This window comes from Scomber japonicus, chromosome 5 (assembly GCF_027409825.1).
Source record: "Scomber japonicus isolate fScoJap1 chromosome 5, fScoJap1.pri, whole genome shotgun sequence".
Lineage (NCBI taxonomy): Eukaryota > Metazoa > Chordata > Actinopteri > Scombriformes > Scombridae > Scomber > Scomber japonicus.
The window spans coordinates 13333616-13477794 of NC_070582.1; the positions used below are offsets into that span (position 1 = coordinate 13333616).

The window sequence follows — 144179 nt, forward strand, 5'->3', positions numbered from 1 at the left end:
GACCAGTGACAAAAAGACACAGGACTCACAGGTTCATGACTTCACAAAGTGTGAATTAATCCACAGGCCACGGCGTCCACTTCAGAAAGCTTAATCTAATCGTACCTGCACTGGCTGAAAATGATTAGTGCACAGGACACAATAAGTTAGAATTAAATTCTCTGTTTCTTATTAATTAGCACATTCCTGCCCTCTGCAGTTTGTTGGATCCAGCCTCTTATCATACCTGCATGGTCACTCCCTCTATCTTCTGACAAGCAGTCAATATTCAGACTCCCACCCCACCTCTCACATATGTCTTACTCACCTCCTGTTCTCCCTCACTGCTCAAATCTCTCAGCAATTCAGACACAAAGCTGAAGATGTCCTGGACATACACAACCCTCCTGGCGCTCCTCATTGTGCTTCTGGCACTTTCCTGTGAGTCTGATGCAGGAGAATGTGGCATTTGGTTCTCACTTGCATGTGGATTTTTATATCAGGAGTTTCTTAGCAGGGTATAGAGTGATTTTAGGTATTTCTTTTCTCTGACTTTCATGGAGAAGTAAGCATAAAACCTAGTTTCTGTGCTCCTGTTTTGTCCTCTGACTCAGTGTCTCCAGAGGCTGACTCTGCAGCTGTTTCCAGTGGCACAGGCAGTGCTAAGGATCCACAAGGTGAGGAGCTACTTCAGCTGCATCTCTCCCACTCTGCCTGCAGACAAAATCCTCTTTTTATCCTTTTATGTTGTGAGCTGAACCTCCTCCTCCTGCTTGCACTGCAGGTCCACTGAAAAAGATCTTCATGAAGGAGGCTGATGCCTCAAACTTCTTCAGACAGCGCAGCAGACGGGGCGTGAAGTCTCAGGATGAGATTAACGGTGAGTTCACTCACAGTTTGTTTTGTAGCACTAAACCTGGTCAGCCAAGGTGGTTTGTGTGGTTGAATGTTTGTGGTAACATGTGGCATCTGTGCTTCATTATACATGTAAACATTAATTCTCATTTCTTCACCATAATAATGTGATAATCATATTTATGATGATTCACTACAGAACCAATTATCTTAACACCTCATATAGTCCAATTTCAGCATTCAATATTATTTTATTCATAAAATATACAGTAGCTCATGGGTACTCACACTAGTATTTGTGGTTCATTATTATTAATGAAGTGAGTATAAGTGAAGGACAATGTGTGGGATTATTTGACTTCCCCAAAGTTATGAGTTTTTGCTACACAGCAAGAACTTTGTTGTAATTGTTACATCCTAAAACAAGAAGTCTCCCACATTTGAGAATTTCCCAGAAAGTAGTGTAACATAATACAGTAAACGTCTGCAGTAAATATCAATAAACTTACACTTGAATTAGGTGATATTATCAAACCCTACTCACAAATTTATTTCACTTATTTCACTTTCACTTATTGTTATAAGACAATAATATTGTGTGTCTGTTACGATGATCAAACTGAATAAAATCCCTAAGATGGAGATGAAGATGGATGGATCAAACATGGACCTAAGATGGATAGCTGCAGACTGAATGGACATGTGCAAACATGTTTATGGCAGTCTGAATGTTTTATGAGTGTGGCAGCCAGCACCTGTTAACTGTCTCCTGGACCTAGTTTGACCAGACACCACCTCCAGCACCTCCTTTTCTGCTGGAGGCTGCAGCAGGAGCCACAGGGAAGCATGGAGCTCCCTCACACACACTTCAGTGAAGACTTGGGAATATTCTCCTTACAAGTGTTGTGAAAATTCACATACTGTACAATGTTTGACGTTCTCAAGGGATTTAACATCACTGTTATGTGTAGTTCCGGCAACAGGAAGGTGAGAGTACACACAACACCAAGACCACTCTGAATTGGAGTTGTATAACAGGCTGTTGGTCTCTGAAAACATGTATGCAGTTATAGGAGGAATATAATGAATACAAAGCAGAGGACACACTGAAAAGACTGAGATGGACAAGTGAGTGGGAGAAAAACGAAGAAAAAAACTGGGACATAAATTGTGCTCACTTTGAAGAGCCTCTCCTGCCGCATAATGACAGAAGAGCACAATGTCTCGCTTGCAGGTGGATGAAATTTGCAGAGGAAAATATCTAAAATATGTATTCGCTGTTTCAGTAGGTGGCTGAAGTTTTTACATCTAAGTGGAGACATCAGACTCCAAACAAATGCTGCTGTTTGCCTTTGTGGGAGCCACAAGAAGCAGGCCAGCTGTGGTGTGTCAGATGAAGGAAATGATGGATGATTAAACCCGCTGTGCAGTATTTCTTAGGGAAAACAAGCCAAAAATAGTGGTTAGATGTTCTCAGCATTCATCCTATGAAACATGTCTGAAATGCAGTTCTGCTGTGAATCTTATAAACATCACATTTTGTAATTTACAGCCAAGTGACATGAATTCCCAACATAAATTCCAGCATAGATTTGCTCCTACTGCGTGCACAGACCTGCCCTGGGAATACCAGTGTAGGTCAAAGGTCATGACCGGACTTTGGAAAGGTTAAACCTAGTTTAATCTCAGCTGAAGTTTACTGCGGTCAGTGTATGCATTCCAACTGACACTAACTTGCCCACACATGACAGACAACTACGTTTATGTGTACTGATCTTCTTCATATGCCCAAACCTGCAGGTGAGAGGTCACAAGCAGGTTTTCTGAAATCCTTGGACCCATTCCTCTCTGTATTCGTATCAGTAGATAGTAGGATAGGTTCACAATGTTTCAAGGCTATCCTACCAAATCAAGCCTTTCATACTTTGTTTATTAGAGTTTAAAACTGTATTAGAACATTAGAGCCCAATCCAACAAAAGCTGAAGTGTTCCCTTTTATAGAAGGCATCTGAACTATTATATGAGTCACTGACAATGTAAACACAACTCAGATAAATCCCGATAATCTCTGACGAGATGAATAACACAGGCTCCTAACATAATTTGGTTTATGGGCCAGAACAGATTTGTGTCAATAACAGTACTTTTCTTCACCCATAGATTAAAGAGGCCACTGTTTATTGTGTGTGTGGATAAGCTATGAATTACATTTCTAGTCACGTAGTGTAACTCTGAAGATATGTTCATGTTTGAGTAATTTCCCGCTGGATGCGCGTAACTCTGTTAGCCCTCACTTACTAATAATCTGAGTCTGCCCTCAGATACAAACCTAAAACTGATTTAAAGTTAAACTGATTTATAAATCAAATGTATTCTTAAATGGATTAAAAGAAATACAAAAAATTTAAAAACATGAGTTGTGTTTTCACCGTGTGTATCTGCATGTACAATGTCGACACCTAATAAGCAGCAGTAAAGAAAAGTGGCCAATGGTCAACCCTAATGGCTAATGCCTGGCTTAAAGGATAAATTTACAATTTTCAAGGCTGCCTTCAAACAGTACTCACATACTCATGGGTGGATATCTGCTAGAGTTACTATACTATTTGAAAGAAATCACTTGATATCGCTCTTCACTGGCAGTCTGGACAGGATAAGCAATTAAAGCAACCAAAAATAGTTTCAATATATATCAGGTCCTGCAGGTACAGTATTAAGATGGACTTGTGTACCTGTTCTTTGATTTTTCTTTTTTTCACACATAAAGCTTGCTGGATCTAGTAAAACGGGTGACACATGATTCATTAGAGTTCTCTCTGTCACCAAGTTTTTGTGTCTTTGTGTCTTGGACACAAGCAGCTTTTGTGAATCACAGCTTCACCACAAATACCAGCTCCATGAAGATCACAAAAAGCTGCTTTTGTTCCAAAGCTGTGATTCAGTTCTCTGGTATTTTTAAAAGTTTCTGTTTGGTGATGTTCAGTAGTTATTGTTTCGAGAGAGAGTGTGTGTGTGTGTGTGTGTGTGTGTGTGTGTGTGTGTGTCTATACTTGTCCCTACTGAGCTCTTTTAGTTACCTCATCCCTTAAAAACTCCTCAATAAAACTGATCTTAGTATGGCTCTTTTTAAAGCTGGCACATACAGTAATAGTAATTGCACCCAACAAGAGCCTGAAGTCAGTTAATTAGTCCAAAATGTCTTTTATGTCAGATGTTTGGTCTGGCCCCTCTTCAACAAACAGGAGCCAGATTAATATGATTATCAAGTACTGAATCTTAAGTGTTCATATGTTTATTAATTCACCCTCCTTCTTCTCTTTCTTACAGCTGAGCACAGGCAGGTTCTGGCTGCAGATGAACGTAAGAGAGAGTTTCATGAGGAGAAGAGGAACGAGTTTGAGAACTATGCTGAAGAGGAAAATGATGGTATGTGAACTACTCATGTCTGATGCAGCTGAGAGAGAGATGACTTCATTCACTCTGTGAGCTTTCTCATAATCTTCCAGAACAAGATGAGAGGACCAGAGAGAGCACCGAGCAGTGGAGAGAGTTTCACTATGACGGGATGCATCCTCCACAAGAATCCAACCGTCACACCAACTGAGACCAGAGGGCAGTCAGAGAGGAGAGATAGCAGGATTATAAGGAAAGATCTTCTTACTGCACGGCAATGCTTTTCTCCGCACAGCTTCAGTTGAAATGTCTCAGCCACATTTGGGTTTGTTTTAAACTAACTTTGATGACACTGGCTTTATATCCTTATTGTTTGGGGTCCCACAGACTCCCCTTTATTTATATGAAGAAGTAAATACAATAATAATTAACATTTTCAAAATGTTCCTTTCAAATTCTGACCATATTTAATCCCACTATGTAAAAAATAAAATAAAATACTGAAGCAGTACCCTTCTCATTGCCACAAATTGGGTTACACATTTGATTTCATCAATGCTTTTTGATAAAGGTGACAAAAAATATTGTGATAATAAAATAATAAAATAGTTCATCATGTTTTATATATTAAATTGACTATTCATGGACAAATATACATTCTGTGAGTCATTCAGACAAACAAATGTACATATTGACATCACTCAATGTTTGAGGTCAATTGGACCCCAAAGAGGCGTAACTCTCTGTAAACTCAAAGAACAGAAATCAGAATAGACTTATTTAAATGTTATGATTTCAGTATCATTTTTATATGTTGAAATTCAGGGGTTGGGGTTTCGGGACAGCCACCTCCTGATTGAAAGTAATCTATAAATGATTACTTTATCTATATTAAGCTTACTGCTATCTTAACTATTATTTGAGTTTCAATGGATAATAGAGAGACCTTAGTATACATATAAGCTTTGAAAACTTTTTGGTTGTAGGACAGCATTTTGCACCAATTGGGGTTTAATACATGGCCGATATGCACATCATAATGACAATCTACTGTATTATCCACATTTTACAGCTGGGATCTGAGACCTCAGAAGGAAATAAGGTATCATTTTCTGTTTTCAACTTTTGAAACATGTCATCAGTTGAAAATCATGTTTAGATTAAATTCAAGTCATTAAGTATCTGTATATGTATAAGTGTAAGTATAAGTTTTTGGGCTGTTAAAAAGAGCCCAAGACCCCAAACAGAATATAAGGGTTAAATGGATGTGCAATGTTTTTATATAACACATTACCAGAAGCAGTGTGAAAATAATGTATGTCTCACACACACACATATATTTAGTATATAGTTACTATATATTTACTCTAACTTGTGTCAAAGAGGAAACGACACATGCAGCGTCTCTTTTTTTAATACACGAATCTCTACAACTCCAAAGCACATTTCTGCAGCAATATGTAATACATGCATACGGAGGGAATTTCACTGTTTCGTATTTTTGCTTTCTTTTGAAGTTTTTTTTTCGGAGGGGGTAAGGAGGAGAAAATACCAGGAAGATAAAAATAAACACTCAAGACTCAAGCAAACTGTGTTGTTGAGATTTGTATTTACAGTAAATGAAGGCTCAAAGTCCTCACCATTATTTACCACGACATTTCTTAGATAATTCAAGATGTCAAAGCCTTGACATTGGGCATGTTCTTTTTGGAGTGTTCCCCCCGCCCCCGCCCCGCCCCCAAGCATTCATGTTGAGTGACTTAAAATCAAATAGAAGTACCACAGAGAAAACACAAAGACAGATCCCTTCTCCACTCTGAGTAAAAGTCTCTAGACAGCGAGCAGGAGAGAGAGAAGGAGAAAGAGCCTTTCTGCTAAATTCAACAGGCTGGTATGAAAGCACAGTGATTAAACACAGAGTGAATGAGCTGTTTGAGACCAGCCACGTCATGAGCAGAAGCAGAGCAAGATATTTCAACTACTGAACTGTACACTACTGATTTGACGACTCTGCAAAGGGAGCAATCATTAGCAAGATACATTTGCATTCGTTTTGTCTCACATTTTTAATTTTTACTGCAGACATGAATGCACTGAAATTCTTTCTTTATATCCAAATATTTAATTCAAGTTTTTTAAAAAGGGAAACAAGTAATTTATTATGAATTTAAAGAAAGAAAACTAACTCTAACTCTCCCAATGGCACATTAGAATAATATGCAGTTTATGGAGGATTTATTTTTCTACTGCTCTAAACACCAGTGTCTGATCTCTGTGAGAGGGGTTTGGTTAGCTTCATATTGGAGCACATCCCTGAGAACTGGTCACAAAGCAACAACACATGGTTGCCCTCCTGTGGTCAAGGAGAACTTCACAGTCACATCAAAATTAGTTTATCAAATAAAACAGTGATTACAAATTAATAACTATTAGATATCGTATTTTTATCATTCAATGCAATAGCTTTTCAGTCCAATCTAATACACATTTACACATTTCTGCAAGTGTATTCTTACAAAAGTCATAATATATTGTAAGAAAATAAATAATCCAATACATTAGTGCAATGCACCTGCCCTCTCAGCGATCGCAGCCATGACTGAAGTAGCCTACATGGTCCAGCTCATATTTCAAGTCCACACACTTTAAAGCAAAGAGAAAACACATACGGTCATAAAGTTGGGAATTACGACCCTGTGAACCATTGTAGCAAATACCACAGCAAATTAACAAGAGCTGTCAAAACGACGAGAAGTTCAGAGTGCAGATGATGTCACAATTATTTACCATAGTTTGAAGCTTATATTTCACTTGCATAACAATCATTCCACTCAACAGTTCCAGGCAGGATATTTACACAAGGCATACAGTGGAGCACCCCATCTCAAGATGCTCACAGTCACAATTACAGCAGCTTCAATAAAGAGTTCCCTTTAGTGTGGCACTTTCCAGACACAGCTGCGTTTGTCTGCCAGACAACCACGATCCAGGCTGAACACGGCTTCCACAATAATATCTTCTGGTGTGGAGACACTCTGAGCCTCTCCCTCTCTGTACTGTACTTCCATGTCTGTAAGACAGTGGGAAGTGCTGAGCCATGGTAAATGGAGCTGAGCCGCTCCTCAAATTCCTCCCTAAATGGCAGAAACAGATGGGAGGCGGCGGGATGGGCAAACTGGGCAACGACGTTAATTCACGAGGCCTGGGATGGTTTCATCCCGTCTCAAAGCTCCGTGGTCTCCCAGCTCACCTCCCGCGGAACCTGGCGTCATTTAGTCCCCGTGTGGATGACAGTGACGGTGGAGGGTCGTGGCCGTGAAGGCTCTGCAACCACCGGCGGTTCCTCCCGTACAGGAGAAGAGGCATCAGAGTCTTGATTGCACGCTTTAACAGGAGATGGCAAAGAAGCTGCGGGAGAAAATATCATTTTTTTGTTAAATGTTTTGTTTCATGAGGAGGAAATATAGCCAATATTTGTTTGTTGGATCAATTTACTGTAGGTTTAAGTTTTTCATGGGATTTGCTGATAAGAAAATCACAGAAATATGACCAGACTTATCCAATTAAAGTGAGTGAAAAAGGTTCATTCTTCACCTTTGAAATAATACAAACATTACTTGTTTGTTTAAACGTTATGAAACCAACATTTACAGTAGAAAAGTGGTTGTAATTATAGAAATATCCCTGAGGAGAAACAGTAAAAATTATACTGAGCAATCTCCATGACAACTGAACAAACTCCAGACACTGAAGGAGATGGTGAAATGTGGTCAAAAGCTCCAGAAAAAAAACAGATATTGAGTTCTGAGGGATATGGTGAAGTCAGAGTTGTCAATCAAAACATATTGCAACTGCACAACAATATAAAAAGTTGGGTGATATACTGCTGTACTTGACTATAAAACAGCAAATGAACTAATTAAAATAATGATTATCTTTTATAATGGATTCATCTTTTGATTTTTGTGTAGTTTATTTATAATTGAGTCTATTTTCTTATGAAATACATACATCCCAAGGTTATGTCTTGTAATTGCTTGTTTTGTTCAGTCCACAATCAATATATATTCAATAACAAAGAAAAGCAATACAACAATATGTGTATGTATAACACATCAATTAATCAGCTCAGCTTAATATTAATAAGGTGTTATAACAGAGCTTAGTTTTTAAAGATCTTATCAAATGAAATGCCATTGGAGACGACATGACCATATGGCGGATGAGTCAAATTCAGTTTAATCCATTTAATTGAGAATGACACCTCAAGAGCTTTTAAACAGTTGCCAATTAGCAGCAGACTGAGCGGACTTCAGCTGAGTGCGGTACAGAAAAGTTGGATGTGTTCAGGTCTACAGAGAGTATCTGAAGTGTCACTTACAGTCCTTCAGGGAGAGCGGGGCGCAGTCCACAGACTGGCTTTTGACTCGGCTCTGTGGGTTGGACACGGAGTTGGAGCTGTTGAGACTGCTGCCAAAGCTGGTGCCCAGCTGAAGGCGCCTCATGTGGCGGATCACAGCTGTCGCATTAAAGGCTTGCTGTGGCGGCAGGGGAGAGAGGATGCACACAGACACATGTAGCACCAAAGACATGACACTGTATGATTTTACTGCTCAACAGGATACAGAATATTATGTGTTTACTACTAAAAGATGTTTGATTTGAAAGATCAAGTCTTGCTCACCCTCCATTTGCTTTTGGCAAAGTTTTTCCGCATCTGCCGACTGACGGATTCATGTATGTTCTTGCAGAGCGCGGTGCCTCCAGCGATCCTGAAAATGATTAAAGTCAAGTCCTTTTAGATTCATGTAAATAACATTTCACACATACAAACACAGCCCCACCACACTGATTTATATTTGTATGTGTAGCACCTTGGAAATCATACTCTATGCTGTTTTCCTATTTGCTCCCATCGTTTATTTTCATCCTGCTAAAACAGCTTTGATTAATGGGCTGAAGGTTTTGCAGGAGCTGTTTCACTTTCTGTCACATTCATCATGATATCTCTGTATGAAACCTTGTCAATGAAATCCATTTCTCTCTGTTATGACACCTGCTACTTGTGTCACAAACCACATATTTGTATCCGTGGGACCACCTGCTCAGGACCAGAAAGGCCCATTACCGGCTAACAGATTTATTCGTATTGGCCAGCTCAGCTGGAGGCGGCAACCCACACCAGCTCGCTCTCGCTAGCTCCGGCTCATGCCTGGCAAGACATCCTAATTGTTCATTAAAGCTTCCACATTCTTCAAGGATCCTTCAGGACGCCAGCCACTAATTGGCCGCCATTTATTCAGCAGATTTCTCTCTGAGGGCCGGCGGTGCTGAGCAGAGGTGGGTTCGCGGCTCGGAGCCATGGTGACAGATGACAGTGGGAGAACATGCTCTCCATGACAAATGCGTAAGCCTAGCAATCTGCGTCATACTGCTGTTTAATCACACTGAGATGTGTGGTTCCCTGTGATTGTCTGGTTGGGGTGCTGTGTGGCGGCTGTTAGTTTCTCACCAGGGGTGCTCAAGAGCCTGGTCACATGTGAACCTCTTCTCTGGGTCCTTCTCCATTAGGCAGCTGATGAAGTCTTTGGCTGTGGAGGGAGATGAAAAAGGTCAAGAGCACATCCAGCTGAGAACATGTTGAATACTTTGCCACAGCCGAGGACTAAAGATTTTATGCAATTTCATGATCATTTCTAAATACAATTTCTGGGAGAAAAAGAATTGTAATTTGGGTTTAATTTGAGGGTAAATAGAGTTCAGAGACAGCACTCATAATACATACCTGGACTTCTATTTATCAAGCTGCTAAAAGTTAAAGATTTTCATTCTTTATTCTTATTTACTAAAATGGACATAATAGACCTGCTGACCTTGGTACCTTACTGTAAACCCTTTTCTTGTATTATCTTGTCTTTTACTTTTACTTTGTGTACCAGCAGCAGCATTTCTTTCCTCCCCCACTTTAGTTTTGTGTTTGTTTCTATTTCAGCCATTTTTCAATCATCATTATTTACGCATCGATTCTTTATCCATTATAAGTGTGACTATGTAATGTTAATTAAAACATGTTGATTGCTGCTAAAGATATTGAAGATCCATTAATATTTAAGTGACTACACAGTGTAATTCATTATTCCTCACACTCAGTAAAGTTGTTTTCTTCTCAGTTGGCTCTTTAAAGCACTGAAGTGTAATTTTCACGAGTTTGATACAGTAAATATGGGCCGTGCTCAGCAATTATATCAGCAGGAACCAGGGAATGTTACAGCTGTGTAGAGTTTGTAGTTAATGCTATCCAAACATAATTTCAGTTAAACAAATACTAACATTTTTATTACTGGAAAAACAGACAGAGGTGCATGTAAGCCAAAGTAACAACTAATGTATTATTGGAATTTAAATTCTTTGCTGAACTGTTGGCTGAACTGTTGGCTTGTTAGTCATTTTCAAGTAGGAAAATGTAAGTTGTAAATTCAGCTGTCTAAAAACTTTGTCATGGTGCAATTAAATTAAATGATTTATTGAAAGTCAACCAATGGGACCCTATCACCAAATTATATATCCATTTTCAGGAACCTTCCTAAAGTATCTTATATTCCTTGGAAATTATTCAGAAACTTTGGAGCATATAAAATTAACTTTTACCAATTTTCTTTCAAACAACATAATATAATCACACACAAAAACACACAGTCCATCATAGCTCACCAGAGTCTGATATGTCATCCCAATACGGTGCGTCAAACTCATAGTCTGCCTTGAGAATCTGCTCAAAGAGCTTCGAGTCATTCTCATCATAGAAAGGAGGGTAACCGCAAAGCCTGAGAAGATGGATGATTACACAACAGTCCATGTGAGTGCAGTCATCCAGCTGATGTTAGAAACTTTAGCCTAAATCTAAAAAGGATTTGCTGTGGCCTAATCTCATTCACTGGCACTTAGATGTTTTCATATAGCATACAGCAGAAGACTATTCAGAGGGATTATAGAGACTACATGACTATTAAAAAAGGGATAAAATGGGACAAAACAGTTTATACTCGTATTATCTGAAATAAATCAACCTTAAAATCAGTAACATAAATCCATCCTGTGTTTTAAAGTTGTGTTTTTCATTATGAAACAGTATAAATAATTCCTTAGCCGCCGTCAGGCAGAAGTCTCTCTTGTGAGGACATCAGAAAATTCATCACACCTAACAAATGGATAACGACATCAGGGTTTTTCTTTTTGCTAATGAGCAACACCACTTTTCTTAATGACTTTGGCAGCTTCATGCAACTCGTTCTACTTTAAGTTTTACATGCGCTGTAGAATGAGAACAGCAGCATTATATTGTGAAAATCCTTCACACTACAATCTCAACCATCCAATAGTGTTTCAATATCAAAATGGAGTAAATTAGGATGTTGATTTAATTTAGTGTTGCAGCTAACAAGATATTTTCAAAGAGGTTAGTCTATAAAATCCCCAAAAAACAAAGATATTCAAGTTCACTATCATGTAGGACACTTTTGAATTTATAATCATTCACTTATGACCTGAAAAGCTCAAATTCCCATGATCAAATATTTGGATTTTTTGCAGGAATGCTGGCATGTTTCTATATTTTTGTTATTGTCAACAAATCCCATGAAAACATTAAAACGAACAATGTATTAGAGCGACTCTAAATACTTTCCAACTTTCCCAGCCAGTCTGTGAGCCTTCAGCCCCAAGGCCACCAGTCCCTAGTGAAGAAATAAATCTCAAACACATAGTTTGATTTTAATAAAGGTTCAGTTACTTCCTTGAACAGATGGGCACTGTATTTTTTAACGAACATGAAAACGTGACGAGTACATTTCCTGGGGACTACTTCCAGCTGTGGATATGTGGTACAAAATCATGGAGTGGGAACAGCAATGACCATGTTAATTGTAATGAGGAAACAGTGCAACAATGTGGCTCCTCTCTGTGTTTTTGAGCAACAACAAAGGTCTACAGCCATATTCAGACTAAATCAGACATTGTGTGGAGGTGTGGGTGTGTTCATTTGTGCCCTGGACACGTGACTGCTGTTAAACAATCAGAAAATAAAGTTTTATTGATCTGAATCACCAGCTCATCTCTACCACTGTTCCCTTGCTTCATTTGCTCTCTAGCTTGCTCCGCCACAGCTGCTCTCTTTCTCTTGTCTTTTTTAAAAGGAGTAGGGAAGCTGACAGCAAAGTCTAATTTTTCTTTTATCAAAGAGAAATCGCCTCCCTTCGTCCTAGTAACATCTTTACACTCCATCATGGCAGGGTTTTACAGCTCTGATCAGTCTGATCACCAGCTGTGATTGGCCACCGCAGTGTGACATCAAAAGTTGACTCTGCAGGTTGGTGTGATACCACTGCAGCCAAAACACCCACAGCCTAAACGCACTTCCCACCATCCAAATGAAAAGAATAACTGGTGTTTTTGCAGCTGTGCCAGATTTGGTCTGAATGCGTTAAGATACAGAGGAACAGACGACATCAGGCTCTGCACAGATTATACTTGCTAGTAGGATCAATTTGTTGACAATAAAAAATAAACACAGAATATCTCCAGCCTTTAAAGATACCAGTTACGGTTGTTTTTAGGATGTGATCATTAATCTAATCCTTTTTTTACTGCTTAAATTTTTAAATTCTGATCTCGTGACATATATTCCATGTAGCCTGCTTATGTAATACGTCTGCAAATTACTGTCTTAGCTGCCTATCTTGGTCAGGACACTCTTGATTAAGAGGTTTTTAATCTCATCTAGGCTTTCCGGATGGTTTTCAATCTGAGCAAGGATTTCCTGTTTATATAAAAGGTTAAAAAAAATACAAGAAAATCAAGCTATCAAATGCACAATATAAGTTTCAGGAAATTACTGTATTTATGTTTAATACTCACAAAATATAAGCAATGACCCCGATAGACCAGCAGTCCACAGCTTTACTATAGGGCTTCTGTGCTAAAACCTCAGGAGCTGCAACAATGACATCATATTAAAACATGGTCAGAAGAACGAATATTCATGTAGTGAAAATATGCATACAGTTTTAGTCCACACAGTATGACACAACGGCTGGAGAAGAATGTGAATGTTTGGTGGTTTGCCTGCAGCAGATGGCCAAGATTAACCTGTGGCTACTGGCAGATTAGATTAGGTCATGTTGTTGGCCAACTAGCGCATCTAATTATCTCAGAGTTTCTTTCCACCAAAGCCGGAGCTCAGAGGACATGCTCACCCACATATCCTGGAGTCCCACAGGCCGTGGCCATCACGTCACCTGTTCCCTCCATTTTGGACAGGCCAAAGTCACTGATCATGATCTTTGATTCATCGTGAGGACTGAAGTAAAGCAGGTTCTCAGGCTGAAAAGGAAAGGAAAGAGTCACAAAGTTTGCCTTTATGTATTCAGCTGTATTGAGCTGTGTGGATTCATTTTATTTATCCAAACAATGACATGTCAGACCAAATATGAAAAAAAAGTCCCTTAGATCTGAGGGAGATTTCTGGCTCATTTAGGAGGCTTTATCAGTTTTACTAAGAAGGAAAATCCCCAACATTTAACCTCTGTGGATTATCCATGCCAAGGGAACATCATATCACACACTGGTAAATAACATCCCCTCTTAGTTTGACCTCAGAGTTCTCTTGGACAGGTAGCAATACATTTTCAACTTCTGTGGTATACACAGCCTATATGAATGAATGATACAAGCTGGGATACCTTTAGGTCTCTGTGGACTATTCCCAAGGAGTGAAGGTAGTTGACTGCATCCAAAACTTGTCGAATGAGCCGACTGGCGTCCATCTCTGTGTAGAAGCCCTTCTCTACGATGCGGTCAAACAGCTCACCTCCAGACACACTGTCAGCACACAGAGAAGATAAGAGAGAAATTATTATATATCCATTCACTTTAATAGGTATACCTGTGCAATCTAATGTAATCCAACAACTCTGCCATAAATTCTACTTTTATGAAGCTTATACATTATCAGTTTTTGTTGACATTGTCATTCAGAAAGGTAATAATTCTATCCTAGGTTTATTATTGAGGTCATAGTCGGTGGTAGTGGTGTACTAGGGTGACCTATAATGAATGGTGTTTCTAATATTTTGTCCACTCCATTAACACAGATTTGGATTAGTACAAGAACCCAAATGTTAACAGTAATTTTATGAGGATTTTGTTTGTTTTGCTTTAGTGGTAAAAGGTCGGAGTGAATCTGCAAGTTCACTGTGTGGTTGAGTCAGTCTGTGTTGACAACTTCTTTGATATTTCCTAACGCAGTTTTCAGAAATGTTTTCATATGTCGTAATGGTTTTTGAGACTTGTCCTTTTGCCACACTGTGTAACTTTGCAACGTTTCACACGGATGCACAGGCGATTCTTCTCAACTACTTTAAATCACTATTAAAAAAATGCAGCCACACAACAAGTGATTCATATTAAGCTGAACATCAATTATGAGCGCTTGCTTTCACAGGCGGCGGGCAATCATAAGTTTTATAAATGAGTCTTTGAAGGCAACATTATGCATCTTGCAGAGGTACAAAGAGGCAAGATAATCGCTGTCTAAATTGCTGGTGCATTAGTCTTGAACACATTATGTAGCGAGGGGAAAGGTCACGGAAATGACGACATATTGTACGCAACACAAAAGGAAAACGGTAAAGTCAAAGTGGAATAGCTACCACATGTACCACTTCACACACACTGCCTAAAATAGACTCAAGATATTTGCTACATAACAACAGTAACAACAGCCTTAAAAGTCACCATTATGCCAGATCAACAACTCAACACTGTAAGAGCTTAGTTTTGACATTTTGGGGAATACACTTTTACTTTCTTCTCAGAGACTGAGATGAGAAGGTTAAAGACCACGTTCACATCTTTGCAGCACAAAGATAAAAAACAAGGGAAACCAGCTGGCCTCTGTTGGAAGGTAAAAAAAATCCATCAAACATCATCTTTAAAGTTCACTAGTTAACATGTCGCATCTGGTTTGTTTAATTAGTAAAGAACTGAATCAAAACCATGTTAAGTGGTCTTTTTATAGGAGTTTATGAACTGCACCATTTCTTGGTAGGGAGCAGTAAATCCCCACTAGTTTCCTGGAAAACTCCTGGTGATTGTTCTACTAACAGTAAAAATATCCAAAGTTGTGACTGTGTTTCCTGATCCAATGAAACATGGTAGCCTGCAACTGATAAATGGAATAAATGGCATCTATATAGCGCCTTTCTAGTCTTTAAACCACTCAAAGCGCTTTACACCGCATGTCAACATTCATCCACACACATACGCAAGGTGCCGACCTCATCAGTATATTTAATATAATACTAATACTTAATATAATCTAATGCTCATTCACACACATTGATGGCACAGCCTTCGGGAACAATTTGAGGTTCAGCATCTAGCCCAAGGACACTTTGACATGTGGACTGGCAGAACTGGGGACTGAACTGCCGATCTTCTAATTAGTAGATGACCTGCTCTGAGCCACAGCCACCCCTGTAATTTACATGCTGTATGTGCTTGCTTAATTTGTATGATGTAAAACTAAACATGTCATGATCAGCAATATTTGTCTACTTTTATATTATTTTATATCCTAACAAAAAAAGGTGTTTATATTTCACACATGACACACTGGCTATCTGGAAAGGTTATATAATCTAAAAATACAAAGCATGACATGCAGCATTTTTTCATTCAGATGGTTAAAAAGGTCTTTTAGGATTCTGGAAAAATCTTGATTTTTAAATTTTTTTTAAACAGATGCTAATTTCTGTGACTCAAATGTAACATGAGAGGCACAAACTGGGGCTAGTCTAGCACATGATCCGTGTGTAAATGTAAATCTTGTTTTAACAACATTTCAGGTATTAGTTAGAGAGCTTTAAAGGTGGAAAGTGTTTGTCTTAATTTTAAACAGAGCCAGGTTAGTTGTCTCCTGTTTCCAGACTTTATGTTAAGCTAAGCTAACAATCTCCTTGGTCCAGCTTCACATATACAATGCAGGTATGACTTGTACATCTTTAAAGCATCGCTGTATTCAGTCACACATTCAAAAGACCTCAAGGATATTACAGATGCTTATTTAAGCAAAAACACAATGCATTATCAAAATGACCAGCCAAACAGGAGCCAACAGCTGACCTACGCACAAACAGTGTGGTGGGATGATGCACTTACAGCTGCATTATGAGGTACAGGTGGTTCGAGCTCTCGTAAATGTCCTCCAGAGCCACAATATTTTCATGCTTTATCCTGGAGAGAAAAGAGAGAAAATTTAGTTTGCTTGCTGTCAGCCTCTGTTCATATGAACACAGGCCACTAATGAGGTGCAATTAGCTCATTCTTGTTGAAATGATGCCCTGCCAACTGAAAACGAATCGTTTCTTTTTTTTTGCTCTCTGGAAAAGCACCCGGCCTACATACTCTCTTGTGTGTTTGTGCACATGTGTATGATATCAAAACAGAACCTGGCAAAGAGTATGTTTCACACAAAGCAGACTTGCAAGGGAGAAAACCTTTTGTATGTGAAGGAGAGCAAAAGAGGGAGGTGTGGGGGGGTTTTAAAGGATGCTAATCAATGAGTCATGAAGCGGCAACCCCCGTCAGCAGGAGCACCTGAAGAAGATATTACAGGGTGAACTGGGAGTCTGTGTCCAAGCAACCGACAAGGTTTTAGTAAAAGAAAAAAGAAAAAAGAAAAGAAAGAAAGAAAAAAAGGCCTCTGCAAGGAGATATGCAGATGACAGAGCGTGTTCAGAAGGGCAGGTGGCTGAAAAAGAAAAGGCGGGGGTTGAAAAGGAGGAGGCGGGGACATTCTCAAAGGACCAAACAACCTTCACAACTTCCTCTCAGAGTCCAGAACGAAAATGAGGTTGAAGTCTATGGTCTGTTAGACTAAAACAGAAGTAACGAGCACCAGGAGGAGGTGGCCAAACAGAGAGAGAAAGAAGAAAAAGCGGAAGTTAAAGGATAGCAACTGTAACTAGGCAACTACACCCAACAACTGATCTGCTCAATTCTAGAGTGACTGATAACCAAACTCCACAGGGGAATTACCCATTGGGCCCAGGAAGAGGATATAGTGTCACCTGGTGTCAGCACAATCCTATCATACCCCGTGTGTACACAGTGAGCACCTAAAATAGTGACATAATGGATAGATCGGATTCGACAAGGAAGTCACTAAAGCCTGACAATGCTAAGAGGCACTGGCATCCAGACTCCGGAGTCATTACTCAGCGGAGAGGGAAAGAGAGACACACACACAAGCCTCCCGGAGGATGACACAAGGTGGTGACCCTTTTTAAAAGTGGCGTTCTCCTTCTTCTTCGTCTTCTGCAAACCCCCCCCCCCCCCTGGCTCGGTGGCATGCGGTACCTACTTCCTAAGCACAGCGATTTCATTCTCGATGCTCGTCTCCTTCCCCTTCAGCGCTTTTTTCGGGATGCACTTGATTGCGACCATCTTTCCTGTGACCTGCTCCCGAGCCATCACCACCTCGGAAAACGCGCCGCTGCCAGAGCAAGAGAAAGAAAGAGAAACATGTTAGCTTGCTTTAATACGTCCTCGGGCAATATTGAGACAGAAAACCTATCCCCGATGAGTAGATAGAGGGCACTCAGAGGCAGACAAGCCAAAGTACACAAACAGCATATTGTGAATATTTACTGAGAACTGGCAAAGTCCCTGACTGTGGTCAAGAGCCTCCTGTGTTGGCTTACGTCTGATGCTCGTGTGCAGCCAAAAGCACAGCAAACACTTTTAAAACCTCTAAAAAACATCCATTTAGGGTAGCAGATAGCATGTCTTCCTTGGCCATCTGTCTACATACATGAGCGCCTTAAAAAACAAATACGGAATTAAGCGAATATTTGCTCAAGCAATCTGTATCGGTTGCTATGATACCACATCCAGTCTACCTTAATAAATCTCACTGAGCAGGCAGCATGATTTACCCCCCCACCTTATTTCTTCTTCTTGTTTTCATTACACACCTTCACAGGCACCCTCATGTGAAAAAGGATGGATGATGTGAAACTCTGTGGATCATGTTTGTTAGACTAGCTCAACTGATATAATGTTAAAAAACTAAACTAGTCTTTATCAGCTGATGACAGGAGTCAAAATGTGTCGACACGGGGAAAAAATATGCTAAGCTGAGCCCTTTATAATTACATTTTTTAAGTTTTCAGAGAGCAAATACACCATTAAAATTCCCTAACCCTAACCCTAACCCTTAAATTCTTGATCAAATCTTCTGCTTATGTGTAGTTTGTGTTTTTTCCACTGACTTTCCACTGCTTTAAAATGACTTTTTCCCCCTTTTGTTCCTTTTCTCGAGTTTTTAACCTAAACAACTGACATGTAGCTACTATATTTTATTGATATTTTTCAAGTTAAGTGAACATGTTAACATTGGCTTGTACAGCAACAACTTTCAATTACACATACAATAGGTTGCATCTTATAGGCCCATATATAACATTCATTTTCTATAATATTTCACACTTGTTTACATTGCAATCTCAGTAAAAGGTAAATTTTTCTATAGTTCTTTGTTGACAATTGGGTAACATTTTATTCTACAGATTCTTCATTTTATCCTGAAAATAAGTGTGTAATTTTCATTTTCTCTGCAATCAGTACCTTCAAGGAGACTTTCATCGGAAACTACTAGAAAATCAGTGAAGAAACCAGTGAAAATATAAATAGTTACTGACAATTTGAGTCAGTTGTCCTTTTTTGGAGGATTTTACTGCTGCCCTTTCTGTGTGATGGTTTTCTTGCTCGCTGCAGAAAGTATTTTTAAGACATATTACTACTGTGTCAGAGGTTTAAACAGGGATTCAGGTATAATGTGACAACGAGCACTAGACCTCTATTCCAAAGGTTTTAATTATCTTTTCATCAGTGTCTTGCCAATATGAAAAAAAAAGTTATAGAACAAGCTTCAAAAATGGCTGTCACCTGCCTCCTGCATGTGCTTTGCCCCTTTCAGACATGAGGTTTAATTAAGTAATAAGTGGCTTGTTGGAAGAACGTCAACGGTCATACAAAAGTAAAACTGATGTGGAGAAACACACCAGAAGTGATTCACCATCTTTCAAAGAGCAAACCAGCTAACATGAAAGGGTCCATTATGTTCTCAAAGTGTAATCAGTTCCTCCCAACAGGCTCTAAACTCAGTGCCGCTCACTGCACTAAGTCCCACCATGGCCATCAAATCCACGCTAATCCCTCACTCCATCAGCCCGCGGGGGGGAGGGCACACAAACACAGACCGTGCACAAACACACTACCTGCTCACAAAGCCGGGCCCCAGGTGTGATGAGGTGGAACACACCGCGAACAAACAGAACTGAGACGGCTCCAAGCATACGCCCTTCTGACTTTGACCTCATTTTGACACATGATGTGGGACACTATGTAAATTTAAGGGCTTGTGGAAGTGAGAGCTGATGCACTACTTGTGGCGCCCGTTACAGCACTATCTTCCCACAGCAGCTGTTGCCGTGAGGACAATGAGCATCATTTCTATTCAGCACATGCGACTGGTTTCTACAGCTGTGTGGACATTAGGAAAAGCACAAAATTCCTCCACCGGTGGCACGCTCAGCCTGTCGAGCAAAACTCTCTTGCACGGTTTTGAAAGCATGCTTTCTGCTTTCTGCAGCATGAGATCAAAACCACAGGAACTCACTTAGAGGGTGGTTAGAGCGCATAGCACCATTTCTGTCCCCCTTTTTCACAATGACAAGTAGCAACATCACTTCCTGTGAATGACAGCATGACAAAATCCAGCCCTGAGACTTCACTCTTAGTGTCGATGCATGAAGTATAAATTACACTGCAGGTTCTGATCACATTTATTTTTATTAATTCATAATTCACGTGAAAGGAAAGGTGTGATGTCTGCTAAAGACATGCATATGGTGACGCTAGCACCCATATGCTGTTTTTGCACATGCACATATATAACACAAATATACAGTCACACATCCACCACAACTATCACACATAACTCAACAACCTATGAGGCTACCAGCACACCAAATTGATCCCTAGAATAATAATCCTAGATGGGATCTGCAGCAGCATTAAGTGATGAGAGGCAGCTCCATCTGAATTGGACCCTTGATTGAAACTCATCTCAATCTATTACGCAAGATAAATATGATTGTATGGCTGCGAAAATGTTCCTGACCCAGTGTCACAGGCTGCACAATCAAGTCAGCACACTGACTCGCTTGGCTGAATAATAATAGTTGAATATTAAGTTCTTCCCAGAGCAACAGAGCTCCATCTTCATGGTTCTTGGATGACAGTATGAGCTGTGTGTGTGTGTGTGTGTCACACAACACCACCGCACTATGCGCAGGATGGCCAAGCCAAACTGGCTGACTAACGTGAAATGTGAATGTGGGCTGTTCTCTCTGTGAAACCAGCGGCTAATGCTGCAGATGCGAAGCAGGCACTGCATGGAAATATCACCCAGAAAACTTTTCCAGGCCGTGACCTCAGCTGGTCCTCCATGGTGATTATGAAATTGCAGGATACTTAACGGAAAAAGGTTTTTTTATTTTTGACAGAGGGGGTGGGGGTCTCAACAACTGAGGCTGGCTTATTGACATTCAGAGGCGATGCATGTATTGTGCTGCTGAGTAATCGCCCTGAATCATCTTGTGTAAGATGCATTACAGCAGCCCGTTATGCAACATATGGGATGGAAAAGTCAGAATTTAATAATCCAGGTAGAGATACTGCCATTGTAACCCATTGTGTTCAAAGTCACCCTTTAACTGTGCAATGACAGCTTTTTATCAGAAGTGATTATCTGAGATGAAGGGATGCAAGTAAAGTGGAAGTGTGGAGATTGTGAAGGAGCAATGATGGGAAAACTGATATTTTTTATGTGTATATATATATATATGTATATATATATATATATATATATATATATATACATACATACATACATACATAGTTGTGCACATTTATAACACAGGTTCCTGAAATTTGGGTATCACAGAGTTGCATTGCCCGAGGGGAATTTTACAATCACACAAACACTTATTTTTAAACAGACTTCACACCACCATCTGCTCAGCTGTGATCTGCTACTCTGTCTACAAAGAGTTTTATAAACTGGAGTGTCAGCTACACAAATTCAGTGAAAATGACACTTTCTTATCTCAGGCATTACTTCCTGATTATCATCATTATTATAATTATCATTATCAGGAAAACACTGATAACAAACACTGGGTGATACTGGTGGCTTTTCTCCAGCAAGATCACTGTTCTTGGATTACTGTAATGCATCTTTATAATGGAAATGGTGGGAGTCGTATTTAGATCCTTAAATTAAATAGGAAAATGTGGCGTTGTCACAATATACAAACCCCTAATTAAAGTAACTTAAATATTGTCCATGAAATTACAAAAACTATTTTAGAGGCAGGAAGTCCCCCTTCAGTGTTATATAGTATTGAATCATTCTATTAGTTCAGTAACAATTAAACAGCATTTTACAATGTAGCTATGGAACAATACTTACAATGGAACTAATTTCAACCATATTAGATGCTGGTGGGTAGTTTAATAAAAGCTAATCACGTGTTCTTTGTAAAATCTGAATCTTTACAGTACAGAGCTGAAAGTATTGCAGGAATTCTCCTTTGAAAGAAAAATAAGGTGCATTTTATAATCAATTGATAGTTTGAGTCATTTTTCCCAATCAGAAAGGTCAAACATAGGCTGCTTTTCTTTGTATCTATCTACAAGATACATCTATCTGAAGGTGAACTTAATATTTTGGGGTGTTGCTTGGACAAAACAAGAAACTTCAAGATAGGTTTAGGAGACCCTGGTGGCCATTTTTTTTCTATTTTCAATTACAATCAGTAAATGAATGATGATTGATCTGCAATCTAAAATAATCCATCCATTTTCTTTACTGTTTATCCTCTAGAAACCAATCTCAGCTGACATTGGGCAAAAGGCAGGGACCTGGGATTGGTTGCCAGTCAATCACAGGGCCAATATATAAAATGGCGACAGACTATCACTCACAGCTACGGGCAATTTAGAGTCACCAATTGACGTAACCTGCATGTTTTTGGTCTCTGCAGGAAACTGGAGTACCCAGAGAGAACCCACGTAAGTACAGGGACAACTCAACATGGAAGACCCAAAATGGCCGGTGGGTTTTAACGTAGAACACTATTATGAATAAAGTAGTATTCAGGTAAAGCATCATAAAATTGTTCTTGAGTTATTTTCCACCACTGTATAAATGTGAGGTCATACATTTAATTGTGGTTCGTTTCTCTTTGGTGCCAGACGAGCAGCATTGGTTTTCTGTCCTTCCAGGTAGTAAACAGCATTGATCAGGTGCTGCAGTTAAATAAACTCCAGCAGCTCTCGTAGTCCCAATGACTGGCCCTGATGGGAACCATTACCCAACGACACACCGGACCTGAGGCCACTTTCCAGGAATGTGCACTTTGTGTTCATCACCAGACCGATGATTAAAGAGAGAACGATGGTCAGTTTACAGACTGATAAACTAAAATACAAAAATATCTGACACTCCAGGGACATGTCTAGCATGAAATCCGCCCGAAGCCACAGATCAGACAGTCAGAGAGAGGCTGAATTATTTTAATAAGGGTGATTACTGCATCCTGTGCACTGATACAGTCTGGTACAATTCAACCCCTGAGTGCCCTGGATGGCACACTGTGGCTCTGTAGGCATTCACTGTGCCGAGAGGGACATAAATACAAATAGAAACTCAGGAAATTACTATGCATTCAACACACTACGCATTATTTCTGTGAATTATTGGACTCTCCATCAGCAGCTGCCGTGACAAAGTATCTCCTCCCACAGCGAATGTAGCTGGAGGACAGTGGTGGTGGGAAGTGGAAGGTAGCATCATCTTCAGAGGCAGCAACCAAGGACTTCCATCCTCCTAGTTGCCTAGCTGCCATTTCACAGCATTCAAGCTGCTTTCAAGGACCAAAGTAGTCTCTACACAAGCTGTGTTTCAGGATGGGATCAATGGAGGCAGCGACAGTCACTTAAATGCATCACAGACGAGTCAGAGCTTCGTCAGAGCCGGGGTCAGCTGCAGATGCCTGATAATTCATTCATATCAAACTCAGAAAGACTCCATTTGAACATTACAGGCAATAACATGTAAAAATAATGACAGAGATGTGTTTCAGGGGCAACAAGTGACATGAATGAGTCAGCTCCAGCTAAGCTCTGTTTGGCCCTTCAGTGGAGGTAAATAGAGGACAACTACTGCACTTTAATCTCAGAAAGTGGGATTCTGGAAAAGCACGACAAAGCACTTAGTAGGAATTCAGATGAAAAGCTTTTTAGCCACTACATCTAAATTAATCAAGTATGTTGCAGAGCCTGACACATACTCACAATACTGACAGTGATATTTGAGGGTTTAAAAATCCACTTGACGTTCATTCTTTTGTTCTACGTGAACATATAAACATTCTGGCATAAGGACTATAACGATGTTTTTTATGTCAGGAGATTGAATTACTATGTGTAAAGTGAAAGGGGGTCACATGTAGTGATAAACTCTACAGAAATGTATAATCTGACCTTGCAGGTGCCCTCAGCTCTACTGAGTGTCTTTCAACTTATTGTTCTGGTTTTCCAGCCTTCAATTTTAACATTTAGGTTCACGCCATGTGCTCTCACTGCATCATTTTCAGCCACAACAGGCAGCTGTTTCAGCCCCCACTTTGCACTTCTTGCCGAGCATCTAATGGCAGACAAACAAAGTTAGCAACTTTTAGGGCTTAAAAATAAACTCCTCCTTCAGACAAACAATGCAACAGAGAAACAGCTCAGAATTTACCTCAAATGTGCTGTATCTTTGGCATTTCTTTCCTGCCTTTTGTTACTTATGAGATGACAAAGATACAGCTAGTCTGCACTAAGATAATTCCAGGATTTATCAGCTCATCTAACTTATCGTTAAGGGGTTAGTTGGTTTTTGTTGACACTGCAAGTGGTAAACCTGCCTTATGCTGCACAGTTATAACATTTTCTCACCCTGATCTCTGAAGGTCCTACTGGCACAGGTTACTTAATTTGCTTCCACAGACTATCAGCAGCTTATGGGTCTGAAATTAGCCGCAAGGGAAGTGGACAGGTAGGAGAACTGGGTTTTAGTAGCAAAGATCTCATTAGCTCACAACAGCTAACGTAAGGAAACACGGGCCAAGAAGTGTGGCCAGAGTATTACTGACACTGCTACAGGCCTGCTGCTCCCAAGTACCTATCAATGTCCAGTCAGTCATCACGTTGACATGCAGACTGACCTCCAGCTGCTGCAATCGAATCTTTCCTCTTTGTAGCATGTTCACATCAATATGCAAAATTAAATATTAAATATCCTGATGTTTTGGAAAGTCACATTTGGCAGTCAAAACTACTGAACGTCAATATTTACCTCGACAACTGTGTCTCTCACCATCATTTCATCTCAGGGATACAGCATTGACGGAAAATGTATTCAGATCCTTTACATAAGTAAAAAATAAAAGTAAAATTTTATATTTTACCTATGTGAGAACATAAAGTTATTAACAGCAGATTGTATTTAAAGAATGAAAAGTAATTGTGCACCGAACAAAATGGCCCCCAACAGTGTTATACTCTAAGATTTGATTTGATAGATATGAGTGATTTTAAATGGTGGAGGTAAATCTCATTTTATGCTGCTGGATACGAGTTTAATCAATAACAATGCAGCATATTTGATGAGCTCTCCTTAGGTTTGGTCAATCTGAAAAGCAACTACTGTCAGATAAATGTTCTTTTTTTTTGATTTAGCAATAGACAGACAGGAAATATGGGAGAGAGAGGGGGGTGGGACATGGAGCAAAGGACCTCCGGCCAGGACTCGAACCGGGGTCGGCTGTGTATATGACATGCGCTCTAACCACTCCACCACCTACGCGCATGTTAGTACTGCTGCAACTAAAAATGATTTTCAATACCAAATAATCTATTGATTATTTTCTCGATTACTTGAATAGTTGTTCTAAAAATGTTTCACTGTTTCCCAAAAGCCCAATGTGACGTCCTTAAATGTCAAGTTTCTCTCCAAACCAACAGCCCACATCCCAAAAATAGTCAGTTTACTGTAAGAGAAGACTACATGACCAGAAAATACCCTCATTTGAGGAACTAAACCAGAGAATTTCGACCAAAACTGCACTGGTGAAAAGTATAGTGTAAATAGTCAAGTATGAATGCCTTAAAATTGTACTTGAGTAAATGTTGTTGAGGTGTGTGGTGAGCTTTGTTTGGCATGAGGAAGCTGTAGAGAGATGATCCCTCTTGGGCACTGATGGGAAACCTGACGAGGAACCTACAGTTAAAAGGAGGAGGGGATAATCTATGTCTCTTCCTCTGGCCAACAATCCTTCCTCGTCCATTATTAATCCCCAGCCAAAGCTGCAGGGCTGCTGGGTGGCCCTTTCTGCCCCAGGTGGCCTGTTGTGAACCCTGCCGTGCAGTAATGACTGTTCAACAAGGTACTCCCTGATTAAGACACACATGAACTAGTAAATGGGACTTACTTAAAGTCAATCACAACGTGTACATGTTGCTCACATACAATATGCAACATGAGTGATATGCATTGGGTCGTGGGCGAGGGACCTGGCCATTATGTGGACAGAAAATCATGATGATTCACCGGTGTTATTCAGAAACTCTTCACACATAAATGAAAGCCTTGGGGAAATCAGAACTGCCTCCAGGTAGGAACGTCTGACTGTTTAGTACAATAGCTTAAGTGCCAAGTGTGCTTTATGATTCACCGATCCGTAGGAGAATGTTATCATGCTACTAAGTCAGAAAAAACACCAGTCTGCAGTCACACTGGGAAGATTAGAGTTTCACAAAGTTGAATAATCATGACAGCAAAGATGACTCTGATTGCTCAAAGTTTACACAAGATAAAGCCGCATATCTTGTATCAGAAAACCACAATGTGCCTGTTTTACCGTTTATGAATGACTAGCTTCCTTTTTAGCTACAATCACTCTGACGAAGGGCCATTTTTTGTCCAGCATGATGCTAGTTTCTAAGGCCAAACTAAAAAAACAACAAATATATTTCCCAGGGGAGACTCCTTCCTCGACACAGGCCTTCCCCAAAGCCCCAACAACACAAACATCACCACATTAAATTCCTCTCCGCCAAGAGAGGAGGGACATGACTGTAGGGGACAAAGCAAGCCAAGAAAATGAGAAACACACTCTATTAAATGTGCGATAGCTTTCAAGCTCAGCACCTTGCAATCCATCCACAAGATTAACTACTCAAGCCTTTATTTTGCGTCCTCTCATAACAGCGTGACCTAACCTTGACCACTCTCCTTTAGCAGTTTTAGGGAACACTTTCTGCAGCATAACTTATTCAGAGGAGAAAAGCCATGAAGTCAAGCAGCACTAACAGCGGACCAAAATAAACTCTGGAATTTGTCTGTGGTCCCAGGGCCAAGAAAAAAAACTTAAGCGGCCCCTTAAACTACAAGAACAGACGAATATGTGTGACAGTGGGATGAATTCATAAACCCGGACATAATGTTTTAAAATCTGCTTTCCTGTTTGAGGAAGTCTGGAGCACAAGAATCCATAAAGTCACCACAGATGGTCCTTTCATTTGGGAGGGAGCTGATTTCATAATTTGTGTATGCAAATGTGAGCCCTGTCTTTGTCACAGTTAGGTCTTACAAAACGACGCCAAAATAAATTTCTGCCTGCACAAATCTCACAAGGTCGTGTTTCATCTCTGATTTGATCTTGATCTGTGGGAAGATTTTTTTTTTAAAAGAAATATGATGCAGTAGTTTTTTTTGAATGAACAGTGACACAAGGAGAGGCATCCTGTAGCTATGACTTCACACATTGTGTCTCATGAAGTAGGGCAGGGTTATATATTGATACTATATTGATATTGTGATATCTGACTAGATATAAGTGTATTTTCCTGGTTTTAAAGGCTTCATCAGAGCCACTAAGTCATTAGATCCACATTACTGATGATTATCACAAAATCTAAATTTGTAAAAGCACCAATAGTCATCCTTACTTACTAGTCAATCCTTAATATCGAAGTACTCGATCAAAAAATATCGTGATATTCGATTTTGTCCATATCGTCCAACCCTAATTAAGTAGAAGCATTATTTACACTCACTGAACAATTAACTGAGGATAGTCTTGATTGGATTTTAACTCGTGTCTTTTAGCCAGGCTGTAACTTAAAAAAAAACCAACACAAAGGCCCTGCCTCTGTGTGTCACCGTCAAGCAATTCTCAGTTAATTCAACAAATATTCAACAGCTGTCAGTCGGTTTCTCATTTCCGTTCAAACGACACAATGTATGATGGTTGTCTGTCGCTAAATCGCACAACTGGATACAAAGTTTGTCGTCGCCTGCACGGCTGCGTTATCTTGTTACTCACGTCCCAAGGACTTCCTTGAAGTCAAATATCTTCTTGATATCATCGACGTGCTTTTTCCAAGATCCATCGCTGGACTCGCCGTTTTCTTTCGCCATTTCGCAGCGGGGTGGTGGAGGTGGAGGTGGAGAGGTGGTGGTGGTGGGGTGAGGGGACAGAGGAGAGACGCCGGAGGAGCTCACCACAGTCGTCTGCCAAAATGTATGTTAAAAAAATAAATAAATATAAAGAGAGAGAGAGGAAAGAAAAGTAGTGCACTTCTGTTTTTTTTTCTTTCGCAAAGCCAAGCGAGGGTTTCCTGGCTGAATGTCAGTGTTGCTTCCTCACCCCATGCATGCAGCCAGGCAAGCCCAAGGAGGGGAGGTATGTCCTGTCCTACCCCCCTGAGAGGTTATTTGACTAATCTGTTTGACGTAGCGGATCCCGAGCCTGAGCTTCCCCACTGTCCAGTTTCTCTGTGACGGGGAAACACGTACAGGCTCTCCCTCCTCCTCCTCCTCCTCTTCCTCTCCGGGCGGGATTCAGTCAGTGAGAAGCGGCGACACGGTGAGGTAAGGTCGGGCTACTTGCTTGCAAGGAGGAGGAGGATGACAGTTTGCAGTAGCATCTGAGCTGCTGTATGTACCATCCAGTCACACCGACCGCCCTGTGGTTGTTATAGCAATGGGAGGAGTGGGAGGTTGCTGCTCCCTCCCGTCTGTCTATCTGACAGCGTGCACAATGAGCGATTTAAGTGTTCGCATTGCACCAAACCACTGGCCCGGTGCAAACTCCACCGGACTGATCTCTGTCAGGGGTTGGAGCCTCTCAAATACATATAAGGATTGTGGGGGGGGGGGTTTGCCTCTGGTTGTCTCTCTAGTTGATGTCTCTCATAGCTGCTCAAATAGGCTATTGAAATTGAAATGGCAGGTGCGTAGATGTAAGCTGTAGTGCTCATGCACAGCAGGTGGCCTCCAATTCCACCCCCCACCTCTCCATCATGTTTGACTTTGCAGTTTTCCAAATCACAAAATCCTTAAAAACAAGCATTAAATATGCTTAGTGGGTATTACAACACCCAGTGTCTGATCATCAGACTTAAAGGTGCATTAGAGGAATGGATTGACAGAAAGAAAATGCATAAATGTTTTAATTTGTGTATAATCTGAAAACCTGAAAATAGGAATTGTGTTACCGTTACCTTAGAATGAGCCCTTTAGGTCTAAGTGGCAAATGGACTTTACTAATAGTGCTTTTCTAGTCTTTTTGACCACTCCAAGTGCTTTTTACATTACTATAAGTAAACTAGTGCTGAATCTGCTGCTTCTTGAAGTCTACCAGGGCTGCATTTAACAAGATCTAGTGGAGAAAACAGTAAAAACAACTTCCTATAGAGGAAATATCCAATGCCCTGTATTGTTGTGATTTAAGTGCTGTTATTTTAGTCACATCAGGCTCTGTAACTGCGCTGATTTCATCCACATTTGTTTGGAGTTTGGCCTTGACACGGTTAGATACTCCAATCTTCGTGCCACCTACAAAAGTGCTGATTGGCTAGTTCATGTCACCAACTGGGAAAATGCCATTTGTGAAAGTGCGAGGCAATCTGACACTAGAACCTGAGAATATGATACTGAAGTATGTATGCTGTTTTATGGGATTATTTCCCATGTTGATTATAATGTCTTAATAAAGTTATTCACAGACTGACATAGAAGCAAACATCAATCAGTAAAGAGGAAATCCCACTAATGGTCCATGACAGATTAATATGGTTTGGTACTTAAATTAAGGAAACCTGAAGCAGAACAAGCAGAATTAGTGATTTTAAAATGCTCTCAAAATTACAAAGCACTTGAGAAAGCTTCATGAGTACCACTTAAAAATGACTTTGCCCCCATGATGATGAGTAATATTCTTTCTCAGTGATCAGCTCAAGGAAACAGTGAGCAGTTTAAAGACATTACAAGCAAAACTACCGCCCCCCGCCCCAATCAACATTATTTACTGAAACTTTATTGAGTTTGAGGCTGCTCTCAGTTCTTCTTTTTGCCACTTATTTATATTAATATTCATATCTCTCATGACATTTTTGTTGCTGGCGTTGTTGTTTTCTATGTTTTTTTTCTTTTTTTGTAATTTTGTTTAGTCTTCTTCCTCTTGTACTCTTTACATGAATGGACTTATTTGCTTGTCTGTTCTTTTTTTTCACTGTAGTTGTTGAATAAGATTTTGGTTATAAAAAAAAATTAATCTCACTACACTGCAGTTTTTAATCTTTTCTATTCTCTTCATTTCTATTTAAATATTTGTTTATGTTTCTTTTACACCTTGTCTTGATGTTTTTTATGTTTCATGTAAAGCTTTGAATTGTCTTGTGCTTTACAAGTTCATTTACCTTCTTCTTAGAACAAAGTACACACTGCATTTAGGTTTTGATCTGGGGCAAATAAAATTGACTCTGAGTCACACTGAGGGAATTTCCTTCAGTCACACATATATATTGTTGTGGTTTTCTACACCTTTGCAGCCTAGCAACCAGTGATAGATTTTTTTTCTAAAGCCTTTCACAGTGGTAGATTCCCGTAGAGATAGGAGCTCACTGACTGTAACTCTTTAATGTATTTCAATATTTTTCTGTAGTTTAAATTGTCTGCTTTGAGAATATTTGTTAAGCTGCATGTTGTACATGAAATATGCTATATAAACATTTATTATATCAATATTATAAAGCAAATAACTATCAGTGTTAAGTACTTAAAGGACACTATCTTCACATTACCATACTTAATGTAAACTTTAACATCCACCTTATATAATCATGAAATGAGGGGAAAAGAAACAAGATGAACAAACATGAAAATAGATTTATTTGAAAATATGTCCATTTGAATATCCTGATTTGGTTTATTTACATCAGCCCTTAATGCCGTCATTTTTAATCCATGTCTGAGTTCAAACCATAATTAAATAATGGAAATGATGAAGTACCTCTTAACACAAATTCATGCCATGAAACAGCCAAATATACTGTACCTAACTTACAGTAGGCAAGTAATGGCAGCACATTTAACAGTCTCAGTTGTAACAACTCTGTTAGCTCAGAAACAGTTTCAAATCCTCTTTAAATGTTAGTGTCAGTTAATTACTCTTTAATTACTCTAAAATATTCCCACTCTTATATAAATATTTCACTGAGACTTTAAACAACTTATTGATATTTTCTGTTCAGAACAGTACAAAAACTAAGAACATATCCAAACTACATGCATGAGATGACTGAACAATTATGATTGTGAAACATGGAGCCTGTATGAAACAGGCAGATACAGTCCGTTATGCTACAAAAACGACGGTCAGCTAACAGTGCTTCGAACTACAATTATATTGTAAACGTCGTGTCTAAGGCATCGATTCAGATCTGAATCAAACCAGCAGTTGTTCTTCTATCTTACCATTGTGCTGTGTGATTAAAACACAGATTACAGGCATGTCGAATGAGACAAAGGGGAAAATAACAGATGCCATCCATGCCTTCAAACCATATAAACTTACAATTAAAACCTGTATTTGACTATCACAGTACAAATAAAATGATCAACCCTACTCTCTTTAACACTTCCTTTAATCTGTCTATTATTAGCCAATTTATCTCAAAACTGCACGTCCACATCGTCTAAAGGTCCCGTGTATCTGCTGTGCGGCAGCCCTGTACTGGTAGCGACAGCAGATACAGCTGGTAGTGTAACTCTGATGATTGTGTAGTGTTTATTTTGGCTCCGAGTCTTAGGAGAAGGTAGCAGTGAGGATGGCCTCTTGCTGTTGGTTGTGGATGGTCCCGATACCCACAGCAGGGGCAGGCAGAGCAGGTCGGCTTACTAACCGGAGCTGAGAAGGACAGAGGAGACAGTTTAATATCAATGATTCATTTCCAAACTGTAATTCTTAACATTGTATGAAACGGTGCTCACCCTGCAAGCCAGCTGCTTCTCAAACCTCGGGGCGACAAAAGACCAGGGACCCATGTTCTGAGGCTCCTCCTGACTCCAAACAAACTCTGTGGGGGCATTTTTTTATGAATTACAATTGAAAGCACACTTAGTGAATGAAATTAGATTTGCTTCACTGTCTTTGGGCAGGAGACAACAACGCAGCCGAAAGCTGAAGTGAAACCAGAACTTCCAGGTTTTGGAGGACATGAGCCAGCTTTTCAAATCACACTGACATTTATAAACGTAGATTGCGACCCCAGTCATCCCCTGGCATCCCCTGGCATCCCCTGGCATCGGAATTTAAACTGCTCCCATCTGGATGCAGATTTTGTATGCCCAGATGTAGGACGGGCAGATTTAAAAAGTCCTGGGTTCCAGCGGCCATTGGCATTTTAAACAATGGATGATTTTTAGCCTTTTAAGCCATTTTAAGGTTGACGCACTGTGGTCACTTTAACTTTTTTTGTTTTTACTATTTATTGTTATTCTGTATTGTACTTGTGGATTGTTTATTTTTAAAAATTGTAACTGAAATTGTTATTGTTGTTTCTATTGTTTTGCTGCTGGCTACACCACAAATTGCCCCTCGGGGACAATAAAGATTTCTTGAACTTGAACTACTAGAAAACCTACAACACATATATAGTTTTCAATCTTTAAAGTGATTCAGACTAGTCTGTCTAGACAGGGATTGTAAACAAGCAAAAAAAAAAATACAATATTATTTAAAAGATCCCTTACAACTTGTTTAAAGACATAAAAATACACCAAGTATAAAGTCTGATGTTCAACAACAGATTATTCCAACTGCTGTAGTGGATGTTCATTTATCTTAAAATAAGGTTAATAAATTCAAGGAATCCTGTTTTGCTTTTTCAGAAACCCTTAATGAGAGATTATTCCATTGAATTATGAAACTAAGTGAAACTGTGATGAGTCCAGAAGTGACGTCAGGACTTTAGTTTCTCTAATCCTCATTCAGTGCTGTGCTGTGACTGTGCTGCAGTTCATTAGAAGAGTGAAAATAATCTGCAATGACCATAGTTAGTCCAAAAATACACATATTTACGGGTAAGGAAGGATGTGGACACTGATGTCGACACGGTTAGAATACCTCAGCTATCGTGGGTGGACAAAAACACTTCATACAATCTTGCAGTGAATATCACTCAGGTATAATTAAGTGTTTTCTTAGGCAGATACATCCACTGGTTTCTTTAGAAGTGTCCTTACGTTGTCTTTAAGATTAACTTGTACAATGCCATTAAGTCATTAAGTTGACACATACTGCTGAAGGACATTCAGCTCACTGTGACTCACTTGTGTAGCTGCGTGTTTAATTATTTTTCTGCCAGACACTCAAATTTAGATGGCTGTCTCATTGGGCGACAACAGTCCCATTCAATCTCTAAATGAGTGCATTGAAGATTATCAATATAATTTTTCCTCCTGGCATTCAGAGATGAGTGAAATATCATTTTTGGCTGCCCAGTAAGAAGGGTCAAACATTAGAGCTCACCTTAAACCCTTTTTAAAAAGACTTTAACACCCTCATCTACTTAATCTTCTATATCTTATCTATATTTGCATTGTATTTGTATTTGGACTGTGTAAATTACAAATATGTCACACTGTCACCAACTGAAAGACCAGGAAAAAGGAGTTAGCACATGTATTTTTAGTTGGCCAGAATTCTATAACTAGTTCTCAAAAAGACAAAGTTAAGAGGATTCAAACAAGACCTGGAGATCTGCATCACAAAAACATCTGGAACAAATTTCCATCCACATCTGAAGCCTGAACTTAAATCTTAACTCAAGGCACTTTTCTTTCTATTTAATCTGTGGATACACACAATTTTTACATTGTACTGGCAATATAACGTTTAGTCATATCTTTAAATGTTATTTCATGATTTTTTTAAGTAGTTTAAGTAAAGAACTATGAATTGCCTTTCTGTGTGTGACAGGTGCTGTAGCATAACATAGCAAAGGGAAATGCCTAAAAAAAAAAAAACACGATGACATGCAAAACTCAGGAAAACTGTATAAGCAAAGAGGAACAGTGTTCACAAAGACATCTTTTATGTTGAGCTGAGTAGCGTACTGTATATGCAAATGACAGAAAATGAAGCAATAACAATCATTAACTTACACATCACATGGTAGTATTACAGTTAATAGAATCATTTGGCTATTTTTTGACTTTCAAATAAAATAATAAAGTTAAAAACGTATGGGCTCTACTTTGTAAATAGTCAGCTTCAGCAGATTTAATGTGGGTTTTTTTTTCCTTATTCGTTCTTAAGTTATATAAAGACCAGAAGTCATTCACACTTATGTACAACTATGTATGAGCAAGTGATATATTAGAGGAGTAAAAGTGTTAATATGTTCATAACTAAACCCAGTTCTTTTTGTAACTGAGAAGTGAAAACCTAAATATACAGAGATTAACTTTAACCTTATTTATCTGTTGCTAGCTCCCTGTGAAGTTAATATGACTGTAAAGGTGGACAGCAGAGGTCAGTGGAGGGTCACCCTACCTTTGGCATTGGGGTATTTTTTGAGCTCCTGCTGCAGAGCGTCCAGTGGGAATGGACACAGCTCCTCCAAGCGGATGAGAGCCGTGTTCTGGTTGGCTACGGCCTCCCTCTGCTTCAGCAAGGCGTAGTAATGCTTCCCCGAGCACAGCACCACCCTCTGGACACTGTGTGGAACAACAAAACATTGGTCTAGACTTCATATTTGTGTTACTTATGTTTCTTTCTAGTTTTAGCAGGTTACATTAAGGACTACTCAAAAAACTAGTCTGTGAACATTTCATTGACGACATTTGAAGCCTTTAAACTCTGAGTCTCCCTACAGATTAAATAATAAAAAGGCTCAGAGTTTTCATGATCACCAAAACCTTGTGATTTTGTACCTTTCTGCTGCAACTGAAGTGTCACCTATCACTGATCTGAAAGATGTTCCAGGTGCCAGTTCAGCCAGACTGGATGCAGCCCCCTGGGGAAAGAACAAACACTATTTAGCCTCTTTTTCTTTCTTTTAATCTATAAACAAACAATAAAATATTTACAGTACTTACAGAAAATCTCAAAAGCATCTTGGGTCCAACCACAATGAGAGGTTTGCGGAAGTTACGGATCATCTGTCTCCTCAGCAGGTGGAAGTACTGGGCGGAGGTGGTGGGGTTGACCAGAGACATGTTCACATTATCGCCATCCACACCCTCCTCTTTACTGTCACACATCTGAGAGACACACGAGGACAAGTTAGCAATCATTTACAATTCAGGTGAAGTGTTAATCTGCCAGCTTGTTAACTTGCAGCCTCTTTAACATTTATCACAACATGTGGATGATAAATAATTTAGTAGCGGCACTGGAGACTCAGAGGTCCTGGTTGTCAGTTAACAAATAACAGCAGAGACAGAGTTCTCCTCTGAACTCAGGAGCGCTGTCCTCTCCTTTTGTAACCATGCCTAAAACTGTTCTTTTCACTATTCACCATACAAGGAATTCAATGTAAAGGACTACAGTATGCAAGAACAGCAGAAACTACTCTGCTCATTCTTCTCATCCACCAACAGACATCTAAATTTATATTTCCTCTGTTTTTTCAATATATGATTGTGTAAGACTTCTCATGCTGCATTGTGGATCCACTATATGTAATATTACAACTTTTACTTAGCGCTCACACAACAAATACACAAGCTCCAAAATCACACCCTATTCACCATGAATTGCACTATATCCCTCCCATTTATTTATAGTGTTCATTTATGCACTATACATGTCGTTTCCTCAGGAAGTAATGTCCATACAACCCTGCTAACAACCCCACAATGCAATGCAATGTGTCACATTTCATAGCTGTGAAAATAACTACACCTGTCAGAGATGACGCACGATGACTCATGAGTCATGAATGTCTAAAATTTTGATTTCCTGCTCACTACAGAATAAACTGTTGAGTGTTTATTATAGAGATAAAGAATGAGAGAATAAAGAGATGATTTTTGATAAAACCTCATTGATGATGTCTTTTGTCTGCTGATTGCTGGTGACTGTTTAAGACACATTGCATCTGTTCTCTTGATTTGCTATTGATAGCGCCTGTTAGTGGCCTGCAAATACAATTGCACTGCTTATCTTTGTACTGAGAACAGTTCACACAGTACTGTATTATGGCACAAATCACTATTTTAAATTGTAGAGGCCATTTTGATAAATGCCTAAGATGATCCTACAATATGAAATGTTTCTCTTTTTTGTTGTTTTCAAAGCCATCTTGCCCTTCTTAACGGGGCAAATAGTAGCACATAAAACTCATTTATAAAAACCTGAATTAAAAAAAGTATAAAATTGAGCTTAAATAGTTTTTAAGAATAAAAAGATAACCTTTAAACTGGCTGGCCGGTTAAACATTAAGCTACCATGAAACTTCAAGGGTGTTTTTGGTTCATCATTAAGCAGCAGTGGGTGGGTTAAGATGATTTTCAGTAGGTAGTTAGTGTCCAGCAGACCTGCAGGAAGCGCTCCATACGGCAGGACGAGTGTTCAGGTCCTGCTCCGTCGTAGCCATGAGGCAGCAGGATCACCATCCCACACTGTAGCAGCCATTTGGCCTCACCTGTGAACATAACCATTTGACATCTCAATCTTATTTTCAAAATGATCAAGATAATATTGGCCAAGGTAATGTTAGTAACTGTGACTATTTATGGCAAACGTGTCAGGCAAGGAGTTTACCTCCAGAGATGAAAGTATCAAAGATGATCTGCGCCCCGTTGAAGAAGTCTCCAAACTGAGCCTCCCAGATGGGCAGGAGCTTTGGCTGTGCGACACTCATCCCGTATTCAAATCCAAGCACCGCCTCTTCAGAAAGTGGGCTGTTACACACCTAAACACACACACACACACACACACACACACACACACACAGAGACATCACAATACACGCATGGATGAAGTCATTTTACAAAAGGTGGTAAGAATTATCAAGATAAATATGTCATAATTTAGAAACAGATTAGGGTTTAATCTGCTTTATAAGGGTCTTACCTCCAGGAAACCTTTCTGCTCAGGGCTGATGTGGTTTAGAGGGATGTGCATGTCATTGGTGTCTTGACAGACCACCATGGCGTGCCGCTGACTGAACGTGCCTCTTCCCACATCCTGGCCACTGATACGGATATTAAAGCCTGCAACAATAATTTGTTATTTTCAAATGTATATCCAATAAACATCTGATAACATGCAATGATTCCCACAATGATTGGAAATATTTTCTGACACACTGACCTTGGCAGAGGAGGGAGCCGAAAGCCAAAGCCTCTGCTGTGGACCAGTCCAGTTTGGTCCCCTCTTCCAGTTTGAGCAACCGAGCCTGAGAATAAAATCAGAGGAACATAAAATCATCTATCTGCTGCCACAGCTGTTAGAGTTGTTCTGATATTGATGGCAATATTGGGAATGCCTCCAATCTTGCCTAAAATGCTGGATCGGGTATTGGCGAGTATGCGAGTCTATGCACCGATCTGATACCACATAATTTATTATTAAACCTGCCGCTATTGAAACAGCAACTTTCACAGTTTCGAGTGGTGACAGTAGTGTAGCCAATTTTAACACCAGTAATCTTACAAAGCATTTGAAGATGCATCCCGTGAAAGACAGATATCAGATAACATGCTCATAGGGTTAATACTATACAACTGATATGCAAGTTCAAGTATTGGAATTGGTATCGGGAAGGAGAAAACAGAATCGGAACATCTCTAGCAGCTGTCATCCAATGGAAAATAGAGGCGTGACAGACACGTCAGCCGCACCTGTGCATGGGTCTTTCCGAGGTGGCTGTGCATCTGGATGTGCTCGGGGATGTCGACAGACTTTGCTCCAACAAATTGCAGCAGAGGGATGGGGACACCCGTGTCCCAGGTGGTGACTCGGGCCTGGGGTTCGACCAGATCACCCCAGCGCCCTTGCAGGTTGGTGGGTGGGGGGCTGTACAGGGTCATGTTGGCCAGTTTCTCGTTGAGCAGGCTGTAGTGTTTGGACTTGATCTCGTCACGCTCAGCTTCGGTCATCAGACCCTCAGATATCAGCTGGTCTGAGTAGGAGTCAGGGACACTCTTACGAGAGCTGCAGGGAAACAACAGGGTGACAGAGTTTCATGAGCCTGTATTACTTCCTGTCTTATACATTTTATACGTAGCATTGTTGAAAAGGAGAAATAATATTGTTAGTACCATGTAGCACAAATATAATGTCTGAAACACGAGTTAACCAATTAATCAATAAGTACTTCTGCAGAGAGAGAATTTATGAGCTTTTAAAACCCATTTAAAAGAATATTACCATTCACAAAAAAATAAATTACATTATAATACATGACAATCAGTCGGCATTAAATGTTTACACATATTCTATATCTCAGAGGGCAATGATTAACCTCAAAGTTAATATTCTCAAGGTAAATTTAACTGACCGGATTATCTTGTACATGGCCGGATTAGTGAAGAAAGGCTCATCCATCTCGTTGTGACCCCACTGACGGTAGCAGATCAGGTCGAGGATCACGTCTTTCCTGAACTTCCGCTGGTACTCCACAGCCAGCCGAGTGGCCCGCAGCACCTCCTCAGCATCATCACCATTTACATGGATCACCGCACAGTTAACCATCTTACCTGTGATACAGATGTGAGCTTTAGTTTCCCATCATAAACACTACCCATGCCTCAATTTTATACGCCATCAGAATCATTGAAAAAATATAATATTATACTGATGCTGTGTTTCACTGACCGACATCACTACAGTACAAAGAGGATCTCCCTCTCTCTGATGGCGTGGTGTAACCCACTTGGTTGTTCACGATGAGGTGGATGCTCCCACCGACTCTGTAGTGAGGAAGGTTGGAGAGGGTCAAAGTTTCTGGAACAATCCCCTGACCAGTGAAAGAGCCATCGCCGTGGACCTGTAGAGACGAGAACAGAGATCGCCTTAAAAGTCAAGTTGAAATTAAAAATGCCTTTTTAACCCTTTTAGATCACCTCCTCAGTCATGTTCTACACCTATTTAACAATATTTGCAAAAACAACTACAAAAAATAATTTCTTTGTATTCTTATATCAAAACCTAGTCATGTTTTCTTCCTATAAAACAAAGTATGACGTGCTTATGTAGGTTTAAACCAACTAATTTCAACCAATAACACTGTGACATTCACCCATCAATCAATCTTCAACTTTCAGTGGTGCAGATCTAAAAATATTCATTATGACCACTTTTCAAAACCTGATGCCTGTCACTTGAAAATTGGTCACAATACAGAAGTTAATATATTCAAAGTCTACAGCTGTTCTGAACACACATTTGTTTCTGGACTGACATGCTATTATTTTATTACTGCAAACTTTATTCTGCCACAGTTACACCTAAATCAGTTTTGTTTGAAAAATATTTGCTAATAAAGCAGTTTGTTCAATTAGCAGTGTCCATCAGTAGCATGTCAGCACTAGAAAACACTCAGAAAGCATACCTCCACCAAGGCTTATTATTTCTTAATGATGAAAATTTTTACAAATTTGTATTTGAATCGGAATTTACATGTGCCAGATTTCCTTCATTAAACTAAAGTGCATCGGTTAATGTGAAAAGAGCAAAGACATTTAAAACAAATGCTTAAAAACTCTTGACATTCTGCACCTAGTTTTTTAATCCAAGAAAACAAATTAAGAAAACCCACGCAATCCTTTTTCTTTCATTTTATTCTGTTGTTGTTTTTATTGACTTGTAAAGAGTACAGAGACTCTCTGGGTGATGTTCGGCTGAATAAATCCATTACATTTTTTTATTTATTTTATGTCTTTGCTTTAATTATGTTGCCTACTATGTTTGCTTGTTTGCTTATTTTTGTGGATTACATAACTTTTGTATTCACATGTGTTAGAACACATATTGAAGTGAGATTCTTTGTATAAGCATCCAGGAGTTTTCGAAATCTCACCTGCACAATTTGTTTCTTCTCCTTTGCTTCTGCTGCTTTGTTTTAATGTGTAAATAAATATAACTAAATAAAAGTTGAAGTGGATTTCTATTTAATGTTTTGATAGTTTTATCAATCACTTTATATGTGACTATAGTTGAATAATAAAAGTTTGGACTGCTTCCTTACTTTTAAAGTGTAGTCTGACTGTGTGACACATCTTTGTGCCAGTGGTTGTGAACCTGTACCTGCAGACAGACGACCTGGTCCCCTGGCTGGGCCTTGTCTTCAGGTGAATAGTCGCCTTCTTGTCTGAGCTGCTGCCTGGCTCGAGCTTTGCCCTGAGCCACGGGGTTGATGGCCTCGAGGTGAGACGGGTTGGGGAGCATGGTCACATGGAGGGGGTGTCCAGCTCCGAAATCTAACTCCACCGAGGAAGTGAGATGAGAGAGGACGTCACCGATGGCAGGCGAGGTTTCAGGGAACTCGCTGAGGCCACGCATCTTACGGAACATGAGCTGGAGAACGAGAGATTGTGAGAACAGTGTGAAATGATTAATCCAATAATCCATGAATCATTTGAGAATATATAAGAATCATTAAATGCAAATCACGAGGCCTGTTGTTTTGGAAGTTGAGATTTGAATCGTGTTCTGGCCTTGTGGGAGACACAGAAGTCATTTTCTACGTGTCTCAACGTGACCCGCTGTCTAACCTCTGGTGGGAACTTCAGCAGGCCTGTAAGCAGATTGAGTCGGCCTCTGTGGGGCATGCCAATGATGATGTCGGTGACGCCAGTGTGGGCCGAATGGTGGAAAAGCTCATAGAAAAAGCCCATCATGCTCTCTGCTCCTTCTCCTCCATAACGCTTCACAGTTGCAAACTTGGTGGCGAGGAAGTGGTCAAATTCCTGCAGATCATGAGAAAAAATCAAGAGATAGACAGATGAGATATACACGACATTCCCATATGAAACAGTTGCTTTTTTGATTTTGTCGTAGGCTATGGGGACTCATCCTCTTCGTTCTGTAACCCACCTGAGACTCCAGCATGATCTTTGCGAGCTGCTTCCTGTCCTCAGGGGAGAAACTCTCCTTCTTGAGCTCCTCAAAGCGGTCAGCGAACCACTCCTGCTCCTCCAGGCTGCCAAGCTGGTTGGTCTCCACTGACAGGTGGCCACAGTAGGCTTCCTCCAAGTAGGCCCGAACCTCTTCCACCGAAGCCTCCGTCTTGCCAAAATGCCGCAATCCTGCAGAATTACACGCAATCAGCAGCAGAGATTAAACTGGAGAAAACAGTCGTTGTCTGGTCAAATTTCTGGGCTGATTTTCTTGATTTACTCAGTAAGTTTCTTTGACTGCACCATATTTCTGTTCCTGTTTTGCATTATGATCGCAATTAAGTAGCTGGTTCAATAAAGAAGTCTGTTGGGTATAATGAGTTCATTTAAGCCCGGTAGAAGGAAAACATGATCTTTTAATGTTTTCCAACCCCCAGTTTAGAATATGATTTTTTTTTAAACAACAAAATAACAATAATATACTTTTCTTATATAATTTGCACTGTAAACACAACATAATATATTAATAAATAATCAAAATAAGGAGTATATTAATTATGACGAGATGACGAGTAACACAAAATGTTACTGAATAAACTCTGCTAAACTTGTTCTTTCAGAGATTAATTTTAACTCAACAACTGGAATATGTAAATTTCCTCCTAATTAAATCAATCAAATTTACATATTAATTTATTACAGTTACATAGAAGTGGATATTTTAAGGCAATTCAGCCAATCAGCAGTGGTGGACTGTTACTTGTTAATGTGACCCGCTGCAGTTAGTTTGCACAATGATTTTTACAAATAACATATGAAACACTGTTATGGATAAAACTACTCAACCATATATTCTTTCCACATTAATGAATTAGCAATAAAAACATGCAACTAACCATTATTTTCATTGATTGATTTCTCATTAAGGCTAATAAAAGTTAGAAAATAATAAAGAAAATGCTCAGAGGCCATAATAATAACTTCAATATGCTTGTTTTGTCTGACTAAGATTTTAAATGTAAATAAATTCAATTTACTGTCATGTGACAAGAAAAGAAAGACTGAAAGACATTTGGCATGTTTGCTTCAAAAAGAAGCTATTAATCGATTATCAAAATAGTTGTTGATTAACTTTGTATTGATCGGCTAATTGACTAATACTTATTTCACTGCTGCCAGTCAAGCCCCCTTTCACACATGCAGTCTTTTCCTGAAATGTTCTGAAACATTTCCTGTCACATGTAAATAGGAGCAGGGATCGATATTCTGGGAACTATATGTGAAAAAGGCCTCTGAATTACCATCAGTAGAAGTGAAGTTTGTAATGAATGGGAAAATTTGATTGAAAATGAATCTGTAGGTGCAAAAAGAAGACTTTTAACCAGTGTAAGTTAAATAATGTTCCAGTTTAAATAAGAAAAAGACTAGAAATGATTCTTTTTTAATCTTTTATCAAAATCCCTGCTGATTAACTTTCTTTTGATCAACTAATACTTATGTCACCGCTGCCAATCAGTGAATCAGCACCAGTGCATATAAAAAGGTGAATGAAATGGACTCTGCAGGTGCAAATAAAAGCCCTTTAACCCGTGTAAGTTATATAATGTTGCATGGTTAAGTGACAAAACCTGTTTACAAGGAGGGGACACTGGCATTACCCCAGCCTCTGATGGATGTCTCCTGCAGGTTTCTGTACTCAGCTGTCAGTTACCTGAGGTGTTGAGCTGTCCTCTTATGGTGCCAGTCAGCATGTCGATCTCCGGGACATTGTCAGCAACAGGCTTTTGGGGCAGTAAGGGGTTAATTTTAGCAGCCTTATGTCCATGTGCTCTGTATGCTTGCACCAGACGGGCAAGAGCATGATCTGGGCAAAAAGCAAAAAGCAAAAACGAGTCACTGTGAGAACAAGTTGTCCCAAAACACACTGAAACACATTTAGAGTTATTTTTAATAGAGTAATAATTACAAACAAATACATGAAAAGTAATGTGAAATAAGAAGTCTGCACATTATTTTAACACCACACAGACTGTTTTTCTTGTCTATATGTGGTGATGTGAAGTTGTCCACACACTGAACATTTCACTTGTCCCACACTGACCTTGATTCAGAGCAGCGATGTGGTCACTCTGCAGCTTCTGGTCCCAGTCGGTAGGTTTGGGTCGGTACCCGTACACACCTTTCTCCGTATGGTAACAGCAGCCGACAACCTGCCGAGCGACACCCGGGGGAAGTCTGCTCAACGACTTTTTTAGGAAAAGTAAGGCCGACATGTTTTTTTAAGGTGTAAAGCTAGAATGTCTCATAACACAAGGGAGCACACTAAGGGCTACAACACGGCGGCCATACTGCACACAGAGAGACTGAATGGGAGGAGACGCCGCATCGGAAGCTTATTGGCTGAAAGGAAGGCAGCACACGTCCTGTAAATGTTTCATAACTTTATCACGAAGACTACTTTTTGTTTTTTTTGCTACTCAAGTTTCTGTTAAAAATGCAAAAATATATGTATTTTTTATATATATACTTTTTTTTAGCTACTTTTGAGCGAGTTTAAATCCTCTGAAGGGAATTGAAATAGTCACCCGTGACGTAGCGCAACAAGTGGATTGGTGCCGCGTTCACGCACTCTCTGTAAATTGCAAAGCTCATTTGACCGTATGTTATTGTGTGACCCATGCGTTTCTGTTTTCCATATGTAAAGTATCCCGTTTTTTGTAAATAGTTTATGTGGGCAACATATCGCTCATATCATCTCATTGTCTTCTATTTACATTTAATGCCAATACAATAGCTCTTCCAAATATTCTTTTTCATATATTCAAAAAAAAAACAAAACTGTGTTAACATTGTCAAATATTGAATGGTGTTCTGAATACTTTGCCCCTCTCCTGTATGTTCATGGAACTGACTGAATTTAGGAACACCATTTAATATAATGCACCCTAATACACTGCCATCACCCACTATGACCTCAGACCTGTTGGATTGGATTGAATTAGATTGCACAGGTGCACATAACAAAAAGGCCAGTGAGTGTATTTTCCATATTTTTGTATTTTAAATTCTTCTGACAGTTATGCACCACAAAACCCAGGCAAATACCCTGTATGTGCAAACCTATTTGGCAATGATTATGATATGAAGACATTAATTGTTGACAATCAAAGAAAAGACTTGAGTTGATGAGCAGAGAAAGATTATGAACACAGATGCTTTGATACAGGACAGGGGAAATTCAACCTTTATTTATTCAGGAAAGTTACACTCTTGTTTGCAGGGACTGCTCATATTCACACAGCCATACACATTCACAAATGGACGCTACCTATTGCAACCACAGTCTGACCTCCTGGCCTCTGATAAGCTCTATTGCAGCATTTTGGGTTAAAGGACAGGTTCACAATTTTTCAAGTCTGTCTCTAAACAATAGTCAGGTGCCCAAATAAACACAAATAGTTTTTTCTTGCTCTAATCGCTCCTCTTTTTCATACTGGCCATTATAATATTTCTTATAGAAGTAATGAATGACAAAATCCACAGTCCTCCTTCAGTGCAAAATTGTATTTTGAAGTTCATCTGAAGCTAATATGACTCAGTTGTCCAAATTAGTCAAATGGGACGACAATAAACTTGAACTTGAATTTTTTAGTACCAAAGTCTGTCTTTTTTTTTTACTATACTTCCACCGCAGCTCAACAGGGAAGCACTGTCTAAGGAAACACAAAGTGGGAAGTTGATATTAAAAAGACTGTAAATGTGACCACTATCCACTTGATATGACTAACGCATATTGCTGAAGCCTAATATAAGTTTTGCATCAACTTTTAAATGCATTTGTGCACAAAATGACTGTGTGCCTTTGCCTGTGATACAAGAGGAGCTCTGAGCTTTGTTTCTGTTTCATGAGAACAGCATCAACTTTGTTTTGTCAGCATTTAAGGACAGCCTGAACTCACACAGCTGAGACTGAACTCGGTCAACAGTTAACTGCAGCTGTGCATACGCCTCATTAATTGTAAGCACAGTATGTAATGGTCTCATCTGTATATACATGAAAATCAACAATGCTTTTAAAGTTAATCCAGAGCTCTGAATCCTGATTTGCAGTTTAGAATGACATCATAGATATCAGATGTCTCAGATAAATAACAAAAAAGCTAAAGTTTGTCAAGAGACTGAAAACAAGATCAAATATTCCATAAACTTTTGTCCAGTAAAGGAAGTTTCAATCTACAGTACAATAGGTCTGTAGCTGCCTCACCTTTCGTCACTGTGTAGGAGTAAGAAGATGAGTCAGTGGCTGAGCAATAATGTCAACAGCTGGTGTTAAGAGGTATAATTGTGTGTTTCAGGTTTCAACTGACTGACTGAGGCGTTTAAAAAAAAAAACCCATGATCAGTCTTGATCCTGTTTCATCAGTCTCATTATCAGAACTATTGAGAGTCAAATAAGCTGCCAAAACCAACAAAGTGTTTATTCATTTATAATAATCTACACAATAACAGATTCTTCAAACCTTTTGAAGTTTATGCAAGTAGTTTGGGCCTTTTCATAGCCATGTATTGAGAAATTCTAAAACGAGATTAAAAATGAGACATTTACTCTTTTACTAAACAGCTGCTTTCATATGAAGCTTAATCTTTAAATGTTAAATGTTGTGCAGAAGTCCCCACTTAATAAAGATAAAGAGAAAATCCTCTTTTCATTAAAAATGCCTTACATAAAAGATTATCCAGTGCCCATCCTGGACTTATCTGCCACTTTTTAAAAGTTTTATTGACACAGGGATAAATTAATGATATTTAAATCTATTAAGTCTGGTTTGAGGGACTCTCAGCCTCCTGCTAGAGGGCAGTAGCTGCTACTCAGTCTGTAGAACAAAGGATGAGTCTGTTACTATCCTATTGGCTTGCCTTAGGGTGCTTTCATAAGTAGACTGCAGGGACGTTTGTGTTTTACCCCTGTAATCTTCCATTTAGTCTGCATCAGTCAGACCAGTTTGGACAGCACAGATGTTAGCAAACCAAGCTGTGATACCATATCTGATAAGGTTCTCTAAAGCAGCCTGATAAAAGACTTGTTTAAATACTTGACCAACAAAGGAAGTGCAGTTGTTGCCATTCTCTAAATGTCCATTCACTGCAGCTTAAACCAAACTGAACAACTATAGAAATGTGTTTAATGAATTAACCTTTCATCATGGTAACACTGCCATGGATGTACTGTACCAACTACTGTATGTGTGTGATGGCCTGCTGATCCCACATCCTGAGAGTGGGAATCTTTTTTCTTCATCACTCTTAACCTGCTGCTGTTTTTCCATCACTCTGCAGAGATATTTCACAGTAGAAGTTGAGCTATGTGTTGCTTTCAGAAGTTAGTATGTTTTTACGTCATATTATTTTAATGTGAGTGGATGAGGACTACATTCAAAAGGAAAATCCAGTTTCACTTGACAGCCAACACAAAGAAACTGTGGAAAGCTTTTTGGTATAGCTTTGACTTCCAGGTGAGTTTCTCTGAAAATACAGTGTCCTTTCATAAAATGCTCACAGTTTCTCCTTAGAAGACTCAGCAGTCTCGATGTTAGTCAGCAAATTTTAGGATTAGCGTGCAAAACTCTTGTCTTGTCTCTATCTTCCCGCCTGGTGCAGTCACTTAAATTACAGGTCTCAGAAAAATCTGCCATCAGTGTTTTAACTCCACACAGTGACCGATGAGTTCTGAGCCACAGACATGAACTGTTTAATGTGTTATGTGACCTTGTCTCTAGGTTTGTTAGTGTCAACTGCTTTGCTGTCTCTTCCTTTTAACAATCATGTGTTTTCTTCTTCGTCCTCATGTTTCAGTGAGCCAAAGACAATTTTCCACCCTGGTGGACAATAAAGATCTTTTCTATTCTAAAAGGTTTAATAGATGGAGTGTGAAAACGGGTGTATGCTTGTTTCTGGGTATCTCTACATTAAAAGTACAGTTTACCAAGGTTGTTTTTTAAACAATATTTTATTGTATTTTAAGATTTTACACACATACAAAAAGTAATCAAAAATGTCAAGGAAAATAAAAACCATGTAAAGTACTCACACACATAAAGAAAACAGGATCTACAAAAGTGTGAAATATGAAACAAAGGCATAAAAGAAATGAACTAAAAGCAGCAGAAGTGATGACATTCATAGCAGGAAATTCTCATTTTCTAAAAAATCTGAGAAAGGTTTCCATATTTTAATAAACTTCTTTTTCTCTATTGAGGGGCAAGGTTGCAGTCTCCATCAACCTCGAGCTTACAGAGAGCAATCATTCTCCTAGCTTGGAGAAGTCTGAAATCTATCAGCACTGACTTATAATTGACAGCTAAGTTCTGCATCTGTGTAATACTTCCCCCAAATGACTGCACATCTGAGCGCTCCCAAACACAGTGAAGCTATGTTCCCTTTATCTCTAAACATTAACCACAAATATCTCTCGCATCATGAAATTTGTATTCAATATTACTGGAGTGATGTAAGTTTGCATTAAGCTATTTGTTTTGCAGTAAGTTAATTCTTGTATTGATTGTACTTCGTTATGCCTTGAAGCGTGGCATCTCCCAATCTACTGCATGTCTTCTCGAGTACCTGTTCTCCCTGCCTCCAGTCTGTCTTTAGATTATTCCTTTTCATGACACCAAAGAAGAGTGAAAACTACAAGGCAGCCAGGAAACTTTGCTATTTTTACAATGCATTTCTATTTTTCTGTATCGTCATAATCATGGATCATGCAAATAATTAGGCTGTAAGTGTTGTGATGATTCAGCTAATGGGTGTACATGATAGCGGATGTTTATGATAACTTTAAGAAAAGAGTTCCTTGAGTTTTTTCTCAAAGTTTTAATTCTGCCGAGAGCTTGAGGCAGAAGTCTGATGTACTTTTTGCTCGATGCTTACCCAATCAGGAGGGGTACCAGAGTTAAATTGGCAGACCAGTGGTACCAGTGTAGATTCAGAGGATGTGGACCTCTTCTTTTATAAGGCAAATAAAGCAACTTCAATCGTAGCCTAGATTTTTTGTATTGTTCCAACAAACAAAAAACAAAAAAAAGACTTGGAAAGGAGAGGGAGTGAATGATAAAGGCAGAGGAGTTTTGGCAGTATATCTATTCTAATTACATTTGACCAATCACTGATACCGGCCTCACTGTCAAATGGTTTAATATCTCCATTATCTCATCCATTAGTGGGTCAAAGTTAGACAAAAACACTTTTTGCATTTGTATATGGTGTCTTTATGGCAGATGTTCACCTGACCCCTGTTCATCATAACCAAAGAACTCTCTGAATTGTCTGATTAGGTTCAGAATAATGTCTCTAAGACAAGTCAGAAAAAGGATCACATCATCAACATATAGACACATGCTACATTCTTGTTGAATGCCCAAGAGTCCAGCGTGGTGCTTACTGTTTAAAGGTTAAGCTTGTGATCTGTGTAGTTCATAAATACTTCAAAATGTTCATGTCTTCAATGTTGGTCATGATGTCTCCCTGTATTAAGCTCCGCCCAATAGTCCTGTTTCATCAGAGTATACATCAAATGAACAAACAGGGTGGTGTTATTTCAACTTTAATGGAACTGAGTTAATCATCTAAAAGTGGTCCTGACAAGATCTGAGAGGGATGCATTTAATAGTCCTAATCAATGAAATCACACGCTAGGTTCCATGTAATCCTCTTAAAGAACAATTCCCCTCAAACACGTTAATGATATTAAGATGTTTATCATGTGCTCGTTGATTGCCACCTCTAGATCTATTTTGTTGGTACTTTTGGCCCATCACATTTGGAAGGACACTCATCAGCAGTCATTGGTTTTGAAGTGACTTCTTTGTAATCAATAAACTTGGACTTCTCCACCTATAGCAGCTATTTTTGCTGATACAGTAATTCAGAGAAAACTGTAATTAAAGAGGCAGTGATATCAGTTTCTCCACCTACACCACATCATGTCATCAGACTATTATACAAAGCAGCTGCAAGGCATGTTGCATCTTGGTACCTCTCTGTATCCTAATAGAAATAATTCACTCTTCTATTATTATTATTATGTTGTGTTATACAATGATTACACTGCTGCTAGAGCTGTCATCGTCCCCGAAGTGACATAAACCCATTTACTGCAGGGTGTAGGAAGACAGGGAAATGAAGGCCTGAAGTAGAGGCCAATTTATAATAAAATATACACTTTTATCATCCTTGAATCTTCCCCTGAAGAAGACTCTATGGCTGTTTTAATTACTGTTTTCACCATTACGGACCCCAGTATGAGCCAAAAGCGTCACTAATTATGTGTGAAACCAAACCAAATCAGTTACGGTGTCAAATAGTTGAATATGAATAAGGACATTAGGTGAAAACCTTCCTCTTTAATCTAAAGGTCTCATCAATTATCTTTTGAAGGGGTCTTCATACCAATCTCTCTTGAAACTGTGCTGCTGGCAGGGTATTTGGAGACCCATCCGATTCTGTGTCCTGAACCTCATATTCTTACCCTCACCGTCTCGCTCCTCATGTTTAACTCTTACCGACACTGCAGGTCACTAAATCAGATGGATTTCTATGGAGTAAGGCTGAAATGAACACATATTTAAGTTGTTGATGATTTGACGTTCATATTTTTGATTCATTTTGTCTAAAAATAGTGAAAAATGCCAAGATGTCACATTTTCCCCACAGCTGCAGATGACAAACTGCCTGTTTAGTTTATCAGACAGTCCACAACAATAATATCCTTCATACACGTGACTGACAGAAGAAAAAGGCAAAAAGGCAAGCCCTCCCTTTTGAGAAGCTGGAACCAACAAATGTTTGGCATTTTTATCTGATAAGTGACTGGGAGCCTTTAGGCCTTACAACTAACTACTATAGATTAGTCACTTGGTTTAGAAAATGTCAGAAAATGGTAAAAAAAAAAAATCCCCCTCCGCAGTTTCTCAGAGCCCAAATTATCATCTTCCAGTACTTGCAGACCTAAAAGATATTTGGTTTCATATCATTCAAAAGAGAGAGTAACATTAAAACCTTGCATTTGAGAAGTTTGACAATTTTGCTTAAATAATCATTTGAAATATTAACAAAATAGCAATTTAATTTTCTGATGATTTACTGACTTATTTTGACTCGTAATACCTTTGTATGCAGCCTTGCAAACATATAGGAGACCCAGTATTATAGCTTTTGGTCATTGAAACCCACAATAATCACTCACAACAACCCTCAGCCAATCAGACGTCTGGTTGCTTACACTGAGAATTAAGCAAAGAAGCACAACAAAGAGAAACAAGTTAGCGAGACATGACACACTGGGGGAGGGAGGGGTGGTTTGTAAATGTCTTTACAACACTGGACAAGCACAACACACAAAGACACAGTTCAGATTAGGGGAAATGGTTTAATTTGGAGACAGAGGCAAAGAAACACACCACACATGAACAAACATTGACCAAAAAAGAACACAGAGTCTTTCGGCTACACACTCCGCAAATGGGAAAAAACAGAAAACTCTACACAGGTAAAAAGCAAGGCTCAAACTAAACAGATAGTTAACTCTTCAACTAAGACAATTTTTCCACACAAGTTGTTGAAATCCTGATGACCATTAAACTATGTGGACAGCACAAATACTAACATGAAACTTACCACGATTAGAGGATCACAACCCGCCCCCCCCCGAAACTGAAACTGATTAACGAAGTGAGGAACACGTAGATATCCACGTAAAGTCAAAATCTGGCATCTTTTAGAGACAAAACTTAAAAAGAAAAAAAAAATTGCTTGACACCACCAAGAGGCCAAACTCAAGACCTGGTCAAGGGGAGGCCACATTGAGAGGCCAGACAATTTTTTTTCCAATATAGATTTTTTTCCTTTAATTTCCAATATAAAAAGCTTCACTGGTACAAAATACATATGAACAACCAGTTGTAGAAATTGGAAAGCCTGTGTATGTCTTTTTTTTTCTTCTTTTTTACTTGTTCAAATCCCACCCAGTTTCAAAAAATTGATACTGACTTAACAGAAAAACTACTGTATGTATACAGATCACATCAAGATGCACCCACTTTGGCTTTCATCAAGACAAGACAAAACATCTATTAAATTATTGGTGGAACATGAACAAAGTCCTACCGATTATCAGACAAGAAAATAACACAGGAAAAGATTATTTTTTTCTTCTTTTCTTTTAGATCAAGACAATATCTAGAGATGCAAAGCTAACCACACTGTCAAAAAAATAAAATAGCACTTCAGAATATGAAAAAACAACAGAAGAGAGAAAGTGATTGTTAGAGCTGAATGGGATTTGTGATGGAAGCCCCTGAAGTGAGTCAAGTTTCTGTTGGGACCGCTGTGGGCTGTACATTGTGCTTTTTTTTATTTTTTATTTTATTCATTCACAGTAACACTTCACCACAGACCTGCAATCATTTCAGTGTTTGACACACAGTTTTATCACTTAATGGCATCCGAGTGGCCTTTTTTTTGTTTTGTTTTTCTAACTAAAGTTTTAGCTTGTTCTCGACTTTATTAAACTGAATACAGATCACCAGATCGATCGTTTGTCCTGCACATTGTGGTTCATATCACAAAGTGTTAAAGTACATGTGTTCACACTCACTAAGAAAGAGGTTTAACCTTCAAATGTATAGGGAAGTTTATTGTTTTATCTACATTTTTTTTAAACCAACTGTTCAAATTGAGTACATCACAATACACATTTACCAATAACTCAACACACAGAGTAGGTAGAGGGTGGGGAGGAGGGGGTGAGGGGGTAGGAGAAGGGAAGGGACATGAGCAGGTGACAAAGAGCTTTTTCATGACACTGGCGTAAATAGACAAAAAAGGCGAACTGCAGCAATCTCTAACCAAGGCCTAATAAGGATGTGTAGGCAGTTTCTAGACGTATATGGCACTTTGAATATTGTATTGCATTTGGATAGAAAAAACACTGTAAAAAGCACATGCCCATATTAAAAAGTGAAACTGGTGGAACCTTGAAAATCCTGGAATATAATCTCACACACACACACAACATTCTGCAAAAGTGATTAGCTCCCACAATTGTGCTTAACGTTTTCCTTACAAAAAAAAAAAAACTACAACACTTCTTCCAGCGCTGTTTCAAATTTGGTAGCTTTCTCTCTCTTTTTTTTTGGGATATATATTAATGCATTTTGAAGGAAAAGGAAAAAAAATCCAAACTGAAAAAGGTCAAATGGTGAAAATTGTGCATTTTTTGTGTTTGTAATCTCGTGTGATGTAGATTCTCACACACAAAAAAACAAAACCCTGAGTCGACAACTCAATAGCGCCATCAGGTACGCGGTTTTAGGGAACCCTTCTTTGGGGGGGGGGGGTGAGAGGGGGGTTGGTGAAGTGGTTATTTTACCAGGGCTGTCTCAACAACTCGAAAGTACAATAGACAAAATACCACCCTGATAAAAAAAGTGTAAACTTTGTGCTGAAAAAATGGAATGTATTTGTAAACCAACACTATTGTGGTGGATTTAATAGTAGTAATGTGCTGTGCATCGTGTGCGACAGGAAGTCACTTAAAAGAATAATCAGCAAAAAAAGAAGCATCGTGTGTGAGCGTCTATAAAATGTGCAGAGACCCACGGATCGGTGTTGTGTCCAAGTGATCTCTTCTTCAGGGGCTCCCACATCATTTGCAACCACAGAAAAGTGTTTTGTGTGTCGCTGTGTGTGTGTAAATAAAAGTAGGTAATATTACAGGAAAGAATGCTGTGTAAATCCAAAACACTGAGTTTGACACATGGGCACTTTAACAATAAAACAAAAGAAGACATTGTCTGGCATCTGTATGATTAACAGACATTGTAAATAATTAACTTTCAACATGAGGCATCCAAACCAAACAAAAGTGAAACATCCATTAATTAAATTATTAATGAGAAATTCACAGAAATTCAACAAGACGTACCATGGAAGTCAAACATTAAATTTAACTTTTTATCTTTAACATAGGAAAAAAAATTGCCTACATACTCAAAATGTGACGCTTAAAAAAAAAAAAAGAAAAAAATTATAGTATTCCCCCCCGCCCCTAGAACTTGAAATCACAATTAATGTAGAGAAATTTGACTTAAAGTGTGTTTTTAATTTTCAAGAAATTACTCTCAAAAAGGTCACACTGATCAAACTGATTTTTAGTCCTCTTTAAAAATGCAATACACTGAAGACCCCCCCGACACAGATGACATTACAACATAATCTACAAAAAACCCAAAGTTTTGCCTGGGTTCTGTTAGTTAAACTTCTATAGATTCAATGGTATAAAATATAGGTAATCTAAGTGTGCATTTAAACCACAGATTGTCTATTTGTGAATCAGTTCTAAAAAAGTTGACTCATGTAGGTAGTCATTTCTCTAAACAGAGCAAATGTACCTTTTATTGTGCCATCAATAGTTCAAAAAAAGGTAAATACACTGGATATTTTTGTAAATGAACACAAAAAATAGTTTTAAATAGCCTAGGTGAAAATCTTCACACTGTCCGCAAAATGTAGAGATCATTACAGAGCACTGAGGGGTTTTACTGGTCAGACTTTCAAAAGTGTTGGAAAGTGGTCTGTAAGCATGTTTTTTTTTTTTTTTTTTAAGAAGCCAACATATTGCTAATGGCACCAAATAGCACAGCTGTGTGCCGATCCCTGTATTCAACTTTCAAGTGAACTTTACTGAGAGAGGTAAAAAGAAAGCAACATGAAAAAAAGAGCAAAAAATTTAAAATAAGAAATCCCACAGGTTTTTTTAAAACATTCGCAAGGAGAAAAAACAATCGCAAAAAAACAAAAAAAGGTCTCTTAAATGAATTCAACGTAGGTACGTTTTCACATTAATTTGCTTGACCTCTCTCCCACCTGTCACATTTCTATACAGAAAGAACAAAAAAACAAAAAAAATGAACATACATGCAGAAAAATCAGGTTGAGCTAAGGTCAAGGGTCAGTGGGTGGCCAGGTATTGGTCAGGCGAGCTTAGAGAGACATCACAGACAATGGTGGGATGATGAGGCCAGGAGTTTGGCTTGGCTTTCAACATCATGAAGACATGCTAGGCTAATGATGAGCAAACAGGCATGGAGATTTGTTCTAAAAAAGGAACAAAAACACAAAAGGAAGAGATAGAGAGAGAGGGAGAGAGGGAGAGACAGAGAGAGAAGACAAAGAGGAGAGAAGAGAAAGTTAGGGGCACAGCACAAGAATCGTTTAGCCATGAGGCACAAAACCAACAAAAACAATGCCAATCACCACATACAGTAAGGACAGTGCGGTAAACATCCCCCTCCCCCTCCCCCTCACACACAAAACAATACACAGATTTAAGGAAGTGACACCACCAGGACATATGACAGAGAATCCAACATGCACAAACTGTATACTTGGCACCCAAAGAGATCCATCTAGAGCCAGTCCCTTGTGAGGAGACTTGGAGGATGGATGGAATGATTGGAAGAGGTTGTTAATAGAGAAAAGAGAGAGGTAGCCTAGCTCAACATGGCTTACGTAACGAGAGACCACAAGAGAGGAGGGGGGAGAGAAAGAGAGAGAGAGAGAGAGAGAGAGAGAGAGAGAGAGCGAGAGTGGGGAACAGAAAGAAGAGATAAATAGGGAGAGCAAAGACTGAAGACTGCAAAGAGATTTTTCACATTAAAGAACGACAAAACGAGACAGACTACATGTGAAAAGCAGAACGCGGGTTTGAAGCTCGGGGACTGCTGCACGTGGCCTGGCTTCAGCCCTTCAACACAACTGATCCTTAGTCAACCTGTCTAGCTTGACCTGAAGGCAATGAGATGGCATGGAAACACACCTGACGCTCTCCACTAATTACAGTGACACAAAATACCTCCAGCGAACACTGACTCCAGTGATAGTCATAAATAATCATACATTAAAATATTTAATTTGACTCAAATTACATGATAAAACCGCAGGAATGAAATACAGTAGAATGTGGAAAGATCATTGCAACCATTTTTTTAGGAATAGGGTGCGTCTCCCTCCTGTGGTGGGCTCCCCCTGCCCCACTGAGTCTCTGCTGTGGTGACCTTGGCTGGAGGGTGAACTTACCCTAGCAGTGCTAGCATTAGAGCTGGGGAGGGGGGGAGGCCCCGGGGCTAGGATCAGTAGGGTTTGCTGTCGTTCTTGGAGCGCTTAAGCTGAACCTTCAGCCTCTTCATTCCGATCTGGAAACCGTTCATGGCCTGGATGGCAGCTTGTGCAGACACAGGATTGTCATAGCTGACGAACCCTGAGAGCGAAAAAGGTAGAAGATACATTTAAAGACCCTGTTTTAGCTTGAAGACACCCCCTACTCAACCCAACTAATGTCAATCACATAATCTCTAGCTCTCAGAAACTGTTATGTAGGCAACTATGGTTGAATGAGTTCTGGCTGACCAGAAACGATACGTAATAACTGAACTCTGACCATCTGCTGAGGCCAAAAAGAATGAAATGGAGCTCTTCACACCGCTCAGAGCTGATTTCTGTTTTTATATCTGTCTTCACAGCAAGGCATCGACCAGACTGATGTTAAAGTACACTAAGATCATTGAACTTTAAGATCTAAGAGAGAATTATTCGATTTCCTCTAATACATGCACAGAAATGATGATGTGCATTAACCCTGCAGAAATGCATTAATTTGTGACATTTAAGTGTACATATTTCACTATTTCAGAAAATGTAACCATTGGTAAGATTATTCTGTCACTTCTGTGTTAACAGTGGCACTAATCTCAAGAAAAGAAGCTGCAACATATTTAAGTCATTAAAACTACACTGAAAAGATCACTGTAGTGTAAACATAAAAATGACTTCCTTCACATATTTCTAAATGTGAGGGAGGACTCTGTCTCAAAAGAGCATGTTTGAACTGCATTGAAGACAACTTAAGAACTGATGTAACTTAAATGTTACACATTATAAATGCCAATATTTCATCTGCAGCTACAACACGGTGCAGAGAATATGAACTGTGCAGAAACGAAAGTGTAAAAGTGTCAATTTGTGGTTTTATGTAGGGGCGTTTGGGCGATAACTTCCTGGAAAATGTGCTGGTTGCCTGGCAACCACAGTGACGACAGTGCATTACCACAATTTGTTTATACATTTTGGTTTTTGTATGGATTTAACATAAAATATACAACGTGTTGATTTTCTTTATAGATGTCATTACTATTGTAGAGTATTATTCCTTTAACTGCACTGTGTCACATTATCAACAGAGAAGAGAAACACTGATGGTACCATGGCAACCTAATGTCCTGAACACAAAGGACCAGACTGGAAAGGTGCATCAGTTAGCATTAAAGAGGCGTTCAGAGACCAGAGCAGATAAAACACTTACCAAAGCACTTGCTCAGATTGGTCTGTTTGTCGATGAAGACTTTGGCAGAGACCACGTTTCCAAAAGGCATGAACATCTGCAGAAGATCCTGGTCCCCAAACTCCTGGGGCAGGTGGTAGATGAACAGGTTGGCACCCTCTGGCCCTACTCCATTTGGTAAAAGCAGTAGGTACTCAAGTTAGATACAAATTAACTTAAAGAACACCTGAAAAATATCTTCATAAAGTGAGAAATATCAGCAGTGTGGAGATGTGGAGATGTGGAGATGTGAAGAATTCGCGCGTTGATGCTCACCTTCCTTCTGACTGCCTGCAATGCTCTGCTGCAGGAGAGACTGACCATAGAGGGAGGGCAGGGCGGAGGCTGTGTACTGCTGCATCCCTGAGTAGGCCTGGGTCAGAGCGTCCATGGAACTGGCTGCTGACCCATTGGCCATGGAGGCTCCAAGACCTCCATTCATGGCCCCCATACCTGTTACAGAATCAAATCAAAACATTTTGAGCAAGTTGTGTAACATCTATGTCAAACATAACCAGCTGCATTAAGTAAAGTTGACCACCAGGTGGCAGAAAAACAAACTTTAACAAACCCCTCCGCTTCACAAGCTGCTTATGTGTTACTGGGCGCTCAGCCCGCTATTGAAACAATGTAAGAATCTGTGTTGTTGGGGGCATGTTGTCTCAGGTTTTGGTGAGATGGTGAAATGGTGAAATAGAATCAAGGAAAGCAGGTCTGAGCTGTAGATGCATGACTGTGAAAATTTATGAGACACAGCACAGTAGTTCTTAATAGAAAAAAGATTTAATAACATTTATTTAAAAGTAATCTACCAGAATTCCCACCCCAAGTTTCTTAAGGTCTGGGGACCCTTTATTGACCATATTACGAAGGAGAAGTGTCTCACTGGGACCTAATTCAATTGGACTATACTGTATTATGCTGTATTGCATTGCATTCTATCGTGCCGTAATCCACCAGGTTAATTTTCTTTCCTGGGCTTCATTGGCCTCTCGGTCTTAGTTTCATGGACTCGATTCCTGACACTCAATTCCCTTCTGGACATTTCACTCATTGCACGGATTGACATACATGTGCATCCTCATTGACCTGGCGGTGTTGTTTTTTTTTCTTCATTATTTTAGTTTGTTCTGTTTTGTTGTGTCTGTTTGTCTATTTGGTTCTACATGTTGTGAATAAGCAAAACTCATTAATAAAATATATATTTTAAAAAGTAATCTACCAATAATGCACTCTTGCATATGCACATAAGCATATTTGGCCAGGGAGATCTAGCTTTTGCCAGACGACCAGTGTTTCTCTCCACAGTGTTGTCATCTGTCTGAACACACCCGTAGCCTATAATTGGCTCATTACACAGCCGCAGAGACAAACACTTAATGTGGCTTTAAATTTAGTGTACACTGTCGCTAACAGTGCACAGGCAAAAATGTGTTTACATTTTTAATATTTAGAAGGATATTCTTACCACTGACGCTGCTGGTGAGAGCGTTGAGGCTGTTGAGGCCCATTGAGTTCCCAGTAAGACCCTGCAGGGTGCCCAGAGATGCCAAAGTGCTCATGGCACTGGACCCTGCTGTTGAACCGGCTGTTGAGACAAACATAAATAAATAAATAATTTTTTTTTTAAAAAGACAAAGAAAAGGGCATGCAGATTACCACAGGGTTGACTTGATAATGTTCGAAACACCTCTATGACTCTAAACGTCTGCCATCTTTGCCACACACCGTTATAGTTATGAGAGGATGACACAGCAGTGAGGGGGCAGTTAAAAATCTTAACGAGGAGAGGTCATTATCGTAGCAGCAATATACTAAACTCAGACAGATGGAGCCAACGTATATTTACACAGATTAAAAGGGAAATGGGGGCTCTCATAAAATTTTATATGTGGATGATTAACTCCCATAAAATAAATGAGGAATAGCTGAGGGTCGTTAGGCAAATAGCGGCTCGGGGAGTTTTTGCAGAGCAGTTGGTAGGAACTATCATAGCGGCAGGAGGGCTTACTGTGGACATTTATATCTCAACGGGTGAGGAGTTGTTATTTAGGCTTAATTTATATTCACGTTACATTTAAGTAAACTGACAGTTAAAACTAAATAAGGCCAAAACCTCAGCGAGCAAATCAGAAACAAAAATACACATTTATAGCTGGTAATGATCATCAACGCTGCCAGGGGATTTAGGTGTTTAATATTGTATACACATGCTTCACACTATGAATTTGCACCACGCCGCATGTTGGTGCTTAATTACCTGGACTGCCCAGAGCCGCCAGGGCTCCGCTGTTTGTAGACAGGGCGGCGGAGGTCGGGCTGGCAGAACTCTGGGCTGCGGCAGCGGCGGCGGCTAACGTGGCCAGGTTCTGCAGCTGGAGAGGATTCACACCTCGAGAGAGAAGACAGACACACTGGAGGTTATTATCAGATTGAAGAATGCCAAATGCGTGCTCACGTATTCGCAGAGTAACATCTTCCTGAGATGTTGTGGAGTAAACAACTGAGCAGAGAAAAGTCTCTTTGGTCTGATTATATTAGAACAAATCGAGGTACATTTACTCTGATTAGATGGTGTTATAAATATCAAATAATATGATAGCTCCTCTAGCTATAAAGCTGCACATACATGCAGTTTCTTTAAATTAAAAGCACACATGTTTTTCCAGGTTCCAGTTGTGGTGATGTGCTCTGTGCTAGTCTTCGAGCAGCTTGCAGAGGCCATGGATAGCAAGTCTTATTATTAACATGCCACTGATCTGAATGAGTTATGTGATTTACGGTAATAAAACCATGCGTGTGTACAGAGTCACAAGATTGGTCACATGAGAAGTGTCAGCCTGTTTATTTACAGAGGATGACATCAGATTAGTTATCTTGACTTTTGAGAGGATGAGCTTACCTCCTAGCCTCTGAATACCATTGAAACTGCTCTGGTTACTGGTGGATGTCGCTTGCTGGAGCAACTGAGGACAGAGTGAAAAAAAAAAAAAAAAAAAAAAACCTGAATTCAAGAAGCAAACACCGAACGATCACACAATTAAGTCTTAATATGGTCTTAAATGTTGTCTTGATTAGTAATATAATTACAATTAGTTGTCTGTGAATTGGAGAACATTTACAATTCAGTGTAGTTATTATACTCCAAGTGACCGGCAGGCAAAAGGACAAATATTGGATGCTATAAAATTGACTTTTTTACAGTTATCTACTAATATCTGATGTTTAATTATTTTTATTTATCCAATTACTGAGAAAACTGCATTTATTGGTTACAGTGACAACTCTGGGTAAAAAAATGTATTCAAAAACCTGCTGGCATTTTGACATCACGTGATTTGTTTATAAAATACTAAAATATTTGAACTAATAAAATCAGTTTTTGCATGTCACCACTTTGCAAGTAATAGCATAAATATCTTTCAGGGTTTTTTTGCCAGGAAAACAAACAGTTCAGCTGTTCATGTTACGTCTGTGTTGAAGTCACATGCTCACAGCGGCCACATGCAAGTCACGCGCCAGTGTCCTTCAGCTAGAGCATAAACTGAGTGAGACAAGATGCTCCTATTCTGAGTTTAAGAGAATAATTTATAGTTCAGGTCTGAATACCGTGCCATATATTTTATTATACAATAACCTTTCATCCATCTGCATTATGGACCATCAAACTGTCTGTATGACCAGGGCATAAAATTAGCATCAGTCACCAGCCAAATGCTGGTAAAGTATGCAGGTGGCTGATAAATCTGCTGTTTTGTTTTTGTTTTTTTGAATTCCTCCTCACACATATAGCTCATGGGGTGCCTTAAATAAGCTTTGGTGGACAGACAGATGTGAAGTCTAAATGTCAACCTGCAGTTTTGTGTGCCAATATAAGCTCTGGTATAGCCCATTACGAGTAGCCCAGAGAGCACTACTTGATTTACTTTCCCATATTTTTGCAGAAAGTAACGATGACAACACATGAATAATTGTGCAGCTCAACAGCGTTTCGTGTTTGGCTAATACTTACAGCCAGGTACTGCGGTGTGAGGGTCCCCAGGCCGGCCAGGTTTCCCCAGGTAGAGGCGCTGTTGAGCTGCTGAATCTGCTGTACTAGCTGCTGCTGCAGGCGCCGCTGCTCCTTATCTCGCTGTGTGTCGGCAAACTTCACCACTAAAGGTGAGGAACATCCCTGGAGCAACAGAGCGGTGAGAAACGTTAAACCGGTTCAGAAGCACACAGAAAAATCCACAGTTTATTTACCAATGCAAGGACACACATGTTTTGAGGAATATTTCAAAAAAAAAAAGAGGGGGGGGGGGGGTATCCTCTATGCCTCAAGACAGTTTTGTGCCTGTTGCATTCATATCAAATCTAACACACAGAGGACATCTGCCATGCATAGCTGAGCCAGGCCACATTCCAAAAGGGGCACAGGACAATGCTGCAGACAGTGAATCTTTTTAGCACTCTGAGGATCTGAATCGAGTCCACAGACAAGCAGACAACAGATGGAGACAACACTTAAAAAAAACAAACATCCAAACGAGAATATGTCAGCAGACGTTAACAAGAAAAATGCATTACAATAAACACACAATCTCGCAAACAGACAGTCACATACTGGACGCATGGACACAAGGCATGCGGTGCAAAGTATTTTGAGAATTGAGAGCCAGACAGGGACCAGGCTGGACAGGGAAAATGGCTTCTGCACCAGCAGCACCTCCCATGGCAGCTGGGAATTGGGAGGTCATGATGTGGGGAGTGTGGGGGGGGGGATAGGTGGCACCACCACTGGGGCCTGCTTTTAATCTGGTGTTATGTTTGGTTGGGCTCCTAATTAGACTTGGTCTGATGCTTCACTGGGGAGCCTCTGACCTGCTAGCTGTCAAATTATTGCTGCTCCACTTCCATAAAGACTCCTTTGGCTACATGAGGACATGGACCCAGTTTTTGAAGAAATCTAACAGGATGGCTGCTCTAGTCTAGGTTAATTCTTTGTTAACCTATATTTGAGTGTGTGTGCTCTTTTTTGTGTGGTCTAAAATATAGACTGATTATGACAGAATGACAGCTAGGCTCTAAAATATTATCAGAATCAATAAACGATATTCATTTAGCTCAGCCCAAAATTAGAGATGACAGCAATTCTCCTCGTGCCCTGTTAGGTCTGGATTCAGCAGCTATGTGAGAGGCAATATTTCAAGTTTTATTCAATTATTTTGCAGACAACAAGGTAATTTTGAGTGGTTTTAGAAATGACTGTGCTCTGTGATGAATGGAAACCATCTGCTTGGACAGGTTCTTCCCCTTTCCAACACAAGGGGGCAGCAAAAATGTATGAGGGGGAAGGGAGGGGGGATGAGAAATAGGTGCTAAGGGGTACAGTACCTCCATAGTCTGAGAGTGATGCATGGTTTTGATTGCATTCTGTGCCATTGCCCTGGTAGCAAATGTGACAAACGCACAGCCTGTAGGGGGGGAACAATAGGAGAGGGGGGGAGGAGGGAGGGAGGGACAAGAAGAAACAAAACAAGACAAAAGGTTTGGACAACTCGTTATGAACCCCAAAAAAACACATTACAGTACAGAGAATGGCAACTCCCAAGCACACAGAACCACCCTCACTGGTTAGCACACAGAGAAAGAACACAACAAGGAGAACAGTAACAAGTGTCACATGAGCACAGTGATCGACGGATTAAATTGCCACCCAGAGAGGCTTGACTATGTGGTGTCATGGTGAAACAGTCAACGTGATTATATACACATATAATGCACACATAAATACACACTGAAAGGCTTTGATTTACAAAAATGTATAAGAGCTCCAACCATTAAAAGGGTATTACGGCCTATTTATAATTGCAGTTTCATCATATACATTTAGTAGAAAAACATGTGAAAATTGTCAAGGCCTCTGCTATAAAGATTTTTTTTGTGTGTGTGTGTACATCAATACACGATCCCTGTGCTGCTTGATATCTGAGGCTTTATGCAGCAGACAGCTATGTAGGAGATGCAACGACAGGCTAATTCAAGCCTTTGTAGAGTGTGATGAAGGAGGCGGTAAAGGAGGAGCTGAGCTGAGCTGAGCCGCCTGCCAGCTGAGCCCACGAACACCAGCAGCTAGCGGTTGCCAAGGCAACGGGCCATTGTGCCGGACAGTGAGTGCAGTGGCCCTTCAATGTGCGATGTGGAGGCTGAGTGTCACAGCGACGGGAGGAGAGACTATGGGGATGGAATGGGTGCCACTGGAGGTGAATGGCACTTGATTTGGGGGTTGAAATGATGAAGCGGAGAGGGGCTTGTATAAATACTTGATGGGAATATGTACTCTGCTATGCTGGAGGTGGCGTCTCCGTGGACAAGAACACTGTGCCTATGCTGTGATCACACCTACCTCTGCTCTGACCATCTGGCCCCCGGAGAATTCGGCATTCTTCGATCTGTCCGAAAGACGAGAACATCATTCTGACCTCGTTCTCGCCGTATTTCTTTGAGACCATACCGATGAAGAGTTTTCTGTCTTCTACCGCTGCAGAAGGACAAGAAGAGTACAGCCATTTAGTTAAACTCAAACAATTATGGAGCAATGAAAGCAGCAGTTACATCAGGCACTAAATCTCACACCTTTCTTTTTCTTGCCCGAGCTCGCTCCTTTGTCACACTGCCACATTTTCTGCCTCTCACTCAAGGTGCCAGCCTCTTGTATATTTCTGTGAAACTTGCAGCTTTGTTTTTTCCCCCTCTCAGAGTCTAGTTCTCCACATGGATGACTATATCACCCTTTTCTGCTCTCTTCCAGATCGTGTACCTGCTCTACTCTTCCCCCTTGTCACTTTTTTAAAGCCCTTAATCCTCCTAACTCCTGACACTATATAGAAATTGTATATTGCTGCACATTCCCTGAACTAAGCCCTTCTTAGGCCTTCATTTTGGCATTAAATGGAGATAAAACCATGCCTTCTTTAAAACCCTCACACCCCATTTGTCTTAGCAAAATCTTCCACTTTCAAGAATTTTCCTCAACAGACATCACCACTGTACCCCTCATCTTTTGGTTGATGTCACCCTGCATCCCAAATGAAGCCACTTACCACTTGTTTTCTCACTGTCAGCGGGTTTCATCTGGATAGGATGATGCATCTGGGGGGGGAAGTTTTTAAAAAAGAGGTTAGGAGAATTTGTTAACATCACGCCTGTCACTGTTATAAACTATGTAGGAGCTTGGCCTCGTAATCTCTTATCACAAGGGCTTCATATCTATACACTCACACCCCCCCTCCATCTTCAAGCATTTCTCTGTGCCTCTTGTTTTGCTGAATATCACTCTAAGAACATCATCCCTCACCACTGCCAGATTCAAGAGGAAGTGTCTATGAGTTGATGGCGAGGATCAAATTCTCTACTATCCAATTTCACTTCTCGCTGTAGTGTGGACTTGTGATTGAACTTATCGATTCTTCCCGTCAACATCCCTCATCATCGTTGGAACAATTTTACAGAAATGGTTGACAAGAGAGTCACTTGTGTATTACTTCTATCTTGAAATGTATGGAGTATCTTAAGACATTTTGAGAAGACGACTTTCCTATTACCCCAATGTATTATATTACTTACAATGAGAGCAAAGTGTGGTAAATCGGAGCTGTGAAAAACTTGAACACTGCACCCTTTCTCGAGCTGTGCTCATTATGTGAGCAAGTGGATGCAGAACAACTGCTTTGAAATCTGTGATTTCATGCCAGTGGATAGACACTTTAGTCCAAGGCGACTCACAGAACTTCAAGTGAATCATTTTTAGCACATTTACCTGCCATGTGACGCAAAAGAGGGGAAATAAATCTATCCACAAGATGCCTGAGCAGCTTGTACTTATGAAAAATGGTGGGTTTGTTTTTGACAAGCACTAAAGAGAAGCAGACAGATGGCCTGCTCAGTATGGGCACTGGCTAGCGTCACTGACCAAGGAGAGCGAGCCACAGAAGGCAGAGAAAACAGGAACAGGGAAACAAGCTTTTCCACTGTCACGCAAAAACCAAACTCAGTCACCTGCAGTTAATGCTGGTAGCAGTATGATCGTTGACTGGGACTCGAGCACCGAGCTGTTAGAACACACTTTATTTGAAATGTCTAGTCAAGCGAGTCGTCCGGTGAAGAGAGCTCGACCAGTGCATGCAGCCCGCGACACTCATTTATCATCCTGGTTCAATATTTACTTGTAATCTCACTGACAGCGGCTCCTTTTCCAATAGACTGGGCTATTGATTTAATCGACGACTGGAGTTGTTTGGTATGGATTTAATTGATTGGAAGGGGAGTAATTCAGAGTGGTGTATAGGCATGGAAGGTTTGTAGAGGTTTAACAAGCAATTGCACTTATTCCAGTTCACTGGGCTTTAATGTTTCTAGATAAATCAGGTGTCGAATTAAGAGACCATCTCAACAGCCCTCAACAGAGATCATCTCAACAGGCTCCTTTGTTACAAAAGACTTCAACTCACCTCCTTCCATACCTCTAACTTTGGGAAATAAAAATGTAGATGTGCATCAATGATTCATGAAGACAAGCATTAATAATTTGTTCCACTTTGTGGTGATCGGGCCCTTGCCTCAGTGAATAACCTGCTGCTTGCATAAGCTCACTCTACCCAATACCTGCGTGTGTGTGTGTGTGTGTGTGTGTGTGTGTGTGTGTGTGTGTGTGTTGGGTCAGCTGGTTTGACAGATTGAAGTTCAGGGAAGTCGTTAGTGCAGTGTTGGTGCATAGGTACGGGATGAATATCGTGTCTTATTTCGAAACTGAAAAAGAAAAAGCCTTGAAAGCTTGAGATCTAGTAAACAAAAATGGGTTTGCAAAATTGAAACCAAGTTTTGAAGGCTTGTATAATGTTTTGATAGGCTGAAAAAAATGTAAAGTCTCTGAAAACATTATTTTGTATTCTTCACACCTGCAGCACTCTTTTTACAGTGTTTCATTGACTGTTTCAAATTTGTCAGAGTTCTCCTGGTGTATTAGGTTGTTTTCCAGGTTTAAAACCTTATAAAATGGTGACCTGAAAACTGGTGCACATATGTTGGGCAAATAACGTTTTGAAATCCTTATTTTGAAACGTTTGCGGATGTACAATTGCACTCGTATTGCAGACTGTTCTTTCAGAAAACCCACACAACACCCACTTTCAGAAATGTGCCCACACAGCTGCGAGCTTAAGAGTCTTGTCATTTCTGGCAGTGTTGCGTTGCAGCTCTAGTTTAAAACCATTGACTGTATATAAATATGGATGATGCTTCTCCACTTCATCCTGCTATGCAAAAGTGAAGCCAAAATCTCTCATATACCAAATTAAATATCAGGAGCTGCCAGTTTTGTTAGCACAGTGCATTTACAGTCTATGGTTAACTGTGATAATGCTGATTTTCACTAGCAATAGGGGGGATTTTAGTACAAACACTAAATGAGACTTTTTTGGACAACAAAAAATATTCCAATTAACTTTCAGGTACTGAAAATGCACTGAATTAGTGATGTATACTATATGCCTATAATATATGTCTATACTCTGACTCTGGGGTTATTCCATGGTTACGTCAACTAACCAACGTTGTTGCTGTGGTAGCAACTGGCCTGTGCTGGTACCGACCCGTCACTCCAAGCAACCACGCCTTAATTGTGCATAACTTTAAGGCTTAATAACATTTAAACAGGCAATTCACCCCCTGTACGGTTGTCATCAACAGTGAAATTAGCTATAGAGACCAAATTCAATATTTGGACCTGGTTGCAAACATGTTTATTTCTGCTGTGGGGGTCTATAGAGAATGACTTTCTTTTGGAACAAGCCCCAAGTGGCTATTTGAGGAACAGACTGCTCCACCAATCACTGACATGTACAGGATACACCAACACGATGCACAGTTCTCTCTGCTGTCTGGCTGAAGCATCACGTGAAGCAACGCCCATTTCAGATGACAGCAGCTGATCACAGATGGATCAGCCGTCAGTCTACTTTAACAGGTGCAGCGACTTTTGATGGAGTTGTCTGTACATGTACACTGTCCTCATACTAACTAAAAGAGTGCAGATTTCTGCCGGCTGTGCTGTGGGGGAATGTTTATTCTGTTTTCTTTAAGAAACACAGAATAGTGTGACGATATTGTTACCAAGTGTCCTCTGAGTTTATTTAACTGTTAAAATGTAGATATACAGTAACACACTTGAGTTTAATCTGTAAACTGTCTCAACACAGTGAAGTCAGGCTGATAGCTGAAGCATCCGATCAATTACTGCTTTCCAATAAGTGGGTGAATCAACTGGTAATAGACTGCTCCTGGTGTCTTCCCTCATGGATCTTCAGAAATCCCGCTACGTAATAAGAGCTATGGAACGGACTACAAAATGGCAGACCACAATGATTTTTGTTTCAATCAAGGATTGAAGAGCAAGGAAAGATCAGGTAAGGGACTTGGGATGTTTCCTGTTTCTGTTTGCCTGCGTCAGTCATTAGTGGAGCAGTTTGCCAGTCCCACCTAATACGGTAAATAGGACATATGATTGGACTGTACTTTATCCGCTGCCTCCAGAATCACAGCTTTTTTTCCCCCCAGACCGGCTGTTTTGGAGTTTCAGAGTTTTAGACCAAACACTGCCAGAAATCATGTGACTCAAAAGCTTGTAACTGTTTGGGCAGATCTATGAACTGTGGGTGTTGGAAAATCTGCTCCGACAGAATTATCTGCAATACGGGTGCAAATGTACATCTGCAAAAGTTAAAAATTAACTTTTTACTTGTAAAAATGTACACAAGTTTTCAGATAACATTTCACAAGGTTCCAAACCTGGAAAACAAACTGGAAAATACACCACAAGAACAGTGATGAATATGAAAATGTCTGAAAATGTGTTGGTGAAACATTGTAAAAAAAAAAAACAGTGCTGCAGCTGTAAAGACGGAAAACTCAAATAGATTAGCAGAAATCTGATTTTTTTTAACCTATTCAAATATTATGCAATCCCAAAATTTAGTTTAAATCTTGCAAGTCTTTTTTTATTCCATTTCAAGCATTCAAACACTGAGTTTCAACATTTCAAAGCTTTTTTTTTTCTTCCTGTTTTGAAATATGACATGATATTCATCCCATATATTGGGGGGGGGGGGGGGGGGGGGCAGACATTTCTCTGGCCAGACAGGCTTCAGTGAGCCGAGAGCTCATTATCGGACAGCACAGCACACAGCCTGCACCAGGGATGTAGAGGGGCTCAAGCAGCTAAAAGCAGCCCATACTGTGCTTACTCACCCCACTTAAGGTCTTTATGTTGTGCAGTGCATTCTGGGCCTCCAGTGCAGCTTTTCTTGTATAAAAAGTTACAAAACAGCATCCTGCAGAAAGAGAAAAACAGGGGCAAACAATGGGTAGGGGGGGAGAAGGAGACAAACCAGCATTAAAAACATGGAGCATACAGAGAGTAAATGTGACACCACAACTGCTGCAGAACAGAGAAGCTAAATGGATGAAAGCATTTTCTCTGCATATCACATGTTAGAAACATGTGACAGGATATTCTTAGCGCCGTACAGCACATGTAGGAGCTTGCAGGGAGGACAGTGGAGTAATGAGAAAGTTGAAGGCTGCTGTGTAACACAGCCATAGAGATGACCACAGGGTTAGATAGCTGTCAGGAGGCACTGAGGCATGGTCCACAGGTCAACACGGCACAGGCATGCCGGGGCAGAGTACTAACACATCAACACATCAGAGTGCTGCTGTATTACATAAGAATCCAATCACAAACAAATGTACATACAGGAGGCATTTAAAATGGCACAAAGACAAGAGGGAGCAGAAGTGAGAGTGAGGAAGAGGAATCATGGGAGGAGAGAGGTGGTGGGGGAGGGGTATGAAGAAAAGAAGAGCGGGGGAGGAAAAAAAAAAAAAAGCCTCTCATCCTCCCGTCCCAGCAGACCGCCAGTGGCGTTCCAGCCTGTCAGTTTCACTGGGCTAGGGAAGTGGAGCACTGCAGCGTCTCTGACCTACATAGTGTGTATTATGCTGTTACTGGAGCTCCCAGGCCGCGGGGAGGGCTGTTGAACTCTAATATGCATCGAGCTGCTCTCTTCTCGCTCTCTTCTCTCTCTCTCTCTCTCTCTCTCTCTCTCTCTCTCTCTCTCCCTCCCTCTCACAACCAGCTGAGCTCTCTCACTCTGCTGCTGAGCCCTGCCTCCGATTTACTGGAGCTAAATAAACCATCCAGAGAGGCGTGATAGTTATCAGATGATTTTTTCATGACCTGCAGTAGACGTGACCTAAAAAAAACAAACAAAAAAAACACAAAAAACGCAGCAAATCTGATGGCTCCTCAATAGCACCGCAGCAAAGTAAACAACCAAAATGGAAGCTGGATTATAGCAATTTCAATGGAAAAATCAAACAAAAGGAAGATTGATGATATAATAAGGAGGTGAATAAACATAAGCCTGATAACATCAGACAGGCCGAGCTTTGATAAAATAAAAACTGTCCACATTTCTCCCAGTAAGAGTACAACAACTGGGAAAGGAGGACGGTGGTGAAATTGATGGGCGTGGAGGTGCCGTTGAAACAAATTCATCCAAACTCACACAGACTGGGCGAGCCAGACCGCTGTGATCAGGCCAGATTATCTATTAGAATACATTAACATTGCATTAACATGTCAATAGGCCATCACAGCTGACACTCTGCATAGAGCAAAGAGAGGGAAGGGCTCGGCTAAAAAAAAAAAAAGAAAAAAAAAAAGGGGGCTTTGAACTCCTCAGCCTCCCAGTGAACTAAACAGTGGTGCCTGTGTGCATATATATATATATTCTAGTAAGTGATAGGTTAAAAAGAAACAGCTATGATTGAGACAAAATCTATCAACGCTTCAAGATATCATGATGTTGTTGTAATTTACTGTTACACAACTGATGTTTCAATGCATGCTAGGAAGGAGATGAAAGGGAGACAGAAAAAATGCCAAGAAGAAAAAGATGTCCATTTCCATCGTGGCATTGTCTCTTTTTGTTTAAAAAGATGAAAAAATAAGGATAAACTGTACTAAATGTGTGACCACTGATTCAATAAGCCGAACAGCCAGTCAGGCACATGCTCACAGACGGCCTTCACCACTGATTCCACAGACTCAATCAGTGGAAGAGTGGCTGATAAAGGCTGAAACGGTGCCAATGATTCGGGACACACCACAACATTTTCGGGCTATGGTTGTACAGAGACCTCTAATGACAGCCAAATGCCTCCAGGCGGTTTAATCCGGCTGGATGTGTTGGGGGCTGTTAGATTACTGGCAACACACACACAAAAAGAGAGACTCCATTTGATGCTGGACGCGTAGTCCGGCATCAAATATGGTCTCACTCCAATAAAAACCCAAGAGTGGATTAGTTTAACCATAGTGAGTCATCCAAGCATCAAGGGAATTGAAATTTGGTTGATGCCGTAAACCGAGGACAGTTACATCAGGGAAACTGTTGTTTACTTTATTCACCTGCAGTTAGTTACGGCAGACTGAGCACTTCCAGCGGCACTCTGTGGCGCTCAGCAGACGCCAGGCTTCCACTTCACCGTCCTCTCTAATTGCAACCTAAACTGAAACGCTCGACTCAAGCACCATTTCTTTTAAAAAGGTGAGTGCATCGGCAGATGTCTTAATGGGAAATTGCAGTTGAGTAACGCTTCCTCAATACAATGCTGCTGCTAAACCAGCATGGGGAAAAAAAAAGGAAACACAATTTCTATAGCGTGTTGATAAGAAAAGGTGTTTTTTTTGTTTGTTTTTTTATCCTAAAAAACAAAAGACAGTTGAATAATCTGAAAAAGAAGTGCAAACACAGCTGCATGGCATGTGCACACAAGCGATGCAGAGCTTTGCCTAAAGGCATTGTGCTGAAATGTGACTGTGGATGATGTGGCAATAACACAAACTGTGTTTTTGTACTCTGCTTGACCACTGAAAGCCAATCACATAGAGGTGAAAGACATCAGTGGTCATATGACACAAAATGTCTTTTTATTTCTGGCCAGTTTGATCACCAAGTTCTAATTTATTACCAGTAGAACTAGAGGTTTTGATTATATATATATTTGATTATACATTGATTTTAATTGACAGATTATCATTGACTCAAAGTGTTGAATATTTAAAAAAAACCATCTACATTGCTAACCTAGAATGAACCAAAAAACCTTCTGTATTAATTTAGTAATGGGAACAACTGTAGAATTCTGTTTGTGTATCCAGTAAATCTTCTGACAAATGACTATATTCTGTGTTAAATGACTGAATCAACTATCTTTTTAAAAAAACAAAAATCTGAAAAAGTTTTGTGTTTTTTTTTTTTTTTAATTGCTAGCGTTCACCATTGTTGGTGAATCAAACAATCATGATTTTGGGGTCTTAATCGTACCTTTGCTCTGAGGGGGATTCTGGGTACGATCGCGGAGGATGTTGATCTGATGCACGGCTCCGAAAGGCTCAAAAAGCTCTTTAAGTTCTGTTTCTGACCAGGCGCGCGGGATCTGTCCCACAAACATCTTGATGGAGTCTGGGTCTGGCTGGTCCAGGTGTTCCAGCGACCCGTTCATCTTGCTGCCGTTTCCGTTGCTAAAAAACAAAAAAAGTCCATAGTTAGTGTACCACAGTCTAAGCATGTCAAAACTTGTTAGAAAATAGTTTCTGTGCAACATCAGTCATGTTTCTGGCCAACTGGCCAACTGGTCAACTCTGTTTTTGGTCTCCAACAAATCCTGGAGGGAAATATTTGTCTCTTTAGCTCCTAAATCCTCAATTATGTACACAGACTAGTTGCTAACTGTGCCCATTTGCCATTTTGTGCTGAGCAAGTAGTTCAGCAGGCTTTAAGGGCTTTTTCAATGACAAAGAACCAAAGACAATACCATGAGAGCGCTGAGAGTGACCGGAACGGTGAAGATGCCGTCTGGGCGGCTAAAATTAATGAACTGAAGCTTGTTACAAAAGTTTGTAAAGCTGGGTCAGAGTAAGGTGTGACACCTCTCAAATTACACAGTGTAATTTGATACGCTGGTATTATAAAAGCATTGATTGTAACCACTTGTACGACTCAATGTAAAGATGACCACTGAATCAGTGGTCATCTTTACATTGAGTTCACTGGATTTCACCAAGTGGGACTAAAAAAAGATGAAAAACAAGGATGACTCAACACTGATTTGAAAGATCAGCTACGTGGGTTTTGAGAAACAAATTATCGAAATAGATCCGGTTATTCATTTCAGACTGGTAGAACAATTGAGTTCCTAAAACATCAATCACATGACTCAATGGAAGCCTCTGAAATGAGAAACAGTTGTAATGACAATTTACGGAAATCAAAATCATGTGCTTGACCAGACTAACGTTTGGTTTCATTTGGGGCTTCAGCCACGGCAGACAGAAAAAAGGACGTGTGGAAACATCCAGAGCATAACCACGACTACACACTCAGTATTTTTTGGGTTAGAATGAATTAAATTAAACTTGTAGGACTGCACTGTGTGTGACAGCTTATAGGCAGGCACTGCATCATCTCGTGTGCATCCATTTCCTCTTAGCTAATGTTTAAAGCTAATGTTTAAATATAATGCGATCCTTAAAGCCACACAGACAGCCTGGTGGAATCCTGTTTAATAGAAAATGGTCAACGTAAATTGAAGATATTCTTCAATTTCACCCATTTTAGATAAAAATCAGTCACAATACACTGCAGCAAGTTCCAGTACATCTGAAAAATGCACTGCTAACAGTGTTTCCTTCCCCGGGTAGACTGCTTTGGGGCGACGGAGAGAGGGGGGCTGAGCCAAACTCAGGATAGACTCAGCAGCCAGACATTTCTCTGTTCTCTGTTTTCAGCAGGAGGGGAGGAGATTGACACTATAATGAAAATATCCACCTTAAAAAAAGGTCAGTCCACCTTCAGTTGGCCTGGTCAGGTTAGGCTAACCAACTGTCGTCAACTTTGGTGCTAATAACCTACAGACTATAGACTTTTCTTGGTCTTTTATTAAGTGGCACAAATGTAGCCTGAACTGAACATTTACTGCCAGATTGACAACTTATTGCTAACCTTTCCTCTGCTGCACACGTATTCAACGCCACTTTTCTGCTGCTCGCTCTATTCGCTCAACTACACACCTTACACACTAACCTAAAAAAGGAGCCATACTACTCTTACAACACCACCTTTAAGGTAGAAGTCGTCTGGAAAAATGAGGAGGATTTTGGAATTTGATGCACTCGTCAATAACTTGTCAAGTCCTACAATTCATTAGTCGTCCTTTTATATTAATGATCATGTGAAGTTGTCACATCAGCCCTCATACTTCTGAATATAGGGGAAACATTACATACGTGATGTGGGTCTGTTAAAAGGGTAAATACACCAAAGGGAAGCCCAGAGGTTACAAAAACATGCTAAACCAGTTTTTACTTGAGCGTACTTTGTCTGATGTCAGTAGAAACAGGATATGAAAAACAGCAAACTTACAAATGTTTCTGGCTCTATCTTTTTATTTGTATCTGCTCTAGTTTAGCTATTTACTTCTGTCAAATGCATAGTTTTGCTCAAAATGAGTAATAACTAAACTGTATTGTTTTTGCCACTCAGTCAAACACTTACACAGCTAATACAGTCAAATCAAGACCACAAAACATAAGAGAACATGAACTTTTACATGTGGACGCTAAAAAATAACGCTAAGATTTAGGATTTTAGCATTTAAAATAATTACATAATTTTAAGCAGAGAAAACCAGAAATAGTTTCATATTAGCTGACACAACTTTACTCAATTATTTTTGACAGTTTCCACATAATCAGTGAATGTTTGGAGAATAACTGTTCGGTCATTTTCACGTTTTCAAAGTGTAGGTGTGATATTATTAATCAAAAACAGGGTTAAACTTGATATATTTCCATTTCTAATCAAGGAGTTAGTGTGACTATTCAATATGTAAACCTGTTCAAGTAGATGAAACAATACGCTGTTTACCATAATAGACGGCGTTAACGATTCCGAACTGCAGAGTCAACAACATATCGAGCAACAATCTGGGTGTTCGCGAGTAGAAAAGCAATGATGGGAGATAAGTGAAATACTAAATCGTGCCATTTTCCTTAGAGGCGAGCCTTAGGGACAGAGAATCAATACCCACTAGTGTACCTGCAACTACAGCACCTTTGTCTCACTCACACACACACACAAAATCAAGCTCAGACACATTTCCTGACAGATGTTGCAGCAGAGCGACTGGAAACTAGGACTGATGCTGGAGCTACAGCCATCCACTAGTTGTTAAGGCGTGGAAATCATGTTAAGCATAAAGCATCAGTCCCAACACACACACACGCACACTATACGACCACAGACAATCAAGAAAGGCCAAGTGCAACACACACACACACACACAAAAGATGGAGTTTGGCAACTGCACAGCTCTCCAAAAAATTCTTGATGACAACATTGTAAAAGCAAAACTGAAAAACGAGATACACCAACATTAAAAACAAACATTTTTTCCACACAGACCTTTGGACGCGAGCCATCCATCTCTTGCAAATTGAGCCCAGCCGTTCAGCAGAAACACCAAACTCCTTGAGGGACTTAAATGACATACTAACAAATCACACTTTCAGGGTCTTTTTCTTCAGAAATCCAACTCCACACCTCGATATGAAGTGCTAGTTTCTTTCTTTCTTTCCCCCCCTCCTCCTCTGTGGGGCTGTCAATACATTTGAATGATGAGTTATAAAATACAGGAAAAAAAGTTCCACTGATACAAAAGCTTCTCTCCACACAAACACAAATACACATAGGGGAAAAAAAATAAAAATAGGGGTGAGTGGCCCCCCTCCCACCAGCTCTTGACAGCTACACGAAAACAGCACTGCGGAGCTCTAAAAAAACCACAGAGAATCGCTGGTTAGCAGGCAGAGATTTTGCGGTGCATCTCCTCAGGCGCTTTTGGCGATGGTACAGAGAGTAACCTACAGCTTCTTCGCCCAGCATGGGGGAACAATCACATATTGTTCCCCCCCATGCTGGAGAACACTATTCACCGTTCCTCCACAGCACAATGGGCCAAGTCAGAGAGATGCTTCGGAAACACGTCGAAGGTTACGTCTGCTAAGGCCACGCCGCTGGTGTGTGTGTGTGACACCATTTATCCAGTTTTTACCAGTGGCACCCAGTTGCCATTTTGCTGAGGGCCCTTTGATTAAAATCTTGCTTTAGAAAAAAACCCCGGCAAAACTCAACTGACAAACTGTATTTGTGTCACAGCACTCGAAAAAGAATGAAGGCTAAAAAAATCTGTCTCTTTTAGATTCATTAAACTCCTGCTGCTGCAAATTGTCTCTTCTGCTTAAATATATTAATAAATGTTATTTTAGAGGCTGACTCTAAGCCTGTATGTGACAGATAATAACCACAATAATACAGTATCTGGTGTTGAAATACACCTCCATAAAAATGAGAATTTTAACTACTGCAAGAAAAAAAATGTCTATATGCTATTTATATTCTTCCAAGAACTTCAGTAAGACAAGTAATAAAAATTATTGATTCAACTTGTCTGCCTAAAAAAAGTGATGATATATTACGGTGCTGTATTATACAAACAGACGAGTGCATAGAGAGTAATGTAATGTCACATCAAATGCTATATTTGACCACTCAAGCTGAAACTGGAGGAAAGAGAAAAATATAGCAAAAAAGACAGGAAGAAAGAGACAGATAATAAAAAAATAAAATAAAATAAAATGCCAGGACATTATTTAAATGTTTGGTAGCATTTCAAGTAAGTGGTGCACCAGCCTTAAAAGGGATTGTATTTAGCTACTTTGGTTAGGAGGATCAGTATCTTGTCAGTGAGTATATCCGTTTTAAATTTCAGCTGCTGATAAAAGTGCTATCTCTGACTGAAACTAGGGTGTCGAGCTCGTCAATCAGCTTTAAGTTCTGTCATTGTCGTATTTGCATTTCAGGCCTCAAACAAGCAGAAAGCCAGTTCAGTGAGTTCAGAGAAACCAGGATGTTGCTTAGGTTAAAAAGGTTGCCATTTAATTTTGTTTTTTCAATGATATGAGCACCGCAAATAAAATTATATTCACATCAAATTGCATTGCAGGAGGCAGCACATAGAAGATGTAAATGCGGATATCCGAAAACTTGTTAAAATGGAAACCAAAACTATCTGACTAGACGCCACTAGGTGTGAGTGAAACTTCCTTTTGTAATAGTGTGAACTGAACCTTTACATCTTCTGGTGTTATATCCTGTATTAAAAGTGACGCTAAAGCATTGTTAGCCACACTAGCAGCCATCATATCCACATAAGCCTCACAGACAAAGCGATTCACCCTAATTCAAAATGAAATATTGCATAAAAGCATAAATCAGATTATCAATAAAGTCAACAAGTCAAAAAAAATGCTGCAAGTGATTTTTGTTAATATTGCCCACCTCCCGTAGTGACAGTAGTGATGATGAAATCTTTTGCTGAGCGCCCCCCCCCCCCCCCCCCCCCACAAACATGCCTCCATGATGTGGCAGCTCATCACGCTCCAAGACGCCCTGCAGCAGCTGACGAGTCATTTAGAGCCAGAGCTGCGACAGTTGCATGCTGCGCCGCCCATAAAACTGGTGATTTATCTGGACCATGTGTCCCGTCCTGTTGGTGAGCTCTGACCGCACAAGTATGCCAGCAACACCTTTGCCGTGCCCGTAATAGACAGCCGGGACGATTTGCCTGGTAATACACATGATTTTTTGAAAGCTCAGCGTTGTGCGCTTGGACGTTACTCATCCCTTTAAATCAACAGGGGTCACGGCAGCAACACATGTCCCGTGATGTTGAGTTTCGTCACCCCTGCTGACAAGGAAACAAACCCTGCCATGTTGTTAAAAATGCATGACATCAATGTATACTTGTAATAGTTTTTATTTATCAGTGTCATGTAGTACTTGTAATGTCAATTAACCTACCGCAATGCTACTTTAATTAAAATACCAATCAAGCAAATCCTTTTTTTTAGGTCCATGTTACACATAATGCTGACTGAGTCTCTTCCTGTTATGAGTAACAGACTGAAAAGTTGGTCTTTTGCCCCCCTGGCTGTTTTGGAAACTGACAGCACACCACTGTTGTCATACTTTATTGTGGATCTAAAATTAAAAAAAAAAAAAAAAAAAAAAAAAAAAAAAGAGGGCCAAAGTTCACATGAACACACATAATGCTTCTGCAAAAAGAGGAAAATCGTTTAAGTGAAACAGCTGTTTGCTAGTGATTCCCTAAAAAAAAAAAGAAAGAAAAAAAATCACGAGTTGTCTTTTCTTTCAGGAAACCAAAGAGCCTCATAAGCTGATTCAACAAGACACAGAACGCCTCTAATGCCTCTGTAATATCTTCGACAGCTGTCAAGAAGAACACGTAGCCTCTCTTTTACCTCCATCTATTATCTCTGCTACCACCAAAAAATAAGAGGAAGAAAAGAAAGGAAGCAGAATATTCTTTGACAGCTTGAAGGTTTCACAAGTTTTAGTTGAAACTGAACTGTCCTCCTGACAGGCGCAAAAGGTGTGACTCTTCAAAACTAGCCATAGAAAACAGGAGCAGGGAACGCTCTGATTGGAACAAAAAACCCAACAAATTATGATGAAGGATGGATGTCGCTTCAGGCTGAAAAGCAGAAAACAGGCGGACTCTCGTTATTTGATTTCCATACCAAGTGGTCGACCCTAATCAGCACATTGTGGTTCTGATGGGGAGTTATTAAGATATTTTCCTCCTGGCATTAGCTCCAATTCAGCTCAATATGGCCTGATTTCATTGCTGCATTTCCCCTGATGAAGACAGACATGTTCAATCAGCCTCTGAACGGGGCCGCATGTTAACAGACGGCCAGCATCTGATGACAAGGTCCGCCCCATTAGCTCCATAATCACACCCAGCGTCCCTGGCGGTTATGGATGACGTTGCTAAAGTAAAGCTAGTGTGAACCAAACGCTTACATATCAAAACCAAATAAACTCTGTTCACAGCCCTGTCACGCTGAGATGGAGCATGAATGTAAATCTTCAGGTGGGAAACCGGCAGCAGCCTTACCGATGCATCTCAAATGAAGAGACAAACAGCTCACTAAAAGCAGCAATTACACTTGATTACTCTGACAGAGTGTGCTTACTGCTCTGACTTAGTCAGTCATCCATTACCCTAACCTGTAATAGGAACAGAACATTTTAACTAATACAAAACTCTCCTTTAGAAAACATGCAATATTTCCTTTTTCTAGTACTGTGTGCAAAAACACTTCCTCATTCCTGACACCCTACATTTTAGATTCTCTGTAGTAAACTCTATACTAAAAAGGTGTAGAATAAAGATTTCACACATCTTACACCAATAATAGATGGACTGCATTGTGGGTCTGTTAGTACTGAACACATCATGCACACTACTTTCATGGTATTGTTGAGGACCAATACTGCATTAAAAAAACATTTCAATCAATTCAGACACCCACATAAATGGCTAACAGTAAATATAATGGACTATAGTAAATATTGAGTGATTTCAGAGACAGTCTATAACTGAGTACAGAGGCTTTCAGCTGCACAACGGCATCAATCCAAAAGAGAGGTTCACTTGTTGTCACATCCCCTCAATCCAATCCATTACCGCTACTCTTGACTCGTCCACTCAAGAAGTGCTTTTTCAACCACACAGCTGATTCCACTTCACATGGACTGTGGACACTGACTTCTAGGTCAGACAAGTCGCTGCATGACCCTGAACGATCTAATATCCTCAAACTTGCTAATTGCTATTCTGTTTTCATAAATCATACGATCAGTTTTATTTTTGAGGCTTCAACACGGCCCTTCGGTGTAGATTTTTTTAATAACTGAGAAGCCACAAAATTCTGACAATTATGTGCATGGTGGGTGCATCTGGTCTTATGTAACCCTGTCCCATAATATCTTTTGTTTGCAAAGCTTGCAGTAGAATTTGTTCAACCTTCGATCACACCACCCCACACTGGAGATAGAGGCCGTAATTATGAGCGCTTCAAGGCTGTGCACGTAAGTCCGGGGACAGCCAGCCAGTCTTCTAATTATTGAAGTGCCAAGCTAGCAGCAAGAGAGAGACAGAGAGAGACAGGTGACAGGCCAGAGCCCTCCTACTGTTGCTCTTCAACATCTGGCTGCATGGCACTCTCCCACCACCAGGACCGCCCTCTCGGCGTGGGGAAGAGAACAGAACAGCTGTCCCGAGCAGCTCCGGACCCGTTGCCAAGATCCTACACCTTGCAACAGATCAACAGCTCCCCGGCTGCCACAAAGGGGATCACCGGGACGCTTAGCTTACTGACACAGCACCACAGTGGTGCTGGCTGCCAGAGGATCATGCTTAAGCCCTGATAGTCACTCTCACTGTCAACAATCAGAAGGATAAATCAATCAAATACAGCTGGAGCGAGATCTAATCCATGACCTCACTGTCTTCAAGTCCAACAGATGCGATATCTGTTAAAACATAATTTAAAAGTGTGTGAAACATAAAAAATCATTCAAATTTGAAGTATTACATCATTTTCAAAAACTTACAATTTTTGAGATCATAATCAGCAATAACAACTACTTTCATTTCACTTCATCTGTTGAGAATATTTCAATCAATTAGTCATTTTTCTGTCTGCAAGTGTTGCAAATACTGAAAAGTCTCAATCATAATTTCCTGAATCTCAAAGTGACATCCTGTACACTAAAAAACCTTCAAAATATGCACTTTTGTGCCCCATAAAACAAAGGAAAGGAAGTTGAAATGTTACTTTCAAAACAGATACTATCGTCACATTTATCACCTAATACCTCAGCTATGATCACGGGAGTTTGTAATAATTCACACCTAACCATACAGACACAGAAAAAAAAAACTAGATTGTGTTTCTTTTTCCTTGATAGTAAGACAATGAAATCAAAGGACAAGGCCCAGTTTGCTGCAAGATAGACATAGCACTCCTAAGAGTGCAACATTTAAATTTTAAACAGTCCTGAAGTAAAAAAAAAAAAGAAAAATAGAAAGAAAGCAGGCTGTGGGTTTTTTTGGTTAATGTTGTTGTCAAACACGATTAGCTGACATTACATCGACATGAGTTTTAATATGAACCTCTGGGCCCACCGTGCATGTCTTATCCTTCCTTGTTTACATGTCCTGTCACAAGATTTCCATTAAGGGCTCAATAATGTAGCAAACCACGTGTTTTTCTCTCGTTAAGTAAGTACTCTGCATCCAACATGGACGGAGGCTCCGACGCCTCTGAGCTAACGGAGCTAGCTCAACCAAATGCTAGCAGGAAAAAAGACAGGGAGGGACTGTGCTACAAACGAGCTGCACTTATACTAGTCAAGTTTCACCCAATATAACACACAAATACCTCGACAATAAACTATATTGATATTAAACTTCCACCAACATTCTCTGAATCAACGCACTTCCCTTTAAACACAGTTTTAACACCTACCGTCTCCTCCGAGTCTCCAACACTACAACTTGATTAAATCTACCTAACAAAGCTAACTAAAGTGCAAAACAAGTAGATGAGGCTATGTTTGTTTAGATAGCACTAAAATACACCCTGTGTTGCTGTTTTTTTAGTAGCTAATCGATGCTGTTTTTTCTGATACCGAAACGTGTGATCTCCGGAAGCACATGTCACTTGACTCGCAGCGCGCCGATAAAACCTCGGCTAGCAAAACTGCGTTTATACTTCCACTTCACTTCTGAGTAATGTGAGTTAGCTGAAAGCCACTGGTTACAAATGATAGTACGTGTGTCTAACTAACTTGTGTCGTTGGTTACGCTAATTATTATCCAAGTTAGACAAACTACTTCCAACTCCAGGTGAGGCGGGTTTGTTTGATTAGCAGCGTTAGCATCCCCACTTCCCAGTTAAGCTAATGTGAGCTAACTCTCTGAACTGAACTCATCTCCACAAACACACACACTCACACTCACACACGCATACATACATGCATACACACTCACACCAAGAGACGATAGGTTTAGCAAAGGCGAATAAGAGGCGGAGTAGTGCGAAAAAACCCAGCGGATTGATAGTTGTATCACTTACATTGTGTCGCCTGAAGCCAATAACCGACTTTCGGTGAGAGGGTGGAAATCCATGTTGTACGCCGAAGTCATCGCTCAAAAAACAAAACAAAACAAAAAAACACGTCTAAATCTAACAATGAGAGGACGTCCGCTCACTCGCTAGAAGCTCAACTCCTGCGAGACGGCGAGAAGACGAAGCGGAGCAGGTGCAGGGAGGGGGCGTCTTCTTCAAAACTGCATGAGAGAGAGGGAGAGAGAGAGAGAAAAGAGGAGGGGGGGGCACCGGTATCCGCCTTATTCCTTCTTCCTAATTTCTCTCTCGTCTCCGACTGAAATAAACTGAGCCGCTGTCACACTGCACACCGAGCTGCAGCACAGCAGAGGCGTGGCCTCTCTAACAAAAAAAGTCTGAAACCCACGCTGCCCTGCTGCTCCCACTGATGTAAAATGACTGTAATATCTCTAAAGGGAGAGACACGTGGTGCTCTATATTAGAGTTTTGTCGCCTATTCTGGTATTTACCTGCTGTGCTATCACCAGTACATGCACATATTCTGCAGTATTTCAAGAAAAAAAAACATAGTAGAGGAGTCAGATCCTGTTCTGAGGATGAGTCAATGGTTTAATGATCCTGATTAGAGGGCCATTTAAAATGTTCAAATATAGCACACAGGTCATTATAATCAAGCGTAATGAGGCCACTCCTGTTTCCATATTTTCCTCAGGAATCCCAATTAGGCAATTCATTGGATTAAAGCATATAAATATGATTTTTTTCCAGTTGGTTACATGCGTTACAATGAAGACAAGTCCATAAATAAAAAGTGAGATGATTAAAATGCTTGTTTTCAGCCCTGCTGTCTTCAGTCCTGGATTTTTCAAGGGTCATAGGTCGTGTTCCCCTTTGTGCCAGGCTGTTGTTTCCCTGGGGGAGGGGGAGCCTATCTTCTTTTGTTGAGCCGGACTTGCAGGGCGAGGCCTCTACACTTTGGGGGGAAAGGTAGGGGGGCTGTTGTCAAGTACTGTTTACCATAGCAGAGGCAGAGGGACCTAGCCTAATTATCAAACCATACAGTATTGCCTCAGCAGCTGCACAATCCAAAAATATTATTCATAGCGAGTGTTAAGAAACATCCCATTTATGAAATCCGACTTAATCCTTGTATCTGTAGAAATTTCAAGGCACCCTGGCACCAGTGCCGAGTGCGCTCTGTTAAACAGTGCCTAAAACAGGTTTGTATGCATAATGTGATATGCGACCTATTTTCCATACATGCAGACAAGCCCACTTTGTAACATGCATTACCATTAAGCTTGAGGGGATGCTATAAAAAGCTAGTCTAAACCTCTCTGGAGAATCAGGTTTCATTAAGATGGAGGAAAAATACAATAATGTCATCCCATCTGCAGCATCCACATATTTCCTTTGACTCAATTAGATCTCAGGGGATGTTATTGAATAGATTTGTTATAAAAAGGAGTAGAATTCTTGTAAAAAAACTGTTCATGTTTCCCTTATGGATGTGTGCAATATATACAGTTCAGTTTTCTGTATGGTACATATAATGCCATCACCCCAATTTATATCTTGGATTTTCTATGAGATGTTGTTGGAGTAGATTCCAGAGGCCGATGGCTGGTTGCTGGCACCTTCTCATACTAGCCTCCTATTCTTAATCTCAGATTATTACTACTGTAATCCTATCATAATCCTCAACACGTACCATGCTTTTGTTGTTTACATCAAATGTTTTCCCCCCTCATGCGGGGGAACTGGATTCTTCCGCATCATCCAGCGTTGAAATTTGCACCCTTTTCATGACGAACTGTACAGTGTAAAAATAGGGCAGCTTCAAACCCAAATGGGCCACATCATATCTTATTGAACGCGTCGCTTTGAACTTGAAGGCACACTTTTTCTTAGCGCTGCCTTTTATGAAAGCATTTGCAGAATGGCGACCAACTAAAGGGCTCTCAAAATGGAGAGAGGGAACTTCATCTTATCATCCTTTCTAGAGGAAATCTATTATGTACTAATATGTGTCAAGGTGTACTAAGCACACATGATAACACCTCCTTATCATGGTCCAGTTCCTGTAAATGTATGCAAATTCCATGACAGATGTAAATGTTTCTCGTCGTTCTGTTAAATATCTTTGATATATTTTGTTGTTTTAACTGAAGGAGTATAGCAAGGCCTGGGTTGGTTTCAGTAAATATCTAATCACACAGGTTTGTCTTTTTCAGTGGTCTATTCAATTCAGAGACAACTGGATCACTGACACATTCATTCCTTTTTCCCTTTTTTTTACAGTCTACACAAGTATGTCAGCCCTTGTGGAACTTTGAAATGCCGGGGAAGGTGATACAAATGACATGAAATACTACAAGGTATTGATTTTGCTATTCCAATATAAAACTAAACCATAGTGGATTAGTTTTATATCCTCCTCCTGATTGAATCGTTTTTGTCTTGTGAGGAAGGGTTTGATATGAATTACCAAATTCATTCGATTGAAATACATTCTGTTCGGTTCGGGGTTACAAAACCCCCCAAAAAAACATACAGGGACACCAGAAGAACACTGTCCTGCTCACAGTCACAGCATGGGAGAACGCCTCAACTGGAAACAATACACCCTATGACAATATCCAGCCCAGACAAAGAGGCAGTCCAAATACGGGCTGCTCCACAAAAGCTAGCCCAGATTTGAATGAGGGGCCAAACCCAACGTACCTCATAGGCAGGTCCTCATTCCTAACAGAGATCCCGGCCGCAGAGGGGGGACAGCGCATGCTGTTGGCATACAAACTCTGCACCAGGGCCAGCTCAGAAGAGTGTTCCAACATCGGTGCTCTGGAAAAATCCACCCGGTGTAATGGACACTTTCTTCTCTTTCCCTCTTTCCTCTATGTGTTTCTCTCCTGTTCGCTGTCTCCCGCCCACTCTTTCTCCTCGGTTTTGTGCAGCAGAGCGTCGCCCACCCCCTTCGCTGACTGGCGTGGCTGAAATAATCCTCTCTGACAGCTCATCGTGCGCTAATGCATTGTGCTGCCTGCGGCAGCCCAGTTTGCAGGCTGTAAAGCTGTGGCCACAGTGGCACTCTTGCACTAATTGACACCCATATTAGGAAAACTTCAGGAAATTGGACATGGATGATTTATTTCTACTGTCAGATTGGGGAAAATTAGAGGAAACATCGACACAGTTGCCACAAGATCTCATCCACAAGCCCTGGTTTTGTGGCATGTTGGCATGTATTTGAATCATTGAACTGCTCCACATACAGGCCAGAGCAAATGGGCTTATGAAGCCTAGTACCATCATAACTGTGCCCATTATAACCAATTTTATTATTAAACATTCGACTCATCACTGAACACCTGTATATTCTGTCGGTAAACATTTCAACCATCCTCCAGTTAGTTCCTATGCAGTTCTCTGCCTAACATCTGGATGTACTGAACATGTCACAGTTGTTCCACTAGTTGGCTGATATGAACCAGTGGATGACAGATGGCAAGCTTTCCTTTACATCATGAAGTTATTATTGCACTGGAACGGATTTAAAGAAAACCTGATCTAATATAAGCAAACAGCATAAGCATGAATACTTGTTAAATAAGAACAGATTACGGTCTCATCCTCTCCAGGATGCATAGTTCACCATTTTAGACTGCAGTTTATCTACACTGGAACTGAAATACCCGCAGTGCTTGAAAGTTAATTTAACTGGCTGTGAGTGTGTTATCAGCCCACCTGTGTGCCTACTTAAAGTATTTCAGAGCATAATGTACACATACTCAAATAGCATCTGCCTGGATGTAATTCTACAGCAATATCAAAGCTTGGATATAGTCCCTCTACTCTTTAGATGACGGCAGGATCCACAGCATGTTGCAGAGGGCACGATAACCTCTTTCATCAAAAGACGTCTATCGTCCAGTGCATCTAATTTGCATTGGACGAAGCCCATTTGCCTATGGTCAAGACTTTATAGTTAGGAATATTATTTGTGAAACTGATGAACACTGTGCAACACATATTCTCTCATTTTGCTGCCATTATTACATCAGAAATTTTTAGAGTAACTTGCAAAAGTATTCTTCATATAACACCCAGGAGAAATTAAATCTAGGTCTCCTTCTCCCATAAGTGTTCTGTCCCATTAGAGTAACATGACATTAAGAGGGAAAGTCATCTGAAACAGGGTCATGTGAGTGTGTACTGGTATCATGAGTGAGAAGACAGGCATGAAGGGGCCCCACTTCCTCTGATCACAGCACAAAATCTTCTTCATTTCAGCCCTGCTCCTTCTGCTGACATGAATATTTTAAACACTGATGTTGAAATCCGGTTCGTTATGGTATGTTGCTGCTTAGTATGAATGTTAGTGCCACAGGCGCCATGTAGAGCACTGAATAACTGAAGGCCTTTCTCTTCCTGCTCTGATCTACCGACATGTAAGAGCACTACAAATGCACTTTGTGGTAATGTCTGCGCTTTCCGGTTGAAACCATGTTTAAAAAAAAAAGAAGGTTCCAGTAGAGCAAGTTAGTAGAATAGTTGAAAGATATAAGAAATACATCTATAATTCGATGAACTGAGAGCTATAAAAATGACTTTCGCCGTAAGAAGCAGCCACATCCTGTGCACACATCCACTGTAATGTGAAAGCGGCTGTCAGTGGGTCTTAGTGCATGCTGCAGCTGGAAAAAATGCACTCATGCTTGTCATGTAATAAGTCAAATAACAGCACATGTTTACAGCACTGCAGGTGGTGGCCTCGTGATGAGTGAAAGCAACCGTCAGCTTTCCCTTTTTACCACTTGTGGGCTCCCGTGGGACTGATCGCCCAAACAAATTCTGTCTGTGTTTATGCAGCTTAAAACTGAAACTGTTACAGCTCGGTGAACATTGTGCTTTGTGGCGTGCACTAACACCAAATACATGAATTTTAACATTGAAGACGCTAACCTAATGTCACTGCAGAAATGTGCACTTGAATTTGACACATATCATTTGTTTCTATATAAATAAGCAGTGTATTCTGTATTAAAGCACCATTATATGCCGTTTTTTGAGGCTGTATAGATGCATGTGGTTGAAAGGTGAAAAGACTTTAAACTAATAAGAAATAAAGATGTTATCCTTTTTTATGACATACGTGCCACTGTCCTATCTTTACCAGTACTGAGCAGTGAAATTTATGATCCAACAGATGCTACCAGCAAGCTTTGACTGTTCGAGACCTGACACCAGCATGTATGATTGATTGAAGAGGGAGAAAGAGGGAGAGGCCCATAGCCATGAGTGGAGGTAGCCTTTTAGCATTAGACACTGTTTTGATAGAGGTCACTGTTAACATTTTAACTTCAATAGAAAGTCTCATCTTTTTTATCAACAACCTTTGACTTTGCTAGTTTATCGCTGACATGCTTCATTCCATATTTAAGATAAAGTGTTCCCCTCTAATGCTGTTTGAACTGCCTGCTTGCATGAGTGAGTGCATTTCATATGATAAAAAGCTACACCACATTAAAATGTCAGCTTATTTTGCATGGGCAGAAGTCATTTTACTTCCCCTCTTCACTGGTCACACATCATTTTTTCCACTTCCTCTTTGATTCTGTTTCATCGTAAGACACTGAGTAGATTTCCATTAGGGTTGTCTAAGGGAAGCGCAAACTCATGGCAAGAGAGGTCAGTGAGGAAGAGGTGGCACCGTACGGTACAGTATGTCACAAGTTTAATAAGTGAATGAGTCAGGTGTGCTTTCTATCTTTAGACAATATGAACTATCCAAGAGCCTGCGCAATGATCTGATTTATTACAATGATTGTTGTCTAATGGACTGTTTTGACCAAATAAGGTTATGGAGCTCATCAGTGATTGGGTGTGTGATCATTTCCTTCAGTTAAGTGAGGATAAAACTAAAATAATTGACTTTATTGCCACAGTAGAAAGAGAAGCCAATCAATACATGTAAACCCATTACCACTTCAGCAATATAGAAACAATTAGATGATTACTGTCCAAACAAGATTTATAAAAACTTATCAATGCTTTTACTTTTGAACTTTGGCGGGATTTTCTCTCATAGCTGAGGCTCATTCAGAAGCACACCAAACCATGTCCAAGAATATATATTAGTAGTATTTCTACTAAAAGAGCCCCTCCAGTCAATGTGATTTGCTTATTGTTGCTTCACTTTTATGTGTGACCTTCACTAAGCAGAATGATGTATGTGCAGAGTTTGACACTACAGGGTTGTTTTCCCATTCATCTGCTGAAGGGGGAAAACTCTCACTGAAAAAGAGTAAGCCTGTAAATACAAGCATGATTTTATGATAAAACAACCAGTTTGGACAATTGGGTCTATAAAATGTTAGAAAGTGGTGAAAAATGTCTGTTTCCTGAAGCCTAATTTGGCATCATCAAATGTCTCAAACATATTCAGTTTACTGTCATATATAAGACTAAAGAGACCAGGAAATATTCACATTTGAATGACTACAAACAATTGATTATAAAAATAGTCAATGTTTAATTTTCTCAATTGATTAACCAATTAACAGTAGTTAAATGTTTTAAAACCCCCAATATATTTAGGATAATTCAACTTTTTTGTGTAGAAACCACATCAGACACAAATCATTGTAGTATTTATGTCGTTAAACATGTCTGAAGGGGACCTTTAATTAATAATTGGTTAAGCATCAAAATACATCTGGCTTTCTGCTCTAATATCAGCCAACAACCATGAAGCCAGCCAGCACCAGTCTGCTGATTGTTCCCAGAATAAATAGACACAGTAAAGCTGATAAACATCTAGACCTTTTAGAGTTCAGTGTGTAAAGTCATGGATGACTAGTAATAAAACCTTTGAACACAGTTGATGGCAAAACTTTTCACTGGTGCGTTTTTACTTCAAAGAATGGAGAAAGTGAAATCACACATGCGAAAAACCTGCATCATAAACATGATAGTTGGTTGATAACTTGGAGAAACATGTTTTACTGTTTCAGAGCACATTCCCACAGAAATCTACTGTAGGTCTTATGAGCTTCTGACAGGCTGTAAATCTTATTTACAGTCTCAGTCACCTATAGGTCCTTTTATAGTGGGCGGCAATTTTAGAGCAAGAGCTGGTTTGACGAGGCATGCTTGCAAGATAAGGATTCCACATGCATCAACCAAGAGACACCTGTTTCATTTTTTACATTCATAATGTGGCCAAACATGTTTTTTTCTTTTTTTGTGAGCCTGCTGTCTACATGTGTCCCACAAGCAGCATGTCACAGCGTCTGTGTAAGAAGAATGACACCATGTGGTCATTCAGGGAAAGGCAAAAACAACTCTGCTGCAAACGGCAAAGGAGACATTTTTAGACACGGAAGATGTTACAAATCAACGCCTCAAAATCCACAATTTATCTTTTGAAAGAACCTCAACGTGTGATGTGACCATCAAGCACCCCCGCACGTATCTAGTGGAGGTGAAGCTCTGAATGAGGATTAGGCACAATAGCTTCAAAATCCAGTCTAATGCACTGAACAGGCTGCTGCAAGGGTGGATCCTAAACTTGAATCTGTAGCTAAACAAGGATTAGAAACATCCAACTCACCACAAATTGTTTCGTCATCAACTCTGAAATGAGTAGGAACAAATTCAACGTCTGAAACTTGGTTTGTTAAAATATTTTCATTCTATTATTTTTTTTTTAAAGCAAATGCAAACAAACAGCTACTGGAGAGAAAAAAAAGAGGGTGGGATAAATGTTTAGAAATCTGTCCAGGTTGAAGAGAAATAATAATAATGATGGAAATAAGGATACAGAAAATCTGTGTACAATTTTGATGATAATGAGATTTACGTCGTTAAGCCTGCGAGTACACAGACTGTTCATCTTTAATATTGAAATATCAGCGAAATGAATGACATTACAAGCACAGCTACAGTATAACTCCAGGACAAATCCATATGAGGGAAAAAAAAAATAAAAATACAAACTTTAAATTTAAAAAATGTACAGAAATTACAGAAAATCATTCGAGTTAAAAACCAATATCTGAAAATGGATTTAACAAGTCAGAATCCTAAGAACAAAATGCACTTGGCTTGGAAGTTGGTATTTACACATTTTATACACACCCGATGCAATCATCATTATATACATGACATTTCAATGATACTGCAGAAAACTGGGGGAAGGTCTGATGTAGAGGGCGTTCCTTTTGTGGCGACAGGAAGGGAACGGAAATAAAGACGACGGATGTTAGTTGTTCTCTGGTTCTGCTTTCTGACAAAGTTGAGCTCTGATCTTGTAGAAATCGTCATGGTTTCCTTATACAAACATAATTGTCGTGATCTCCTATGACAGGACATCCAATACAACAAGCAAAACCATTTACAGGTGAGAAGGGGAAACCACAGAGCCCACATGAGAACTAAGGCTGGATATGTGCTGGTTAAAGCCTTTTTTTTTCTCCTACCAACTCACAAAGCATCATGGCTGACATCATTTTAAAAAATCATCAGAAGTTGGTATCAGCCACAATTTCTTTCTTTCTTTTTTTTTTCCTTTTTTTTTTTTTTTTTTTTTAATTTTACAGCAGTGCCACAAGGGTTCAGTGATGGCTTCAAGTCCAAAAAAAGTCCAAAATATGTGCTTTTTGCATAGTCTCAATGCAGTTTGTGTTTCCTTTTCTTGTGTTTTTTGTCCTTCTTCTTGCTGGAACATTTAACACAAAACCACTCCTGGTCCTCGGGAGGGGCTGTAAGGATCCCGACACAAGGCCTGAGTAGAGAAGAGAAAGGGACAGTTCAGGTTAGTGAAAAGATGCTGAGGATGCAACTATTTTTATATTTGCACTAACAATGTGTGTATTAGTCCCAAACTGCAACAGAAGGCTTGGTTATTTGGCTTCTTTTGGCTTTGGCACCCTGCAAATTCAATCATTTCTGTCAAATAATGATAATATTGTTGAATAAAGTTTTAGCACGTGCAGAAAGGAGTCACCTGGACAGCTTTGGCAGTGGTACAGTTGTTATCTGTTGACTAAACTACTTTGAGGGTAGCCACCTTACATATTAAATGCACTTTATGAGGCAGCATGGAATGATGATGGGGATCATGACGAATTGTGTAGCTATTTTACTGTTTTCATTTTATTGTATTGTTTTGTATGAATGTCTCTGACTGCGAGCCAAATTTATCTGCGGGTACAAATAAAGAAATCTAGTCTAATCTAAAACTATGCTAGTCAGGTTAGCCACTGGATGTATAGTTCATGGCCAATCCAAATGAGAAACCAGAACTGGAAGAGACTCTCATGTCACTTGGATGTATTGCTTGAAAAGTTATAGAGACACTGGAGTGATGAAAAACTGGACAGAAACCTATCTACTTTAAGTTCTGTGACATTATATCTCTGGATACATGGACAATGAAACGTGTGTCCATTTGCATCACTTGGATTCTTCTGTTACATGACTTGGGCCCCACTATGATGTTCATTCATGTATATTTCAGTTGGCCTGTTATGTCTGCTCAGTACTGTACAGACAAACCTAAGCTGTAGTGGTCCACAAACCATCCACTGACTGCTAGGTACTCTCACTACTGATGAATGGACCTCCTTGGCTACAGGGAGCAACCTACAGTAAGCATGTATAGACTGAGTATAATATTATACAAAAAATACTACACTACCTGTCAAAAACCTTAAACTGTATGTTTTTTCTTCTTGTTCTTTCAGTTGGATGTTTGAACCTCACTGTGCACAATGATGTTTGTAAGTTTAAGTTTGAATGTTTTTACATTCATCTGGTGAAGGTGGAACGTTTCTTTGTGCTCATTGAAAACCAGATTTTAAAAAAAAGATTTTTGGGGGGCATTTTTGCTTTTAGTGGACAGTCAACAGTGAAGTGGCACACAGGGAACATGGAGAGAGAGAGAGAGAGAGAGAGAGAGAGAGAGAGAGAGAGAGAGAGAGAGAGAGAGAGAGAGAGAGAGAGAGAGAGAGAGAGAGAGAGAGAGAGAGAGAGAGAGAGAGAGAGAGAGAGAGAGAGAGAGAGAGAGAGAGAGAGAGAGAGAGAGAGAGAGATGGGTTTGACACACAACAAAGATCCCAGGCTGGAATTGAACCAGGGATGTTGCGGTTGTGTGGCGTGTACAGCAGAGCTTTTATTTATTTACTTCATTTTTTATTTGGCCTTTATTTAACCAGGCTAGTCCCACTGAGATCAAGGATCTTTTTTTTACAAGGGAGACCTGGCCAAGACAGCAGCAACACAGTTACTGAACAATTAATCAAAATATGGCCTACTGCAATTTTCAATTCGAGATGTCTTGGCCTACACGTGATGTTCGTAAGAAAACATCTTTATGTGATACAGATCCCGGCAAAAATCACACATAATCGTTTCATGTTTTTCAATGAAAATGAGAATAATAATGTAGAAATAATTATTCCCTCTAATATTGCAAACAGCAATTACAATATCACAAACTTCACTTTAACAACTGGCACAACTTATACATCCATGCCAACCTATTCTCTCTCTCCTCCTCCCTCCTTCTCTCTCAACCCAATTGATAGAGGCAGATGGCTGCCCTCTGAGAGCCCGGTTCTGCCCCGGGTTTCTTCCTGTTAAAAAGGGAGCTTTTTTCTTGCCACTGACCCCAAGTGCTGGCTCATGGGGGAATGGGTCTCTTTAAATAACATTATGCTTTATATGAAAAGTATCCTGATATTAATTCTACTATGATTTGGCACTAAATGATTTAAGTTGAGTTGACTACAACATATGATCTTATTAATACACATCATGGAACAAGGGAAGCCACAAAAAACTGATAAATATAAGGAAATAAAATCTCTTACCAATGATACCAATCATCACAGTCATCACATCCTATCATAGGACTGCCATCATCAGGTTTGTTGCATCCAGGACAGATCCAGATTTGATTTCCCCACTCATCTCGAATCTTGGGTAGATACAAATAATGAAAAGGATTAGCAACGTGCTGATCAATGACAAAATAGCCAATACATAAATAACACAGGATATCAATAAGCAGCTAAAACTTTAACAGTCCTTTTAATTTAGGTGTGGTTCATTTACTGTTCCGTCAGACTGAAGTAAACCTGTTAAATCTGAAATGCACTGCATACATTTTTGCTTTGCTCGAAGATAAATCACAATTTTAAAATACTGTCACATATACACCTACATATTCTACAAAGTGTAGAATAAGTACTCACCACGTAGGTACTGACAGTTTCTGTGACCACGCTGCGAACAGGCGTCTTGAGGGAAGCAGCCGGAGAGAGCATCGGAGGCGGGGAAAGCAACGACGACGGGGTAGGAGGTGGTGGGAGTGGGGCAGGAGCAGGGGGCAAAATGGGTATGATTGGGGTGAGAATTGGGGGTGGTGGGGGCGTCCGAGGACGATTCCCAGGTCCAGACTTGGCAGCCGGAGTCTTAGGTGCTGGCGTTTTGGGCTCTGAATTTGGAACCACCTTGCTGATAACACTGTGAACAGAGATAAATACAAGTTACCACAAATAGCACAACTTGAATTACTTATAGTATTTAGTATCAAAATGCTTTTCTATCTCTATACAGAGTATATAATGTAAAGAATAAAGCATACCCATGTTTCTGTACTGATACCAAAACCATTTTTCTGTTTAACAAATGAATCCAAACCTCACACATTTTAAATTAAGTCAAAATATGAACAACTGTATAAGAACTTAATAAAATAGTCTAAAACTTTCAAAATGTGTATTAAAATCAGGCATTATATGATGAAATGTTAAGTAAACCAGATTTTGAGTTTGACCATGCACTTGATGCCAGCTTTTAATACTACTTCTTACTTTATTAATATTATACACACAGTTTAGTCATTGCCAAAAATGATTGAGATTTGATACGCAGCCCACACACAATATGTCTTCATAACACTGCTGAAACAAATAAAACACATCAGCTTTTAATTGTGCAAGAAAAAGAAGACCCTGTGTAACATGCAAAAGAGGTGATAGAGGAAATATAACGTGAGTACCAGACATCACTAGAAATACTTGTTCAGTGCTTACATTTTATCCTGGCCAGCTCCAACTCTGAGCGTCAGTCTTGGGATGACTGGAGACGGTAGAGGTGTAGGAGTGTCTACTTTCACCTGTGGGGGGAAAAAAAGACATCTCAGTGACACACCGATGCTAACACAGAGATATTATGACATACTGAACCAAAAAAGGTTACCTTCTCCAATCGAATTCTCTCCTTTTCTTTTTCCTTCTCCTTTTCCCGTTTTTCTTTTTCCCTCTCTTTTTCTTTCCTCTTCTCCTCTTTCTCTCTCTCCTTTTCTTTGGCCTTCTCTCGCTCCTTATCCTTCTCCTTATCTTTCTTTTTCTTCTTCTCCTTCTTGTCTTTCTTCTTGTCCTTATCTTTGCTCTTTATGTCCTTATTCTGGAGGATCGGGGCCAAAGGAGGAAGCATGGTGGGTATGGCGGGCAAGGTGGGCATGCGCAGACAGGCGGACGGGCTGAACAGTGGCGGGATTTCACCCAGAGCAAAGGGAGCGAGTGCAGACTGCCTGTCGACCTTGCTCCTGTCTTTGCCCTTGTCTCGCTTATCTTTGTCCTTCTTACTTTTTTCTTTATCCTTCTTTTTGTCCTTGTGTTTCTCCTTCTCCTTCTTAGGGCCATCTCCATCCCTGTTTTTTATCTTACTGGAGCTCTCCGGCAGAGGGTAGTCTCGCGTACTGAAGAGCTCATCATCCTTCAGTCCAAACTCCTTCCAGGGCAACTTGCCATCCTTGGAAAACTCCTTGTTCTTATCCCGGTTTTTGTCCTTATTTTTCTCTTTCAGCTTGCCCTTGTCCTTGTCCCGATCTTTGTCTTTCGGCTTGTCTTTCTCCTTCTTCTTCATTTTAGTTTTGAGCTCCTTCTTCAGCTTTTTCTTAACGTCCACTGGTGAGACAAACTTGTTCTTCTCCTCAAAAATCTTGAGCAGAGGTTCAGGAGTCGGCGGTGAAGCCGATCCCGATGAGACATATTGTCCGTGACTTGGCGGCGCCGCAGACGGACCACCCTGGTTGACCTTTCGGATCACCTCATTGATTGAATCATCCATAGTCCAATTTCCAAGGCCTGCGTGTACCTGTAGGTGAAGTGGTGTTGATGTATCTTTTATAGAGTTGCTGGCCCCCATCATGATTTTGGGTGTGGATGGCTCCATAATGGTCAGTCTCCTGGGGCTCGAGAATCCATTGCTATCGGAATCAGAGCCCGAGGAGAAAGCAAAAGGATCTGGCTCCCGCTCAGCACACGCTCTGGCGATCACAGCATCGATGGAGTCATCGATGGCTGTATTATCAGGCTCGAGTTTCTTGAAGGGGCCCTCAGCTAACTCTCTGTCCTCTATATTCTGACGCATATGAATGTTCTCTTTTCCCATCCTCTCACTGAGTGCAGACATGGGTAACTTATGCACAACCTCCGTCTTGATCTGGGGTTGAGATGCTTTGACTGAAACCATCTTTGGGCTCTTGGGGCTTTTAGGACTCTTAGTCCTGCCTGGGGATTTCTTCCTTTCCTTAGACGGTTTTGGAGAATGGATGGGGCTGCCACCCACTGGAACAGGAATGACCCCTTTAGGGGACTTAGTCCGTTGTCTACCAGGGGAGGACACCTTAGGCTTTCTTCCTGGAGTGGTGAGGGCCTTTTGATCAGAGTGTTTTGGTACTACCATCTGAGGTCTGAAGGGAGGTAGCGCCCCAGACGGTGTTTCAGGTGACAGGGGGTCAAGGCTATCGTGAGAAGGCAGCATCCCCGGGGGAACACGCTGAGGGTTGAGCGAGGTAAGGGGCTCCCTGGGCTCAACACCCCATTCTGGGCTGAGGCCAGGGTACAAGCGTGGTCTCTTCGAAGTAGGCATCATGCCCATAGCCGCATCTGGACTGTCCAGGGACCTCTTCAGTGGGTGGTTCTCATCATTGACTGTCTCATCGTCATCCATTTCCTCCTCGTCCTCCTCCAGTGCCACCTGCATGGCTTCAGCTGAGGTACCCATGTCAGGAAGGACCTCTTCCTCTTCCTCTTCTACAAAAAAGTACATAAGACAAAGAAATAAGTTAATCACCGTTTTCAGTTCGTCTCCCCGGATTCTTACTACCACAAGACCGGATTTAACATGTACACAGTTTATTTTGGAGAGTAGTTTTATACACAGTTTATTAGGTACACTGTCCTGCAATAAATCCTGCCTTCATAAAGGTTTAATGTTCAATTTTAATTTAAACTGTCCAACTATATGTATATATTGAAAGGCTGTAGGTTGTGATGCTGTTAAACAGTATTGTTTGATATTAAGCATTACTAATATTTCAGTTATTAATATAAAGCAGTTGGATAAAATATTAGAAACAACAAAAACTTAACTTAATATTGGTATACTTGTTTGCTAGCTGTACCTAATATATTGGCAAAAGGAATATAAAGATATATATATATATCTTCGTAAATGTGGAATTTATGGCAGAGCCGTTGTATTGGACTACAACAGATTTGATTAGCACAGGGGTAACTAATAAAGATGCTGGTTAGTGTGTATACACATATATATTCTTTCTTCATGAATATGCGATAACTCTGCAGTGTCCTGTCCAGGTTTTCCACCTGCACATGACAGACCCTCCCTCCCCAGGAGCTGGCCACCACAAATAAACCTGTGAAAACTAAAGACCAGCCACACAGATGTGCATATAAATAGCATAATAACTGACCTTCTTGTAAGGAGACCAGGGGTGGCATGTAATCTGGAATGTAATCCTTCCTTTCCTCTGCATCTCGAGCTCCAGGCTGGGGAAACTGCAGGACATTGTTTTTGCTAACAGGAAAGAGTGGCGTTTGTTGGGCGAAGGCCACAGGCTCCAGGTTGTGGACGTAGTCCTCCAGTTCACTTAGACTCACCCCCAGCAACCTGAAGGCCTGGCTGACATCGTCCAGGACTGGATCAGTTCTTCCATCTGAAATGCAGAATCAAAACAAGCCATTAATAAATATCAGCATGCTTAGTCACTAACTATCATTCTTCTAATTATGCATACTCTATTTTAGTGATGATGATAGTGTGGGGCAAACGTTTTACAACATAAAAGACATTATGTTGTAGTTACACTGACTGATGTTGACATTAAAGCTAACAAGAAGTAAAGCTCAACAGGTTTTAGACTGGCAGAGTGAAACCTGACACAGCTAACATTGCTAACTAACATGAATACATGTGTTTTCCAGAGCTGTAAAGCATCAACCACACTTATAACAATACATGGACGCTGTTTTACTCTCGTTACTCTACTTTTTGACACATCAACCTTTCCTAGGGGGCGCCAGTTCAGACCCAGTCAACAACAACGTGATCGTCTACTTGAGGTTTGTGGGTTTAAAAAGTAATCGAGAAGACAAACGAAGCACTTACAGAGCTCTGAGTACCGATGGCAAACCCTGGCCAGCTGCTGGATGTACCGATTCAACACATCGGACAGCAGATCGCACGCAGTGAGCTGAACCGCATCCCAGCCCAGCGCTTGGCAGATCTGCGCCACCGACACACGCAGCAGCGAGCGGGCATAGCTCTCACACATCTCGCTGACTTTGTTACGGTCTTAATCCCGGTCAATCCCTCTTCCAAAACATGCCTCCGGTCCTCATGTTTCACGAACCCCGCGAGGGGCTTGAGAAAACCCGCTACGGCGGATAATTTGGGACATCTACTTCAGTAAATATATTGGCGCTTTTGCCAGAGTCGCCATCTTGAATCCAATCGATAGACCCATCCCCGAAAATCTGACCGCGCATGCGCAGAAGTGAGGGTCTGACTACACTTCTCTGCTGTGTTGAGGCGGTTCATCATTGAGCGACGCCGCGCAGGAGCTCAGTCACTGAAAAGGTAGATATTATAACGTTATTATCCAAACATTTTACCGTTGAGACCGATAAAATACTCGGTGCTGAAGATGGGACATATCTAAACAAACGACAGGCGGCTTGCTCATGAAAAACAACCCGTGAACCAGTCGGTTTCGGTTTTCTCTTCTCATTCGCTGAGTCACATTGAAGTTGGAGAAAACACCTGAATCACTGTTTAACATGTAACTAACTAATAGTAGTATTACTAACTAACTAATTAACTAACTAACTAGTTAATAACTAACTCGACCATTAAAATCAGGCCAGTGGTGGGGGAAGTACTCAGATCATGACATTTTTTAATGTGTAAATAAAATACTACTTTTAATTAATCATAACTCGTTTCTGTCTGAAATGTTTTTTTCTCCTACAAATAAAGTTCACATATCTCGTTACTTCCCCCTTTCCCCCTCACTAAAAATGAAGAATCTTTAGGCTGAATACGGAAATAGCCTACATATTATTTCATTTCAGTTTAGCTGTTGAACACCAGATGTCTCCTAATTCACTGTAAAGTCTATTCTCAGCATTTGTTCACTACAGGCTTCAAGTTTCCATATCACACTTGAGCAAGTGCTACTTTCCACTTTCAGCAGATGGATGTGAAAACAAACTCTGCACACTGACGCTCAAACATCCAACTACAACATGTTGTTTGTGTGTATTCTCAAGTACATACAGTGCCTATAAAAAGTATTCACCCCATTGGATGATTTCCCCCTTTTTTATTGCTTTTATAAATTGCATCATGGTCAATCTAATGTTACAGAAGAATTTATTTTTTAAAAACCCTCATTAATATCAAAGTGAAAATAGATTTCTACAAAGTAATGTCAATTAATTAAAAATATACAATGTGAAATAGGTGATTGCATAAATATTCACCCCCTTTAAAGTGACTGACCTAATTCAATAGAGGTCCAGCCAATTCTTGCTAATATTCTCACAAATGGTGAAATGGAGATCACCTGAGTGCAGTGAATGTGTCTCAAGTGACTGTAGTATAAAGACACCTGTGTTTGGAAGGTCCAATCACTGGTTAATCAGTATTCCTGCGACAATTACACCATGAAGACAAAAGAACATGCCAAGAAACCCCAAGAGAAGGTTATTGAAAAGTATAAGTGAGGGGATGGATAAATCCGAGTCACTGAACATCCCCTGGAGTTCAGTTAAATCCATCATTTAGAAATGAAGGAATATGGCACGTGTCAATCTGCCTAGAGTACGCTGTCCTCACAAACTGAGTGACCGTGCAAGAAGGAGACTGGTGAGGGAGGCCACCAACACACCTGTGACTACTCTGAAGGAGTTAAAAGCTTCAGCAGCTGAGGCATACAGCAACGGTTGCTTTATGAGACAGTGGCAAAGAGAAAGCCACTGTTGAAGAAAACTTATATTAAATCTCGACCAGAGTTCACCAAAATGCATGTGGGAGACTCCAAGGTAAGTTGGAGGACAGTTCTTTGGTCTCATGAGACCAAAATACTGCACATCACCACAAACACTGCACATCACTACTAACACATCATCCCTACCATGAAGCATGGTGGTGGCAACATCATGCTGTGGGGATGCTTCATAGCTGCAGGCCCTGGAAGGCTTGTAAAGGTAGAGGGTAAACGGAATACAGCAAAATATAGGGAGGAGGACAATCTGATTCAGTCTGCAAGAGAACTGCAGCGTGGGAGAAGATTTATTTACCAGCAAGACAATGACCCAAAGCAAACGGTGAAAGCTACACAGAATTGGTTTAAAGACAACAAGGTGAATGTTCTGAAGTGACCAAGTAAAACCCCAGACCTCAATCAAAGAATTTGCTGCTGGACTTTAAAAACGCTGTTCATGCTTGATCTCCAAGCAACTTGACAGAGTTTGAGCAGTTTTGCAAAGGAGAATGGATTGAAATTGCTGTATCTAGATATGTAAACCTGATTGAGACATATCCACACAGACTCAGTGCTGTGATTGTGGCCAAAGGTGCATTTACTAAATACTGACTTGAAGGGGGTGAATATTTCTACAATTAATTGACATTGCTTTGTAGAAATCTGCCTTCAGGGTTTTTTTGTAAATTATTTTTAATAAAGGCCATATTATATAGACCATGAGTCAATTTATCTACATCCAATGGGGTGAATACTTTTTATAGGCACTGTAAGTATTAGCACGGAGTGTGTTGCAGTAAAAGTAGCCTACTTATTTTGTTTCCCTGACTGATATATTATTATATATGACATCATTAAATTATTAATACTGATGCATCAGTGTTATAGCAGCATGGTACTGTTGTAGCTGCTGGAGGTGGAGCTAGTTTAAACTATTTTATACACTAGTTCAGTTCAGTGGTTCCCAACTTAGAGGTCAGGCCACCACCAAAGGTCAACAGATAAATCTGAAGGATCGTGAGATGATTAATGGGAGGAGACTTTTTCCCTAATCATTAATTTTTGGTGAAATGTTGGATCATTTGAACATTTATTGAAATTAAACCATGTGAGAAGTTTAGAGGGAAAATCACTATTTGGTGAAGTACCTCAAAACTGTAGTCTAAGTACTTGAGTAAATGTTCTTTTATACCTAAATCAGGCTGAACTAAACTCATAGAAACCTTTAGTTTCAGTTTTCAAGGACCATTTAGTATTGTCTTTTGCCTCTTTTAAGTTTCAGTTTTACTTTCAATTTAAAGTCATTCAGATATGCAACCTACTAATGTTAGCCACAGTAAATAAATGTATGGTAAGAGCTAACCTTTTTTTCATTGACAATAACTTGTAACTGAAAACTCTAACTAAACTCTAAAATAAAAACAATCCAAGATGTCTCAAAGGTCTTATCAAGGGTTTCATGAAGAAATAAGTTGTACATTATTGTCATTAAAACATTTCTAAAAGACAGAGTATTCTTTTCTTTTTTTTTATCACAGAAGCTGAAGTTTCCATACTGAGTACATACATTTATGAATTTTTCTCAAAAATGGCTTGATCATGTACTCCTCTACTTTCATTTTCTGTCCAGTTTACTTTACTTGCATGGTTTTCAAGCATGTTTGGGAGGGACTCTTTTTATAACAGATTCACAGATCTGTTCCAGTTTAAATACATCCCTTTACCTACCCATAACGGAACTTTAATTTCAAGGCTTGATCAAGAATGTATCTTGACTCATTTGGTTTAAATCACTTGTGGTGTGTAGGAATTGCTTTCAGTTTCTGTTAAGTATTGGTTGGAGTATTAGTATACATTATGATCAACAGTGCTACATATTTTATGATTTTATCTATATTTTGTGTGATTATTTTTATGTTTATATATTTGTACCTTGTAATGCTTGGATTGTCTTCATATTTGACCACACTCATTATAAGTCTTGCACAATATGTTTTTGACTAGTACTCCATGTGCTGTTTATATTGGCCAGGACACTCCTGTTACAGACAGTTGTTCTCAATGAGGCCCTCTCCTGGTTAAATAAAGATCATTGTAATTTTCCATTGCATGTTTATTGTGTCACTTTACCTACAACCACCTTTGTTGATATTGAAAGATAAATACAGTTATTAACATGCCTCTATGTACCAATAAGGGGTTTTCTCTCCACCTTCACACACCATAATCCATTTGTGTAAAATGAACTCTTGACTCTGAAGCTCAATGGTATTTGTACTGTCCCTGAGTTAACTTCCTTGCAGTAGGTATGTGACCTTTCGTCTTTTTATATCTTATCTAAATAACGGTCATTTAGGGTTAACTTTTTATTACCTACAGACTAACTTTAAAACAGACTTAGCAGCAACTTTAAACGCCTTCACAAATGAAGTATATTTTCTAACATTAACAGTAGGTGAATGCTGCCCAGCACTCTCAAAAGCAAGGCTTTGATTTATGTGTTACTGGGGTCTTAAATTTCATGCTCAAGCCAACTCTGTAAATCCCACAATGCAGATAGAGAACTACTCGTTTTGACAAAAACAATTACCCCCCCCCCCCTTCCCCCGCCCAGTTTGAGTGAAGAGTTCCTTTCAGATGACTCATTTTACAGCAAGATGGGGACTAGTTCATTCTTGAAATGTGAATAATACTTTGCATCTTTGTGGCACAGGAATACAGAATATTCTTCATCCAGCATAGATGTTTCTTTTAATTAATAAAAAAAAAAAAATCAAACAAAACGTCTTTATTGTCAATCACTGTACAAAGTAAGAGTCAACATTTTTACATATTTATCATTTGTTACACTGTAGTTTGACACTCAGTCAACAGTATACTTTTAATATCTAACACACCACTTGGAAACTGCCTGAATTGGCTTGAACAAGTTACAACTATGAGGTTTTCACCTAAAAAAAAGTTAATTCTTTGAGCTGTCTCTCGACAACAAAAGCCTTGTCATTAAACACTAGTAATGATTGTGCTGCATGTATAAAGTCAAGATCATAGAGAAAAAGACAAAATATATATAGAATTTGTAATCACATTAAAAATACAATATAAGATAAATTATTTTACAAATGAACAGCATTAACATAAAAAAACAACTATAAGGCGTTATTTACTGCTGCATACAAAAGAGTGAGCTGGTACATGTAGTAAGTGTGATGACCCCTTGAAATCACTGTTACAGAACCACTGGCTTACTGGCCAAAGAGGTTTTTATTGCTGTGCGCTTAAATCAGCACAACTTGAGTTCATCCATCGGACTTTTTCCAGGTCAGACTGTAAATGTTTCACTTGGAGAACTTGTCAGGAAAGAGTTGACAGTCAGTGTTAAAATTCCATTTTTCCCAAATGCAGCGTCCGTTGTCACATCTGTAAGAAAAAGAAAAAAAAATAATTTATCCTTTCGCACTGTACTAAAATATTTACATGTTAGCTCAGACAAATATCACTATTTATGTTTAGGGAATGTCCAACCAATACAGTAGTTTAGGAAGGGGTGAAGCACTGAAAGCAATCAATCTTAATCATTTGTAATTAATTATATAATATTGGATATGCAATAGTTACAAATTCTTGCTAACTGCAATACATCACCAAAAAAACAAACAATGTGATGGGATTCAATGAATTTCCAGATATAGTGCATTAGTGTCTCACCAGTTACAAAAACAGGATATCGAGCTGATACATTTTGGACCTGCAAGCGGACCAGACAGGAGAAATAGTCCGGCTTATCTCTTGTCACAAGATCACACTCGTGGTAAGGCAAGACCTCCACAAGTCCAGTTTCTTGGCACCAGTTTAAGAAGTGCTTCTTCTCTTTTGCCTCAGCACTCAACCTGGACATGGAAGGAGCCATAATTACATTATCTTTATGTTTTGTCAACTGAACACTGTTCACATTTGTAAGATTTCAAGAGAAAGTTTTTCTTAACAGCTGCCATATAGGGAAGTGAGAAGTCTGACAGTTTTTTTAAAACACTATTTTAACAAAGCGTACCCATACCTTGCATTTTCTTTCAGACGACGACTGTCTCTGTAGTGCAACATCCATTTCCACTTCCCCGTTCTGCTAAGCTCTTGCAAGATTTCTGACATTCTTTTCATGTTGCCTAAAAATTCATACAAATGTGAGATCATTCATTAAACTGGAATGAATTATAACACACTTACCAAACAATTGCACATAGGACAAAAAAATAGTAATTTCGTAGCAAATACACATACAAAGGCTGAGGGTCTCCAGTACGGCTTTGTCAAGCATTACAAAACCACCCCTTGTGAAGAGTTCCTGGTGGGTGAGATTCACAACATCATCTGGTTCATCAATTCCTGCAAACTGCACACCTGGTGACTTCTTTAGCTCCAGCAAATGTGGAACCTGACACAGAAGAGAGCAGAGTTGTTAATTCAAGATTTATTAGCCACATTCCCGTGATTATCTTCTTACACTAAATGATTTGTTACCTCACAAATGTGCTCTGCAATGTCTTCATTCCTGAGGATGATGAGAAGAGATGAAGAACTATCCTCACCAAGGAAGAACTGGGATGGCTGTACAGCAGTATGACCCTCTGCCTCTAACTGTGCCTTTTGAAAATAAAAGGGAAATTAGTTTTAAAATTACAATTAGGCACTCCGCATGAGTGATATTTTGCTTCATTGTGAAGAACAGAACCTATGAGCTGTTTCATAATGGTTACATCCCCTCTATCTTAATCGACAGATGCAAGACCAGGAAGCTCTATAGTGCACAGACCAAGCACCTACACAGTAGTGTATGAAGATAGAGGCAATGTAATAATCCATGTTTGAAAGAAAATTTTACTTTGACAACACTTTGAGCATACAAATGGACAGCAGAGAAACTGATTAAACTGCAGAAACAGGCTGAGATGTTTAGATTTTTCCAAAAAGTTTCATCCACCATGAAAACTTGCAGTCAATCCAAGCTGACCACAACCTCCAATCATCATTAATGAACACATATCTTTTAGACCTGGAGGAGTATGAAAGTTTGAATATTTCATTTTCATTAGTTCAGGAATTCACACTATTAAGTCCATCAAAAAATATATAGAAATATTGTATTAAAACTTGTCTTACCTTGGTTTCCTCAAAGAAGGCATCATCTGATGTCACTAATATGTAGAATCTGTACTTTGTTCTGCAGGATTTCTTTACAACTGAATTCAGGTTATTCCGAAAACTCTCATCCAGTTTTCTCTTCATTTGACCACAGAAGTCAAAAGGGTCACTTGGTTCAGTCTTTGGGTAAATTCTACCCATTTGGGAGGTCTTGGCTTTAGATAGGACCTTTGTGCCAGCGCAAACATTATTCATCATTTCCTCATAAAGTGTGGTGCATTCTGCAGTAACATCAGCAATCCCAGCATGTTCCAGTTCATTGCCAGTTGCTTTAGACTTTCTTTCAGGATGCAAAGTCTTTTCTTCCTCTGTGGTGTCTGCCAAGGATTTCCTGTCAGACATGTTGACCATGATTTTTAGTCCAACAAGTGATGGTGCATCCAAGTGATCCAGAAATTCCTCCTGCTCCTCCAGATTGGAAAAGTGTACAGTCATGGGAGTGACGCAAGGAAACTTTAATTTATGTGTATCTTGTTGGCAGGGGGGTCCCCCTTCACTCCTTTTCAAAAGTAGTTTCATTTGTTCTGAGAAGATAAGGCACTCCTGTTCCATTGATGCTTGAGTTGGGTCATCCTGTAGGCACCTTTGAGAAACTTTCTCCAGAAAAGAGTTAGATCTTTCCTGGCTTTTGTTGTAGATTGTACATGCAAGTGAGCTTTGAGGTCCCAGAACAAGACTCTCATCTGTTTCGCTATCATCATTGTAATCCACCAATAAAGCCAATGCGCCTGAGCAGTTTATCTGATCCACCTTGATGTTCTCTTTAGTTGTTTGTTTGACTTTCTCAACTGAACTGTATGTCAGCAAACGTTGGTTTCCATCATCATGTTTAGAGGAACTTTTTGCAGATTCAAAAGATTGCATGGAGGTAGATGAAGAAATGTTTAATTTTGAAATGCCTGTTCCTTTGTTCTGACATGAAAGACCTTCAAGAGCAAATTTTGCTCCATCTTTATTGTTAGATTTACTGTCATTCACATTTGATAACCAACTACTCTTGGAAGGACGCTCCCTGGCCTCCCAATTATCATAATTTAGTCTTTTAAGATATGCCTTGAAACCTTCTATCTTTCTTTCTGAGAGCATGGGAGTGGATGTTGTGCATGTGACTACAGGAAATTTAGCCTGTTTATTTTTTGAAGAGTTTTCGATTTGTTCTTCTGCTTGACTTTCATCACTCTTTGATGGTTTCACAGCCATGACAGGACGCTGACTGTATGAACGGGGTTCATGAGTTAATTGGGTCTGTGATGTTTTATGTCTGTGTTGGTCAATATTTGGTTTAGTGGTTTGCAAAGACTCTGATGAAAGGGATCTGTAGGGATGACAGTCTTGTCTGACAGAGGTTTCCTGTGATTTACCTAGTTTTTCAAAGTATTGTTGATGAACTGTTGAGTCTGTTTTCTTTAGCTGCAACTTAACACCAAGTACTTCCTCTAATTTACTTTTGAAAGGTGATATAAGTGAGTGGTTTGATGATTCTGTACTCAATTCTTGTGAGGTACAGGCTGCTACCACTACTGGCTTTGTATTGTTTATTGTCTTGTCTGTAACTTCAGCTGCAGTGTCGCCTGGGGCTAAGCAAGTGGGGGTGCACTTGCTACTGGGATTAGGGGTTTGATCAAGAGAGTGTTTCATGACCGCTGTTTCATTTTGGCTGGATTTGTCAGTGTGACTTGCTTTGGAGAGAAACTTGTCAATACTCTGTAGAACTCTAAGAGTTCTTAGTTCAAGATCAGGATGAAGGCCACAAGGAGAGTTGTGGTCAGAACTTAGTGTGGACGTGTGGCAATGTTTTTGCTCAAGAGGCACTTCATCCTGTGTTGAACTTCTGCTACGATATTTCTGAGTTAGATTTTTGCAAGTTTCACCATCACTAAAAGCAGAAGTACTACTAGTGCCTGAACTAGATATGTACTTATATGGTTTCTCATCCATGGTTGGAGTAGGACATCTGTCATCAGACTCACTTCCCAAAACTACTGGCTGATAGGTTTCGTTTACATCTAGAGAGAGTTCTGCGTCTTTCCTGTACATTTGAGAAGTGCTGTATTCCTGTATGGGTAGAATGACATTAGGGAAGGTAGTATCACTGATCAATGGTATTTCTTTTTGGCCTTCAGCAACTTCTTCAACCTTGCCTTGAGAAGGTAAGACATGTGGTTGTTTAGTATCCTCTCCAGAGATGTCCATCCCAATAAATGGGATTACAACCGCACCATGGATCTTCTCCAACCCATCATTTGTTTTGTCTCTATTCCAAACTGTTTCTTCAGTCAATGTCACTTCAGCTTCACGCTTAACCTCAAAGTGAGGTAAAGGAGACTGTTGATGGAATGGTTCTTTCTGAGTTGTGTTATCAGCCTTTCCCTCTGCCTCAGTTGATTTGGTATCCTGATTTTCATGAACATTACAACTTGGACGAAAACTTAAATTGTTTTGGCTTCCAGTTTCAACATCGTCCTTTGTCTGGGGAACAGACCCATGTGCACAAGACTCTTCTAATGAACAGATGCTCTCATCAGACATGGTTAAGGCTGCCTTCTTGAAATGTACCTTGTCAATCAAACAAATATCTGTTTCTGAATTTACTTCAACTGCAGGTTCATTATGAAGAGGATCCATGCCAGACAGAATATCAGGAGCTTTGTCTGATATGGCATTTTTTTCTGTCAATGCATTCCCATTTGCAGACAGCTTCCTCAACTCCAAGTCATGGCAGACATCTGTGGTGCTGTCTGCTTGAGTTTGTTGCTCATCCAGTGGTTCTTGGCGCCTTGTAAAGCAATCTTCTTTTACTGAATCAGGGCTTTCACACACCATAGGCACTGGCTGGACACTCAAATCCCTGCCCTCCTCCTCAGCTAAAATGCAACTGTCTTTTTCATCCAGTCCATTTTCCTTGTCAAAGCAATTTTCATCTTCAATTACTTTATCTTCATCTCCTATACAACAATCCTCATCTTCATTGACATTTCTAGCTTGGCCTGGTGAGACTGCTTTAGGTTCCTCTGTAGCTAACTGCCTCTCATCTCCCAAAATATTACCACTGCAGGACATACCCAATTCTTTGTTTGTTGGATCATTACCTGTATGCAACACCTTTGGGGAAGGTTCTAGGTTGCCTTCTTGGTACAGGGTTTGTCTCACTTCCAAGTTGTTTTTCCTTCCTGTTTCAACATTGTCCTTTGTCTGGGGAACAGACCCATCTGTATAAGACCCTTTCAATGAATGGGCGCTTTCATCAGACATGGTTAATGCTGCCTTCTTCAAATGTGCCTTGTCTACAAAAGTAATGTATGTGTCAGAATTTGACCCAACTGCATGTTCATTGTGAAGAGCATCCATGCCAGAGGTAGTGTCAAGAGTTTTAACCTGTAGGGCTTGTTCATCTGTCAATGCACTCCCATTTGCACACGGCTTCCTCAACTCCATGTCATGACAGACATCTTTTCTACTGTCTGCTTGTGGTGGTTGCTCATCCAGTGGTTGTTGCTGATTACATTTTGTAATGCAATCCCCCTTTACTGAATCAGGGCTGTCACATATCATAGGTAATGATTGGTCATTCAAATCCTTGCCATCCACCATATCTGAAATGCAAAGGGCTTTCTCATTCAGTCCACTTTCTTTTTCAAAGTGATTTTCATCTTCAATCACTTTATCTTCATGTCCTATACAACAATACCGATCTTCATTAGCCTTTTTAGCCTGGCCTGGTGAGACTACACCTGACTCTTTGTTTGTTGAATCACCTGTACACATCATCTCTGGGGAAGGTTGTATGTGGCCTTCTTGGTATGGGTTTTCTTTCACCTCCCAGTTTTCCCCATCTTTGGATTTCGTTACATTATGCTCCACTGTATAAGCCATATCACCTGCTTCTTTGTTGGGGTCCACCTGTTTGTCTGCCATGGATTTGGGTGAATCCATTCCATGGCTTTGCATCAACGTTTTCTCTGTAGCTTCTGATTTCGCCATGTCATCTTTTCTTTCAGCCTTCTCATTGTTGGATCCATGTTGCATTTGGCCAATTCCTGAAGTAGTCCCACGATCCTCTGGCTGAACAAATATCTCTTCTTGTACAGGAATTACAGTTCCACCCCCTTTAACAGAGGGTAAAATGATGTGCTCCAGGAAGCCAATGTTTTCCAAAGGAATACAAGGCGTCTTACTTTCATAGATGCTTCCAACATCATTCACCACATTGATGATCTCTGTCGAGAGTACCATGTTTCTGTGACACTGGAAAAAGAAAGCATAAACGGCATATAAGAATTATATTTGATGAATACATTGTTTACACAGTGAAAACCATGACTCTGTTTTTCTATGAACATTTTGTAATCAAACAAACAATGCATATTGTAAATCACAATTAAAAAGATAGGCTATATCAAGTTGCATCAATCATAAACAAAGGGGAAAGCAAAACCTATAAAAATTGCAACTATTTGGTTCCTTCCATTTCTCTTAATCGTCCTTGATTGGTGTCCTCTTGTGGTAAACTCAATTAATTGGACTTTATCTAGTAAGGCACACACCTGTCTATATAAAAGGTTTCTCAGCTGACAATGCATATCAGAGGAAAAACCAAGCCATGAGGTCAAAGGAATAGCCTGCAGAGCTTAGAGACAGGATTGTGTCAAAGCACAGACATAGGAAAGGCTACATTGAAGGTTCCAAGCCTCCATAATTCTTAAATGGAAAAAGTTCAGTACAACCAGAAATCTACCCAGAAATGGCTGTCCAGCCAAACTGAGCAGTAAGGGGAGAAGGACTTTGGTAAGAGAGATGGCCAAGCACCTGATGGTCAATCTGGCTGAGCTCAAGAGATCCTGATTGGAGATAAGAGAAACTTCCAGTAGGACAACTATTAATGCAATACTCGACCAATCTGGGTATCATCTCAATACCATCACAATGGTAAAGCATGGTGGTAGCAGCATCATGCTGTGAGGTGTTTTTCAGTGGCAGGGATTGGAAGACTGGTCAGGGTAAAGGGAAAAATGAATGGCGCAAAATAATTAATGAAAATGTGGTCCAGAGTACTCAGGACCTCAGACTTGAGACAATGACCCTAAACACACAGCCAGGACAATACAGGAGTGGCTTTGGGACAACTGTGTGAATGTCCTACAGTGGCCCAGCCAGAGTCCTGACCCAAACCCATTCAAACATCTCTGGAGAGACCTGAAAATGGCTGTCCACTGATGCTCCCCATCCAACCTGACATAGCTTGAGAGGAGCTACAGAGAAAAATGGCATAACATTCCATGCTCAGGTGTGCAAAGCTTGTCACATCATTCCCAAGAAGACTCCAGGCTGTAATCCCTGCCAATGGTGCTTCAATAAAGCACTGACCAAAGGGTCTGAATACTTGTGTCAATGTGATATTTCAGTTTTTCCTTTTAATACATTTGCAAAAATTCCAACTCAATGATGAGTTTAAAAAATAATTTAAACTATTTCAACATAAGGCTACAACTAGGGATGTCAACGGTTAACTGTTGATCAGTTAACCACAAAGAATATTTTTTAGATTTGTTATGGATGTTGTTGTATAGGTTAATCTGCATACACACTCCATGAATGCATACAAAATAACATGATTACAACATCAGATATTCTTTTTGAACAGATAACGTAGCAATGTAAAGCCAATTCCTACATGGACTGTTACGGGTTGTTTGTAGCCTTAATGTTGCTAGGCGAAGAAGTATCTTAAAGTCTGTTCGTAGTGAGTCAGCCCTGAAAGTATTTTGTTAGTCCAGTTTAATCTGCGGATGGTTTTTGAAGGTGTGTGGTGTGTTTTTCTACAAAGGAAATGAAAAATATATTCATGATAAATTCTTCCAATGTCTCTACTGCAGAAATGAAATATGTCAAGCTGCCAGCTACCACTGGGACAAATGATGAGCTCCGAAAGAGAAACTGGAAGTCTTACAAATGCTAACTGCTGCAGAAAATCATTTTTGACCATTTCCAAAAGCTTGTCAGGAGAATATGCAAGTATGCATCTAAACTTGATTTAAGTTAACAGTTATATTTAAAAAGTAACATTTTTCCAAAAACAGCAGTCATCGTATCATAAGGGTAGACTTATATTTAGGCTAATATGGTACCCACAGTATGCTGTACATAAAGAACAAGCACCCAGCTGCCATGTCCAAGGATTGTTTGCAGTCGCAGCCAAAGATACCATCACTGCTAGCTGGAGGGAAAAGGTGTGATGCGTGCCAGTCTGAGGCTGCCACCCAGATGCCTTGCCAAATGGTTGAGACCGATATGCTGCCAATCAGTGTGGTAGAAGGCAATTGTGTGACTAAACACATTCAAAAACAATTTGAGGAGAAAAAGGATGAGCTAAAAGTAAAGCTAGCCAGGGTAGACAAGCTATCTTGGACCACTTGCTGCTGCACAGCTTGTACAAATGAAACCTACCTCACAACTTTTTTTTAAAAGTTCACTGGTTAGTTAGCAGTCAATGGGCATTATTCCCGAGCAAAATTAGCCAAAACTAACATCCCTAAAACATAACAATATGAAAAAAAGTGCACGAATGCTTTCTGGTTGCAGTGTACCTGGCAATAAATATTTTCTACATCCTAAAGAACATTTGAAAATCACAATAAAAACATTCAGTGGAAAACAGTTTGTCATCAACGTATAGTTACATTAAAAGCAAACTGGAAATGTGCTTACCTCATGTAGTCTGATTGATGACTTGAGTAAGTTCAATGTCTCAGTTGCTTCTTTGTGTTCCCTCGGCACAGAAGTCTCCTTTTTGTTGACTTGTGAATCTGAAATGACAACCCCTGCTTTGGAGTTTCTCAGTGATAAGTCCAAAATCTGAGATTCTTGGTCCATGACAGAGGTATCTTTTTTACTGAGGTCCAAAGCATTTTCAACAGGAAGGTCTGAGGTGTTCGGTAAACTCCCTAATGGATCAAATAAATTGCCGTTGAGGACAGACTGAGCTGGGGCTGATCCAGTTCCACTGGATGTTACCAAAGAAGCACTCTCTGCTAAACATGGATATGTAAAGTTCGACTCAAGGTGAAAGAGCCTAGCTGTTGACCGGCTATAAAAAAGACCTATCCACATGTGGATGATGAGACGAAACTCTTCACTGGTGTCTTGAATGGAGAAATCCCACGGGCTATCAAAAAATGATAAATGTATAAAAATAAGCTCTTTCACAGGATCATGTCATGTCATTTCACCAAAAGTAAAATTTCCCACATTTGTTAATTAAATAAAAATAAGTTTGGAAAATGTGTGACTCCTTATGTTGAGATACCTTATATAATTTAGTAACACAGTATACATACCCATGCAACGCTCGGACGATAGCCTTCTCCTTTAAGTCAGTTGAAAACTTGGTGTCTAGACTGAAGTCATAGTTTTCTTTCCACTGCCTTGTGATTTGGAGAGATCCATCCTTGTTATCAAAGGTACGGGGGTTTCTGAACTTTGTCCTGAACACCATGTGTTTTTTCAGGGATTTGAGAATCCTGTTATCTCTGTCTTCCCGACCAACCGAGGGATGTAGTGTTTGAATTCCAATGCCATACTTTGTCTGGTGACGGTGCAGCAGTCTAGTAGAACCACTTATAGGGGATACCTGGAAGGGTGTACCTGGTAAACCCAACAGTAGAGAGGAAGACGGGGGCAATGAGTAAGCATGTTCTTTAGACACCAAACCAACCAACTCACTGCCTCCCACAAGATGGTTTGGAGAAGGAGACTCAAGAGGATGAATGGGTCTAGCAGTAGACTTTCTAAGTAGTGCATGAAGAACTGACTTTTGCTCAGCACTGGTAACATCTTTTGTAAGACCACACTTCTTCAAACTTGACTCAGGTTTTCTCTCAAGTTCTGGGTTTGGTTGTGGTGGAACCTGGTCATTACTGGCACCAAGTGCCAAGTCAGCAAGTAAGTTCAAAGCATCTGTAGATGAGCAAGCAGTCTGCATTTTTTCCTTAACAGTCTTCCTGACAGAATTATCCCTAGTACATTCTTTGTTTTTGAGTTTTTCACTTGCATAACAAGCTGGGGTTTGAAAATGCAACCACCCTGTGAAGACAAAACAGAAAAGAAAAAAGAGACACTGCATGAAGATAAAAAGTAGCACATTGAAAGCATTTGAAAAATACCAGTGTATTACAATTATGAGCTTGTAACCAATAGGGCTGGGCCATATGAACAGAATCCTTGAATCCCAATATAGGTAATTTCATGTCCTGATAATACCCACAGCAATGTAGCACATTTTAAATCAGTGCATAAACAGTTGGTCCTTGTGCCACCCAAGCTATTATTGCGTAACAAGTGTTGTTACGTTACTGACAGTGAACCAGGTGAAGTACTCAAGTACTATGCCTGGTTCACTGTCTCTCCTGTGTGTGCAGCACACACACAGAGGGCTAAGCCAGCCCACGGTGAACCATAGAGAGCAGAGGAGAGTAGCACGACCATGACCAATGACAGCAAAATGCAATAGGGACTCTCACATTGAGTTGAAATGAAACAAGTGCACATAAATTTGGTAAACATGGATAAAGACTATTTTGCGTTTTGCTGTCATTTCTAGTCACCATCTCACTGCTTCTCTCCTCTTTCTCAGCATTGGTGAACCGAGCCCACCATGTGTATGCAGCACAGCAGAGGAGACAGAAAGTCAAGAAGAGTAATTTATAAATATGATATGGGCAAAAAATGGACAAACTCCAAATTATGAAAAATATTGCTATAAAGAGTGTGACTCACATCACAATGAAATAAAAAATAGAGCATATTGAACAATAGATGTTTTTCTATCGTCACACCATATATATCATATCGCACAGCCCTAGTCGCCAACATGTAAACTAGTCAATGTTTTCAATTGTAGAGATTGGTTTATAAGACAATAATGCCACCTTTGAGTGCAGATGCATAGGATTAGCAAAAATGCCATGCAAGCAAGAGAAGAGCAAACCCAAGCTAAGAAAGAGCAAATACTAAGCAAAGCACAGCGAGAGCATGTTGAGGACAGTTGTACAAGCAGAACGGGCAAGAATAGGGTCAGTCAATTTCACAGTCGTGCACAATCATGCACAAAAAACAAACACTGAAACTCTTAGCATTTTCAAATATGACTTACATTTCTTTTTAATATATTCTGCAGGGATGTCTTGGTGCTTTTTGAGTGTTTTAATCCTGCCCCTCCTTGGGAAAATTGATGGAGGCCTTTGTATGATTTGAGGTTGTTTTTCTGAAATGGTTTGTTCTTGTGTCTCTGATGTGTCTTTCTTTAGTTGAGTGTCCTGACCCTCAGTTTTCTTTACCTTATCTGGTGTCTCTTTAGGTGTCAGGCCTAAGGCAAATGCAAAAAGAGGGTCAACTGACAGCATCTTTGAAACTTCCTTGACTCCTACACTGGTTTTCTGTACACCTGTTATTGCATTCGTACTCCTCAACGTCTCAGTGTCTGAGTCACCTTTGCTCTTCTTAAGACAAGGCTCAGTTTCTTGTGTGGTATCTGCAATTTCCTTTGAAATAAGAAGATCAGTTTTTCTCTTTCCCCTTGAAAGTACAGATTTCAGTTTCCTCAACAGAAATTCACCCTTTGTATGGGAGATGCTATCAGTAGGTTTTTCTTGAACTGCTTTTGAGGGAGGAGTCTGTATGCTATCCTTCTCTGAAGATTGCTCAGAACTCTTCAAAGTCAATGAACCATTGCCAGCATCTAACTGTCTCCAAATGCTGTGTTCAGGATTTAGCTGACTGTCCACAACATTTTGAAGATTGTTCCTTCCATCCTTGGATTCTGTCAACTCTGCCTTGTCCTCTGCTGTTTCCAGAGCAGTGCTTGACTTTTGCTCCATCTCCACCGCTCCATGAGTGTTGGCCAGGACATCAACCAACATTTCCTCCTGGATCTGTGCAGCTTTTGTAGATTGAAATGTATCCTTTAAAGACTTAATCTGATCTGCAAAGTCTACAGTGCCATGAGGAACCAAGATTCTTCCACAATTGCTGATTACTGGCTTTAAGTCCCAGCGTTCAGTTTTCTTTCTCAGTGAACAAGTGTCAAGTCCCATTGAAATGGTGTTTTCAAATGTCTCCTTTCCTGATTCAGTCTTTTCCTCCTCTGCTACGACTAAACTAACCGTAGCGGATCGCAATATTCTACTTGTTGATGATAGTCTATACTTGCGCTTATTTCTTGGTCGTTTTCTCCAATCAACAACTGGAGGTTTGTTCAACTGTGATTGGGCTAATGGTTCTGTGGCCTTGTCATCCCTCTGACTCTTTAAATTATTATCCTCCATTGGTATTTTGAAAGTTTGCGAACTGAGAGTCTGAACAAGTTCTTTAGATTCCTTTTTTCGAGCTTTGTAATGTCCCCTGCGTACTTTCCTCCGTCGCGTTTTAGTGGGAATAGGGACCTCAGGGCAACCCAAAACCCTTTTGGTTATGACAGTGTCATCATTCATAGAGTTCACTCCTGCTGTTTGTAATTTGGCTGTTGAAAAACCAGGAAGCTGAAAGTCATTATGCTTTGTTGCTGATGCAGTACTGATCGCAGTCAGACTCTCATCAGTGACAGTTCGCTCTGCTGAAGTAATACTGACAATCAGCTCTGCTCGTAGGTCATCTGCTGTAGGGGGAGTTAGGCAAGTCTTTGTCCCCATATCATCAGTTTTGATAAGCTCAGTCAGGTCAGATTTTTCAGTGTCTTTGGTTGCATCTCCAGCTTGCAAATCATTTGGTACAACATTTTGAGAGACTGTTAAGTTAACCTGTGCTTCAGCACTTGTTATACAACTGTCCACATTTGTCTCAATGTTTGCTGGAGATATCTGGCCTGCCAACTGATCTTCTGACCCTATGTCAACAGGACAGTGTGGTGCCTCCTCAGGTGATGACAGACAGATGTAGACATCATCATCAAGGTCTTCTCTTCGCTCCTCTTGTCCAGCTGCCAGGATTTCTGAGGCCTTTGACACTGGCAGTTGAAAAGAAATTGGTTTGCTCAGGTATGACCTGATGCTTTGCCATTCCCTGTTGGTCCACTCTGGTGATGTGTAAAGGTGTTTATGGGCATCAGGTACATCATACTGATCTGGGAAGATGCTTGCTTCCCTAGAGGGACTTGATGCCAACCCAGGATTTATCAGTGCAGCATAACTCTGCATATGCTGAACCAACACGTCACACAGATCTTCGCTTGGGTCAATAGGCGTTTTCTCAACTTCACCCTCTGCATAACTTAGTACTGGTAGAACCCGAAGAATTTCAGATGACATGAAAGGCTTTTTCTGTCCTAATTTTGTATCTGTGATAAATCGAGAAAGAATACTTGATTAATTTCTACTTTTGCTCTCTTGAATATCATTAATCAATCAAAAACTTAAAGTTCCATTGAGCAGGGAAAATGTCAATTCATGTAAGTGATAAAATGAAGCAAATCAACTGAAAATATCCACCATTAAACATGCTGTAATTACCTCTCTGTATAACTCGTGAGTCTGGAAACACAAACAAGCCTTGCAGTACGTCAGTGGCACTGGAACCAGTATCTGGAAAAACACAAAGATATATGGCTGACCCCAATCTACACAGAATTAAGCTTTTTTTTTTTTTTAAGTGTTCATAATTTGTATATCTTACCATCATAGGTGAGAAAGTGGGATGAGTGCAAGAGGATGAGAAATCCCCCATCATTCAGTGGAAAAGTGAGAGCCTATGCAAAAAAAACCCACCAGATGTTAGATAGCAACTAAAAGTCAACCATAAAATATCAATAATTTGCTGATTACAGTTGTAAAATGTAAGGGTTTGCATGGTTTTCCAATACTCTGTGTCATTATTTTTGACATTTCATAAACAGAATGACTACGCCCTATTATTGCTTTGAAAGGTTGATAATAAACTTACCAGATCTTTCTCCTTTATCTGCTGAAGAAGGACAGATAGTGAGCTTGTTCCCTCTGCCACAGACGAAACCAACTCACACAGGATGCAGTATAAGCTATCCAGAAAGACTAAAAGATAGCAAAAGGCCAAATTCAGTAATGGTACATTCATTAAACCTTCTTATATAGAGACATTAATAAAGCAGGATTTTCTCCAACCTTCACCAGAGAAGCAGGTTTCAAAGACAGCTCTTGGCAAGAGCTGTCGAAGATCTGACATGGAAATGGCTCTGTCAACTTTCACTACTGGTGGCCTTTAATGAAAACCAAGACAAAGCATAGAAAACATGTTAACTGTACAATCTCAATCATTGAAGTCTTTAAAGAAAACATTTGTATATGTATTACATGTGTATTTTCTAGGTTTTCTTTAACTTACAGTTTTGCAGGGATGATTGCCCCTACTGGAGACTTCAGCCTAACATCATAGAACTGGGTGCCTATTTGAAGTTGACCTCCCCATGGCATATAATGAAACACTGGAATAAAAATAATCAAATAAAAAAAAATATTTAAAAAGCGATACACATGGTAATAAAAGTCAATTTACAGTCAATTACATATGTTCATTACAAATTATTGAAAAAAAAAATTACTGCCTTAATTTAAACGGTACTAGATGTATGATTTTTTCATCAGCTATGGTTACATGTAGCAAGTTTCTTTGCCTGAAACCCATTATTGAACATGACAGTACTAATCTACTTCTTCTGAGGGCAACTAGGGCCTATAAATAATGTTGCAATGTTTTTATAATTGTTAAATAAAGTTATGTTAACAAAGTTAAGGAAAGGAAAGTTTGTTAAAGTTAAATACAGTACTGTTATAAGTAAGTTAAATAAAGCCCTACTAATAAAGTTAAGGTGAATAAATAGTTTTAATAAAGTTAAAGTACTATTCATGAGGTTAACATCAAGTGTTACTGTTATAATAAAGTATTACTAGTAAAAGGTAAGTTGAATAAAGTAATTTTATCATAAATTACTGCTAATAAAGTTAGGATAAATAAGGTACTGTTACAATTAAGTTAAATAGAGTAATTGCAATAAAGTTAAGTAGAATAGAGTATTTTTATAATAAGGTAAAATAAAGTACTATTTAACTTTATTATAACAGCACTGGTGCTTTTATTCTGAAGCACACAGTTTATCTCAGGCAGGAAGTGCAGTTGCTGTAACATGAATCTTTCAGTTAAAACAGTACCAGTTAGCAGAAAGTTAAACTGTTACCAATAAAAAAGCACATCACCTCACCCCCATACGTCACACACACTCACCCAGGAGTGGTCTGGGTGCACAGGTGTGATGTATGTAGGGGAGGTTGTTTTTTTTTTGTTTGTGAGAGGAAGAGGGCAAGAGAAACAAAATGCCAAAATGGGTGTCAAGCTGCTTAAAATCTTTGTGATATAGCAATTTACTATATCCCACATAGAACAAGCTTTGATACATTTGAGCATATTCAATATATCGCCCACCCCTAGAAACATATATGGGGTTTACTATGTATTACATTTTACTTACCCAGTTTTTTCTCCACACTGAAAAGAGAATTCGGAAGGAAAAAAAATGTCAATATGACTTCAAACATTCCCAACTTGTATGAACTGGTATTTGGTCAGGTATGTAATGTATTTTAACATAAGGGGCAGAGTGTGTGTTGCCGTGGAGTACCTTTTCTCCTGTGGTTCTACATGTGTTGTTTTGGTGTCTGTATATGAAAATGCCACAATGGCAAAAGGACAGGCAAGGCTAGGAGATCGGGCTGTTTCACTGCTTCCATCATCTAGCAGCTCATACAGGTAATACTGCAAAACAAAAAGAACAGGCACATGACTACATAATGTCCTGCCATTTTCTTCTTATTAACATGAGTGCATGTTCCCTACGGTGCTCAATATTGTGCTCAGTTTCACACAGATAAGAGACAAGAGAGATAAGAGACACATAGAGGTTGCAACATGTGACCACTGATAGGGTCCTAGGGGATATGCAACTTTTCACAAAGACAAGTTCTTTTGTGGGTGGTTTCATTCTCATTTTCTGTATGTTTGTTATTCTACATGAAGTGAGAGGAAAGTGATGTTATATCTGTGCTGAATGACTTTAATCACTGCAATCAAATCAATTAACAAAATAAGATGGTCTCCAGATTATAATTATCTCTGTCATCATGGTACTCAGTCACATGCCTCCCCTTACCTGGGCCCTCTCAAATGCCAGAAAGGAACTGGTTTTGGCAGAAACTGAAGGCAACTGCTCAGACACGTGACCGTCAAAACCTGCAGTGGGTGCAGTTAAATTCTGTGTGTAGTTCTCCAAAACCTTGTTAACTCTCCCCTGTTGGTGACAACAAAGGATAATTATTCACTTCATAGGATTTCTTTTCTTTTCTTTGAATGAACAAGAAACACGTTAACCCTTTGTTCAATACCTTTGTCAGCCTGATGATGGCAATGTACCCTGATTTCCCATGATACCAGCGATTCAGGTCCAAACAGTCAGAGTACATGGATATGTACACACCTGTGTAAACACAGAACACTTTCACTTGATGTGTATTTGGTTTAAAGTAAATACATGAAGATTGTTTATTAGGATTTCATCACAATCATAAAAAACACAGTTTAACTCAAAACTCTGAAGAAGCATTCCAAAGAAGTGACGCCCACATATACCACACCTTAAAAGATGAATGTGTCATAAGAGTCAAGGACACATCACATGTGCAGCCACTATTCGAATGACCTCACTCACTGCTACCGAGCAAGCAACATGAAAATGTTACATCACACTCTTAGGTAAAATATGCTTTACTGGATTGAAGTCTATTTGATAGACCATAATCCTAAAAAAGACCTACTAAGATATAAAAAGAAATCTTTAATGAAGTCCAACAGGGGTGGACGCTGTTTTTGAGAAGAATTGCAGTTCACAGAATGTAGTTAAAACACATAAACAAGTATTTAAGGTTAATTACTTTTAAAATGTGAATGAGGATAGATTAAACACTTGACTATGAGTGGCATACCCTTATGTTTTCTTACTCATGGAAACAGTTACATGATTGATGAACACTTGACAGAGTGGCTTTAAGGTAGGTTTTCTTCCTCCTCCTTAGTGTAGGAGGTAAGAAAGCCAAGAACTGGTTTAGCAGGTTTGGCATTTGCTTTATATTCACTCACCAACACTGATATTTAACCCTTTAGAATATACAGTATGACTTTTTAAAACATTTCTTGAAACCATAAAAAATATAGTCAAAATGTTAACAATACATGTCTTTCTTATGAGAAGTTGAACAAAGAAATCTGTTGTGGCTCCGCTTGAATCTGCACAGGAACCATAGATCAAAACAAGAACGGATGTGAAGTAAAACAGAGATTAACACTGTGTACATTACACGTGACACAGTGGAGCTCTTGTTTTCATGTAGCACTCCAGTGTGCTTTTATACTACTGCTCACTGAAAAACAACTCCATAAAAAAGGACCTAAATTGATAACCTCCACTTATCACAGCCACACCAGTTAGAGTGATAATAAATAAATAATTTAAGAGGCAACATTTTAAACATTTTAAACTTAATGTTAAGTTAAAACAAGGGGAAACAGACATATTTAACAGGACTGCATGTTAACATTAACTGGGATTACTGTTTTCAAGCACAGCTTTCACATTCACTGGCTTGTATATCATGAACTGCTCAAACTTAAGTTTCTGTTTCACATAAGAAATTCTTCCACTTTCATTTGTATACATTCATACAGCTCTTTCCTTTACTTTCAATTTCACAACCAAGGGAACACTGGACACGTAGCATGGACTGCTCCTAAGCTTGATTTCTACTACAAGAACTTTGGACAGTCTGCCTGCATGGACAGTGTCCTGGATTTTGATCATTAAGGTAACCTTTTAGGATCACTTCAATTCAAGGATAAAGGTTAAATGTTAAGCTTTGCATTTTTAAACAAGTAAACAGTTAAGTTATATGTTAATATTTCACAGTTATTACATAGATATCTTAACTTGTTTTTCCTGTATGGAAAATGACCCTTTGTTTGCTGTACATTTTTGCTATGCATTCACAGCAGTGCTTACCTTTCAAGGGGTCTCCCAAAGTTGTGCAAGAGCTGTTTCCAGTGAGCACACTAGTTTCTCCAAGTGCATTAGCCTTAAAAAAAAAACAAGATTTGTGAATTGTAATAAATTACATTTGTTCAAACAAGTATTTTATAAGGTGTGGCAGTGTTTTTTGTCTCTACCTTGTTGACATCATCAAACAATAAAAACCCGTAGGTTTCTTCCAGATCCTCTTCTGAATATCCTATTTCTCGTCTCTTTTCTCTGAAGGCATTATACTGGGAGAAAAGGCCGAGGGGAAGGAGAAGGAAACAGTTCAGACAGTGGCAGATAAGTCATTCTGATTTCATGTTTGAGGTTCCGGTCAAAGTTTTTCATGCACTCACTTTATTCTTTAGCAAATTATAATAGCTATACTACTACAATAAAACTAGAATTATTACAACAAGTACTAAAGTTGAAAAGAAAGAAGTAAAATTAAGTGTTTCACAAAGTACTTTTTGACATCAAACCATGTGCAGGTTTAATCTGTATGTAGTTTTATGTTTAATGACATTTAAATATTGGGACATATGAACACAATAATGGACTAACCTTTTCTTCCAGTGCAGAATTTCTAATCAGGACAGCGGACTTGTATCTGAAAGACTGCTTTGACTCTTCATACAAGTACGCACTTTGAAGAGGAGCCAAAATGTTGTTTTTAAAGTCGTCACAGCTTTCTGGCACAGGTATAAAAACACCTAAAAGTGGACAAAAAAACATTTATTATGAGAACATACAAGCGACACGGCGACAGAAAAGCAAAAAATACGTTTCTTTTTTTTCTAAGGAAAAGTCGCCGAGCTGTTTTACAGTGCTGGGACTGTTTGTCCTCTTTGGTACGACACCTCAGCTCCACGTCCTGCTCTTATTTTATGAAATGGCGAGTGTAAATGATATGTCTAACAAATCCGATCAACGTTTAGTTTTAAAGTGAAAGTTACACGAGAGCAGAAAAAGCTCCGTCACCTTTACTCGAGGCACCATCGGTCCCACTTTCCATTGCTGAAACACTTATGAAATCGGTGGTTCTCCTTTTGCCCTTCGTTGAAAACAGTTGTCTCTGGTTTTAAACATCACTACAAGATTACAAAGCCCCACATATTCGCTTTCCTATAAACTTTTTCTTTTTTGTACAGTCACTTGAGCTTTGGCCGCAGTTGAATAGACATACTAAATGCGACAACCAAACCAGGAAGTTACAAAATAACCGAGAGTCTGATCCATGGTCCAAACACGTCAGAGCAAAAAAGACATCCACTTTATCCCAATTTGATCGTTTCACGGATGATAGGTCCGTTAAATAATGAAAGCATCTCAGTGTCCACTTGTTTCCATATAGGGATGATTGGCGCATGTATAGTCGAAAAAGAAACAGAAACCTATCGAGGCTGTAGCGTCCATCTTGAAAGCCTCCACTGACTGAGCTGGAGAGAGAGGGAGTTGAACACATGCCGAGGCTGCGCCTGCGGTTCAGTCTTCCTGAGCAGGGCTTGGCAGTGTGCTCATCCTTACAGTCAAAAATCAATGATTAATATCTACACACTGACGGGCAATGTCAAACAGCTTATGGCTTAGCAAGAAACGGTCAGCCATAGCTGTAGCAGGTCCACAAAATATTACAGAGGCAAGTGGTTTAGTCCAGTGGTGGAAAGTCAATTTTAACTTGAAAATTTATATTTTGGGCAATCTTTACTTCCTGCTCCACGTCATATATTATAATAGTCGAATATTATAAATATTCTTATACTCCATTACATTTATTTTTTAGTAACTTTTCGGATGAAGATTTTAAAAACAGGGTTGGGAAAATACTTTGGAAATGTAATAGATTATAGATTACTAGTAACCCTATTTAATAGGCTAATGTAACTATTTCAATTACTTAATCAAAGTAATGTAACTTATTACATTTGATTACTTTTTTCTTCTAATGAATGTTTTAAACTGTTGGGGTACTAAGTGTGCCCAAACACCAAAATATAAGTTCAATTATTTTTCATAGTGAAATGATGTGTAAGGGAGATAATTTCTTATTTCATGTACATTTTGGAATATAAAATAAATATGTTTTATGAAAAAGGACAACATAAGATGTGCGCTCCAAATAAGCCCATGTCATGATTTATTTACAAAATATGAAAAAATATATTCAAAATCTCAAAGTCTGACTTCAGATGTTAATCATCAACATTTTCATAAATATCTCAGTAACTGTAAAGGATTTGCTTTGTAATTGAAATACATAATGTTAATCCCCAACACTGCCTACAACACTGAAATTTGATATTTTGGCAGTTTTCTTACCTACACTCACTCGCCTCTTTATTGGGTACACCTGTTAAGTCTAATTAAATCCAGTGGTTTCTATGGTTTACATGGTTTAAAAATAGCAGGTAACTTCAAATACTGTCAAAAACCACTGCAAGAATTACAAGGTAAAAGTCGTAATTTAGCCTAAAGCCTTTATCCTCTGTAAATAGTTTTCTAATCATGTTTGCTGTTTTTAAAAATGTCACTTTCTCAACATAATATGAATGTAGGCGCTGCTGTTCAGGCGCAATTTACATACACTTCCTCTACCCATCCTGGATAAGCCTTGTCAAAAGTTGACCACGTTTGCCATTAAAACACAAAACAAACAAAACACAGAAGATTCCTACCTGAGAGCTTGAAAACTTCTTCATCTATGCAGTTAAATGTCATGTTGATTTACAAGCTTTGTTTTTATGAAGATAGCTAACCTGTTAGTTAGCATTAAAGTCATGTTATTGACATTAGCGGGCTGAACTGAAACTGTAGCTAAAAACAAAAGCCTCATGTAATTTCACATGCTATTTGCTTTTTTCTACATTTTTCTACATTGTCAGAGTAACACTATCGATTACAAATGAGTAACTTGACTTGTTCAAAAATCTTTTGAATGGATTTTGCAGGACTTTCTTTCCTGGTTTACTAGCGGACTATACTTCAACTTAAATGTCCGTGTCGCCACCTACAGTATCGGAGTGTGACACATTATTACTACTAACCACAAATAAATAAAAAAATATAAAGAAGTAACATATTTAGTCTGTTTTGTTAAAAATATGTAAACAAAGCCATTTGAACTTGTAATATATATATATATATTATCCCTGTCTTTAACAGATCTTTGAAGCTTCTTTCACACCAAGCCACTGCAGATGTGACTTACACCTGCATTTCCTCTAATGGCCACCAGATGTCCACTGGGTCAAAAATAAAGTTTGATTGTGTGGAAAACTACAAGAAAATGACCCTACTTCTCACTTAATGTATTACCACAATAAAGACTTAATGTGTTTATGGTCTCAATTGCTAGTTTCAAGTCTTCTGCAACATTTTGGTGGCCTTAAAAAACGTGTCGAGCATTTGGTTGTACTGAAGGACCCTCTAAGGAGTCAGATGTTTAGTGTTTCTGGTAAGTACATTTTGTTTTAATGTTATTAAGCCTGATGTTTGCTAGCGAAAATTAGCGTTAGCATTATCACAGTTAACCATACACTGTAAATGCACTGTGCTAACCAAGCAGCTATAGCGTTAGGATCAGCACTAAAGAGCTGTACCCGTCGATGCATTAGAAGAGCTCTTATAAAACAAGTAGGTTATAAGAGCTCTTATAATAAACCCATAACAAATGGGTTATAAGAGCTTTTATAATACATCCATTGTTTTGCTCTCTTCACTTCTGGCTCCAAAAATCCAAGATGGCGACAGTCAAAAATGCAAACTCGAGGGTTCAGTTCAAAGCGAGAGTGTATGGCAAGCTGTTTTAACATAGGCCCTAGACTTAAAAAAAAACTGTAATTACAGTTTACATATTCATTATATAATTTATCATAGCCAAAATATATATTCTTATAGATACCCACAATATTGTTTTTATTAGTGAGTGATATCTAAAACTTTGATTGTATTTGTCAAAAATACATTTAACATATCTAAAAATCCTTAAAAAGCCTAAGTAGCCATTCTGACATTTTTAATAGCTAGACAGGATGTTGAAATACAGATATCTGCAATACATCCTGTATTGCAGATATCTGTATTTCAATTATTCCTAGTCAAAAAGCAGTTATAGCATTTCAGATATCCACAATGACTCTTGGCTTGCTATTGTTAACCCCCTCTAAGCAACTATTTTCTTTTTTGTGACCAACATATAGTATGTCTTTGCAACTGAAATGTAAAATCCCCAATCATAAAATGATCTCCCTACACTAACTGTTGTGATGTGAGAAATGTTCTCTCCATTTTCAGATTGCTTCATCATCTGTGTATGATGATGATGATGATGTTCATGTATTTTCAAATATATTATTAATTATGATGTGAAATACAATTTAACTGATGACTGATGAATATCCAAACTTTGTGAAATTCTGATCCTATTTGAACTTGAAATGTTTTGTTTGTTAGATTTAGTTATATAACCTATGCCAAGCTTGTTCATATTAATGAAATTATCTTCTCTCCAGATGGGATCATAAGCTTTCTGAATCTCATCAACAACTATAGCTATCATCTCCTTCATATTTCATTACAAACTTTAATTAGAGCGTCTGTTGCGGATCTTCCTTTTTCTAAAGCCACTCTGGTACTCTTTGAGCAAACTGCTTATTTCTAAAAAACTATGATAACCTGTACAATGTTTATTCCACCCATTTAAACAAGTAGGTTCAGTAGTTTTTAGCATTTCCTGAATCTGTTCCTGGTTTAGCAAATACCATCTTCCACTTACCAGATAGTCTTCTTTCTGTCCATTCTGTCTCTCATTGAAAAGTTTCAACACTATCTCTAATGCTCTCTCTGGTAATTGTCTGAACATGGCATAACTCAGTTGATATTGTCCTGGTGCCCTAATGCCCTTCTGCTTTCCCTCAAGGTGAACTCCATGTCCAGAGCTGAGCTAATTTCTACTTTTTTACCAGGCATCTTTTCATTATCATTTAGGGCTTCATCTTTCTTTGTTTATAGATATCAGTAAGGTGATTTCCACTGTGAATACTGGCATGTAATCAGAAACTGTTATTGCTAAATTGTCTTCATCTGCAAGTACTGGTAATTTATTGGTTATCTGTTTTTAACCATATTCCATACATGGCCCACATCTCTCTCTGTTCCAATAGAAGAACAACAACTGTCTCCATCCATTCTGAGATGTCTGAGAGCACTATTTCTTTATTTAAATGCCAACTTATCATCATACCATGGCACAATTATCTTATTCCCTGTTATTACAGTTTTAGGAACTTTTTGAGGCAGCTTCAGTTACCATATATGCAATTTCACTCCAACATTTATCCACATCACAATTCATTTTAATGTTTGGTCATTTCCTGCAGTATTCTTTTCATTTGTCCCACTGAGACTTTTGAAAGCCCCATCCGTATATTAAGGCACTTTCTTGGATACATTTATCAGTATTTAGAGTACTTGTTATGGGAAAATGGACACTATGATAACATTGCATATTTTCCATTCACATAGGCAAGCCATATTTGCACAAACCAATATTAAATCAATACATGACATTTTATTCCTCTTTATAGCTAATCTTGTTCCTCTACCATTGTTTGATTTATTGTTTCTATAATGTTTCAGTTACTTCAGCAGTTCACTTCCCCATAAACTATTGCCAATCTTCTCTTTGACTTTCCTTTTCCAGAATTTCCTCATTGCCACTCCTTTGATTATTTGCTCTATCATGTCTGACTGAATTATTGCCTGCCATAACAAAGTGGAGAGACCTGATGTGAACTAAGAAGGGCTCCCAGATTTTCAAGAATTTTGCAATGGAGCGGTGAAGGGAATATTTGATTTTTTCCAATGTCATGAAATAGAGAACATCCCTTATCCACTGAGGGTGAGAGGGAGCGTGGGGCTTCTTCCAGTGTAACAATATGGCACGTGTGAGAAAGGCCACAAGCTCAGTAAAGTAAGATGGCAGGGGGTGGCCAATGGGTAAGACACCAAATAGGGCAAATAGTGGTGAGGGGCAGATGTTGGCAGATGTTATGGCTGAGAGAGTCGAAAAAGTCCTTCCAGAACAAAGTAAGGGTGGGACAAGTTCAGAACATATGACCTAGATTGGCTGGTCCTAGATGAAATCTGTCACAGTTTGAATCAGTGCCAGGATAGATACAGACTAGCTTACTTTTAGACCAGTGGACTCTATGAACCACTTTGCATTGTAAAACTCCATGTCAAGCGCAAATAGAGGATGAGTGAACCCATTTCAGTGGAGGATAAAACATCTAACTGGAGTGACCGCTTGCACTATCTGGAGCAATATACCAGAGGAGAACCAAGAAACTTAGTGCACAGTTGTCAACACTTCAGAGATTGGATACAACAAGGCCAAGAGTCTCCTTGCAGAACATTTTGGTAATGAATACAAAATATCAAGTGCTTATGTGGAGAAGCTTCTTTCCTGGACACCTGTTAAAAGTGAGGACGTTAAAGCATTACAGTCTTTCTCTCTGTTTCTGCGAGGATGTGCAAATCTAACAGAGCAAATGACGCAAATGAAAGAACTGGATTTACCCTCTAACATGAGAAGTATAATCATGAAACTTCCTTACAAATTAAGGGAAAAATGGAGAAGTGTTGCATGTGACATACTTGACAAAAATGGTCGGAGAGCACAGTTTGTTGATCTTGTCACCTTTATTGAAAAGCAAGTCAAAATTGCCTCAGACCCACTTTTTGGCAACATTCAAGATTCACCACCCATCAAATCCAAATCCTCCAAGCCTAGCTCTTTCATGCAAAGGAAGAAGGAAAGCAGTTTTGCTACTAATGTCACCACAGTAAAGGACAAAGACATGGCTCATTGTACAAGTAACAAAGTCAAACCCTCTCCAATTCACAACTGTCTGTTTTGTTCACAAAGTAGTCACTCGCTGGATAACTCCTCACAGTTTAGAATGAAATTACATTGTGACAAGATTAATTTCATCAAAGCAAAAGGGATATGTTTTGGTTGCCTGAAAATAGGTCACAAAAGCAAAGACTGCAGGAGTCGTTTGGATTGCAACGTGTGTAACCAAAAGCATCCAGGAATCCTTCATATCAAGCGGCAGGATACAGGTACATCCTCCAAACACTCACCTGTGAGCACTCCAAGTGTTACTACTGTAATGACACAGACCTGTGGACATATCGGGGCCGGTTCTGAAGATGACTCCATCTTTTCTATTATTGCAGTTAAAGTTAAGAGCCACAAAAGTGACAAAACTGTGCTGACATATGCTTTCTTAGATCCAGGAAGCTCAGGAACGTTTTGCACAGAGAAGCTGGCAAGAAAATTAAATCTGAGTGGAAAAAGAACAAGTTTTTTGATGAAAACAATGGGACAAAGGAAAGTTGTGAATGCTCATAGTCTGTCAGGTCTTGAGGTGTCTGGTCTTGACTTGAATGATTACATCCAGTTACCTGATGTGTTAACACAGAGATCCATGCCTGTTTCCTCACTCAATGTTCCACGACAGGAGGATCTTGATCAGTGGTCTTATCTGAGGGATGTGAAAATCCATGACATTGATGCAGATGTAGAACTGCTAATTGGAACTGATGGCCCCAAAGTAATGGAGCCTTGGGAGGTAATAAACAGCCAGGATGAAGGACCCTATGCAGTAAGAACCAGGGTCGGCTGGGTCATTAATGGTCCGCTTCGTGGAACAAACAATATGAGCAAGAAGAACTGCCCTGCTGTGTCAGTGAACAGAATATCTGTTGAACACCTTCAAGACATGCTGATTCAACAATATAACAATGACTTTAATGAGAGATCATCTGAGGAGCAAACTAAAATGTCTAGAGAAGATGTTAAGTTCATGGATGTTGTAAGCAGCACGGCAGAAATGATTGAAGGTCATTATTGCATTGACTTACCTTTCAGACAAGAAGATTGTATCTTGCCAAATAATCGCTGTGTAGCAGAAAAATTTGACAAGAACAACACATTTAAGGAGGAGTACACTAAATTCCTAAATGACATGATAACTCAAGGATATGCAGAGATGGTGCCTGCTGATCAACTAGAACAAAGTGATGGAAAGGTGTGGTATATTCCACATCATGGAGTTTATCATCCCAGAAAAGGCAAGCTGAGAGTCGTTTTCGACTGCGGCGCAATCTATAAAGGAACATCACTGAACTGTCAACTCTTACAGGGGCCTGATCTGACCAACACTCTCATTGGAGTTCTCATTCGATTTTAGACAAGAACCTGTGGCAATAATGGCAGATATCACAGCAATGTTTCACCAAGTACATGTCCCAGATAAGCGCACCAACTTTATCCGCTTCCTCTGGTGGCCAAATGGTGACATTACACAGCCTCCACAGGAACATCGCATGAGAGTTCATCTGTTTGGCGCTGTATCCTCACCAAGCTGTGCAAATTATGCTTTGAGGAGAACAGCAGAAGATAACACACAGCATTTCCCACTTCTATACAAGTGATCAATACAGTGAAACATAATTTCTATGTGGATGACTGTTTGAAAGCCATGGCTTCAGAGGAAGAAGCTATTCAAATGATCCAAGATTTGACTGCTCTCTGCAACAAAGGAGGATTTATTCTTTCGAAATGGATCAGCAACAACCGTACAGTGTTGCAGTCTATCACGAAGGAAAGCAGAGCAAACAAAATCATGGAGCTGGATTTGGATGCAGAACAACTTCCAACAGAGCGAGCACTTGGGCTTCAGTGGTGCATTGGTACTGACATGTTCAAGTTCAAGACCTCAGTCCGAGAACAATCGCAGACTAGAAGAGGCATTCTTTCAGTGGTCAGCTCTCTTTACGACCCTTTGGGATTTTTAGCCCCATTCAGCATGCCAGCCAAACTGTTGCTTCAGGAGCTCTGTAGGAGAAACATAAAGTGGGATGAGGTCATTCGCCTTCCCCTCTCTGAGCAGTGGACTGAATGGCTCAAAGACCTCAAAAAAATGACTGAAATTAAAGTGGAACGCTGCATTAAACCCAGAGACTTCGGAACACCTGTTTCAGCACAGCTTCATCATTTCTCTGATGCCAGCCAGGTTGGATATGGAACAGTGTCTTATTTAAGACTGGAAAATAATCATCAGACACATGTGGCATTTCTTCTGGGAAAAGCTAGAGTTGCTCCTCTCAAGCAGACTACAATCCCAAGACTGGAACTCACTGCTGCAGTTCTTGCTGTTAGAGTCGATAAAATGCTGCAAAAGGAGTTGCAACTTGTGCTGAAGAAGTCAGTTTTTTGGACAGACAGTACAACAGTCCTTAAATACATAGCAAACGAGACCAGACGATTCCATACTTTCGTGGCAAACAGAACTTCTGTCATCAGAGAGGCCACAGCTGTTGAGCAGTGGAGATATGTGGGTTCAAAGGAGAATCCAGCAGATGAAGCCTCAAGAGGAATGAAAGCTCAGGATTTCTTGAATGGCAGGAAATGGTTGAATGGACCTGAGTTTCTCTCCAAATCAGAGGAGGAATGGCCTAATCTGAAAAATGATCTTGCTGTGGTGTCTGTTGATGACCCAGAGGTCAAAAGGGACTTGATAGTGAATGCTATTGTCAAGGATGTAGAAAACCCTACCAGCCATCTAATCCATTACTTTTCATCCTGGATTAAATTAAAGACATCCATGGCCTGATTATTAAAAGTCAAAACAGTTCTCTTGACATTGGCCCAAAAGAGGAAAGAGTTTTGTGCTTCTGCAAGCCTAAATAAAGAACATGAAGTGGACATGAAAGTGCAGAACTTCAAAGTTACACTCAAAGGACAAAGTCTGACTCCTGAGGATCTGGTGAAAGCAGAAGAGTCCATCATTCGGCATGTACAGACACACAAGTTTAAAACTGAAATTGCTTCACTTAACGGCGGCTTCAAATTCATCTCCAAAGAAAGCCCACTATACAAACTGGATCCAGTGATGGATGACGGAATCCTCAGAGTTGGTGGTCGGCTGAACAAAGCAGCATTACCAGCAGAATCCAAACATCCAGTCATTCTCTCCAAAGACATGCTGTGGTTTCTGTTGATGACCCAGAGGTCAAAAGGGACTTGATAGTGAATGCTATTGTCAAGGATGTAGAAAACCCTACCAGCCATCTAATCCATTACTTTTCATCCTGGATTAAATTAAAGACATCCATGGCCTGGTTATTAAAAGTCAAAACAGTTCTCTTGACATTGGCCCAAAAGAGGAAAGAGTTTTGTGCTTCTGCAAGCCTAAATAAAGAACATGAAGTGGACATGAAAGTGCAGAACTTCAAAGTTACACTCAAAGGACAAAGTCTGACTCCTGAGGATCTGGTGAAAGCAGAAGAGTCCATCATTCGGCATGTACAGACACACAAGTTTAAAACTGAAATTGCTTCACTTAACGGCGGCTTCAAATTCATCTCCAAAGAAAGCCCACTATACAAACTGGATCCAGTGATGGATGACGGAATCCTCAGAGTTGGTGGTCGGCTGAACAAAGCAGCATTACCAGCAGAATCCAAACATCCAGTCATTCTCTCCAAAGACATGCATGTATCCACGCTCATTTTGCGCCATATTCATAATCAGCTGGGACATTCAGGCAGAAATCACATGCTGTCTAGGTTACGACAAAAATACTGGATCATAAATGCAAACTCTGCTGCCAGGAAGGTAATATCAGACTGTATTGTATGCAGACGTAACAGAGGAAAGCTGATTGAACAGAAAATGGCTGACCTACCAGAGGAGAGGGTGTTGCCAGAAAGGGCACCTTTCACAAATGTGGGAATTGATTATTTTGGCCCTATTGATGTTAAAAAAGGCAGAAGTCTTCTTAAAAGATATGGAGTGCTGTTTACATGTCTGACCAGCCGTGCAGTGCATTTGGAAGTGGCTTATACCTTGGATACAGATTCCTGTATTAATGCAATTCGGAGGTTTATCTGTCGAAGAGGTCCAGTTTCAACTGTCAGAACTGATAATGGTACGAACTTTGTCGGAGCTAACCGGGAGTTGAAAGAAAGTTTGGCTGCTTTGAATCACAGCAGAATTCAAAGAGCTTTCGTTCAGGATGGCATAAAGTGGAGTTTCAACACACCAGCAGCTTCCCATCAAGGTGGTATCTAGCGTCTGATTCGTTCAGTTAAGAGTGTTCTCGTCTCAGTACTTAAACAACAAACTCTGGATGATGAAGGACTCCAGACCATTTTCTGTGAGGTTGAGGCAATATTGAATGACAGACCTATCACAAAAGTCTCAGACGACCCAAATGACTTGGAAGCTCTCACACCAAACCATGTTCTAATGTTGAAAGGAAAACCAATTATGGCACCAGGACTGTTCGACCAAAACGATCAATACCTGAGGAAAAGGTGGAAGCAAACACAGTATATTGCTGAGTTATTTTGGAAAAGATGGATTTCTGAGTATCTGCCTATAATGCAGGAAAGACAAAAATGGATAAGGCCAAGGAAAAGCCTCACTCCTGGAGACATTGTTCTTGTTGCAGATGCCTCAGCTCCAAGAGGATCATGGATCATGGGGAAAGTTTTGGAGGTCAGATCAGATGCGAAAGGTCTGGTACGCACTGTTCGACTCCAAACAAGGACCAGTATTCTGGAGAGGCCCGTGACGAAGCTCTGTCTACTACTGGAAGCAGCAGTCTAACGTCATTATTCTCTCTTTTCTACTTCTGATTTTTCTTTCTATTTCTTTCTCTAATTAACCTGTGTTTTATTTTTCAGGTTATTCAAGAAGACAATTTATGCAGGGTTACTACATGATACACAGAATAGGTCTGTTTCATAGTCGTAGTTTTATAAATAGCTCTTTTTTGTGTGTAATTGTGATATAATGCACAATTAGGGGCCGGAATGTAGGAGCTATTTGTTAATTTTGTTAAGTTTAGCTATTGTTTATAGTTTGTTTCAAATCTAATTTACTAATTAAGTAATTTTGTTTTGTTTACTTTATTTGGATTAAAATTGGATAATATTTTTGTTAATTATTTGTTTAGTATATTTAGATTGATAGGATTTATTTTGGGTTTAGTTTTACTAGTTGATTATCACTGAGAGCACTTAAAGTTTATTTAAGTAGGTAGGCACACTTGTACCAGCATGCACCTGGGTGGGCCTATGGTTTTTTACCAGCGCACTAGAGGCGGCAACAGCTTTGGATTTCTTTGTTCTTTTGTTTGTTTTTATTATTTTAAAATAAATCACTGCAAACGCAATATTTTTGAATGGACATTCATCTTTTCATCTCCCCTCTTTTGCCTGCGTTATCCCACACCCATGGTGCGTCAGTGGCTCTTTGATTATGTTTAAAGTTGAATTTTTTTTTTTTAGTAAAAAGTAAATTTGAGAAGTATATTAATTTTAATGCAATTTGTCCGTCCAGCAAGAGGGGGATAGATCTATCTGGGTCAGAGATAAAGAGCAGAAGGTCATCGGCATACAAGGACAAGAACTTATTTTCAACGCCACCCCTTGTGATGCCCAGCGTCTGACTGGACTTGAGGGCCAATGCCAGTGGTTCAATTGCAAGTAGTGGAGAGAGTTGGCATAAATATAATAATATAATATAAAAGCCTAATCCATGAAATAAATGTGTAACCAAAGCCAAAACGTTGTGATGCATAAAGTAGATAGAACCACTCCACCTGGTCAAATGCCTGGATTACCTGTGAGACGAGAAAGCACAGACAACTCCGGTGAAGAAGTTTAGGTTATTGAAAGCATGTACATGAATGTTAATGGATATAGATGGATGGATAGAGAGAGAGAGGGAGGAGGAGAGAGGAGCTCAGTGTATCATGGGAGTCCCCCGGCAGTCTAAGCCTATAGCAGCATAAACTAGGAGCTGGTCCAGGACCGACCCTAACTATAAGCTTTATCAAAAAAGAAAGTTTTAAGCCTACTTTTAAATGTTGAGAGGCTGTCTGCCCCCCGGAGAAGCCTGATAACTGAAGGCCCTGCCTCCCATTCTACTTTTAGAGATACTAGGAACCACAAGTAAACCTGCATGCTGGGAGCGAAGTGTTCTGGTAGGTACATAAGGTACTATGAGCTCTTTAAGATATAATGGAGCCTGACCATTAAGAGCTTTGAAAGTGAGGAGAAGGATTTTATATTATATTCTAGATTTTACAGGAAGCCAATGCAGTGAAGCTAAAATGGGAATAATATGATCACTCCTTCTAGTTTTTGTCAGAACACGCGCAGCTGCATTCTGGACCAGCTGGAGAGTCTTTAGGGCAGCCTTACAATGAATGACAATAATCCAGTCTAGAAGTAACAAATGCGTGGACTCGTTTTTCAGCATCATTTTGAGACAGAATGTGCCTGATTTTTGTAATATTACACAGAAGAAAATAGGCAGTTGTTGAAATTTGTTTTATAGGAATTGTAGGACAAATCCTGATCAAATATAACTCCTAGATTCCTTACAGTGTTGGAGGCCAGAGTAGTGCCATCCAGAGTTGTTATGCCATTAGATAATGTGTTTCTAAGGTGTTTGGGGCCAAGCACAATAACCTCAGTTTATTAGCAGGAAGTTGCAGGTCAGCCAGGTCTTTATGTCCTTAAGGTATGCTTGTAGTTTGGTTAACTGGTTGTTTTCATCTGGCTTTATTGATAAATATAATTGAGTATCGTCGGCATAACAATGAAAATGTATTGAGGGTTCCCGAATAATGTTACCTAAAGGAAGCATATATAAGGTGAATAGTATTGATCCAAGCACTGAACCCTGAGGGACACCGTGTCTAACTTTTGTTTGCATGGAGGATTTATCATTAACATTTACAAACTGAAATCTATCTGATAAATAGGATTTAAACCAGTTTAATAATAATAATAATAATAATAATAATAATAATAATAATACATTTTATTTGTATTGCACTTTACATTTCAGCAATCTCAAAGTGCTACAGAGCAGAAATTAAAAAAAATAAAAAAGGTTAAAAGGAGAACATATAAAAGACATAGCAAAATGCTTTTGTAAAAAGATATGTTTTTAGGTCTCTTTTAAAAACATCTGCAGTTCCTTTGTAACAGGATTTGATTATCAATGGTGTCGAAGGCAGCACTAAGGTCTAACAGGACAAGGACAGTGAGAAGTCCATTGTCTGATGAAGTTAAGAGGTAATTTTACCAGTGCTGTCTCTGTGCTATGATGAGCTCTAAATCCACTAAATCCAATAATCCAATCCAATAAACTATAAAAGTTACACAATTGATTGGCAACTGCTTTCTCAAGGATCTTGGAGAGAAAGGGGAGGTTAGATATAGGCCAAAAGTTGGCTTTAGATGGTTTAAATGGGACAGAGGGCTTGTTTGATGATCAATCAAGTAAGGGGTCAAGGCAGCAGTTAAAATCACCCCCAAGGATGAGTTGGTGATAGTTTAAGTCAGGAAGAGAGAAAACCCTCATTGTCCCAGTTTGGACCATACACATTTGCCAACATTCCAATTTTACCTGTGATGATAACAGAGTGCCCATTTGGGTCTGATATGACATTGTCATAGAGAATGGGACTGATTTATGAATAAGAATTGCCACCCCCCGGGCCATACTTGAAAATGAAGAATGGTAGAGTTGATCAACCCACCCCCTGCGAAATACAAGAGTTTTTAATGTGGTGTTGGGTGTAATAATCCAATTCTGGCTGGATGAATGCTTACTGCACATATTCTATGTGACAGAGCATGCAAACTGAAGACTTGCGCTGGCCAAGCCACTAACTTCGAACTTGAAGGGGGATAAAATAATTCAATTATGCAGTTCTTGTAGACTTTCCAAAACCAAACCGACTGAAATGAGTCATTTTGCAAGAGTTGTGTGATACTCAAAACAATTTATCAGCTGTTTTACAGCTACAAAGGTAGCAGTGGAGTAGACTTCAGTGTTTTTGTATAGGCTACTCTCACCGCCAAAGGAGAGAGAGGATTTTTGAGAGGAGTCCAACTTTAAAGCATCTCAATACTGGAGGAAGGAACTCTGGGCAGCTGGTAGGTTGTGTTCAAAGTCAATGGTTACTAACAACATGTCTGCTCTTTCTCCATTTCTTTTAATAGTAAATACATTTAGCAAGCATTTCCTCTATTTTCAGTTCTGTTTTAATATTTCCCACTGAGAGATAGTGGTATTCCAGATATGACTCCCCTCGGTCTAATAGCTGAGCCAGTAGCCTACATGGGGTTTTTTTTTTTACCATCCATTCAGCATAGGGCTTTTTATTGTTCTTTACTCACTGTGTGTACAAGTACACACTTGTTATTCTTGTACTTTTCAAACTACCCCTCGCCTATCCTTTTCTAGAGTTTTAGCCACCGTTATGAGATGGAAATGCTCAGCAAACACACTCAATCAATGACTTTACAATCATTGTTTTGGTTTTCAGCTTGGATTTGCCCTAATTTTGTAGTAGTGTGTGAGAGTGCGTTTCAGTAGTGTGTATGAAAATGTTTCAGTAGTGTGTGAGAGAGCGCTTCCTGTGTGTATGAATTTCAGTAGGCTATAGTGAGTATTTTTGGTTTGGAGAGGAAAAGTAGCTATGTGCAGGGTATGTGAATGGTAAATGTGAATGATGTCCTATCCCTTGTATCCATCCTCAACCCCCAAAGTCATGATTACTTCATTCAGGATTGTTTGTCGTTACACCAGCCACTTCCCTTTTGGTCAGACTTTTGCTGGACTCCATTTTTGTAGGCCAGGTCAGTCGCCTACATTTCCCACAATCCCAATCGATTGTTTATTTGGACTGGCACCTCGTCTGCCCCAGGACCTACATTCATTGAGCCCTCATCACCCGGCACTCCAGCGTGTTATTTTTATTTCTAGTCATGCCTCCCCTTCACTTGTCATTCTACTGCATCAAAATGAATTGCACATTTGGTTGAATCTACGCGTTTAACGGAGAAGAAAGCGGTAACATGAAATGGAGATCACACGGACCAGACCGTCCTTGTATGGAGACATCGGTAAGTAGCTTATGGTGACCAACGACAGTAACCCAAAAACGACTCAGCTAGTTCAACCAACGGGAGTGGTAGACTTCATGGCAAACTTTCAGTGGCTTTCACTCATTTATTAAGACACGTCCTTTAGCCTCCATTAGACGTACAACTAGGTCACCGGTAGCTCACGTTAGCACGCTCTCCGTTTATTGTCTGACGTTAATTTGAGAGCAGCAAAGTGTAAGCTCGTTAGTGAGGCCAGCGGGTACCGGAGGGCATGTTGTGCAACTGCATGGGTAACAAACTGTCTGACAGACCATTACAATAATACCTATTTTGCTAATGAATAGGTAAATGGACCCATGAGGTGTAATATAATATCCAAATACACTATAGCCTAGTGCCAGTGTGATGGTTTGGATAACTGTAGCCTATGTGTTGCACCTGTGTGTCTGACTGTGTCTGTGTCTGTGTGTGTGTCCATCCCTCTGTCTCATTTAAAGGGCAGTTTCACATTTTTAAGTCTTAAAATAACAATCAGAAGCCAACATAAGCACTGAAAAAGGTTATCCTCGTTGTCATCATTCCTCCTGTTCATACTGATAACTTAACTTAACTTTGTCCATGTCTGATGTCTTACAAGCTTAATGCCCTTTGTAGATGATATTTCTTCAGCTATGTGTTTTAAGGTTGCAATGAAAAAATATGTTAAGTTGTGTTTGGTTTCTCATATTTGCAGCTCATGGTCTTGGGTTCTGGACAGACCGGTCAGCAGTGCATGAGGCAGCTGCGCAAGGGAGAGCTCTTCAGCTGCAGCAGCTGATAGAAGCCGGAGCAGCAGTTAACATTGTGGCTGTCGACTCCATCACTCCGTTGCATGAGGCTTGCATACAGGGACAGACCCAGTGTGTCAGACTGCTGCTAAATGCTGGTGCACAGGTGAGATGGTTTCAGTCAAGTTGATGGTTTAATTCATCAGGGCATGATTGGCTAAATGACATTAGTACAATTATTATTATTTTAAATTATGGCACTGTGTTCCCCAGGTGGATGCTCGTAACATTGATGGCAGCACTCCGCTGTGTGATGCCTGTGCAGCTGGGAGCCTTGACTGTGTGAAGCTGCTGTTGGAGTATGGAGCGACAGTTAATCCTCCACTGTTTACTTTCTCACCTCTTCATGAGGCCTGTATGGGAGGTGTGTCGTGTTTGTGTACTGTGTGTTACAGGCTTTGACTATACCAAGTTCCTCAGTGTTTGTTCTAAACAATGCTGAGGTCATAAACTGTATAAATAACAAAGCGGCTGGGGGTGAAGTGTCACACAGGAACATCTTGTACATGACTGATATGACTCATCATTCATCACAGAAAAATCCTGACAGCTTATTCCATCATTTGTCACAAAGGTGGAGACTCGAAAGACAAAAAAAGAGCAGGAGAAAGCAGAGTACAGTTCTCTACCAACATGAGATGTTAGCGGGGCTCTTGATTATTTCTTCAAGCTTTTCAAGATGTGACAACAAAACCAAAACCCAATAATACAATTACCAGTAAGACAATGGCACATAAATGTTCCAGCTATGCCTGCTAAGGAAGTTAAACACCCTGGAGTGATTACAGTGTTGATTTGAAAACGGAAATGGTTATTGAGAAGAAAGCTGATTGTCAAGTGATTACCCAGCAAAAAATGTTTAAAGCAAATAATGGCTTCCGTGTTTTGTGAAGGACGTAATTGTTTTACAGGCACTTTTAAAGTGCTAAAAGTGTTTGATACTCAAAAGGGTTGATGGAGAGGCATTATTAACTGGCATTTCTCAAATTTACTGCAGCACTAATATGACTCTTCCACCTGATTTTTTTCCCCCAGCTGGGTTTTGAAAGTCAATCTGCTGCAGGGCTTTTCTCTTTGTTATAAATAGTCATCATTTTGCTTGTCTCTCACAATAGGTAATTCAGACTGTGTCCAGCTCATGATTGACCAAGGAGCTTTCATGGAAGCACATGACTGCCACTACGGTACACCGCTCCATGTTGCCTGCGCCAGACAACATTATGGCTGCGCCAGAGTTCTCCTCAATGCAGGTTTGTACATACTTGCATACCTTTTGGTTAAAATTAAAAAAGTTGATATACTGTATATAGGTCAATAATTATGCATGAAAAATGTTCTATTTTGGTTTTATATATATTATGTAATCTAAACAATTAGATTTTCTTTGAAGCTTTTGTCATTAGGTCTGCAACTAAAGATTATTTGTGTTAGTTGATTAACCAACTCGATCAACCATATTTGCAAGAACTGTAAAACATGATTACATTTTCTCAAGGTTTTATGTTTTAGCAGTAATCTAAGAAAAGACAACTTTTAAAATATATCTTATTGTAATAACCAGCCTTTGATATTGATATAAATTCCTGTCTCTTCTGAAGATTGTGAAAATGCTTTTTTTTTTTTTTACCTGAAAATTAAAAGAGTTTTTTTGTGTCTGTACTTTGCTAACTACAGTTATACCGACAGAAAGACAAACTGCTGCACAAACCCAGCAATTAAAATTGATCTATTATGCTTATTTCCACCTCTGTATATTTATTCTGGGACTCCACTAGAGTAGCTTTGCATGATTCACAGTTCAAAAACACACCTTATTTATCTTATCCTGGCCCTTTATGCAGCCCCACAGTTCAGCCTCTGTCTCTTAACAGGCAGTTTTAGCTCCTCTATCTTTACGGTCCTCCACCCAATGACTTATCAGAGTTGTGTTAAGTTCCCGCCAATGCAAATACAACATCTCTTGCTACCGCTTCATATTAAAAACTTTTAAATTACTAAACTTTTTTATTGTGACAAATTTGTAGGAAATTAAATGTGTTCATCACAGCTTTAGCAGAGCGTCGTTAGCAGCACTAACAGTCAAAACAACAAGATCTGGCAACATTTGGAGGTCTTTGTTCAGCACATAAATTTGAAATAATGCAGGGAGGAATAGTACAAGCAGAAACAGCCACAGTGATGATGATGATGTTTGATGAAGAGCTGCACTAGACTAGCACACCTTGAATAGGCAAACAGCTTGTAGAACTTAGATGTGCTGTGTAATGGAAAAAACTCATAGTGTGCCAACTCAAGCTAAGTCACGACTTGGTGCAACTATTCCCCAAAATGTCATGCAGTGGAGCAGTGAACTCCAGTACTAATGGTGTGTTCCAGTTGTACTTGGAAGTCGGAAATTTGAACTGGAATACCCCCTGAAGTCAGATTTCCAACCAGAAAGTCGGACGAACCTCACCAGACCTCAAAATTCAAGATGGTAACCCCGTGCATAAACAGTGGGAAAGTTGTAGTGATATCCTGTTTACTAGCAGTTTTGTCTTATTTGTGTCTCACTAAATCAGTCGTACACGTAGCACTGTCCAACTACTATCTGTGAACATGTTGCTATGCTGTTTGTATGCACAAAATACAGCAAAATGCATTTTTATCAACTGGTATTTCTACCAATGTCTAACCTGGCTAGAACTGGTTTTCTGACTTCTAAACTGGCCGGTACAAACTCGGGTGTGACGTCATTCCCATCTCTGACCTCCAACTTCTGAAGTGAATGGAACGCAACAACAAACAAGAGCACCTGACACACCCTGCAGCACTTGTGGGTGTGGTGTGCATAGAGCACATGACCATATAAAGAAATCAGTTACAAGTTGATGCCAGCTTCTCTCGAAAGTGGAAAAAAGCGTTGAAAACCTTGTATTCAAAGCATTACTTTTTTACATACGTTTACCTCATTATTTGAAACTTTGGCCACCTTTATTATGAACATCTGACATTGTAACATTACACACATTACTAAAAATAAGGAAAAAGTATATAGGTTCCCTTTTTTAAGCTGGGTCTGTTAAGCATTGCCTGCCACACCAATGAGCTCATCCCTCATGTGAGCAATTCACTTTATGAAGACCTAAATACCTCTGTGACTTATTATATTATCAAAGCAAAACATTTTCTTATCATACTGTTGTTGACATTTTATTACAGTATAAAGCCATTATGGCATTTGTAATTAGTTTATAAGCCCAAATGCTGATAACAGACCTACTTTTCTCACTCATGCTGCTTTTTCTTCCTCCTTCTAAGGGGCGAATGTGAATGCAGCCAAGCTACATGAGACGGCACTTCATCATGCAGCCAAAACAAGAAACATCGACTTGATTGATCTACTTGTCGAGTTTGGGGGGAACGTGTATGCCAGAGATAACCTGAACAAAAAACCTATCCACTACACCAGTCTAGGATCGTCTTCTTATCTCTGCCTTAAATTCTATGAGGGTACGTTTTTTTATATGTATATAAAATGTGCATCCGGTTGTGGTTGCTGTCAGTTTATGCATCATCTAGGAGCACAGATAAAATGTCATCTCTGTTCTGTCTTCCTCAGATACCCCCCTCAGTCTACAGCAGTTCAGCAGACTGGCACTCAGGAGGGCTCTTGGCGCAAAATCACTTGAAGTTGTTTCCAAGCTGGGTTTGCCCAACCGCATCATATGTTTTCTTTCTTACATACCACCTCCAGTTATTGAAATTTAATTACCTATGATGAGATTAGACCAGTCAGGTTTGCTGGCTCTGCGGTTCTCTTTCCGGAAAGTCACATGACAGGATGTCGAAGTTTGCAGAAGTGCAGCATAGATGTAATGTCTTCATAGTGCCAGAGGAGTAGGTTGTACAGAGATTTCATAGCTTAAACATTCAGACTGGTTACTCAAACAAATTACAAATGGCTTAACTTCCTCATTCATCTATACCATTTTGGGGTAGAAAGATGCCAAAACAAACCAGCAGATATACTGTACATCCCAACCAGTATATAAAATGTTTCAGCTATCTTGTTAGCAAACAACTGCTTACTTAAGCAGCGTTCAGGACGAATTGCTCTGTTTAAACCCCCCCCCCCCCCTCAAAAAACAAATTCCTCACATTCATTTGAAATGGGTGCAGTACAGAGGTGCATCAGGTGGGTCAACACAGAGGGCTCTGCCAAAAACCACAGGGTTGTCCACCAAAAGAAAAATTTACCAGGCTCAACTTTTCCTGTAATGCAATGTGACATCATCCAGCAAGGTGCTGCGTTGGCCAATCACATACATGCTAGCATCCTGCAGCATATACCTGGTGGACTATTGTAGCATGAATGCATCACCTCTTGGCAGCCTTTTGCTGTCTTGATTAGCCTTCAAGTTCACAGATCTGTTACTTAAATTGGACCTTCTGGATGGCATTTTATGCCCGGTGTTGTTTTTAACACTGTTTTCGGTCCAAATGCCCTTTTAGACTAACCTGATGCACCAAATGGTTTGTTACGCAGAACCATTTGAGAAGTCATCCATGGAGAGACCGTTTGGAAAGGCTAGGCACGTTAAAAAAACATACGTTGCAGGTTATTGGGTGAACCATCTGTTTATCACTGTCTTGTTTCGGAGGCAACTGGATTTACGACTAAACTTGAAGCCTGACCGGATGGATTCTTTCTCTTGTGATTTTGCGAATCCAGTTGCCACACGAGGTAACTACTAGACGTCCAGCAGACAGAGAAACGTGAGAATATCACTGTAGTCATGTTTTCTGGCCACAGATATTTAGTTTTACCTCTGGTTTGGTCCACCATCTCGTGGGAATGATATCTCCACCAGCCACTCATCTTCTTAAATTCTGAGGATTTGTTCTTAGTGGGTAGTGTACAGTTGGTTGGCCATGTTTATCTTAAACTTATTAGCAAGAAAAAAAGGTGAGACTTAATCGTACAGTTTACGTGCCAGCCAGAAGACCAAGACAAAGCTAAAGTTGGTAATGGTTGCTTCATTACGTATTACAGTCATTAAAGTCAGTATTATTGTCAGAAGAATTGCTTAATGGAGCCAGGTGACATGAACTTAGCTTCTTCTTCTCTATCAAGTAAGTCGGAGCTCACTAAGCTGTTATAATTAAGCATTACATAAGAGATACTATGTTACCGAGTTAGGATTTTATCATTGTATGTATTTGTATATATACTGTGACTATTTATTTTTAATGTAAATTTGTAAATAATACAGATGGTTCTACCTCTATTCAAGATGTGTAAATAAATAGAACACAAGACTGTTTTAAAACCAATTTTTCAGTTTTGTGTCTTTAAATTCAAGTCAGAAAGTCAGATATCAGTGTATGAATGTATGTGTGAATGTTGGCATGTTGTATAAAGCACTTTGAGTGGTCGTAAGACTCAAAGAAAAAAAGTTAATTATTGAGCAATTATTGTAGATGATCAACCATCTGAACCCAGTTCCTGCTATAATATTCTTTGAAAGAACAAGGGGTGTTAAGTTCATAGAAGTGTTGAAATGTTTGTACACTTAACGGGTTGAATATCGTATCAGTTGAAACATTTTGGTCTAGCAAAACTGGAAATAGAAAAATCTATAACTGGCTAGACAAAAATCCTTCAAACAGGCCACAAAGGCAGATTCTCCTTTCAAGGCAGTCAGATGCACACAAGATACAGAGACGGGGCAGATAAAAGATTAAATACTCAGAACAACATGAAAGATAACTAAGAGATTCTGAAAAGAAGTGATATCACCACTTGTCAAGGTCATCACGGGACTAATGCCCAGTACAGATAGCAGGGAAGGTGGAGGGTGAAAAAAACACTACTGACAATTAGAAGAGAAAGCTGCAACCACAATTTAGTCTAACAAATATACAGTCGTGAAAAAATTAGGACACCCCGTTAAATATTCAGTTCTTTATTAAGAAATGTTCACATATCGGATGTCTAATCTCGTTATTTATCTCTGGAAAAGTTATTCAATTGCAAATAAACAACAAAAAATTACTTTATTTTACTCATTAAACAAAAGATAACAAAAATGTGTATTCTAAATTGAGGAAAAAAGTTAGGACACCCTACCCCCTAATAGCTGGTGTTACCCCCTTTGGCTGAAATAACTTCAGTGAGACGCTTCTTGTAGTCATCTACCAATCTCTGACATCGGCCCACTCCTCAACGCAGAATTCTTTCAGCTGTGAGATGTTTGAGGGGTTTCTTCCATGTACAGCCCGTTTCAAGTCACCCCACAGCATCTCAATGGGATTAAGATCTGGGCTTTGACTCCGCCATTCCACTCTCTCCATTTCTTAGTTTTCAGCCAGTCCTTGGTGGATTTACTGGTATGTTTTGGGTCATTGTCATGTTGCAGGGTCCAGTTCCTCTTCAGCTTTAATTTTGTTACAGATGGTCTCACATGTTCCTCAACCACCCTCTGATACACAGAAGAATTCATAGTGGATTCTATGATGGTGAGCCGGCCAGGTACTGCTGCACCAAATCATCCCCAAACCATGACACTTCCACCTCCATGCTTCACAGTTGGTATGAGGTTCTTTTCCTGGATTGGAATGCTGTATTTGGTTTACGCCAACAGTAGCAAGAGTCTGCTGTAGGTCCCGTGATGACATTGTAGGGTTTTTGGTGATTTCTTTTAGCGTCTTGCGGTCTGCTCTAAGGAACTTGCTTGGACGGCCAGAACTTGGCATGTTAGCAGTTGTTTTGAATGTCCTCCACTTGTAGATTATTTTCCGGACAGTGGAATGGCTGATTTCAACTTCTTTTGAGATCTTTTTAAATCCCTTACCAGACTCATAAGCTGCTACAATCTTCTTTCTGAAGGCTTCAGACAGTTCTTTCGATCTCACCATGGTGCTCACTCTCATTTCAACAGTCAGGGGCACACCAAACTAAATGTCTGAGATTTAAATAGGGCAAACCTCCTTCAAAATGCTGAGTAACAATGTTCTGATCATTTGCACTTGATGTGATACACCTGTGTGTGATTTTAGCCATTTTAAGTGGGAATGAATGTGGTGTGCCCTTCTGGAGGACACCAGTAATTTCTTCTGAGAATTTGGGTTAGGGTTAGGGTTAGAAATTTGAAAAATACCTTTTGTCTGCTATCTCAAATTCTGTCATGGTCGTGGACGTTGCGTTTCAAGCACTGGTATTTGTTTTGTCTTTTTGTGCATAGTATTTATTGTACCTTGAGTGTTTGGATGCCTAGTGGTGATTAGGGAAAGTTTACAGTCTACAATTGAAAACTTGTTTGGTGGGTATTTTACAGGCTGATTCCTGTATGTTTACTCAATAATAATACCACTAATATTATGACCAACAAAAACCAGAGAAAGGGTGTCTATATCTTGGGTCATGTGATACGTTGTTAGAAATATTTTTGTCTTTAAACCAAAATATATGAAACTACTCAAAGCAATATTATATACAAAATGTACCCTAATAAAATATGGTAATCTAAGTGTAAAGTTAGGAAAAAGTTGAATCAAAGACCAAGAAAACAAACCCAAAACATAGTGCGAAGAGTAAACAGACAAGATACAAACAACATCTAAACCTTCTTGTACAATGAAATATACAGAACAAAAGATTTACATAACTGAATTGTCAGCCTACATGAAGTGGTCATGACTGTATGTGTGTGTGTGCACTGTGACCTGAAGTTAAGCCAAACCTGTCCAGCCAAGAGTAAAGAACAAGTGTTGCTCTGACCTGAAACATTACAGAAAAAGTGCAGTTGGAACAAGGATGAATGAGTGTGAAACCTAATGCTGGTAGTTTGAGGAAATGAATTCAGTATTTTAAGTACACTTCCTGTCTAACCAGACCAACTTCACAAACCTGTAACTCTAGTTCCTACTTCATGCTTTTAGCTTTAGGTAATGAATGAGGAACTGGAGAGCACTGCACGTAATGTGACTGAACATCCTAGAACAGCCAGTGACTAAATCATTAAAAGAGGAAGTGGAAGTGAGGAGGAAACAATCAGTCGAACCACAGTCAGGGGACTAACGAACTGTAGAGCGCTAAGAGTATCTCACATGTGACAAAATGATCAACCAATAATTAAAATAAACACTCCATATTCATATGTGTCACCATAAATCATAACACCATTCAAAGTTAACCTCCCAGCATACACCTGTACACCCTTGAATTGAGGTTGCCACAAGCCTTTATACTAGAAATAAATAGAAATGATGAATTTATAACACTAAATAAATATCTTACATACCTTGCAACTGCTCAAAG

General features: G+C 39.7%; 7 protein-coding genes across 11 annotated transcripts; 2 read left to right on the plus strand and 5 right to left on the minus strand.

Annotated features, from left to right (window-relative positions):
• Positions 1-362: 362 nt before the first annotated feature.
• On the plus strand, positions 363-4438 carry ucmab (upper zone of growth plate and cartilage matrix associated b). The gene is made up of 5 exons (XM_053319870.1): positions 363-420; positions 594-656; positions 764-859; positions 4162-4260; positions 4341-4438. Exons 1-5 carry the CDS (start codon positions 363-365, stop codon positions 4436-4438), a joined length of 414 nt encoding a protein of 137 aa, XP_053175845.1.
• Positions 4439-5660: 1222 nt separating this feature from the next.
• On the minus strand, positions 5661-27968 carry LOC128358404 (calcium/calmodulin-dependent protein kinase type 1D-like). Its single transcript, XM_053318662.1, has 11 exons — positions 27786-27968; positions 17648-17779; positions 16444-16518; positions 13965-14103; positions 13479-13605; positions 13141-13216; positions 10939-11051; positions 9740-9818; positions 8912-8999; positions 8609-8765; positions 5661-7635 (listed from the first exon to the last, which is right to left on the minus strand). The coding sequence occupies exons 1-11, from the start codon at positions 27878-27880 to the stop codon at positions 7496-7498; spliced, it is 1221 nt and encodes a 406-aa protein (XP_053174637.1). The 5' UTR covers positions 27881-27968; the 3' UTR covers positions 5661-7495.
• Positions 27969-30613: 2645 nt separating this feature from the next.
• dhtkd1 (dehydrogenase E1 and transketolase domain containing 1) lies at positions 30614-43157 on the minus strand. Its single transcript, XM_053318649.1, has 17 exons — positions 42918-43157; positions 42528-42680; positions 40794-41005; positions 40472-40666; positions 40005-40274; positions 38574-38745; positions 38257-38455; positions 37598-37910; positions 37068-37152; positions 36828-36967; positions 36516-36666; positions 36290-36396; positions 34847-35011; positions 34682-34764; positions 34302-34465; positions 31736-31821; positions 30614-31652 (listed from the first exon to the last, which is right to left on the minus strand). The coding sequence occupies exons 1-17, from the start codon at positions 43087-43089 to the stop codon at positions 31551-31553; spliced, it is 2769 nt and encodes a 922-aa protein (XP_053174624.1). The 5' UTR covers positions 43090-43157; the 3' UTR covers positions 30614-31550.
• A 7066-nt stretch (positions 43158-50223) lies between these two features.
• Positions 50224-80767, minus strand: LOC128358401 (CUGBP Elav-like family member 2). Of its 4 annotated transcripts, none has more exons than XM_053318656.1 (14): positions 80428-80767; positions 70685-70881; positions 67539-67621; positions 63338-63386; positions 62641-62775; positions 61629-61708; positions 60265-60426; positions 59155-59218; positions 58513-58644; positions 57721-57840; positions 56529-56705; positions 56235-56381; positions 54953-55133; positions 50224-53971 (listed from the first exon to the last, which is right to left on the minus strand). In XM_053318656.1, exons 1-13 carry the CDS (start codon positions 80496-80498, stop codon positions 55006-55008), a joined length of 1545 nt encoding a protein of 514 aa, XP_053174631.1. In that variant the 5' UTR covers positions 80499-80767; the 3' UTR covers positions 50224-53971; positions 54953-55005. The 4 variants fall into 4 exon arrangements, with proteins under 4 accessions (XP_053174631.1, XP_053174632.1, XP_053174630.1 ...); XM_053318657.1 differs by lacking the exon at positions 80428-80767 and adding an exon at positions 75758-75797; XM_053318655.1 differs by lacking the exon at positions 80428-80767 and adding an exon at positions 73823-74062.
• An 8226-nt stretch (positions 80768-88993) lies between these two features.
• Positions 88994-96236, minus strand: taf3 (TAF3 RNA polymerase II, TATA box binding protein (TBP)-associated facto). Its single transcript, XM_053318648.1, has 7 exons — positions 95911-96236; positions 95216-95458; positions 92692-94532; positions 92526-92608; positions 91683-91953; positions 91299-91405; positions 88994-89209 (listed from the first exon to the last, which is right to left on the minus strand). Exons 1-7 carry the CDS (start codon positions 96074-96076, stop codon positions 89095-89097), a joined length of 2826 nt encoding a protein of 941 aa, XP_053174623.1. The 5' UTR covers positions 96077-96236; the 3' UTR covers positions 88994-89094.
• Positions 96237-100562: 4326 nt separating this feature from the next.
• Positions 100563-120482, minus strand: tasor2 (transcription activation suppressor family member 2). The gene is made up of 22 exons (XM_053318647.1): positions 120045-120482; positions 119628-119776; positions 119216-119311; positions 119052-119124; positions 117385-117476; positions 117153-117290; positions 116625-116758; positions 116475-116491; positions 115334-115433; positions 115114-115208; positions 114917-115023; positions 114650-114722; positions 114487-114558; positions 112137-114314; positions 110323-111067; positions 109694-110150; positions 102947-107233; positions 102308-102430; positions 102068-102221; positions 101847-101952; positions 101498-101679; positions 100563-101209 (listed from the first exon to the last, which is right to left on the minus strand). Exons 1-22 carry the CDS (start codon positions 120076-120078, stop codon positions 101112-101114), a joined length of 9510 nt encoding a protein of 3169 aa, XP_053174622.1. The 5' UTR covers positions 120079-120482; the 3' UTR covers positions 100563-101111.
• Positions 120483-134888: 14406 nt separating this feature from the next.
• asb13b (ankyrin repeat and SOCS box containing 13b) lies at positions 134889-141183 on the plus strand. Of its 2 annotated transcripts, XM_053318664.1 has the most exons (6): positions 134889-135068; positions 135784-135983; positions 136091-136241; positions 136993-137127; positions 139178-139369; positions 139479-141183. In XM_053318664.1, exons 1-6 carry the CDS (start codon positions 135026-135028, stop codon positions 139625-139627), a joined length of 870 nt encoding a protein of 289 aa, XP_053174639.1. In that variant the 5' UTR covers positions 134889-135025; the 3' UTR covers positions 139628-141183. The 2 variants fall into 2 exon arrangements, with proteins under 2 accessions (XP_053174639.1, XP_053174640.1); XM_053318665.1 differs by lacking the exons at positions 139178-139369; positions 139479-141183 and adding an exon at positions 137902-138161.
• The last annotated feature ends 2996 nt before the right edge of the window (positions 141184-144179 follow it).

Excerpts from the sequence above, each read along its gene's own strand:
- LOC128358401 (XM_053318655.1), bottom strand. The coding sequence starts at position 73,908 with ATGTCATTTAAGTCCCTCAAGGAGTTTGGTGTTTCTGCTGAACGGCTG. Across the intron at positions 67,622-70,684 it reads GAATCCCCCTCAGAGCAAAG|GATGCTGTTTTGTAACTTTT; the intron begins GTACGATTAAGA and ends CTCTTTCTGCAG. Across the intron at positions 58,645-59,154 it reads TGGTATTCAGAGGCTAGGAG|GTGTGAATCCTCTCCAGCTG; the intron begins GTAAGCTCATCC and ends TTCTCTCTCGAG.
- dhtkd1 (XM_053318649.1), bottom strand. The coding sequence starts at position 43,089 with ATGTCGGCCTTACTTTTCCTAAAAAAGTCGTTGAGCAGACTTCCCCCG. Across the intron at positions 42,681-42,917 it reads CATCGCTGCTCTGAATCAAG|ATCATGCTCTTGCCCGTCTG; the intron begins GTCAGTGTGGGA and ends CTTTTTGCCCAG. Across the intron at positions 35,012-36,289 it reads GTATGGAGCGCTTCCTGCAG|ATGTGTGACAGTAAAGAGGA; the intron begins GTCTGCTGGACA and ends TGTGTCTCTCAG.
- LOC128358404 (XM_053318662.1), bottom strand. The coding sequence starts at position 27,880 with ATGGCGAAAGAAAACGGCGAGTCCAGCGATGGATCTTGGAAAAAGCAC. Across the intron at positions 13,606-13,964 it reads TAGTCCACAGAGACCTAAAG|CCTGAGAACCTGCTTTACTT; the intron begins GTATCCCAGCTT and ends TTTCCTTTTCAG. Across the intron at positions 8,766-8,911 it reads TTGCCAAAAGCAAATGGAGG|CAAGCCTTTAATGCGACAGC; the intron begins GTGAGCAAGACT and ends CTGCCGCCACAG.
- taf3 (XM_053318648.1), bottom strand. The coding sequence starts at position 96,076 with ATGTGTGAGAGCTATGCCCGCTCGCTGCTGCGTGTGTCGGTGGCGCAG. Across the intron at positions 91,954-92,525 it reads GGAGCTGGCCAGGATAAAAT|TGTTATCAGCAAGGTGGTTC; the intron begins GTAAGCACTGAA and ends CTCTGTTCACAG. Across the intron at positions 91,406-91,682 it reads AAACTGTCAGTACCTACGTG|ATTCGAGATGAGTGGGGAAA; the intron begins GTGAGTACTTAT and ends TATCTACCCAAG.
- tasor2 (XM_053318647.1), bottom strand. The coding sequence starts at position 120,078 with ATGGAAAGTGGGACCGATGGTGCCTCGAGTAAAG. Across the intron at positions 111,068-112,136 it reads AGAATATATTAAAAAGAAAT|GGTGGTTGCATTTTCAAACC; the intron begins GTAAGTCATATT and ends TTGTCTTCACAG. Across the intron at positions 107,234-109,693 it reads CATCAATCAGACTACATGAG|TGTCACAGAAACATGGTACT; the intron begins GTAAGCACATTT and ends TTCTTTTTCCAG.
- ucmab (XM_053319870.1), top strand. The coding sequence starts at position 363 with ATGTCCTGGACATACACAACCCTCCTGGCGCTCCTCATTGTGCTTCTG. Across the intron at positions 421-593 it reads TGTGCTTCTGGCACTTTCCT|TGTCTCCAGAGGCTGACTCT; the intron begins GTGAGTCTGATG and ends CCTCTGACTCAG. Across the intron at positions 860-4,161 it reads GTCTCAGGATGAGATTAACG|CTGAGCACAGGCAGGTTCTG; the intron begins GTGAGTTCACTC and ends TCTTTCTTACAG.
- asb13b (XM_053318664.1), top strand. The coding sequence starts at position 135,026 with ATGGAGATCACACGGACCAGACCGTCCTTGTATGGAGACATCG. Across the intron at positions 135,069-135,783 it reads GTCCTTGTATGGAGACATCG|CTCATGGTCTTGGGTTCTGG; the intron begins GTAAGTAGCTTA and ends TCATATTTGCAG. Across the intron at positions 139,370-139,478 it reads CTGCCTTAAATTCTATGAGG|ATACCCCCCTCAGTCTACAG; the intron begins GTACGTTTTTTT and ends TGTCTTCCTCAG.